At 39.9% G+C, this 144,179-nt stretch overlaps 1 protein-coding gene across 2 annotated transcripts; it reads right to left on the bottom strand.

The window, feature by feature from the left end:
• Window positions 1-40,386: 40,386 nt before the first annotated feature.
• On the bottom strand, window positions 40,387-130,644 carry olfm2a (olfactomedin 2a). 2 transcript variants are annotated; one of them, XM_082183066.1, is made up of 6 exons: window positions 130,180-130,644; window positions 68,511-68,660; window positions 50,807-50,962; window positions 46,945-47,164; window positions 46,259-46,365; window positions 40,387-41,367 (listed from the first exon to the last, which is right to left on the bottom strand). In XM_082183066.1, the coding sequence occupies exons 1-6, from the start codon at window positions 130,234-130,236 to the stop codon at window positions 40,693-40,695; spliced, it is 1,365 nt and encodes a 454-aa protein (XP_082039192.1). In that variant the 5' UTR covers window positions 130,237-130,644; the 3' UTR covers window positions 40,387-40,692. The 2 variants fall into 2 exon arrangements, with proteins under 2 accessions (XP_082039192.1, XP_082039191.1); XM_082183065.1 differs by lacking the exon at window positions 130,180-130,644 and adding an exon at window positions 84,685-85,160.
• Window positions 130,645-144,179: the final 13,535 nt, after the last annotated feature.

Below are 144,179 nucleotides of genomic sequence, written 5' to 3'. Positions count from 1 at the left end.
TTAAACAATATGTACTGTATATTATTTGTGAACTAATGTTCAGCTTTTCTTTGTAATAGTCAACATATTTTCATCAGTCATCAAGTTTTGTACACACTGGTCACAGACACAGACATGAAAATGTACCTTTAATTTCCCCAAGCTGATTGCTTTCCCCCACAGGCCATTTCAAGTTTGATTCTGACGTGACAAAGCGGTGATATCTAAGTAGCTGAGTTGTTTCCTTACTTTTTAATTGGTCTTCCCATTAACGTCATCATTATCTTCAGTCAGGACGATTCGAGAACGCGCACGAAAACAAGAGGCGGGATTTATCGCACAAACCAATCATAACCGTTCATATCCAGTCATAGTGCGAAGGAGCCATTGCCTCCTCTCACGTGACTTTCCCCAATCATTCTCAATTACCCTCACCCCCCCCCCCACCCACACTAAAACCACCGCACGCTTTAGGGGGTCTGTTAAAAGTCAATGGGATCCGGGTAGACAAGCCTCCCACTGTAAATTTACCTAAGGGTGTCATTGTTGGAAAATTACTTTATAAATCGGGTGACTTATATTGATAATTGTAATATTGATTATTTTCTCACCCAGTTTTTTTGTGGAGACACTGCCTCCCTTGCCTCTGAGAAAACACCCCTGGGTGCTAGATGGTAATATGCAACTTTTAGGGGTAGATAGATGTACCTTTGAGAGTACTGCCCCACTAACAAGCCACTGTACCACTAAAGATTTGTGGACATTTTAATTTGAGTGTATTTAGCGGTCCTTGGAATAAAAAAAATCGAAAACCCCTTTGTTAACAAAACACACTAGCTGTTATATTAAAAATCAGAACTGTCAGACAAACAAATTACAGCAGCAAAATTACCTCTACAAACAAATTACAGCAGCAAAATGTTGTATAATGTTTGATATGAATGTAACTGGTTTAGTTGCTTACAGAAAACCACTCCTGCATCGGTCTGTTCCCGTTACACTTGCTTTACAAACCTGTTGTTCTACCTCCTGTTGTTGTTGTTGTCGTTGCTACACTCCAAATCCCATCATAGCCCATCTGCTCTATTACCCTTCATTTGGACGTCCATCTTGATCCTCCATAAAGAAACTCCATTTTCTGGCAAATTGGGTTTGTTGCCTATGCCGTTGCTGGACTGAGTAATTATACTTTGAGTGCACGGCTCACTGGCCGCATATCACATACGATTGGGGACCTCTTAGCTGCGGAGGCTGTGATGGAAAGGTTTTGTAAGTAACGCAAGGGCACGAACAGAAAGCAAACATTGCGGGGCGCCTGAGCTGCTGCCAACATGAGCAAGAACTTAATTTGGGCTGTAAAAGCTACTTGTCGGTAAGCTTCTTTCTCGCCTCTCGGCTCAGGCTGCGCGGCTTGCTTTGTACGCTTTTTAAGATGGACCAAGAATCTTTGAAAAGCTAAAATAGCAGTTCAATTAGAAGTGTAGTGGCAGGTACTCCTGCTGTGTAATTGGGCACCATCTCTTCACGCGAGTCAGCAATTTATGGTGGTCTCACAGCTAACGATTTACTGCTATCCCTCACAGCGTGAGCAGGTGCGCACAGAGTGAGAGAGAGAGAGCGAGGGAGTCTGTGACCGGCGGATAAGCACTACCTTAAATTTGGCTGCTGATACAGTGGAAGTGAGAAGCCTTAATTCAATCTTATTTTGCTTGTGTATTGCTGTTTAATGGTGTGGTGTAAAAATAAATGAATCAATACTCCTGCCTGCATGTCTCTGTTCCCACCAGAGTAAAGAGTTAGGGAATAATTGAATGAGTGCCTCTCAGACTGAGACAAATGACTCTCATCTGTGACTGATTGTACTCACCAGCCCCTGCTCCCCCGTCCCTCTCTTTCTCGCTCACTGCCCCGTTCTCTCTCTGCCCGTGTCCTCTGACTAATGTTAAAATTCAAATCAGCGTTATTGGCAGCAGAACAAACAATTTGGTGCCAAATGTTTTGGATTCGCTCTCTTCCGAGACGAGCAACCGAACTGAAGCATTGTTCGTTCAGTTGCAGAGAACATCATTATTGCCACTCGTTTTTATTAATTTGGCCCTTGAGAAGTTTTTGAATGTATTTAATGTCTTACTAAATTAGTTTGACCTCTCCCCTAGTGTTTGTGTTAATCAACATTAATCCATGTATAGCCCGGGTCAATCCCTGTGCAGCTGGCTTTAAGAATGCTGTGAAAACTGGACAAAATGAGGAAGCTCCTGTTGTTGTTGTTTTTCTGTTCCTGTGGGATCAGGCTCTGGCATACGGCAAACCTCCTTTAGGCTTCGTAGTTTAACGGCACCGACCGAAAACAAATTACCAGTGGGGTGAGAGAAACAGACCTAAAAATAGACTGAAAACATGTTTGCTTTGCCATTAAATCCATCTTTATCTTCTCGTGCCCAACAGGCAGACAACAATATGCATGCTGATTGACAACAGCAACGTTTATAGCCAGTCAGATTCATTTTTTAAACATCCAGAAAGCTAAAGAGATAATGAGATAATTTTTGGGGGGATTATTTCATTGTTAAAAAAAATCATGTGGTGCAACCCCTCAAAAACTTTAGGTAACACTTTGGGCCCTATCTTGCACCCAGCGCAAGTGACTTTGTACACCGACGCATGTATCATTCCTATTTTGCACCCGCGGAAAGCGGACTTTTCCCTCCACAGAAGCACGTCGGTAAGTTAGGAAATACACTTGCGCTCCCGGGGGCGGTTCAGCGCAAAGAGGAGGCGTGTTCCGGCGCAAACGTTCCTTCTTGCTATTTTGCAGGTTTAGAAAACAATTGCGCCACTAACCAGGAAAAAATAGTTTAAAATCAGTGGCGCGTTGCGCATGTTATCCATATGCTATTTTAAGGGCGCATGCTTGGCCATAATCAATGTAGCATGTGCACAACGCGCATACACTTTGATTCTCTCATCTACACAGAAGCGGCAGTTTTCATTTTTGCAAATCATACATTATAGATAGATAGATAGATAGATAGATAGATAGATAGATAGATAGATAGATAGATAGATAGATAGATAGATAGATAGATAGATAGATAGATAGATAGATAGACAATTTATTATAAAAGCATACATCTAGCTTACACATTTACCCAAATTATCATACGCCTGTTTAACCGAAGTTAATTTGGGTGGGTTTCTCCATTTCAATGTAACTTCTCTCTTTTACGGCCGTGACGAGAGCGTTGCTCTCCTTGGCTGTGAAGCGCTCCTGGCGCGCGTCTGGCAAATCCGCCGTTACAATAGCAATCCGCTATGGAAAAAGCGCATCTGCTCTTAAAGGGAATGTGAGCTGACGCTCTGATTGGTTTATTTCACGTTACGCCCAAACCACACCTATGAATAATGAAGCTACTTCAGACCAACCCATTTTAGATTTGCGCCTGGCGCAAGAGTCATTTATCCCGCCGGGAAAATAGCAACAGCGCCGAGACCCGCCCACAAAGTTACTTGCGCTTTGCGCTTGACACTTGCGTTTCAGAGCGTTAAAATAGGGCCCTTTATTTCAGTGGTCCACCATAGACATTCCACTAAGTAGCTTTGCAACTACACCTGTTTACTGGTGTGAGGGCGGGGCAACCGATCACTCACATGACATCACTGCAATAGCAAACCACAACCATCCAATCAATTCCCCAATGACAAAAACGATCTACAAGAATTCTTGTTCAAGACACCATTTTACTCAGATATACATCACATTAACGAAGAAAAGAATATCGCAAATTCTCTTTCATGCCAATTTTAAGATGTGTCCACCAGCTTTAAGATGATTCCATCTGTGTCATTGTTATTCAGCAATAAACTGTAATTCATGATGTCACTGCTTTTGAGTGGGACCTGCTTCATTTTTTGTTATGGGGACCCAATGGTTTGCGATATGCCACTGGCTTTTGGGGCTGCAACAATACTGATAAAAGTGTGCGATTGCATCTCAGTTCAGACTCAGTAGTTCTTTCCCCACCGTTTCAGGCTTATTTGTGAACCAATTTATTTAAAAAGAACCCATTCCCATTCCTTGCTACATTTCAGACACAATGATATTTGATCTCATATTTGGCCCATGATAACTAGTTTCACCCCACCTACTAAGAAGTGTCCTAAATGTCAGTCGGAGGGAAGTGTGGCAGATATTAATGTAAATGACGCTGCAGGCATTCATGAAAACTCAGCGTTGTCTGCCGGCGTTAACTGCTTTGAGTGCATGATGGTTCAGGAAGAAGCTTTAAAAGGCTAATTCCAGCTTTACATGGCCTCTACTCCTGCTGATTTCCACTCGTAAAAGCCCCCTGTTTTCTTATTGATGATTTTTCCCTCTTCTCATTCACTTTAATCGCATTACCATATGAAACAGAAGGAGCATAACTATAAGGCGAACATCCATATTTTATAACGGCATTTAATTAGGCTAACCTGTGTGCAGGCGAAGCAAGCCTACTGCAGAAGACCTAGTTTCTCACAAATAGAAATGGGGATCATCAATAACATCTTGTGAGGATGAAAAAGGTCTGGGATACAGATGGAAAATATAAAAACGTTAGGGCTTCCAGCGTTCTATGTTCAATTTATCTTATTAGTATGCAAGTGAGCGTCGTGCCATTTACATAGCAAACTTTATATTAGAACGGGAGGCATAATGCGCACACCTTGGTTTCTTACCTTGGAAGCTTGCATGCATATTAATTAATGCATGCATATTGAACTGCGTTGAGTATTTGTCGCTATCTACTCTACAATCTACTGTTTTCTTAGCAGTCACGGAAATGTGCATAGTAATTAAGGAGCATATGTCTGCTCTGTGTGTGTGTGTGTGTGTGTGTGTGTTGGGAGAGGTAGAAGGCCAGCTGGGAGGTTAATTAAATATGCTGGTTCCTTGGAGGCAGAGTGGAACGTAGCACACCTGCCTGCGTGCACTAGCTCTCTCTGCACGTGGCATGTAATGAGAGGCGCGAGTGTGTGTGAGAGTGGAAGGAAATCTCCTCAGTGAGTGGCTGCATTTCTCTGAGGTTAGTCTATGTGTTTCATTTACTGCTGAAAACCAATGTAATTAAAGAAAGTGATTTCATTTCCGTGGGAGTCAAAATATTGACAGTCAGAGTGTGGTATTTGCACGGTATGCGCATGAACGATAATGACCCTAAGCAGGCAGAATGAATGAAATGCTTATCCCGTCGGGAGGCTGCTGGGGAGGTGTTTGTATTGTTCTGAACTGTAGAGCATTCAGTCCTCCCTGCAGTTTTTTATTATTGTAATACATGTGTTCGAGTGCGCAAGAACTATGACACGAGGCTTCCACTTACAGTAAAGGTGAACGGGGCAGGCATTAGAGAATGAGGCATTGTACCGTCTGAAGGCTACAGGCAGAAAAGTGCTTCATGGAATACGCTGATGGAATAAGGTTGCTCTGAGATATTGCGGAGAAGATGTGTAGAAGTTTTTGTGATGGTCTCCAGTTTGGCCAGCTTCCTCTTTCTTAATCCTTTTTTTTTTTTTTTTAAGCCACGCTTAATAAATAAACATACTGGCCAGCATGGACCAATTGTCTTTCACTAAGTTTGTTTTGAATTAGGGATGTCCCAAGCCGATCTCAAGGAACGTAATATGGGGCCGAATATATATTTTTTTAAATGATCGGTATCGGCTATCCTAAGCCCGATCCTTTATTTTACATCAGCTGTCATGCAGATGTTGTGCAGTAGGTCATGGAAAATGGTCCTTCAAGTGTGTTTTTGCCAAGCACCAATAAAAGAAAATAGAAAGAAAGAAAATAAGATGCTCAAACGTGCAAGCATGACGCGCAAGAACCAATGGGGTCTGTTCAAGCTTTTGTGTTTACATATTTAATGCACAATTTTATAACAAATCACTCAAATGTTGTTAACTGTTTATTTTTTTTCTGCTCTTAGACAGTCTGAGGCATTGTTGCCATAACGCGTCACTATGAGTTATCTATCTATAAAAAAAAATATTATATAAAAATGTATATATAGACATATTTATATAATATTTTGCATATACATTGCCCGGCCCCAAAAAAAGTTGCTGTTTGGATTTAAATAGGCAAATGTTTGAGAGTCTATGACTGGATCATAATTGCAGTGATTATTATGTTTCTATCATGTTATATGTTTGCCATCAGTTCTACTAACCCTAATCGATAGAGTGAGTAGCTTTTCATTTCTTAAACAACCATATAGGAAGACACATCATGGCCAAATTCCAGGATGACAATGGTTCATCAGGCTCAAATTGTGAAAGAATGGTTGGGAGGAGCTTGAAGAATCATTTTCACACATGAATCGGCACATCTGAGTTCAGACCTTAAATTCTCTGAAAGTCTTTGGGATGTGCTGGAGGAGACTTGTGCTGGACTCTTGCATTGTCAATACAAGATCTTCACCAAAAATGTATGCACCTCTTGATGGAAATAACAATACAAAATTTATTTTCATCAAGAGGTTCTGCATGCTCCCTCCCAACCATTCTTTCACAAATTGAGCCTGATGCATCTAATTCATGGTTCTTTTTTTATTTTATTTTTCATTATTTTATTTTATTTTATTTTAAGTGCTTCTTACTCATTACTCCATTGTTGTGAACAAGGCTGACATGTTGAACTGAATGAGCAACATGCCAATCCACTTACTCATTCATTATGGGTTAAATCACCAACTCATTCAGTAAAGGTCCTTGTTTTCAAGTGAGCTTGTCCAATATATATATATGCCCCTACACAGCTGGCTATTTCCAAGGCTATTTGCTCAATCTCGGTTTTGCTATAATCAGTCTTTAAGGACAGTGTATTACATTCAAAGGACTTACGAGTCCATGGGAGAACGATTCGTTCATGACCGGAACATCACTAGCACACAGCCTAACAGCCTTCTGATAAATAGCTTAGATGGAACTGACGATAATTCATATCTGCTATTTAACACACCAATATGGTGATAAAATCTGTGAATATGAAATTTTAATTAACCTATAAAGAAGCAGCACAGAGCAGTGTCATTCAATTTCTGTGAAATACATTAGCTGCCATATGCCATAAAAATGGCAAGCCCCACAGAAATCTAAGGGCAAGCCACACCATGTTCATGATGAAGATGTTGATAATGCCGTAACGTGAGATCGGAACTGGCGGCTTTTGAGGAATATTTCATTCGTTTGTCAAAATCACAACAAGCATGAGTGCCTCTACAGAATCCCTCCAGGATGAACTGCCTTGAGGGGTGATATTTCGATGTATAACATGAAACGAAATTGCACGTAAGTCTGCGCTGGAGTTGTCTGTGATTGTTCAGTCACTCGCAGGCTGTCTGTGCTCTAGTCTGACAGGAACACTGGGCTTCTGAGCTGCACAGGTCCCTGTGCTCGGCTCCTCAGGCTGCAGCTGGAGATAGCGATCAGACATTTGACACTGCGCGAAACGGCAGGGTTTGCAGACTCTGATTTGGAGCCTCAATACTTAATGAGGATCTGGAGGAGGACGACCTCAATCTTTCACTCATCTGTGGCTAACAGATGCCTCCAATTTTTATTTCTGCTTCTCTAGCTTCTTTCAAGCCTTTGTAGCTCACAACAATACGCCTCGAAGCAAACAATTGCCAATAAACCATTTGCGCTGGCGTTATTTGTTGCCGTGAAGCCTTTTCATTGTGCCGGAGCTACAAGAAAGCTTTGTATGTTTGGAAGCTTTCAGATGCACACTTCAGGGAGAATGTGCTCTACTGTTAAGATCTCAAGATGCCATCTTTCACATATGTACTGTATACACACACGCCCTCTACTTTTGCTGTTTCTTTTTGTGTTTGGGTCATAGGTAGGGTTGGGTATCGAGAACCTGTTTCTTAATTTCCAGGAACCAGGGATTCGATAAGACGTGCAGCATTTCGATTCCGCTTAACGATTCCGGTGTTCGCATTTTAATTAGACTTTAAACCATTCAAGCACAAAAGAAAACTCAGTTTTCTGTGTTGTGCATACGTCCAAAGCTCGCAAAGAGAGCCTCATATAGTGAGCGAATACTGAATTGAGTTCTCTCTCACGTCTTCTTGCACTTGAATGGACAAATATACACAAAATGATGTAAAAATATCCATATAAACACAGTTGGTTTTGTTTTAAGTGAGTGTGAATAGTTGAGAAAGAAAACCCATGTGTATCAGTTTATTCAATCTGTGCAATAGCTCTTAAAGTGACAGCAGCCATAAATAAATAAAATAAATAAATAAATGAAATAGATTTCACATGCATGAAACAAAATGAAAAAAAAACGTGCATGAAAAAAAAAAAATATTCACAAAAAGAAATTCACATGTGCAAAATAAAATTATGTATTCATAAAATACATTTCACAAATGCAAAGCACAATGTGTAGATATACAACTGTGCACAAAAACCTTGAATGTTTCAAATTTACGAGTTTATCCTTGAATGTGAATGTGATCAAATTGTCATTCACGTGTGAATCACCTTGGATTTGTGTGTGTATTTTTTAGACTTTCCTCTCAGATGTCCCATATTGTTTAAAAAATGAAGAAGAAATGATGCTTGTTTTGTTGTATTTTAGCTGCAGGTACAGACAGAGCCCCTCAGACAGCTCTCTCTCTCTCTCTCACAATCACGCAAATGATTGCAAAACAATCATCTGGATGGCCAATACCCACCCTAGCGCTCTTAGCACTGGCCTCATCAAGATTGTTCTTTAAATTGTGAATAGACCTATTTTAATGAGCACCCATTGTTAATTTGCCATTTGTGCAATTTGTGTATGTTGTTCAATTATTACACTTGTTGTTTCCCTGCATTTTTCAGGATTACTCACCTTTGAAGATTACTCACCAGATTACAGACATCTAGCAGTCACAAACATCTTAATTCATGTTATTTCTTTATTCTCTTTTATACTTTATATGTATGTATTAATGTCTTAATATATTGGTAACACTTTACAATAAGGTTTCATTAACTAATAATGAATTGCATGTGTACAGCATTTATTAATTTTTGTTAATGTTAATTTCAACATTTACTAATACTTTATTAAAATCTTGTTAACATTAGTTAATGCACTGTGAACTAAAAATGAACAGCTGTATTTTTATTAACTATAACGTTAACAAAGATTAAGAAACACAGCAACAAATGTATTGCTCATGATAAGTTCATGTTAGTTAATACATTAACTATGTTAACTAATGAACCTTATTGTAAAATATATAGTGTTACCAATACATTCAATATTAATTTCCTTATGTTTTGTGCTTTATTGACATCTCAAGGTTTTTAGTGTCACAGGACAACGTTGTGAAGCATTAATTTTACTTTGCCAGGTAAAACAGGCCAATCTGATTTATGCTATTCAGACAAAGCTATACTAATCATAGAGAGGAAATTAAGATCATGCAACTAAAATGATTCAGTAAACTCTATTCATATACCATCACTTAATCTCCTGCGTCCTCTGTCTGCACCTCTTGTATAGGTTTTTACTATTTTAAATATCAGACCAAAATCTGATATGTCATAACAGAGAGGTCTAGTGATGACTGGATTGAACACATTTCATTTGTTAACTTTTCACCTGATGTACTGCACTTATATTTATCATTTGGCCATAAACATTTATATACTTTAAAAGATAAGAAGACTCTGACTGAGTATGTAACAGGAACATTAATCATGACCAAGTCATTTATATATATATATGAAGAGTTCAGATGCAAAACCTCTAAGTGCCATCTGAAATTTTCTTCTAGAATGATCATTTTTATCAAGCTTGTATATTTAAGTTAAGTAATTTCACTTAAATGACAATTAATAGGTAATTTGCATTGCCATTTAAGTGAAATTATTTAACTTAAATATACGAGCTTGATAAAAATGATCATTCTAGAAGAAAATTTCAGATGGCACTTAGAGGCTTTTGCATCTGAACTCTTCATATATATATATATATATATATATATATATATATATATATATATATATATATATATATAAATGACTTGGTCATGATTAATGTTCCTGTTACATATGAAGATCATGAACTGACAATCTTAAGTATAAAAGCACAACATTCAGACAGTACAGAGAAATATACGTCTCTTCCATAGTTGTGATATCCAGACAGAGTCTTTTATCTTTTAAAGTAAATTTATTTATTTATTTAATAATTTTTTTCCCCAAAGGATTTCAAATTAATTGTATTAACTATGTATTTGAATCTTTTAATTCTGACATAAAACAAGAACATTTAATAATGCATGCATAGCAGGGCTTTATTCCTAAAGTGTGTACATACAGTATAGTCCGCAGGAGACAAATGAATACAGTAACAATGCGTCACTTTCAACTTCTTGTTGAAACAACTGTCAAAATGGATGGCTTGCAACATGACTGTTTTGAATTACAGTAGGAATGGTAAGATCACAGTACTGGTTGTCTGCAACTTCATACATCATCTGTCTCGGAAATCTGAAACAATAAAACTATGCAGCTTAAAACAAAACATAGATGTCTCCTATGTATGCATGTCATTAATTTATCATCATCATCAATTGAATGTATGGTGGACAGGACATAAAAATCCATCAGTACTAAAAATAAATGTTGATGTTCACACGTGGATTAAACAGCAGTTAATAAACTATTGCTTTAACTGATCTCGAACTTCTTTAACTTCAGTAAACACAGAGAAATGAACCGATCAACTGCACATACCTCTACTTAGCCATGAACTGTAGTCAAAAGCTGATGACATAACATGCAGGTAAGCTTAAATCTGATTGGCTAAAGAGTACTGATCTGTGAAGGAGGAGTGCGCTGCCAGGAAAATCTAAAAAATACACACAAAAATCCAAGGTGATTCACACGTGAATGGCGATTTTCACATTCAAGGATAAACTCGTACATTTTAAACATTTGAAGTTTTTTGTGCACAGTTGTACATCTATGAATTTTTGCATTTGTGAAATGTATTTTATGATTATATAATTAAATTTTGCGCATGTGAATTGCTTTTTTGTGAAAAAAAAAATATATATATATATATAAAAATAAATATATATATATATATATATATATATATATATTTTTTTTTTTCATACACATGAATAGTTTTTTGTGCACGTGAATTTTGTTTCATGCATGTGAAATTGTCTACGCATGTGTGAATCAAGTTTTTTGCATGAATTAATAATGAGAGTGATCTGCTTCCATATCATTAATGTTAATAAAAACATTTAACGAAAATCATTCACTGATCTTGACTGAACAACTTTTCTAACTTTAATAAAGTTTAATCTATATTTTGTTTATAAAAAGAAAACTATGCAGTGTTATTTTACATTTGATTTCAATTTATGTACCTGAACTTTTTTCAGTTGAATTTATTTGTGCTACTGCTAATTTGTTTATTTTTTCTTATTTTATTACTGACTATTTACTTGTCTTTAATAATGTTTGAAATTTATATTAGTTAGTCTAGTTGTTTCTGCTGTGGTATTTTTGTTAAAACCATAGAAAGACATAATAAATATGATTGACAACCTTTGAAAAAAAAAAAAAAAATTATCAGCATTAAAAATAATTTTCATTTACTTTTTATGACAGGGCCAGGCCCAGTTGTGCTTTCAGAAATCCATTCAAATTATTTTAAACTGACACAGACTGGCTCTTTCCAACCTCTCTAAACGAATATTGCGCACTCATATCGATCAAAGAGCTTTCTCTAGAGTGTAGGCGCCCTTATTCAGTTCATGCAGCACATACTGCGTCTCAATCCACGATTGCAACATTCTTGAAGAATTCAGAGGAAAAATGTTCTGACTTTATGTTTGAATTTGGATAAGACATATCTGGTATATACCCACAACGTTCCTATGATAAAAAATAAAATAAAAATAAAAAAAGAGTTCTCTGAGTCATATTTTTTATGAACAGAAACCTTTACTTTTTCATTTTATCTCAGTTTTTTCTTGTATAGAAGACAACATATGTAAAAATTGCCTAATATTACCCCACACTCCCCTAGGCAAGCTTCTCTCCTCATTAAGCCATAATGTTAAATGTACAGATGGACCTGCCCTCTCAATGTTCAAAGGAAACTATTCCGCTGGTTTGGTTGTCTGACTGAACAACAGAGGTTAAGTATTGAAGCTCTGACCCTCGCCAGGATCACTGACAAGAACAGAACCCTAGCAGGAGAAAAAAAAGGAAGGAGAGGTTGGGAGAAATGAAAAAGCCCAGTGTAAAATGTTTCACTATCTCATGGCTTGAGTTGCATTGCTATCTGACTAATGAATCCCTGGTGTCTGATTGACATCATTGAAGCTTGTTTTTTCACTCCATGCCTTCGTCGTCCTCCTCTCTCTCGCTTTCTTTTCTCATTCTCTGTCTGCCATCCATTGCCCCTCCTTTACATCCACAATTTTCAGTCTTTTTCCTTAAAGCAGACAAGCTATACAAGACATCATACATGGTAAACACAATTCATACACAGTCAACAGAACTGTGTATTCTCGCTGATTTTCTATCACACCCTGCCACACATTCACAAAGTCATTGACTTTGGTGAGCGCGCACACAGACCATGCTGATGAGAGATATAATAAATGATGACCTTTGACGGCTCTGTCTGAGCCCGCCATGGTAGCTGAATGATCAAGTTTTAAATCTCCATAGAAACTGCAGGCCGCCTGTTTCCTCACACTCTTCTGATGTGTGTTTTTTTTGCCAGGCTAATGTGGCTCAGAAAGGCTAGGACTGATGTTTTGAAGTGCGAGCGTGTGCGTTTTGTTTTTTCTGCAATAAAAAAACTCTGCACAATAGGTAATCAGGTCCGGATTCTTGCTTCGAGAGTGTTTCTGTACTGTTTGCGCGAGTGTGTTTGGTGATGGAGACAGTATATGTGGTGAATAGCAGGAAATGAGGGGAATGATTATTACAGAGCATGCTTCTGCCACAGACTCATGTTTTTAGCATCCATCTCCTTCTCGTATTTTCTCTATCCTGCAATCATTTCATCAGGCGCTCTTCTCCTCTAGGCCCCTCATCACTTCCTCTTCATCCTCCATGCCATCCCTCGCCCCCCAATTGGCGCCAAAATGGAGGAATGTCTTCCTCTCTCTCTCTCTTTTGCTACTTTGATTGTCACATTTGCCTCCATTTTGCTCTATTTTCATTGGCACAAATGGCTTTTTTCTCCTCTCTGCCAAAAAGCTTGTCAAGTAAGTCTCCTGCAACAGCTTAGTTTTCAATCTTCGTCAACAATAAAATGAGAAATCAGCATTAACACAACAGCACATTTCTTTAGTGCAACTATAAAAATGACCGAGCAGATTACAGAGTAAAGTGGTTTGCGATTCATTAGAGACAAATCCAATGCTAGTGATCTTTGTGATTTCGGCTGACATCACCTAGATCTCGGCCCTCTGGTGGGCTGCAGAGATCAAATGACAATTAAAATTGTCTATGCTCTGATTTTTTTTTTTCATGTAATATCAGTTTGAAATGTATCAAAACTGTTTTTTATTATAGCAAGGTGAGACACCTTGCTTATTTTTAACTGTATTCAGTTAATTATTTCGAACAATTCCACCCATCCATCCATCCATCCATCCATCCATCCAATTAATTGTTATTCCGGCTCATTTGAAGGGTCCGCTTCACACACACATTTGATTTGCCACAAGTTTTACCCTGGATGCCTGACACAATCCAGCACTGAAAGTATTTTGAACAATTAGATGCTTGTAAAAAAAGGAGCAGAGTATGACAGTGCATCAGCCTCATCATGACATTACAACTAATCGAAATACACTTTCTTACACCTCTGAAGTTTGGGGAAGCTCTGATCTACAGGAACACTACCACTGTTTTAGGCAACGTAACTTTCTAAAATCTTACCTAATACTAATTTAATGTTGCTGGTTAATGTTGACATTAGGTATATACATGTAATGATGGGTCCAAAAATGTGCAAATAATGATAAAATTATGCAAAAAAAATTAAACGAACATTTTAATTCTAGCATAATTTTATCACTCCTGCACGACTTTCTTTCTTCTGCGCAACACAGAAGAGGATATTTGGAAGATATTGTTGTCTATACAATGAAAGTGAATGGGTTCACTGTTGTCTTCTTTTGAGTTCCACAGAAATAAAAAAAAAGCCATACAGGTTTGTATATCATGAGCTTCAGTAAACGATGACAGAATTTTCAGGACAGCATTCCTCCAAAATCAAACTGACAGTGAAATCTGGTATGTAGCATGCATTTTTCATGATCCAATCAGTTACCAATGGGGTTAAATGGTTACAAATCTATTTCACTCTGAAATACATCACATTATGGAGGTAAAATGGGTTCATGGTGATTCTACCCACTCAAATCTATCAAAATGTTTCCTTCAGAAATGTGTGGTATGTATCCATGCGAGTGCCAGAGCTTTCACCACATTAAAGCATTTCATCTTTTGGGAGGGTTCCTATTCTCATCCTTCATAAATTTACCAATTATCCATTTGACATAACACCGTTATCCAGGGGGACTTACAGAGCATTCAGTGTAAACATTTGATCAGTGTGTGTATTCCTTGGGAATCAAACCTTTGACCTTGGCTTTACTAGTGCCACCCTCAACTGGCTGAGTTAAAGGAACCAAAAATAACACAATCCATAATTCTGCTGCTGTTGCAATGATATTTTGATTTTCACGACCAGCGGTGAGCTTTAGCAATCATGTCACACTGCATCACACATGCCTTCTTTTGTCCCCAAATCCTTTTTTATCTGAGTTCACTTCCATTGAAGTTTGGAATTTTGTTATCTTTGTGGGGGCGAAGAGGAACTTGAGGGGGAGGGAAAACAGCAGGGTGCGGTTTTAGCATAAGCATATGCCCGCATTAAAAATTGAACTGGGAGCTGTTAAAATAACAAGGGAATGCCAGGATGTTTGATGGTAAGTAGGACAGAACGCTAAATCTTTTATTTTGTACCAAGCTGATGTATGGCCACTAAGGGTCTCTGCCCTCCAGTACAAGTCTTTGTTCCACTAAGTCCCCTTCCTTCCCTCAGTCAACTCACTCTCTCTTTCTCCATCCCTCCATCTACTCACCCAATCAGGAGTCAGACAGGAGCTTCCCCGCTGCAGGTGTCCACAGTAACTCTAGCTGAGTTGCAAATGAAAGCTAATGAATTATGAAAATGGCATCAGCGATGTTGATCGTAATGCTTTTTTTGTTGTTGTTTCTCTCAGTTTATGTGCTCAGCTGGAGCGCTGCTGTATCCATGGAAAAGGCATTTTGCCACTTTATTCCTTTCTTGAGGAGATACAGTGGTATAATCAATTGTTTCAATCGCTGAAACTGGAAATGAAGATTTTCCAGGCTATTGCTAATCCCCACTGTCGCCCCCGCCCATCTTCATTGTTCTCCTTCAGTGCAGTACAGGAAAGGTCAGGATGGAGAGATGGATTTAAAACCTGTGATTGCAGCAGAGAATCTTGTGCCCTTTCAGAGATGAGATTTTGAGGGGTTGTACATCTCCCTCTGTCACCAGTGAGTGTGCTGACCTCCTCCACCTCTGCCTTTTCAAGCCTTAGTGAGAACAACCTTTGGTCCATCCAGGCAGCATCCATGCTGACAAACAGGAGAGAGCATGAAAACAAGGAGCTTATCTGACTGAAATCCATCTGGAATGAAGCATCACACAATATGAAATAAAAGGAACTACAGTGGTACCAGAATTTACTAAGACATTTGCTTGCAGTGAAAGTAAAACGTCTCTGTTACGTATGTAACCCTCGTTCCCTGAGGAGGGAACAGAGACGTTACGTCAGTTACGGCCAGCTGTGTGCCAGTGCATCCGTGCCGAGCGTACCCTCGGTCAGGGAGTAAAACAGGCGGCAATGGGAAGAGTCGTGGGAGGCAAACAGATCTACCTGTGCGTCGCCGAACTGTTCCCAAATCAGCTGAACCGACTGGGGATGGAGTCTCCATTTCCCCGGAAGTGGCTGAAACCGTGAGAGCTCGTCGGCTGCACGGTTCAGGTTTCCCGGGAGGTCAATGGCTTGAAGCGACCTCAGATGCTTCTGACTCCATAGGAGGAGATGGCAGGCGAGTTGCGACATATGGCGGGAACGTAGACCACCTTATCGGTTGGTACGTGTTGGTACTTGAGCAACGCCCGGAGGCGGTGCAGAGCCAAGCGCACTGCCAGCAACTTGAGGCAACTGATATACCAAAGGCGCTGGGGTCCTGTCCAGGAGCCCGCGGCAGCATGTTGCTTGCACATGGCACCCCAGCCTGTGGTGGAGGCATCTGTTGAGACAACAACATGCCTGGAAACTCATTCTAAGGGTACTCAGGCCCGTAGAAAGGAGAGGTTCGACCACGGGGTGAAGGTCTGATGGCAGGCCCAAGTAACTGGTACTTGGAGCGTGCCTTGTTTCCATGCCCATCTCGGGACTTGATCGCGAAGCCAGTGCTGAAGCGGTCTCATATGAAGCAGTCCGAGCGGGGCTGCCGCTGCGGACATCATATGCCCCAGGAGCCTCAGAAAAACTTCAGTGGAACCACACTCTTGCTCTGGAATTGACTCAGGCAAGTCAGCAGTGACTGCGCACGCTCGCTCGTAAGCTGTGTGCACATGGCGACCGAGTCGGCCATACCGAGAAATGTGATCCTCTGCACTGGGGACAGTTTGCTCTTTTCCCAGTTGACCCAAAGGCCCAAATGGGCGAGGTGCCGGAGCACCAGATCTCTGTGTTCGCAAACCTGGTCTCGAGAGAGAGCTAGGAGCAGCCAGTCATCAAGATAGTTCAGGATGCGAACCCTGTGTTGCCGGAGTGGCACAAGGGCTGCCTCGACGACTTTCGCGAAGAAGCGAGGGGACAGGGCTAACTTGAATGGGAGAACCGTGTACTGGTATGCCTGCGCCTCGAAAGCAAACCGAAAAAACGGTCTGTGTCGAGGAAGAATGGAGACATGAAAGTACACATCCTTCAGGTCGATCGCTGCCAACCAATTCAACGGACGAACACATTTGAAAATGCATTAGACTGTCAACATCTTGAATGGAAGCCTGTGAAGGGTTCGGTACAAGATGTGCAGGTCCAGGATTGGCCGTAACCCATCGCTCTTCATGGGTACAATGAAGTAGGGGCTGTAGAGGCCAGACTTCATTTCGGCTGGAGGGGCGGTCTCGATCGTACCCTTCGCCAGTAGGGTGGCGACCTCCGCACGCATGACGGGTATAGCCACCCACCACGGTATAGCGGATTCCCCGGAAGCGGGGAGGAAAACGTGCAAACTGAATCGCATAGCCGAGCCTGATGGTTCTCGCGAGCCAGCGGGACAGATTGGGAAGCTCCAAAAACTGAACCAGTGGGGTCATGTGAACCACAGATGTATCCACAATGGGGCAGCGAAGCGGAATGACCGGCCCGGATGTGGAAGGTGGAGCGTCCCGGTATGCCGTATCCTGACAGAGGAGGCCAGGGAAGGACGAGTGTTCCATGGGGGCCTGCTCTGACAGGGGTCTGACGACAAAGGGGGATGAAAGTGGCGAGGTGGAGCATCGCACACTGCCATCCGCGGCCTCTGAGGGCTCAGAGATGGGAATCTCAGTTCTTTGGAAGAAGAGGTTCTCCCCCGGCCCTCCACCAGGTGAAGGAGTGGCCCTGCAACCACTTCCTGGAAAGAACCTCAACCCATCTCTGAGCTGCCAGTAACGGGAGCACCGCATCGCGCGGCATTTGGAAGGCTGCGGGGCTGGGGCGCCTTCCTGCGATTACTTCCACGGCGCAGCACGGGTGAGGGCTGCTGCTGGGGTCGGGCGGAAGTCTCAGGAGGGCGCCCTCGGCGGCGAGCGGACTGAGGCGTCTGAGTTTTATATTTCACTATAATATTACTTTATTCCACCATTGTTGAGCTGTATAGTCCAAAAAGTGCAGTATCAGCCATATTTATTATTGCTATACAGTACCTGCTTGTATTGTGTTGTTTACTGTGGTCTGATTTTGAAGTGTGACATTGAGAAAAAAAGGATTTTAGAAAAAAAAGGTAGGCTATTGAACTTTACAAGGTTTTCACTAATTTTCCCTGCTTAAAATGCATGAAAATGCTTGAGTTAGGAAAGAGACTGATGGGGGTTTGTATAAAATATTTTAAATAAGTATATTTGATTAACAAAATAAATGCATGTTTTTTTATGTTTTTGAAAGAAGCCTCTTTTGCTCACCAAGGCTGCATTTATAAAAAAAAACAAAAAAAAAACAGTAAAACAGTAATATTGTAAAATAGTATTACTGTTTAAAATAACAGTTGTCTATTTGTGTCCGGATAAGTTTCCTTTGTTTAGTTGTCCGTTCTCTGTCGTTTTTAAGTGGTGGTTGTGTTTCTAATGTTCTGAGTATGTTATGTTCTGTTAATAAAAACTAGACTGCTGTGTTATTATCCCATCTCATCTTTATTTTGTGATGTCAAAGCTGAATTTTCTGCATCATTACTCCTGTCTTCAGTGTCACATGATCCTTCAGAAATCATTCTAATTATGATGATTTGCTGCTCAAGAAACCTTTTTTTGTTCAAATTATTAACCATATGTATCAAACACTTGAGCTGCTTAATTTTTTGTGGAAAATATATATATATTTTTTAGGATTCTTTGAGTAGTTCAAAAGTCATGTTTTGGAAATAGAAATCATTTGCAACATTATAAATTTACTGTAACTTTTGATCAATTTAAAGCATCCTTTCTAAATAAAAGGATTAACCCCAAGGATATGATCAGGAGTGTATCCATGAGCTTAAAAAGCAGCAGTGTCGCCTTCAGTGCCGTCTGCTCTCTCTCTCTTTCTCCCATTGAAATAAACTGAGATCACTGGGCTACCACGTACCGTGTAAACCGGCTTTTAATCCGTTTGCTTAGTGTGACTGAATATTGAGTATTGGATTTCCTTGTTTCCCCTCTAGCATCAGATCCACTCCACTGGATTTTCCCAAAATGTTCTGCCCACAAGCAAAATATTTCCCTTTATTCACTTCATCCAGCCCTCTCTATTCTCTTCCTGTGTCTTATCACCTCTGTTCTTTCAATGCCCTTTTGCTGGATTTCATCTCCTCTCCTCCATTCTTTCTCTAAGTTGGCCTCTAGCATAGGAGAGTAAACACTGAGTGTGTAATTGCTCCCTGTTGCCTTCTGTTTTTGTAGTAATTGCACTAACGATTGCAAACTGTGCTTCAGAAGTCCCAGACCAGCAGCTACTGTCCAAAGTCGAAAGAAGGAAGAAGAGTAACAGGCATGTCACACATACCCAACACAAAAATCTCATAATGCAACTGCGTTGTCAAAATTCATTGGCCACTTGCAATGTCCATACAGTAATTGAAGGCAGGCATGTTAACATTTGAAGAACCAGTGAAGAACAATGCTGAACAGTCCAGTTTAAATCCAAGCTGAATTATGCTGATTAGTGCTGGTCTATAGCCAGGGGTAATTTAGTCAGGGTTGGAAACATAACAAACATTAGTAGCTTAGATTAATAAATATAAAATGTACTATTCTATTAACAAATATATTATTAGAATAGTAATATATTAATATATATTATGGAATATTAACTATATATGAAATCTCTATGTAATATAGATGCAACTGGTTCACAGACACTTCTGCTGGGTCTTTGTTTTAGTGGCCATTTACAGTTGACCTCAAAAACAGTTAAATAATCAAAAGAAGCAATTCACACTTACAATATGGTCTTTCCAAAGAAATGAATCATCATTTTCTTACCCATTTTCTCACCCCTAGAACACCAGAGAATATATTCTGGAAAAGGTCTCTTTTTTTTTGTCCATGCAATGAAAGTCAGTATACTCTCACAAGAAAAGGTGTTATCCTTTAAAAAGATACACCTCTATATCTTATTTACCCCTAAAGGATGCTGCCAGTGACAGCTTTTGTACCTTAGAGGACCCTTAGACCCTATTGATTATTATTTTATGAACAAAAACAGATGAATTTTGATGCCAACTCAGACAAAAAAAAAACTAAAACCTCGATCTCTATTAGTCAACAAAGCTATAATAACACGTTTCCCATTTCACTCAATACTTTTTAATGAACACTGTTACTTGAAAATAAACAATCCACTCATTTATACCTAACTTAAATCTTTCTAAACATCAAGCCTGTGCTTAAGCCTAACCCGGCATAATAAGCTTCTTTTTTTTTTCTCTTTTTTTTTTTAAGCAACTCGCCTAATGAGGTGATGTTGCTGTAATGCTGATGACTTTGCTATCCAGCTCAATACTTTAAACCAGAGAAGTGGCTTAATACATAATAAACACTGAACTCTACAGCTACGGGTCACCTTGAATGCTGTTCCTGTCATGCTTTTGGCTGCTTGAAAGAAGCACGCATCCAAGGCGATTCACACGAATGACAATTTGCACATTCACATTCAAGGATAAACTCGTACATTTGTGCACATGTTGTATATCTACAAATTGTGTTTTGCATTTGTGAAATGTATTTTACGAATATATAATTTTATTTTGCGCATGTGAATTGCTTTTTGTGAATATATATATTTTTTTCATGCACGTGAATAATTTTTTTTGTGTACGTGAATTGGGTTTCATGCGTGTGAAATTGTCTACGCATGTATGAATCATGTTTTTGGCGTAAATTATATTTTAGACTATTTTGCCTCCATATGACAACAGCTGAACATGGTGAGTGATGATGATCGCTGGCAGGTGCAGGTAATGGTGGAGTGAGTGCAGGTGTGATCCGGAGAGGATTATGGGACATGTAGTGAAGACGGTGACTAACAGGTGACCGTGACAGTTCCCTTGACAACCATTACTTTGAGAAAATTTGTTGAAAGTTTGCTTTCTTTCCAGAATAGCCTACTCTAACCAAGGTGTTTGTTACACTTTATTTTACAGTGTCTTTGGATACGTTCACACTGCGAGCCTTAGTGCTCAATTTCGAATTATTGCTCAGATACAATTTTTTTGATATTTCTGATAATATCAGAAATTTCCGATAGCTGTTCACATTATTGTTTTAAATATGGGCAATATCAGATTCCAGTGCGAACAGATCTTGGTCCTGGACTGACACGCATGCACAAAATAACGCTAAAAAGACGTCACGCAGTTTTAAACATTTATGATATGAGCCCTCATGTTTTGCTTGTATATAGAGCTGTCACTGTAATACTTAAGTTCTGACACATCAATGTCCTACCACTGACTACCTTTCACAACTGTCTTGTATGTAAAATCTTTGAAGTGACTCCCATGAGTGCAGAATTGTGACGAATGTTGCTCTAGAATGACGTAAAAGTTGCATCAAATACAATATGACTGTTCAGACTGAGGTCGCATTGCAAAACATCTGACATGTATCGGATTTTGGACCACATATGGAAGTGGAACAAATCGGAATTGAAAAGATCAGATTCTATGTGGTTTGTGCTGTTGTTCTCACTGTCATGAGAAAAACAGATCTGAGTCACATATGAGCAAACAAATCGGATTTGGGCCACATTTACCTGCAATCTAATTGTAGCCTTTGTTACACATGCTACATGTAGGCTACTTACTAAAGTAATTACAGGAAATAATGCATAATGCAACTAACCCTAAACCTAACCCCAATCCTAACCCTTTCCTATAAGTACACATTGTCAATTAATATTAATAATAACAATTCATAAATGTAAATGTTTACTGCCCTGAAGGATTCTGCAAGCTACACTAGGCTTTGATCTTTATGTCCATTCAAATGCATATTTATTTTACAGACATAACTAAAAATATAAATCTACTTTTTAAGGGAGTGTGTTTATCTAGGTTTATCAAAAGATTTGACACCAATAACCTGGCAAACCATGGCATGATTAGTTCTTTCTCAACAGCCTTCCTCACTGTAGCAACCTGTTACATTAGTTTCCAGGTGGAAAGCCTGTGTGCTCCAACTCCTGAAAATGGCATATAAGCCAATCATAATGAAGCCTGCCAGATCAAGAAAGTTCTCGCAAATATTTATTTATTTTTTGTTCAATATGCATCAGGCAGCCAGTGACAGACTGGGCGATCTGTGGGTGTGCCATCTGAGACTTCAGGCTTTCATAACCCAACATATGCTGCTAACCAGCCCTGCAGGAATTTTCAGCAGGGAAATTAATTACAAAGTACGCCAGAGTCCAGCGTCCAGTTCCACTACTAGACTTGTTGCTCTAAATTAGTGGTTCTCAACGGGGGCGTTCAGAGAACAATTTCTTCCTTTTTGTTGGAAGCAAGATTTTTGAAAGGAGGGCGTTCAGGTGTTCACGAGTTTACACCAAAGATCCAGGCAAGACAAGATTAAACATGTAATTACTTGCAAAATAATTGCCTACAACATTCTAAAATCTGCCAGTTTAATGCAACATGTAAGTTATGTATCGTTTCTTTTGCAAGGACTCTATTATTTTTCCAGTCATAGACCAGCGCTCAAGCACTGACTAGAATCCAGCGCTGACAAGAATCAGCATTCACGTGCTCAAAAATGTGACAACAATCCGGTGGTGGCTAGAATCCATCACTTCTTCAAACTATCTGGTCCAGCTTTCTCAAGACAACTTAAAGTTTGTCTCGACAAACTTTTTAATCTACACGCAGCGGAGGAATGGAAAGTTGACAAGCCATTAAAAAAGTATTGACTTAAAAACCACTTATATATTTTCAAATATTTTCAATAAAATCATGTTCCCATTCGCTCCGGCGACGATTTTTTAAATGAATTAAACTAAATTATATTTATAAGGTAAAACTTTTACATTTTTAGGCATTAACTAATGCCAATGAATAATGGCAAAATATTTTCTTTGTTCACCAAGTAATTTACTGGTCAGACATTATTGGCATTATAGGCTCACAAGATTGTAAGAAGAAAATGACAATTTGATGGATAATTTAAATATATTCTGTAATCACATTTTGGTAATGTATTAATTCCGCCGTCACATCTGAGCGGGAAACGCTGCTTAGATAGTTTCAAGACAGTTAAAAATAATGAATAATAAAAAAAAATTGTTCATTCTTGTCACATCCACATGCAATCTAAGTAGGCTACTGCAATCGCTTGGACTTGGCTGAAACTACGTCTCTGCAACCCGCAGTATTATTAGCAGAAAAACATCAAGCACAGGGCTCACACTAATTTTCAAATCAATTTTGAAAGATGCGAATTCGAAAGTTAAAATAAATTATTCTGCTTTTTCCCTGTTAAAGGGGAACATGGCAACTCTAGCCATTTCTTCGCTGATTTTCCCTTTTGTCGTCGCGTGTTTTCTCAACGAGCTACAGATTACGAGTTTTTACGCATTTTTACGAGTTGCCGTAAAGCAGTTTGTGTTTCTCGCTCATTCTCGCTTCTCACGAGACTTCCTATTTCCAACTTACCGGGACGTTATGGAGCCTTCACGTGCTATGGTAATTATGGTAAATACCAAAAGCCGACGTGGAAAATGTACATGAACACCCCCTCATGTGGTATTTTCCACTGGGCAGCTCGTAGAATATTTTGATGCACGAGTGGTCGAGATGAGATAAGCTTTGACCTTTTCAAAATGGCGGAGAGCAACGCAAGAGTCGTGAATGGTAAGCATTGTACACAACTAAACGTTTTTTGCTACTGTTAGTGGATAGTTTTTGTAGCCTATACAATGTTGTGTCATTAACAATTGTAATATCATGCGTTAACACTCCTAGCCTCCTAGTAATGAGCGGTCAGGCAATTTACTCACGTGAATGTATTTTGTCTGTAGTGTACGCCAGCTGTGAGTCCATCTTTTCCCTACATTACGACAACAAAAGCACTTGAACACAACACACTGGTAAATACCAGTTCACAAGTGGAAAATATCATCTTTTCCATAGCACGCGAAGGCTCCATAAAGTCCCCAAGTTGCAAGGTTGGTTTTCCGCCGGGGAACTCTGGGGGGTGCGGGGAAAGTCACCATTCTCACCAGTATTTAACCATCCAAATGATTTCTAAAAGGATTTATTAAGTTGAAATAATTGCCAAGTTCCCTATCGTCCGGTCACTACGACGTACGTCGTGGTGAACGACGAATAGGAATCTCGCTAGAGAGGCCAATCTACTTCGAGTGAAACTAAAACAAGCCAATACACATTGGCGTGCAATCATTTGTATCAGCTGCGCAGCCTCGCAGCGCGGGTATTTAACGAGCAGCTGATGCGATTGCACTTCAGCTTTTTGCTTCGGAGCCAAGCACCTCGATGCGTCTTCTGAGAGTGGAAGGAAACGAGCCTTTTGGATCTCTCTTTCGGTGCGGGTGTCACAACACGGCAGCGGGGACAGTCTTCTTTTTCTTCTTTGTGTGTTTGTCTTTCTGTGGTTTGTCACGGTAAACTGAGCAAACAAAAAAGGCTGTTTTTACAGCTGGTAAGGTGCGCCGCGAGCGCTCAAAGGCTGTTATTACAGCTGGTAAGACAGCGAGAAGAGAGAGAGCGCACAGACGGGTGCACATTCCCGTTTGTGTTCGCAGTGTCTGTTCCCCCTGTGTGTTTCAGCACCAGTGAGAGCAGTCCCTAAAAGAGCTTACACAGATAGAGAGCGTCTTTTTCAAGTGAGAAAAAATGACTTTCTATCTGTGTGTTTCTGGATGCGGTCGTTACCTGGGCTCACAGGATGGTCACAAACGCTGCCTCGTGTGTCTGGGCATTAAACACGCTGAGGCAGCGTTTGTGGATGAGTCATGTACCCATTGTGGGAAGATGACCATCGCGGAGCTGCGGTCGAGACTCACGTTCCTGCAAAGGGGCGGAGTCCCCGTGCCGCTGCCTCGATCCAATCCTCCTCAGAGGGTTGCTTCGGGCAGTGACGTGGGTGACCTGAGGATCACGGTGAGCGCGTCTCCTTCGGGGAACCAACCCCCTAGGAGCCCTCACCCCTCTCATGCTCCGCAGCCAGTTGAGCCCCCATTGGAGAAAGCTGGACCATCCTCGCGGTGTGTACCGGTTGTCTCCTTTGGGGCTCCCTGTGAGGATCAGATGTCGATCGCGGCATCGGAGGGTGGGTCAGATGTCTCTGCGGATGACGACTCAGCGCCGTTACCTCCTTCGGGTGTGTCAACGATGCCTGAGACGGACCCGGAGATGATGGCGATGCTTTCCCGGGTCGCCAACGGGGTCGGGCTCGTGTGGAATCCTCCACCGTGTCCCGAACCCTCGAGGTTGGACGATTGGTATCTCGGGGTGGCGCGCGCTGGTTCTCAGCAACCCACCCCAGTGCCTTTCTTCCCGGAAGTGCATGAGGAGCTTACGGGGGCGTGGATGGCACCTTTCACTGCCAGAAACCGTTACGGTGGCTCCTCCTCCCTCACCACCCTTGATGGCGGGGCAGCTAAGGGATACACGCGCATCCCGCCAGTGGAACGGGCCGTTGCTATGCAACTGTGCCCTAACTCCACTTGGCGCGGAGAACCGTGTCTCCCTTCACGGGCCTGTAAGTACTCGTCGGATCTAACCGGCAAGGCTTACAAGGCCTGTGGGGAAGCTGCCTCTGCCATGCACGCCATGGCGTTGCTGCAGGTTCATCAGGCCAAGGCACTGAAGAACCTGCACGAGGGTGGTCATGATCCCCAAGTTCTTCAGGAACTTCGTATCGCGACGGACCTCGCGCTTCGTGCGACGAAGGTGACCGCGCGGTCGGTGGGTCGTGCGATGTCCACCATGGTGGTCCAGGAACGCCATCTCTGGCTGTGTCTGGCGGACATGCGGGAGACCGACAAGCTCCGGTTCCTTAACGCCCCCGTGTCCCAGACTGGCCTCTTCGGCGACGCGGTCGAGAACTTCGCCCAGCAGTTCTCGGCTGTACAAAAGCAGACTGAGGCCATCCGTCACATCCTGCCGCGGCGGCCAGCTGCTGCTCCCACCCCTCCGTCTGCTGCTCCCACCCCTCCGTCTGCGGCTCCTCAGTCTGCTCGTCGCCGAGGGCGGCCTCCTGCGTCTGCCCCTGCTCCCGCGCCGCCGCAGCAGCCTCCATCTAAACGGCGCCGTGGAGCCAGTCGCAGGCGGGCCGCCCCGCCCGTCCAGGACCCCGCTAAGAAGGGCGGCAAAGCCAGGAGCAAGCGGCCCTAGGACGGGCGACCCAGAGATGGCAGGGACTGCACTCCAGGAGACGATGACCGCATCGCTCCATCCCCCGGAAGAGGGCCGGGTGGAAAATCCTTGTTTTCCTTTTGTTTTTGTTCCGCCGCTGGCCTCAAAACCAGCGGTACCCAAATTTTCAATAAAAGAGCAGTTTCTTACATCTCTGGGTCCGAAGAGGGCCCGGAGAGCAGTGGGGGGAGAGAATCCTCACCACTCTCATCCGCCTCTTCTATCGCCAGCAGGCAGCAGTGTGCAGTTCGAGGACGCAACCAAGCCGCCTCCTGCACCTCCGGCCTCGTGGAATCAGGTAAGTGTTGCACAGCACACTCAGACTCCGCTACGGGCTGCCTCCCAGAGAGAGCCTCCCGAGTCGAGCCCCTGTGTTCCACCTCGCTGCCCCACTCCGGGTACGCCTACGGTCCCTTTGGTCCTGCTTGTACGGTCTCTGCGAGCCTGGTTAGCGCTCCCCAGTCCGTCTCGCTGGCTCATTCGGACCATCAGGCTCGGCTATGCGATTCAGTTCGCCCGGCGTCCCCCCAAGTTTCGGGCCATCCACTCCACTACAGTGAGAGCAGCCGATGCCCATGTCTTGCGCGCGGAGATCGCAGTCCTACTGGCAAAGGATGCGATAGAGCCGGTCCCTCCAGCCGATATGAGGTCAGGGCACTACAGTCCCTACTTCATTGTACCCAAGAAAGGAGGTGGGTTACGACCGATCTTGGACCTGCGAGTTTTGAATCGGAGCCTTCACAAGCTACCGTTCAAAATGCTTACGCAGAAACGCATTTTCGAATGCATCCGTCCCCAAGATTGGTTCGCAGCGATCGACCTGAAGGACGCGTACTTTCATGTCTCGATTCTTCCTTGACACAGGCCGTTTCTGCGCTTTGCATTCGAGGGTCGAGCATATCAGTACAAGGTCCTGCCCTTCGGGCTGGCCCTGTCCCCCCGTGTCTTCACGAAAGTCACGGAGGGGGCCCTTGTTCCCATGAGAGAACAGGGCGTTCGCATTCTCAACTATCTCGACGACTGGCTCATACTGGCACACTCTCGAGATCAGTTATGCGAACACAGGGACCTCGTGCTCAGGCACCTCAGCCAGCTGGGCCTTCAGGTCAACTGGGAGAAGAGCAAACTCGCCCCCGTGCAGAGGATCTCTTATCTCGGTATGGAGTTGGATTCGGTCGCACAGACAGCGCGCCTCACAGAGCAACGCGCTCAGTCGGTGCTGAACTGCTTGAACTCGTTCAAAGGCAGGACGGCGGTCCCACTGAAATGTTTTCAGAGGCTCCTGGGGCATATGGCAGCGGCAGCAGCGGTAACTCCGCTCGGGCTGCTCCATATGAGACCGCTTCAGCACTGGCTTCACGGCCGAGTCCCGAGATGGGCGTGGCATCACGGCACTCACCGGGTGGCAATCACACCGGCGTGCCGCCAGACCTTCAGCCTGTGGTCAGACCCCTCGTTCCTTCGGGCAGGAGTCCCCTTGGAACAGGTGTCCAGGCATGCTGTGGTATTCACAGATGCCTCTGCCACCGGCTGGGGTGCCACGTACAACGGGCATGCAGTGTCAGGGGTGTGGACGGGCCCCCAACTGCACTGGCACATCAACTGCCTCGAGTTGCTAGCAGTTCGTCTCGCTCTGAGCCGCCTAAAAAGGCCACTACAGGGCAGAGACGTGCTGGTCCGTACGGACAACACTGCGACCGTTGCGTACATCAACCGTCAAGGTGGTCTACGCTCCCGTCGCATGTCGCAACTCGCCCGCCATCTCCTCCTTTGGAGTCAGAAGCGTCTGAGGTCGCTTCGAGCCATGTATGTCCCCGGTGTGCTCAACCGTGTGGCCGACGAGCTATCACGAGCTGTGCTCCCGGGAGAATGGCGACTCCACCCCCAGGTGGTTCAGCTGATCTGGAGAGAGTTCGGGGAGGCTCAGGTAGACCTGTTTGCCTCCTCAGAGACCTCCCACTGCCAGCTGTTTTACTCCCTGACCGAGGGAACACTCGGCACGGACGCACTGGCTCACAGCTGGCCCCGGGGCCTCTGCAAATATGCATTTCCCCCAGTGAGCCTACTTGCACAGACCCTGTGCAAAGTCAGGGAGGACGAGGAGCAGGTCCTTCTGGTGGCTCCCTATTGGCCCACCCGGACTTGGTTCCCAGAACTCATGCTCCTCGTGACAGTCCCTCCCTGGCCCATTCCTCTGAGGAAGGATCTTCTGACTCAGAGACGGGGCACCCTATGGCACCCGCGTCCAGACCTCTGGAAACTCCATGTCTGGTCCCTAGACGGGACGCGGAGGTTCTAGGTGACTTACCCCCAGAGGTACTTAACACCATCACTTCTGCGCGAGCGCCGTCTGCGAGACGTGCGTACGCCTTGAAGTGGAACCTGTTCGTCGAGTGGTGTTCCTCCCGTAGAGAGGACCCCCGAAGATGTTCGATAGGGTCAGTGCTTTCCTTCTTGCAGCAAGGGTTGGAGCGAAGGCTGTCTCCCTCCACCCTTAAAGTACATGCTGCTGCTATTTCAGCATATCATGACCACATAGATGGCAAAACAGTTGGGAAGCACGACCTGGTCGTCAGGTTCCTTAGGGGGGCGAGACGATTAAATCCTCCTCGTCCCCCCTCCATACCCTCTTGGGACCTTTCCCTGGTGCTCCGAGCACTTCAGGATGCTCCCTTTGAGCCTTTGCAGTCAGCAGACTTAAAGCTTCTCTCCTTGAAGACTTTGCTGCTGATTGCACTGGCTTCAAGAGGGTAGGGGACCTGCAAGCATTTTCGGTCGACGAATCGTGCCTAGAGTTCGGGCCGGGTGACAACCATGTTGTACTGAGACCCCGGCCTGGCTATGTGCCCAAGGTTCCTACCACTCCCTTTAGAGATCAGGTAGTGAACCTGCAAGCGCTGCCCCTGGAGGAGGCAGACCCAGCCCTGGCTTTGCTCTGTCCCGTTCGCGCTCTGCGTATGTACGTGGACAGAACTCAAAGCATCAGGACCTCAGACCAGCTCTTTGTCTGTTACGGAGGCCAGCAGAAGGGAAAGGCTGTCTCCAAGCAGAGGATGGCCCACTGGATAGTGGATGCCATCGCCTTGGCTTACCAAGCTCAAGGCGTGCCCTGCCCGCTCAGGTTGCATGCAAACTCCACGAGAGGCGTTGCATCCTCCTGGGCGCTGGCACGTGGCTCCTCGCTAACAGATATCTGTAGAGCTGCGGGCTGGGCGACACCTAACACGTTCGCTAGATTCTATAGCCTACGTGTAGAGCCCGTGTCCTCCCGTGTTCTCACCCTAAACGGGTAGAAGCACTGTGAGTACCGGCTCTGTCGGCTTGCTGCATCCTACTGTGCACCTTATTACTCCAGAGTCAAAACCTGTTGAGTCCTCCAAACACCCTCGGCCCGGACATGGCGGAGTGTCCGGTGCCAGGCCTTGTCCGCTGAATCCTTGAGAACCGGGTCTAGGCTGGGTCCCATATGTGTGACCCTACGGGGATCCCATATGTGTATATTCTCCACGGCTGCTCCTAATGGAAGCCCGTGTCTTTCCCTTGGGCTAAGTCACCCATTACTCATATGCAGTACAACCCTCGGGTTAGTCCATATGTCTATTCCCACATAACTCTCTTTAAGAATGTGGCTCCCGCAGCGTTCCCCTCCCTCAGATCGGGCACGCTTTCCCAGTGTTATCCAATAATCTCACTGTATGGGTTATAACGGAACAACAGTGACGGATACTCTCGGTGTAAGCCCTCTCCTATCGTCCTTCCAGGCAAGAAGGTGTGGAGGCTTACACAGGGCGCTGGATGGGGTGCAGCAGCTGTGGCGCTTTACTAGGGATTCCTATTCGTCGTTCACCACGACGTACGTCGTAGTGACCGGACGATAGGGAACGTCTCGGTTACATATGGTAACCCTCGTTCCCTGAGGGAGGGAACGGAGACGTACGTCCCGTCGCCACATCTGCTGCTACCCGCAGGGGCGTCCAGCTTTTTCAGGCTTGGCTCCTCAGCAAAAAACTGAAGTGCAATCGCATCAGCTGCTCGTTAAATACCCGCGCTGCGAGGCTGCGCAGCTGATACAAATGATTGCACGCCAATGTGTATTGGCTTGTTTTAGTTTCACTCGAAGTAGATTGGCCTCTCTAGCGAGATTCCTATTCGTCGTTCACCACGACGTACGTCTCCGTTCCCTCCCTCAGGGAACGAGGGTTACCATATGTAACCGAGACGTTCCCCTTTAATGTTCTCCGTTGAAAATAATTGATAAGAATAATTCTTGTTTGCTGACTGGCTGTTCGTGGTACAGCTGCTGTTAATTAAATGTTGAATGTCAAATTTGTAACCATTGCATTTTTTGGCTGCTCCTCGCTGATTGGCTGCTATTTGCGATAAGCCACATAATTAAATTTTCAATGTCAAATTTGTAACCGTCGCATTTCGTTAACACTGATATATATATATAGGCTAATTTCTACTTCTGATGACTTTTTTGCTCTCTGGGAAACTATGATAATAATATTCCCACTGTTCAGTCAAATAAAATCTGTTATTTGGCTTTTAGTGACATGCTTTATATTAATTATACAGTATATGAAAGCTGCAGTCCGTAACTTTTGGCGCTCTAGCGGTAAATAAACAAAAGTGCAGGCATCTTGACTGTGCAGGTACTGTGCTACTCCGCAGTGGTGCCGAGTGCCGACTCGAACCAGTCAGGGCCCGTTCACATATCGCGTTTTATGGGCGTGCAAATTCGTTATTTCAAATAGGCGTGCGGTAAGCGCGCTCATAATAGAAGCGACGCGGTCGGTTGAAAAAATCGAAACTTTTCAGAATGCCGCTAGCACACAGCAGGTTAATGGGGACCTGGATAATGGATAGGGGGTGCTGGCCCAAAAAAGTTTGAGAACCACTGCTCCAAATGGTATTTGATCTTCATCAGCACGCTTCTGACACCCTTTTATCACCTTATTGGTGGTAAAGAGCTTTGGAAATGGGCTCTCAGAGACAGAACTGCAGCATCCCTCCTCAGTGAAGTCAGGAAAATAACTAACTGCCTGAGAGTGTGTGAGACTGATTATACGTGAGTGGAATCTTTAGCTGACTCGGAGAGATCGGGAACAGGGCCCGCGGGGGTCTTGCGTGGCCCGTCGTCGGCACGCCGCGATGACGAAGGACATGTGAGCGCTGGAGTGATGACTGCAGTGTGTGTGTGTGTGTGTGTTGGGATATGGTGACAGGCTGGAGACGCAGTGCCGTTCTCCCGGTTCTCCCGTTGACACTGGCTATCTGTGATGAATGCAAAATTGATAGGGCTCATTGAAATTCACAGACAAGAGGAATCTCCATTGACTAGTTCAGCAGCGGCGGCAGCTTGTTTGGAAGAAATTAATTTAATAACAAGATCAGTAAGGCGTCGTGATCGTGGCCTTGCCCCAATTTCCATATTAATGAATTTGTGCGCATGAGGCATTTCTGGGCGAGGAGTCGTCACTTATTACCTTTCCTCCCCCTTCAGCTGTGTTTTGTTTGTTCAGCTTGGAAAAATGACACATTGGAGGAATAATGGTGGGAAACACTCTTCACTCTGGGATTCAAGTGTCAGATATTTGCCATGTAAGCATAATCTTGTAGCGTCTTGGTAATATAGACGTTATATACTTACAAATTCCAGCAGAGCTTATAAACTTGCAGGCACTTGTCTTTTAATGTATATTTTGATGTATTATGTATGGGATGTGTGGTGAATTGACGCTTTGAGTCCATATACATAATAAAGATTTATGTGACGGCTTGGGGGACAGCTGTATTCGCTACGCCTGCATTATACAGCAGAAATGCAAAAGGAATACGGTATGAATTCAGTGTTTGTGCTCGTCTGATGAGATGCCCCAGAGATTGGCCTCTATGAATTTGTATTTCTCTGCAAAGGCAAATTAGTTGTTGTGTTGTTTTTAGACATTATCTTATTCTCTGTCTCTTCGAATTCTTCTCTCCTTATCTCTGCCTGTGGCTGCACTATAGTCCAGACTGTCTTTTTTCTCTTTTTCTAATTTGCTCTCCAACAGGTCTCTCATTTATCTCAGGGCTTGTGTGAGAGGAAAGACTCTCTTTCTGCTGAACTGTGACTGCTTCAAATCCTCAGGCAGAGAGAACAACTCAATCACACTGAAACACTGAGAGCTCTCACAAAGGCCGGTCATTTGTTTCAGAGCTCCAGATTTTTCCTGCAGATACTTAAACTGATGGGATACAACTTCATTTTAAGGAATGTTACATGTCTCAAAGTAAGAGAAACTTTATGCTTTCTCATGTCCAACACATCGAGCAGTATATTAACCAGAATTTAACATGAACAGGGTACTGAAACTCTTTAAAAAAGTAACCCCCCCCCCCATGAAAGTACTGAGTAATGTAAGGCAACTACCTGTACATGGGTTAGTACCTAGTTATTACCCAGTTAGTATCATTTTTACAAGAAGGACATCGTATGTTCATGCGAAACAGGAATGTTACACCCATATTAGTTAATCTAGCATACCTATGTAATAGTTATCAAAAAAAAAAGTACCCTCAACTCCCTTAAACAAATTGTACGAACATGAAATGAGTGAGACATCGGTGTGATATCATTTACTCATGTATTGTACACATTTCTGCGTGAAACATGGTGCTTGGTGATGTCATATCAAGCAGGCAAATTTGTGTGTGAGTAAAAGCTTAAATTAAATCTGTTCATCATATAAAGCGATCGTGTGTCTTCAGAAAATTTTGACTAAACTGCTCAATTTATATGGATTAGTTATAAAATCTTTGTATGAATTTTTTGAAGCATCAAAATGGTAGTTACTTCGACTGTCAATTGAGGGACAGAAATCTCTCGGATTTCATTTAAAATATCTTAATTTGTGTTTCGAAGATGAACAAAAATCGTAGGTGTTTGGAACGGCATGAGGGTAAATTGACAATTCCCTTTAACTATGAAATATTACGATGACAAATATAACCAGAAGCAGAGCTGTTCGGACCAATCAAATTGTCAGGGCGGGCTTTATACGATGATGGACAGATGATCAACAGTAACGTAATCCTCCACGTCACCAAAGAGCGATTGGGTTGCGATAAGATTTGTTTGCTGTATTGTCGAGTTCTAATCCTAAACGGAGAACTTGTTTGTATATGCATTCACCTTTACTGTTTCTCTCAAAAATCATGAACTTGTTGGTAAGTACTCTGTGTATCCTTAAATTCTTTTTACAACACCGGCAAAAATCGTTTACACCATAGACATAAAAGAGAGTAGACGTTGCATCGATCGCTATTGCCTACTGGCGTTGACGAGCCGTGGGGCCGCCATCTTGGACCGGTCACCCGCTCCACTCAGTGTAATCTGTTTGGCAGGTGCAATGAGCTGTCAGCGCATTTAATTAATCATACCGAACTGAATACCGAACTGAAGCTAAGTCCAACACTCTAAACAAAAATGGTGCTAAATAGCACTAAAAGTGGTTCATTGGCTTGTAATCATAGGGGAACCACTTTAAGTGCCATATAGCACCTACCTTTGTCAAATGGTGCTATGTAGAACCATAAGAGGTGCCATATAGCACCTTAACCACCGCAAAGAACCCCTGAAGAACCGCTGAAGAACCATTTTTTTTTAGTGTGAAGATGGCGGCCGCATTTCTTGCGCCCAGTGGCCAATAGGGCGTCTACTCTCTATTATGTCTATGGTTTACACTCATCTTCTTCTTCTACTTCTTCCAGTGTGCGTGCAGTTGATTCACTTACTCCGTTGCTCTGATTGGTTGTAGGTCTATCCAATTGAGTGCAGAGGCATTTTCTTTCCTGGTTCGGTTGAAACATGCCCCATAATCACAGACCAATGGAGCAGTATCAGACTCATATCCTGACTAGATCTGAGTATGATGACATCAGGCTATGTTCGGATGTAAATTGGGTTGATTTCATGTTGACAAAAATCAGCTTAAAAACAAGTCTTCAGATTCTGTCTAGTCCTGGCTCAGAGATACTGTTTTCCCTTGCGAAAATGTTGGTTAATGATTTGAAAACGTGCTTTGCCCTGTTGTTGGTGTAGGTTAGCTTGTGCCCGTCTATCCAGCCCCCGCACACCTACGCACACTCCCACAACAACACGAGCACAGATGGCACACTCATGGGGTTCTGGGAGAAAACAGGCAGTCCAGAAAACAGATTTCCCACAGAGAGAGGTGTATTAGAGAGGAGGGTATGGGAAATTCGATAGTTGACAGTATGGAGTCTGCTCACAAATTTAATGCAGCTGTTGGTCTGACCGGAATTTGAGTTTGTAAGGGAACGAAGTAGAGGTAATACTGTCTGAGACGGACAGTGGCGGATTATGAATGTTCTATTTGTGAAGCTCTGGTCCTGCTACTTCTTTAATCATACTTAATGCACGGCTTGGCTGAGCAGCTGGATTCCTATTACGGCTGCTTGGCCTGCTACCCTATTCTTACCCGATAACTATCAGCAGCCGTACCGGCAAGGATTTTTTTTTTTTCTCGCTGCAGGGCTCAGGGCATTTTTATTCCACCTGATCTCTCTATGAACTTCTCTTCATCTTGTCCTCTTTCTATTGAAACCATTCCGAGATCACACAGTCACATAACCACCTCTCTGACCTAGACACCTGCAGCATCTCCTCGATGACGTCAAACCCGATTTCACGGCAACCTTTATATTATTAAACCAGCCGTAATAGTTTTATTGCCTTAGTGGAGTGTGGCATGTTCGAGCAGAAGGGTTATAAAGACAAATGACCTGTGGTTGCGCTGCAAAATATTTCTGCTTTATTGTCTTTCACAAATCAGCATGTAATGAAATTAGAGCTAGGAGTACCAATCAATGTGTGTAAAAAAAAATGCAATTACGAGGGCAATTACGAAGTGGTGTCTCCTGGGAGATAAGGAGGAGAATGAAAACCTATTACAACCTGCTTTCCTCTTGTCTGTCCTCTTTACACCTCTTTCTCAAGGGGGTGAAACAGCTGCCCAAACTTTTGAGAGCACCAGAATTAATTTCAACCTGAAGTGCCTCTTGTGCTGTTGACAGTACACAAAAAGATTGAAGGACAAATTCATTATAAACAGTGGTGCCTCTTGCCAACCTGCATCCCCAAACATTATCCAGTGGTATTGCGATGCTGTGTATCAGTGGTTCTCAACTGATTTTGACATGGGACCCACATTTTCCCATGGTCTTTAAGCCGCCATCCAAATTTTAAGCCGCCATCCACAACACGGATCCTGATGAATAGTATGAACATCATACCTGCATGCAAATCCTTCCCAACTAACACACAACTTACCAGTTGCATAATTCATTGGAACTTTTTGGCAGTTTCATGACTCACTTATTGGTAAATATAACTACGATGTTGAATTCTCTTAATTTAATTTGCTCTTTATATATGATGAAGTGATACACAGAACACTCCGCCACATTTGTTTCATGTTTTTATTTTTACCTTTTATTTTCTTGTACAGCTCTTTGGTTGATTTAAAAAAAAAAAAATTGTAAATACAATTTGATTTGATTTGAATGCGCGATTTAAGAATGTGTGCCGCAAGCACAGTATGACGTCTGACTGACATGTCATTACTTCTCTTTCTTTGAAACCAAATAACTGATTTCTTGTTGCATCGATGCATCAATGGGAAGAGAATTACAATAGTATAAATGAAGTTTCAAGTGCCCAACCAAATGGAACACTAATCGCCATAATAATGACTAAAACATTTTAGGAAAATCAACATCAATTTTATGAAGTCAGCTTATGTGATGTTCTCTCAAATTTTTCAGTTGTATTGGCAATTCAACATTCAAGATGACTTTGGGAAATGAGTGAATGCAAACAGAGAAAAAGAACTGCAGAAGTGAAGGAAATGAGTGAAAAGTCCATTAAGAATTTCCCTGCCTCAAAAACCGCACTCAAACCAATTAATTAATCTTAACTTGGGTTTTCTGAGCAAACAAAGCATAGTATGTGAATAGTACAGATTACTAGAGTTTTACAATTAAGTTAAGACATTAAGTAAAGTTAACTAAAAAGTGTTAATTAGAATCACTGTTGGATTTTACAGTGTATTTGTTTTCTGTGTATTATGTTAGCTTAGCAACATGCTAATGCAAACCTCTAGTGAAATCAGTTGTGACACCAATTATCTGCGTGCTTCAAGTGAGGAGTGCTATTTGTCTGTTTGGAGCTTTCCTAATTGGCCACTTCCTAGACAGCAACATAGTGTCGGCCCAGATCCAGCCCACATCTGGGCCGTGTGGAATCCATGTGTACCAGATGTGGGCCAGAGCTCGGCCGACACTATGCTGCTGTCTGAGTTACCATAGAAGACAGATTTCTATGTAGTCAAGCTCTCAAGGTTTTGGACAAAGCCCTTGTATTATATATTTTTTTTTACTCAAATTGTTAAGTGAGTGTTAATGTTGGACGCTGCATGTTCAGTTGTCCTAGGATGTGCTTCATTTGAAGAAGAAAGGGTGTGCCATTTTACAATAAGAGATAGTGTACACTGCAGTGGAAGGGAAAGGCCTGCGGCTCTTTTAATTGGCTGTGTATGAAACAGCTGTCATGCCCGCCATTTGGGCTGTAAGTCTTAATTAAACAGCAGTGCATGCTGGGCCGGCTGCAGCCTCACTGAGAAACGGAAGGTGTTCTGTGAAACACACTGATGTCTCACTCGCACAAACACACGCGAAGACGCGTGCGATCACAAGGGTGAGTCCGTCTCTCTCCATCACATCACCTCCATCACTTAAACAGACATGAAGCAGGATGCTAACAGACAGCTTTGCTTGTGTCATTGAAAGTTTACTGTAGTCCCAATGCACTAGTCTTAAGAGAAAGGACGCAGTGTAGATGCAGTGGAGGCTGTTAAATGCTCATCTTTTATTCAGGAGGGATCCTTGCTGATTTGAGGCACTCAAATAAGAGATGTGGCTGTGCTAATGTTGTTCCACCCACAATCAAGATTCATGAGGCCTAGGTGCATGTTTGTGCCTGAAAGAGAAAGGAGAAGAAAGGGAGCGTGTACAAGCTTTCTTTGGATTTCTTTCGCTCGGCTTCAAAGCATTGCAGCATTCTCAGCATGATTTCTATTTTTAGCGGCCTCACTGCATCAAAGCTTTAATTCCCTGTACGTATACAAATGAAACAATTATTCAGAAGTCTTCACCAGTCTTAGATGCCGCAGTGTGACACGTATCAGATTATTTTCCTGTTATTTACCTTTTTGTAAATTGTAGAAAGTCTGTTTTACACCGTGCAAAAATCGACTTCATCTGCCATATTAACAGGTTGCAGCATTCGCACTGCAAGATTAAGCAGCACTCTTAGTGGAGTTCATTTGTGCCATGTGTAACACGGTGATCTCAGAAGAAAATATGTTGAAAATGAACTGTGAACCATATTCTTTTCAGCACGATTCTAAGCAATATAGGATTTTATGAAGTGGGATGTTATTATGAATAATAACACAGTGGGTATTGAGGGAACTCTATTCTTATTGGTAGTTGTAAGAAGGTTCAATTTAATCAAAATAACACAGTGAACTCATGGTTTGCAAAAGACCAATTTATGTTAAGAAGAAAGGCCCTCTTAACATGCATTTTTGGTGATAAGATCATGATTGAATGGCACTTAGAATTAAAAGCCCAATATACAGTAAATGCACCAGAAATTACATTTGGAAAGGGTTTGAGGCAGATTTTAATCACACTTAATGAAGATATAAATGCAAATGAGTTTTCGTTATGCATATTCAACTTCATTATTATGTGAAGTAGCACTGCAAATAAAGCATCACATGAGTCACTTTCAAGCACTGAAACTTTAAAGCGATGCGTTGTTGATATTTGGCTCTTTCTTTTTATTCTTTTATTCTGTATTGCAAAAAATATAACAGACAGTTCTTTTGTGAGCTGCTCACCTGATTTAATGATCAATACCACATGAATTATTACACTTGTCTATCCACACTCCACTTTTTTTTTCTCACTTTCTTCAATTTTACTCCCTATTGTGCTTTACTATGGGAATATTCATAAAAATGGGAAACACAATAGACCACATATCAAGTTTTGGTTTAATTCCACGTTGATTAATCACTATTTGGATGCAAATTCGCTTTCACTATAGTCAAGAATGTCATTCTCTGGCTCTTGATACTCTCGATAGCCAATTCATCATTTATTAAAGGGACACAGGTGTTATGTAGCTGAAACGCTCTTAGTGTAAAAGCATCACGCGTGCCTGTTGTTGCAATTGGGCTACTGCATCATTTACGTGCTGGTTAGGCATGCAGTGTGAAACAGATTCATGTGGGATTCATGCATAGCTGCTCTTTGCATAGTGTGCTGAGCTCACAGGAGGACTGAAGAGGAGACAGTGGCATCTGAAAATCTTTCCAGTTTGCTGAATTTGCATAATTTTCTACCTCACTTCTTCTGACTCCCACTCTTATACAATTATTACCTCTACCTTTATTACTGCTAAAGGGGTAAAGTAAAACCGTTAGGTTTATCATTTAGTTTAGTTTAGCCATTTAGTTTGACAGTTTTGTTTTTCTGCCTCTGAATGAATTGCTTCTGTGCCTTTAAGACTTCTATTTAAACAGCTCTCAGCTATGACAGATTCACAGAACAATCTGCTCTGAAATGTGCCACAAAATCTGTTAAGATCAGTAATGTAAAAAAGTAAAAAGCAAATTTCAGCTGCTTGTTTCCAATCTTGGGAACCTTCAGAAGAATACGCAGAGCTGTAGGTGCTACACATAGCAAGGAACGGCACAGCATTTTGCAACTTTTCAAAATTGTACTTGTCAATTCTGTTTTTTTAAGAATAACAGTATCTTTCCTACAAATGTGACTGGGTGGGCCAAGTTTCCAGACATCAAAGTTGATGTGGAATTATGGACGGTTGTCTTTTAATGGGTTTCTGACATCAGAAATGAAAGCTTTAGCGTAAGTTCTGTCGGGAAGACTCAATTGTTACATCACTTATTACCTTCTCATCTATCCAGTCGTGTTCTAATACTTGTATAAAAGATCGGTATTTACACGTCTGAGTTCGCAGATGCTGACGCCTGCATTTTCCTCTATCCTTCCCACCACCCCCAGGATGGTCCCTTCCCATACCTCCCAGGGGGTCGGCTGAGCCCCTGCCTTCATCTTCAGGCAGGAAATGCAGATTCCGTATCCTCGGATTACGAGCTACAGATGGGGCCTACGCCAAAGTATGTAATAAATACATACTTGTTACGTTATTTTGCCTCCTGAGTCTTTCTGGTAGAAATAAATTAATAAATAGAGTTGATTGTTTTTGGAGTATATTGGCCATTACGATGAAGTTTTGAGTTAATAAAATCACAGTATGAATGCTCTCTTTAGTCTTTACCATAAGTGAGATTTGATGGATTCGACACATTCCCAGTGAGTCTTCCTTTTCAAGTGCTTAAATACTTGCACTAGCACATATCCATGTGGACATGAAAATTGAGCGGATATTTTGCACTGACATCGGCGGACTATGCAGATGATAAAAATGACTTCATGCAGACTGTCCGTGAGCCGAAGCGGAATGCGGAAGGTATACTTTGGGCATAACTCAAATTAAATAAAGAAAAATCTAAATAGTAGTTGGACAAGCCCACTGTTTCTAATTTAATATTTTAACACAGCCTGCTGAGGAGGCATGCCTTGTAAGAAAAATGGAAACAGATTGCAACTTGGCAGGCGCAAACAACAACAACAACCGCAGCAGCATCTGTAGCCTGGGGCCTCATCTGTCCAAGTCAATGCTGTTGCTTTTTATTCATCCTTCCGCTGTCTCCCATTTCTTCTCTTCTGCCACCTCACCTTTCAGCCCTTCATGTCACGGAACTCTTCCTGACTGACGTCTCTCCTCAGGACGGCTGACACCAAACAGGAGCTAGATTCTCTTCCTGAGGCAGTCAAGGGGAGCTCGGCTCATCCTGCTGCGGCATATCTCCAATTACATTACAGATGGAGTTTAGAGAAAGAATACTGAGCGAACCGGCGTTTACACAAACTTTTCACTACAGAATGCAGCCATTAGCAACCAATGGAAGCAAATGGAAGAAAAATATGAAACTTGAAAATGGTAAAGTTTGATGTTTATTTACTCTTTTTTTCCACAAATAAAAAGAAAGTACTCATGCTGAATCATCACAGGAAAGAAAATAAAGGCTCAGTCCAAGTCCATTTACCAGTACCAACCTCGCTCTCGTTCAGAACATTAGATGAATAATAGCACTCTATGAAGTTTGGAATGCTGTAAAAAAGTCTAAGCTTTAGTCATGTCCTCCTCCACATTAATGTTTTGTATAAGTGTGAGATTTGTGTGGGCATATCAGTGTGTGTACATTTGTGTATGAGCAAATGTGTTTGTAAGGTCTACATGACCTAGTCCTCAGCTGTTTTAATGACCTGGAACAATGTGACGTTGTAGAGGACTTGATGTCCGTTGTTCCAAGTGTAGAGCACTCTTTCTCGGGGGTTGTAGTCCATCATGGAGATGTGGGAGTATTGGTTATGGAAGGGGATGTCTGTGTACTCATAGGTTGAGGTGTTGGTGTAATATGCGAAGTAGATCTTAGCACCAGCCAGATGGGAGTTGGTGACGTAGAGCGTGCCACAGATCATGAACGACTCGCCGGCACTCCGTTTGGGGAAGCCTGTGTCCCACGTCTGAAGCACTTCCAGGCTTTGAGGCTCCAGACGGCTAATGACGATGTTTCCAGCGTTGGGAATGGTGGTGTAGACGGCCCATAACCCGTTCTCGTCAGCCATGAGGTCGATGTCGGATGATCCGCCCCAGGAGTAGGGGAAGGTGTTGTTATAGCCTGCGCCGCTAAGGCTGCGCTGCACCAGGACGCTTCGAGATCGGAAGTGGTACTTGATGAGGATGTTACTCTGGTATTTATTGTAGTAGAGGGAGCCGTTGTAGACCACGTGGCCCGTACCGGCCCAAGGGTGGGGCAGGAGATGCTGCACGAAATTCTGGCCCTTCATGAAGTCATTCATTGTGCGGTATTCCAGCACACGACGTCCCTTAAAGTAACCGTCCATTGACCACACCTGAGACAGAATAAAATATACAAATGTATAATGCATGATGGTTAAAATTTATATACTCAGTGGTGTTATACGCAGTGTTAAAAAAAAAATCTGATATTTTTTTAACTAAAGTACATTTTCCTGACTCCAAAACAAATAAATGTTTTGATACATGGTATACTATAAGACTTGAAACCTTTACAACCTGCTTGAATTAAACATGAAAGTGCCAGTAAATGACAATAATACGAAACTACTAAAAAAATGTAATGCTGTTAAACATTTTTTTAAACACTACCTTAGCACTGCTTAGCACGTTAACTTTGGCAGCCCTAAAATACTAAAACAGAAATTAAAAACCCAAATAAAATTTTTATAAAATGAAGAAGTTTTATTTTGTTAACAAACATTAATTTCTTCCATGAGCTCAGTTTAAATTAATACATTATTAGCTAACTATGTGATTTGTATATGTACATTTCTGAAATACATAACTGGGACACAGTCACCTCTGATAACAGATCACTCAAATTGTAATGTAGACATGGATTTTCTGCTTTGAAACAATATGTATTGTGAAAAGCGCTATACAAATAAATGTGAATTGAATTGAAAAGTTGGAAAACTAATTTAAAAATGTTATATAATATAAAAATGCAACTACATAAAACTACGAAGAACCTTTTACACAAACTCTTAATTTTAAGGAATTTCCAGTTCAAACCATGTTCCATGACGAAGTGAACTTCTTTGTACAAAAGCACTGATGCTCTTGTTTCCATTAAAGCACAAGAGGCTCTTTGGATTATTTGCAAATTATGCTGGAGGATAATCAGGTATTACACAAACCTGTGGCGTTCATGCAGCTGGTGACATTAAAGCTAAATGGGGATGTATGAGATATTTAGACATATTAATAATCACAAATAAGATTATTTGATTCTATTTTGCATGGAAAAGAAGGCAAAATAGAAGCATTTTCACAAGTGGTCCCAGACTTATGGTATGTATAAGAATAAACCAGGTTAGAAATGAAAGCTGGGGTTTGTGTGCAGAGAATGGAGTAGAGAAAGCATATACCTGGATGAAAGTACAGTACATCAAAAGAGACGCCATCTCCTGACTTACTTTTGAGAGAGTGAAAGCAGAGCCTTTCTTCCTGTGTAACCAGCAGTGACTGTCACTGTGCACTGTCAGTGTGCGTGTGTGTTGTCAAATCTATTGATCTGCTCTCTGTGTGGGAGTGGAGATGCTGTATGTGCTCTGCACTTGGCTGCAGCAGTTGTTCCCTGCCCTTTTCCACTCCACATTCACAGGAAATCAATCCTGTTAGCAGTTCCCCATCTCTCTGCCTCTCTTCTCCTTACTCGCCATCACTGTATGAGGCTGAAGTATCTATCAGGCACACAATAGCCATGCTGTGCCCCCATCTTCACCAAGCCATGCTCTGTGCACTCTTTATTAACACATCGTAATGAAACTTCAGACAGTCAGCTTATTTAGGAGGGTTATTATGTTCTTTCTCCTGCATAATGAAGCCCCTCTGAGGATTTAACGCTCCCCTGCTATCTTTTGCCTCCTCTCCTCCTTCCTCCCTCCCTCCTGCATTCTCCCTCCCTGCCTCTTCCCCCATTTCTAATTCCACAGAGAGATGCTGTGCATTTTTATTTTTAGGCTACTGTGGGGCTGTGTGGTGACTGGAGAGGAGGAGAGCAGGTGACTTATGGACAGGCAGGATAATTGAAACATTAAGTATAGCATTTCCTTTGTGGGCTCAACGAGTCCCTGTGGATCAGCGAGTGGAGCTGTGGTCATACTGTGGTTGGCCCGTCTCCGCCCCCGTGTTCTCTTCGAAATAAAATGCCATATGTTGTGCTTTGGATGCTGGCGTCTGCATCTTTAAGCTTAACTAGCAACGCCGTGTGTGACTTGGTGAATCTAAGGATTGGTGAATGCTCAGAGGATGCCTGCTTGATTGATATGACCATTAGTTCCATTGCTGTGATGTATTTGTCACTTTACATGATTGTTGATTGATATTGGCGAGTGATGCGATCATTAACGTCAAAGACAAAGGACTGTATCATTGGAGATGAACTTTCAGCTTGCAGTATCAATTTAGATGCCCCCATGGAAGAGAATAATTGATGATCATTGCCTGCTGTCCTCTCTACATGTCAGTCGTTTTATAGTGGAAATTTAAAAAGACTGAAGATTTCATGGACAGAGAAAACAATAGCTAGAATGATAGAACGATAGATAAAATGATTGATAGAAATAAATTAGGTAAGAACACTTAATTTCCCAGAATTTACTATTGAGTGTTTTGAATTCCTGTCATTCAAATTCAAATTCAATTTAAAAAGAGCCAATTTGTTGAATTCTTCAACCCTATTCTCCACCAACATTGTCAGAGTCGTCACCAAAACTAACATAGCCAGTGGACAATATAGGTTTATATGAGTTGGCCCCCTCACATCTGGACCCAATGAGTAGATCACGCCTTAGAGCTCTTCAGCCCTGCTGTTCAACACTGTCCTGGGCCCAGTTGTTCAAAAAAGTTGAATCTGGATCAGAATGATCTGGATTTGGAAATACCATGTTTTGCTATCCAGGATCAGGTAATCCTTCTTACTTTTGTGCCAGATTTTAGTATTTCAATGCTTTTGCATTCTCTCTAAAAAGTTTTGCGTAGCGTTCACCCGAGAAAATAACTTTTGACTGGTTCATATCTTATTATTATGCCAATGTAGTTTACAAACAGTGATTAAAAAAAACATTTGAAATTAAATATAATATTTTTGTATGATATTTACAGCTGTTTGGGGATTATTTTATGGCACCAAACTGTAGGCTACTGAAAGGCTTGGTAGCCTAATGTCTACTTCTGATTTATTAAATTAAAAGGTAACACTTTACAATAAGGATCATTAGTTAACATCAATGTATTAACTAACATGAACTAACAATGAGCAAGACATTTGTTACAGTATTTATTAATCTTTGTTTATGTTTGTTAATAAAAATACAGCTGTTCATTGTTTGTTCACGTTAGTTCACAGTCCATTAACTAATGTTAACAAATACAACCTTTGATTTTAATAACATATTAGTAAATGTTATAATATTTTAATTAATATTAACTAAGATTAATAAATGTTGAAGAAGTATTGTTCATTCTTAGTTCATGTTAACTAAGGTAGTTCACTAATGTTAACTAATGAACCTTATTGTAAAGTGTTATCAATAACAGTTAAACTAATAAAGAGCAAAATAAAAACATATATTTGTGTGTTTATTACATGATACAAATGTATTTTTTTTTTCAAGTTTTAGAGTTTTATAAAATTTTAGTGGGATCAGTATAATCCTGATTTATTTATTTTTTTATCAAAGGTATCCCAATCTTACTAGAACGTTTTGGATTTTGTGATCTAATCTGATTTCAGAATACTTTTTTTTCTTTTGAACAACCCATTTGCAAGATTTGATCCAATCTGATAGCTGAAATCTGAAAAATTACTTTTGAAAAATTGGGCCCTGGAGATTTCAGCTCCAACCCTAATCAAAAACACCTGAACAAGCTAATCAAGCTCTTTAGGATCACTTGAAAATCACATTAGTGTGAAATTCAGGTTGGATATTAACTTTGCTGGACAGTGGGTCTCCAGGAGGAGGGTTGAAGACCTCTGCCTTAAAGGCTTGATCTCCAACCCCGTTCCTGCCGGCACACCAACAGTTGACATTTTTTGATTTCTCCTTTATCTGACCCATCCATTTTTGTTATTGAATCATCAACTAACGAGCTGATCAGTTGAATCATGTGTGGTTGATTAGGGAGAATTTGAAAATCTGTAGTGTTGGTGTGCCTCCAGGAACAGGGTTGGGAAACACTGCCTAAGGGCGCTTTCACACTGGCAGTTTAGTGCGGACCGGGGCACTGTTCGCATGAAAAATCGCTAATGTGAACGCTGTCATCGGACCCGGGTGCGCACTAGAGTACCGAACCCGAGACTACCTGGAGGAGGTGGTCTGAGCTCGGTTGCTCCCGAACCGTGGCGCGGTTCGCGTTAATGTGCAAGCAACACGGACTCGGGTGCGCGCTTGTTCAGGAAGTATAGTATCCCGCGCATGCGTATCACTGTCGATATCATTGTTTCCTCACACACGACAACCATGAGTGGCAGGGGAACGTTGTGGGACACTGAAGAGGTGATGTCTCTCACTATGTTGTGCATAATAGCACCAAAAAAAACAGACAAATTACAGCTATGCTCAGTCGAGTTGTATTATCCATGCATTTTCTGTGTGTGTTTGCGATGACGTAAGATCACTGTAAAAGCACCTGGGTTCGATACAACTAATTGAGTGTGAAACCAGACCAACGCTGCGGGGGGCGCCGGGAACTAGCGCACTCGGGTTCAGACCGCAGCAAACGAACCCAGTGGAAAAACGCCCTTAGAGGACCTTGTTGGGCACGCTCGTTACTGGGCCCAGGACAACTCTGGCTGCTAGTAATTCCTGGCAGTGATTGGCATTTGCCTAAACAAGTTGTTAATATCCAACCCCCTGATGGAGTAATTAATATGGGGACTGTGGCTCTGACAGGAGATGTGAGGATTGAGGGAAGAATGGAGTGAGAGTATGAGCATAAAAGAGAAGGAAAGAGAGGGAGGGAGAAAATGGTGGAGGAACCATCCATCAGTGACTCAGTTCTCACTGCTGAGGAGCAGCTTCACTGTACCAAAACACTGACTCAGTCACAGTGTGTGTGTGTGTGTGTGTGTGTGTGTGTGTGTGTGTGTGTGTGTGTGTGTGTGTGTGTGTGTGTGTGAGATTGTGTGTCAATGGGGATGGCTCATAGCAGTGGCAGTGATGGAGTGATAGAGTGTTGCGGTACGGTCGTTCTTACCCTATTATCGGAGCTGGGGATCATTGTGTCAGTCATCCAGGAGCCGAACCTTGACCCTGAGGCGCGAACTGTGATGGGGTTACTAACGCCAGTTAGCTTCCCGCAACCTGGCGATAGAACACAGGGGACACCATAAATGACGGCTTCAACGAAACTCGGATGCACCAGTCAGCATTAAACTGCCAAAAGCGACTTTTATGGAGCAGAACGAATATCCGTTAGATCATCGTTTTAGATTTTCTTGTGAAGTCATCAGTTTCACCCTGAATAGAACATGAGCTTGTCTCATCATGCATCTGAAAGCTAATTACTCTTTCAGCCAAATGAACTTTGGACGTTTCGGAGCAAGGCTTGCTAGCTGGCTGTTTTTAACGTTCTAACGTTAAATTGCTTCTCTAATTGGACAGCAAGCACATTTTGACTTAATTGGGTCTAATGCGGTCTCCCCGACCATCAGACATGTCTAGTTTACTTTTGCTTTTTCAATTTAAAAGCAAATTACTGCAGCTGCTCTAAAATAACCCTGCAAATAATCATGCCAATGAGTCCTGCACTGAGAATCCAATAAGTCAAAATTCATTCTATTTTCTTCTTGTCGCAGGTCACATACTGCCAGTCCACAGTCAATAGCTGCCTATTCCTGATTATTAAAATCAGCTCAAACCCACTTCTACTAGACGTCTTACCAAGTTTCTGCATGCAGGAGTGGAGGCGAGTCTCCAGCAGTAGCACTCGCTGCCTGAGCTCCTCGTAGTCGTAGGCTCCCATCTCCTCTTGAATGGCCATGAGTACCAGGGACAGATTCCTCACCTCCTCCCTCAGCCGCAGGATCATTCTTGCATCGGCCTTGTATTGCTCCAGCACTGGCAGCAGGGGAAGCAGCTGAGTAACCTTGTCCTTTAACTCCTGAGGGAGAAGGAAGGAGTGCAATGGTGGTTAGGAGTGAAAACGAAAGATGAGAAACGGTTAATCTCCCTCTCACAGAGGTCTGGGAATTTGAAGTCGGCTCTCATTAACTATTCAGCATGTTCATCTCCAACCTTTCATCTCGCATGACCGGTCTCCAGCCCCTGGATCCGAATGCATCCTCACATGAGAACCAAGTATTGATTGTGTGCATCTGCAATCTCTGACAATCTACCACTTGTCTGACGCAGCAACACAGGCCCACTCATCAGAGAACCGTCAGCTCTCTACCTCGGTGGGACCAAGCGGTGGGACTAAAACTTGTGGGCTGATCTCAGCTCAGTGAGGGCCATCAGTTACGGCACCCAGGCAAACTGGCCAGCCTGGCTTATAGGCTGAGGTGTATCAATAAAGGGGGTCTGAACAGCAGGTGTATCAATAAAGCATGCTAACCACAGGAGGGGCTGTTTCCTTCTTGTTAAAGTTTATCGTAAATCTGGTGATGGAGCTGCTCTCAGCCCTGCAGCGCCACATCATAAATCTAATTTTCCTGTTCCGAGACACAAAAATTTAGTCTCGTTAATCTCCCTCCCTGCCATAGGCGACTTTGAGCTCTCAACATTCATCAGCAGCCTCGCCGAAATAAAGCCGGGCTTTGAGACACCCACTCTTTGAAATAGTGCTTTTAACACTGGCACATATCGCAAATTTTTCACAGCTCCAGCAGAGAAGAAGGGAGGAAAAAAGGATTATGGCGCTTTGAACATATATTGATAGATGAGGAATGATTGAGATGACTCAGACCGCAGCAGAGCGGGGTGGATGGGTAAGTGGTGGTAGTGCATTCTGAATGATAGTGATACCCCTGGGAAAAGTGTCTGTGGCTTCCATCCCACTCTTTTTAGCAGACGGCTACATGTTACTCATCTTAAAGCTCTTCCATTTAGTCCTCTGCAGGGATGTCGCTAGTGAGGTGAAAGGTGGTGATAATTATAGGGGCCCCAGCTGCCCAGGGGGCCCCACAAAATCCAGCAGTTATACTATATAGGCCCCTGTTGGATGAATAATTCTAATATTTATATTAGTTGTTTGCCTGAGATTTAAATGAAAACCACAAAAACATGCAATTTGGTTAAATATTTTTTCAAATATCTGCTTCTCTTACCTCCCTAAAAATGGTTTAGTCCGATCTAAAGAATGTATTAATTATTCAGTCAGCAACAAACATCTGATCGACCCAATAAAATCATAAGTCCCACCCCAGCTCGTGAACAGAACCAATCAGAGTTGAGGCGGCAACTGCCTGAAGTTAACGATGAACTTGGTGGAAGAGCAGGAGACTGACTGACTGACTGACAAAATGTCTGGGTAAAGAAAACATAAATCAGGGTACCAGAAACGCCATGAAAAGAAGGAGAGAGAGGCCAGGAGAGTTGTTGTATCCCAGTCGATCAAGGCGTTCTTAAAGACAGGTTGCATTGTTATTTCGCTGGGAATAAGAAAACTACCGTCTACAGCCTGCCGGGTACTGTCACTTTTCATTATCGGGGTGGACCACAATCGACCGAATGATTACGCGGTCAAAATCCCTGTCTTTTTACACTATTGTAAACAGAGTTAAAAAATGTACACGAGTCACAACGCATTGCATTATGCACCTGACCTGCCGGCTGATGATGTATTTATTACATCAATAAAACACGAATACACACTGCACTTGAATGAATAAATTATAGATTTATTTAATAATATTATCTTTATTAAAAAATAAGACAATAAATGACTTTATTTTTTAAATTTGACTGCATTCTTGTTCATTTCTAAATGTTTACTTTTTGATTTATGAATTATAACAGACTGATGGGAAAAAAATAATAATATTTTGCTGTTTTTTAAAATTGGTTTTATTATTATTTAACAATTTATTTGTATTAGTTGTAATTTTTATATAAACATTTAACTTTTAAAATAAAGGTTTTATAACAACATCATCACCTTCTGTTATATGTGGGCCTCCATGCTCATCTATTGTACAGTATATGATATTGGTGGAGGGTGGTGGGGGCCCACATCAATATTTTTTCAGGGGAGCACGAATCCTCTAGCTATGGCCCTGGTCCTCTGTATATTGTAAGCGAGTCCTTCAACTATTCTGAGATCATACAGAGATACAAGCACACTATCATATTTAAAAGATGCAAGAATAAAGCGGTCTGACTCTTAGCCTTTAGGAGAGCAGCCGCTAGCTAAAAAGAACAGAAAAACATAACCTTTTGTATGCACATACACAGACTTATTACTGAAGCTCCATGTTCATTTGAGGTGAATTTGAATTCTCTCAGAGGACCTTTGTTATGTCTCAGTTAAACACAACAATCAAGTTGTATTGAAGGTTAGTGCCAGTGTCTATGACACGAAGGGGCAGAGGCGCCAGAATGAGTTTTAGAGAATGGTGGCTAGTAGGTGGGTTGTGATGTGACGTCAATATAAAAATATTGAGGCTGTGAATACTAATTAGTGTGCACTAATGTTGCTCAATCTCCAGTCATGTTACCAAATGAATATTAATGCTAAACTTAGCCTTGGTTGATCCCAACACACACAGGACATCCCCCTAATAATCCTATGGTTTCCATAGCTCCATAATATTTTTTTGGGAACCAAATAAGAACATTCTGGGAATGTTCTTTGTAGGTTATTTTTGTGTAACCAAAATTAAACCTTCCCAGGATGGTGCAGGTTTTTTTTTCTTTCTTTTTTTCTTTGTAATAACCTAAAGTTAATATATACAGAACATTCTCTAATGGTTATTTATTTGTAGGTTTCACTTTTATAACCATAAATAACCTTAGAACGTTGCATGGTTGCATTTTTTCTTTTTTGCAATAACCTAAGATTAAGATTATTTTTTAAATATTTAATTATTAATATACTCAGAATGTGTATCAAGTATCAAATTTCAATAGAATTATTTCAAATGTCATCTACACAATTAATGTCTCGACCTTTTCTTATTGACCTTTTCTAGTGAAAAATAAATATACCATATATTATTTTATTCTAAGAATACTACAAATACATTTACATATTTATGTAATTACCATAATATATATACCTTGCAATTGTACTTTTAGAATAATAAATATATATAATTTGTCTGCTATATTGGAACGACTACTTTTGTACTTAATGCACTTTAGTTGTTCAGAAAAAGTGCTGAGGTTCACCTAAACAGATTGTGATAAAATGGAACTACTATTGCAAGAATACTTTATGTAAATATCATGCATTTAAAGACTGATATTATACAGTGATCATACTATAGTGATATTAAAATACAGTTTAGGCTTAATATTAAGAAATGTGCATTGTGCAATAAAGTACTCCAAATAAAGTTGAATTATATATATATATATATATATATATAATTCAACTTTATTTGGAGTACTGATATATATATCAGTAGGTCAGTATGTCAGTAAATGTGTTATGTATTCTACATAAATCTAAGTTTACTCTCCAGAAATCACTGTAGTTTTTTCTTTTTTTGACTCAATCTGCATCATATTTTAATATCACTGACGTGGATCTGAACTATACATGGAGGGGGTGTGAGTGTAGGCACTGTGAGAAGAAACACACCTGAAAACTCTTGGGGTTGAGGCTGCGTGGATTTTCAGAGGCAGTCTTCAGTTTTCCATCCACTGTTTTCATGAGGTTCTCTGTGTCTCTCACGTACTGCAGATCTCTATACGTCCTCAGATCTAGCACCTCCATGGATTGAGTGATATTCTGAACCTGTTAAAAACAACAAAACACAAAGTCAAAACAGTGTGATGCATCAGGGAATGTTTTTTGAGGGCACAACAGCGTGACGCCTTCAATTTGTTGTAGTTCAAATCAGCCTTCCTACATATTCAGACCTCCTGCCGAGCATCTTGCCCACATCAACAGACTGGGCGACGGGAGCGTGACTGTTGATCAGCAGCACACACACCCAACTAGCTCCTATAAACTCCTACATACTCCCAGAGGCCACATACACACACAAACAGAAAGTCCTGGCTGCACTTAAGAGAATCAAACAGGATATGGATTGTATGCTGGTATTCTCCTCATGTCTTCACTGATGTGCATGAGGGGCCTTGTCTAATGAGCTGATCTGCATAGCTGTCAGACCCAATGGTCACACTTAGAGCTGAGGATTGTGGATGTTTGGACTTGAGCAAGGGTTAGGTGGGATCACATATTCACAGTGCATTCACTTATTGTTTGTCATGCATGTCGCTGAATGCTTAGGAGGGCTGAGCATATTCACGCTCTCTCTCACACACACAAGAGGCTGGGTGGTGATAGTTTAATTCTGAACACATCTCTTTCAGAGAGGGACTGACCCAGGTGTCCTCATTAGTCTGCGTTTTATTAAGCAGGAGCATTAGTGCCTCACAGCTGCTGGCATAGCCACACACACATTTTATTGTCTGAGTGGCTGAGTTATGTTGGAGTACGGCTGTAGATAAGGTGTTTAGACCCTGACAGTGGGACAAGGCAGGATTTAAGGTAGAGTTTGTGGCAAGATTTAAAGGGATAGTTCACCCAAAAATGAAAAATCTGTCATCATTTACTGCCTCTCATGTCGTTCCAACGTTTTATGACTTCCTTTCTTCTGCAGAACACAAAAGAAGATATTTTGAAGATATTTCTGTCCATATAGTATTATGAAGGTCAATGAAGAGATCATGATTACTTTGATGAACAGATCGATCCTTAAAACAAAACTAAATCAAAACATTCATTAACTTGCATGTACACAGACTACATCAAATATCATGATGATTAAGAACCAATGAGGCTTGATGTTAGATGACTTTGAGGTTTATATTTAGTTTTTGTACGTTTGTGTTATCAATGTTGTGATTTGATAGTGAATATAGGCTTAAATGTTGATCTGTTCATCATGCAAAGAGATTGTATCACATTAGAAGACAACATAGGGTACAACGAGGCTAAAGGCGCACCAGGGTAAAAGGCGCCTTTGACTTTCTTTCTTTTAAACCACTGGATGGCACAAAAAATCAGCTCAGCACTTTTCTTAACAACCGATTTTGATGATACACGTGGAAATTTGGCTGATCCTACATGGGATCACGAACAGCAACGCAAAGTTGATATGAGCTAATTTGATCTACTATTAATGTTTTTTTTAAATGATGTAGATTTATGTAGCAAATGAGAATCAATAAAAAATGTGACTATATTTTGAGACAAAGTTAATGTAAGGTAAGGTAATTAAAGCAAATTTTTTTTCAATAACGGAAGAATATGTTAAAGTATTGTATTTGGGGTAAAAGGCGCATCTGCTGTTGGGGCAAAAGGCACAATAATTAAAATGATGATAAATAACTGGCTGACTTTTCCATTTGTTGACATGACATACACTGAACAAAATTATAAACGCAACATTTGTTTTTGCCCCCATTTTTCATGAGTTGAACTCAAAGATCTAAGACTTTTTCTATGTACACAAAAGGCCTATTTCACTCAAATATTGCTCACAAATCTGACTAAATCTGTGTTAGTGAGCACTTCTCCTTTGCTGAGATAATCCATCCACCTCACAGGTGTGGCATATCAAAATGCTGATTAGACAGCATGATTATTGCACAGGTGTGCCTTAGGCTGGCCACTAAAAGGCCACTCTAAAATGTGCAGTTTTACTGTATTGGGGGGGTCCGGGCCCTATACGCCGAGCCCTGTTGTACACTACACTAGGCGTATAAATTCATTTCAAGCTACCTTTATTTCCTTTTTGAAACTTAAAAATGTTGGACCCCAATGACTTTCATAATATAGAAACATTCCCTGAAACATTTGTTAAAACATTGTTTTTTCAAGCACAGTCTTAAAGGGATACTCCACCGATTTTTCATATTAAACTATGTTATTCCCTTAACTAAGATGAGTTGATACATACCTCTCTCGTCTCAGTGCGTGCGCTCAACCGCTCTGTCTTGCGGCGAAACTTTGTTAGCACTTAGCTTAGCCCAGTTCATTCAATATGGGCCAAGCAGAGAAGCTACCAAACACCTCCACGTTTTCCCTATTTAAATACAGTTACTCGCGTAGTGTAACTCGACCTAGGAAGGTGACACAAAACAAAGTTTCGCCGCAAGACAGAGCGGTTGAGCGCACGCACTGAGACGAGAGAGCTATGTATCAACTCATCTTAGTTAAGGTAATAACATAGTTTAATATGAAAAAACGGTGGAGTATCCCTTTAAGAAAGAGTTTGGAATGACATGACGGTGAATAAATAATGACAGAATTTTCATTTTTAGGTGAACCATTACTTTAAGGTAGAGTTATATTGAGGTAGATTGGCATGGGTGTGAGTCATGTGCCTCATTGACTCACTTTGTCTGGAGTCCCAAATTTGCCTTCTCAGGAATCCCTCTCTAAACGGTTTCATTTTCATCCTCTATTAATCTCTATCTGCCTCTCTCTTCATCTCTGCCTCCATCAGCTGTGCTCATTAACTAGTCAAACAGCTGCTACCTATTGTAGTGTGATTCCAAAGCTCTCTCTGATTCAGTGAGTGTAATGCTGATGGGGACGTGTGGTTCTTCTTCTGTTCACAGATGAGGCTGGAAACCACTGAGGGGTTGGTGAGTAAGGAAGAAATGAGGGCCGGTCAACTGGCTGAGAGTCCAACCAGGCACGGATTTAGAAAGCAGAGGCCCCTGGGCACAAGATCTTGGAGGCCCCCCTCCCCCTCGTAGGCTTGTGGCCCAAACTAACACAGCATCTTAATTTTGAGAAACAGTAAAAGGAAGCTGTGGGTTCTTCTTTACTTTAAAACAAAACCACTTTCTCCAACTCCATTTCTTGTAATGTTAACTGTGACAGCAAAGGAGCTCTATAAATGCACTGTTAGACATTTTATCGTATTTTTGCAGTAACTTACTGGCAGCACTATTGCCAGTAAGTTACTGTAAGTTCCCCTTTACAGTAGCTAACCTGTAAAATGTGTTTTACGGTATGATGCCCTTACCGCAAGTTCATTTTACAGTAAGATGCCCTTACCGCAATTTAATTTTACAGTAAGATGCCCTTACCGCAATTTAATTGCGACTTATTTTTTCAGTATAAAACAGTACTATTTTATTATTTATATTTTACATGAATGCTACTGAATTTAATAAATTCCAAAAAAGTGACTTGAGTCCATGTACATCAGCATATTCCTTATTCACTGTCACAATCAATTACATCCATTTTATTTTTTTATTGTGATGCAACATTAGGCAAGGCAGTTGTATTCATATAGCACATGTCATACACAGTAGGGAATTAAAATAATCACAAAATAAAAGCAAGGAAAATTAAAGTGCCCCTATTATGGATTTTTGAAAATGACCTTTCGCATTAACAGCTCTAAGGCCTCGTTTACACTGTAAGTGAAATGTAACCCAATTCCGATTTTTTGCTCATATGTGACACAGATCGGATGTGTTCTATGACAGTGTAAACACGGAAAAAAAAGGCATGCATTCGTATATTTCGAGATCGGTTTCAGGCCTCATTCATATGTGGAAATAAATCAGATATAAATCGGATATGTGCCAATGCGACTGTCATATAAACAGGCAGATCGGATTTTCTTAGGCAGTAGGCAACGTCTCCGCGGTTTAATGATGAGAGCAACCCCGACGCGCGTCTGCAAAGGGGCGGATGGGCCTCGTTTACACTGCAGGTCTTGATGCCCAATTCTGATTTGTTGCCTATATCCGATTTTTTTGACCGTCCGTTTACACGTTCTTTCAATTGTGACCCATTTCCGATTCATGTATTTACACTTGACATACTATCTGAAATTCTGCACGATTAAAGGGAGTTCTTGTACGGATGGACAAACGCGAAATATGCAAAAGACCTGCAGTATAGACAGTACGAGGCCTAAGTGAATGAAAACATCCTGCAAAGTTTTAAATCTGAAAGTGCACCGTATATAAAGTTATTTTCTTTCAAAAATAAGAGTCGACAATGAAATGAATCGTTTTTCAAACGAGTCATAAGCCATTTCGTTGTGACGTCAAGACGAAACATTAGCATATTGCCGACACCAGGAAAAACTTGAAACCCTTCAAACACTACAGCTGATCCCTGTGGATGCTGGATAGCATCATGTTGAGAAGACGCTGTGCTCTACAATGTGAAGGTAAAGCCAGTTTTATTTTCACTGCCCAAGAATGAGTATCAGCGGTGAAGAATCAGCGGTTAAAGTTCATCTTTACCACGATACCACAGCAGTATAATCCTAAACTTTTGCTGTGTTCCCTTTATTTTACTGACGACTGCTTCTCAAATCTCAGAGTTCAATGCAGGATTCGCAAACCGCTTGCTCTTGGAAGATGGAGTTCAACATTTTTATTTTGTGTCGGTCTCCTGCTAACTGGCTAACTCACGTTATCATGTACCTATGCTAATCAGTTTGTGGGCCACTATTACCTAAAACTGTGTCTATTAATGCAGATTGTCTGTCGTTCTCACTACTTTGAGGAAAGATTAAGCATGGAGCAAGATTTGTTTTACCAACGTTTATGTTACATCAGTCATTCACGCTAGAGCTCGGCTAATATATGCACTGTAATTGATACAGTTTCCACGTGTTCATCGCAATAAATTAGAAAAATACTCTGTAAATAAATAAGTACAAGTAAAATAATCGGTTTGTTGATGAACATGCACTTGTTAATGCTGATGGTGAGGAATTACAGTTGCAACATCTCATAATGTACCTCAAACTGAGTAATGTATCACTGAGAAACGTCCTGCTCAAGTCGTCCTTGTGATGGAGGTTCGGGTTGAATAACTAGTTCTTCCAGTGTTTCATTATTGGACTCACATTCGGATTGATATGGTAAAATCGACGTCATCGTTCGTTACTGTGTTTAGTTTACGGTGTAGGAAGTCACAGCCAAAAAACTGATCTGATCATGATACTTCTTTGTGTGCAAATAAATTATTGTTAACAAACATACACACAAACACACACACACACACACACACACACACACACACACACACACACACACACACACACACACACACACACACACTCATTAAAGAATTTTATTTTAATTTAATTTTAAAAAAGAAGAAAAAAAAGGATGCCATACAGTTAGTGGGGTCTTGGAGGCCCCCTAGAGGTCGGAGGCCCCCGGGCACCGGCCCAATCGGCCCGGTGGTAAATCCGGCCTTGAGTCCAACGCTCTATTTATGCCGACACTTTGCATTTAACTGCCAATCAATTGAACCACGCATATCAACAGACTCAATATCCAATCGTTTCTCTGTAGCAAAACATCTCTCTCTCTCTCTTTCTCACTTCTGGTGCAAGTGTTGGGCGTGAGTGTGTACGGAGTGGTGCTGAGTGCTGTGAGAGAATTTTTTTCTGTCAATTTCTCTACGCTGAAATTTTTCTTGTTTGTTTTGGTCTTGTTTGTTTTCTTATTGTTGTACTACATCTAGGGCCGTGTGCTATCCGTTTGTAGGAAGCATGTCGGCCCAGCGGGTGCAGGGTTTGTGCTCACTCACGAGACGCAACGCAGCAAAGGTGGCTTCCACGGTGAGCATAGAGGACTGTTGCTTGGCTGTTGGGGAGGTGGTTGGACACTCAGGTATTATATCCGCTTCCAGGATGAATAATGCGTTAGTGTTTTTTTTTGGATAACGTAGAAAAAGCGAATGAGTTGGTCGAGCGGGGAATTGTAATTAGTGGAGAATTTGTTTCAGTTCTTCCTCTTTCCTTGCCTGCCAAAAGAGTAACTCTATCTAACATGCCACCTTTTGTGAGTGACGAGATTCTAACGCAAGTGTTGTCATGCAAGTGTTTGGTGTCTCCAATTAAAAAGATACTGAATAGTAGTGAATCACCTTTATTGAAGCATATAGTTTCTTTAAGGCGATTCGTCTACATGATCTAGATCTAACGCTCAATTTTCGGATTGAGGATTTTAGTTATACTATTTTTGTCACTACTGGAAAGACAAAGTGTTTCGGATGTGGAAAAACGGACACTTAATTCGAAATTTCCCGAACAAAAATATTCCAGGGGTGAAAGGAAACGAAAATAGAAATGTTGAGCAGGGTGATGAAGGTAACGGTGAAGTGGAGACTGGTGTGACTGTGCCAGGTGGAGGCTCGGTTGTGACAGAGAGGTTAGAAAACCCTCCCGGGGAGTTTGAGGCTGAGTTAACCCCATCTCGGCTACGGTTTCTAGAGAGTCAACGGTTTGGTTTCTTTCTCCGATAGCAAAAAATAAAGTATAACCAATGAACAGAATCAAACATCTGTAAGCGAAACTTGTGAGGTACAGTTAACATCGGAGCAAGAGCAGCTCCTTTTTAAGATACCTCAAAAAAGAAAAATGCTAAACAAGTTTCTAGATGCAATAATAAGTAAAATCGATGACTTAAAGATATGCAAGACACAGAGAGTGATAGTGATTCCTCAGAATGTAGCATGAGTTTTTCGCAAAGTGAATCCGTAGATCGTAGTTATGAACTTGAGGACATAAAATTGTTTCTCAGATACAATGATAAAGCAGATTTGTCTCAGATTTGCTGATAAAGCAAAAAGTTTGATGGATGGAGATTGCTTTACCAACAAAGAAGTTTATAGACTAAAAAAAAATTGTGAGGAACACCAACAATGCCCTAAATAATGATGCTGTTTGATATAAAGAATAAAGATAGCTCTTCTTTTTGGCCTTGTAGTTTCTATCTTTTATTCTTTTCTTTTTTTTCCTTTTTTTAAGTCCATCTCGCTTCTTTGAATGTTAATGGTGCAAGGAATTGTAAGAAAAGAGCAAATATTTTTGAAAGAAATTCAACAGAAAAATATATATATAGCTCTTTTACAAGAGACACATAGTAGCTCAGATAATGTTATGGATTGGATGAAAGAATTCAATGGAATACCTGTTTTAAGCCACAGCTCTACTTTAAGTGGCGGAGTTGCTATTTATTGTTATTTAAACCAATTTCATATGATGTAGATGAAATTGTTAAAGGCAGAATGTTAAAGGTTAGAGCTACTTAAGAAAGTTTTGTTTTTGTTTTGATTTGTATCTATGTCCCTACTGCACCTGTGGAAAGACTATTGTTCTTAGACAGCCTTTGTTCAACCTTACAAAATTGCTGTACGGAAGAGTTACTGTTCGTAGGTGGTGATTTTAATTGCACTGAACTTGATAGAGACAGAAATCATGTTGAACCTCACATGGCCTCACGTAAACATCTAATTCACTTAATTGAAAAATATGATTTGTGTGATGTTTGGAGAGCTCTGAATGGAAATGAAAGACAGTATACATGTGCTCATACACATGATAATTATTTAGCTTTAGCTAGACTAGACAGATTGTATGTTTTTAAGCATCACTTGAATATGTTTAACAAATGCTATATCACACCATTATCGTTTTCTGATCATCATCTGGTGAGTTGTACATTTATTTTAAATACAGTGAAATTTAAAAGTTCATACTGGCACTTTAATACGAACCTTCTAAATTATACGTTTTTCATATAATCTTTTGAGTTCTTTTGGAAAGAGTTTAAAAAGACAAAGTCTTCTTTTAATTTATTAGTTGCGCTTTACTACGAACCGTTGGAGGTTTTGCCCTGGATAAATCCCTTTTTTGGTGGACCCCAAAAGTCTGCACCTCTCACAGTTGTCACCTTTTTATCAGAACCTTTTTAAAGTTTGGGATTTTTTTTCACATCCAAAAGATCTATTCGCTTGATCACTCGTTTTGTAAATTAGCTAGTGGAAACCTTTTCAATTGAAGAAAAATGTATTTTGGAGGATTTTTTATTGAAGGACCAGTATCCCTGATAGTGAAGACCCATTTCCCTGTGTGTTAATTCAGCCGAATTTTGAAGAGTGTTTTATTAAAAGAAGAAAAATTCCTTTCAGTTGATTTTTTTTTCCTGTATAAAATGTGTGTTCTTATCCTTAACAAAAAAATGTTTGACAAAAGAATTGATACCCTATGGCATTCAGTTTTTAAATTATGCAACGATGTAAAACCTGAATGGAGAGTGTTATATAAACCACCATTATTAAAAAAGACGGGAGATTTGCAATGGAGAATTCTTCATGGAGCCATTGCAGTCAATTATTTTATTTCTGTTTTGGATTCTAATAACAACTCTGGTTCTCCTTTTTGTCTTTAAAAAGAGATTGTCTTTCATGCTTTTATGTACTGTTTTAGGCTTAAACCTTTATTTTGTGTTGGTTCAAGAAATGTGTGACAAGTTCAATGAGAATTTTTATCCTGAAACTATTAGTTTTGGTTTCAAGTATGTGCAGAAAAAACGTATCGAGTTTCAATTACTGAATTTAATTTTTGGACAAGCTAAATTGGCGATTTTTATGAGTAGAAAAAGTGAGTAGAAAGGTCTCTAGAATGAACAGTGCCACCGTCATCTTTCTTAGCTCTGTTGAAAAGGCAAACGAGTTGAGACTGGAATAGTTATTGTGAATCTTTTTACTCACGTTCTCCCACTTTCCATGCCATCCAAAAAAGTGCTGTTGTCTAATATTCCGCCTTTCATAAGTGATGAAACTTTAGTGAGAATTTTGTCCTGATATGGTAACCCTTACGAAAAAGAAGTATACTTCAAGTTCATTTTATGAAGTATGATCAAGTATATTTTTAAGTATACTTTATGTAGTTAGTACTAATATCAATGTGTACTTGCAGTAAACTTGTAAGTGTACTATTTCAATACTGCTTGGGACTAAATTGGCCCACTTTAAGTATATAAAAGTATAAGTGTTTGTGTACTATAGTGTAAGAGTAGTAGACTACTTAGTTTACTATTTTAATACAAGTAGTACATTTTGAAACTCTGAAGTGTACTCTCAGTAAACTACTAGTTTAGTAGTTTATTCTGCAAGTATACTTGTAAGTTTTCTTTAAGTGAACATAACATTATACTTATAGTTTACTATTTATATATTATTTTTGCACTTGAAGTATACTACTGTGTTCAAATGTAGATATTTTTTATACTTGAAAAATACCTTTAACTGTACTTTAATTTTAAAAACATTTTGAATAAACTTATTTTTCGTAAGGGAAATTGGTGTCATCTATTAAAATGATACCATTTGGAAGTGGATCTCCTCTTTTAAAACATGTGGTTTCGTTTAGGCGATTCGTTTACATGACCCTAAAAGATGATGAGGATCTAGATCTTTCACTGCATCTCAAAGTTGACGAGTTCGACTATGTTATTTATGCTACTACGGACAAGATGAAATGTTTCAAATGTGGTGAAGTGGGCCACTTAATCCGTGCGTGTCCTGGTAAGAATAAGGAAAATGGCTCAGCGGCTGATGACATTGTTAATAATGTTAGTGAAACGCAGCTCGGCCTGTGACAGAGACAGGTGCAGTGGAGGATAGAGCTGGGGAGAATCCGCCCGCGGCCGAGAGTGCGGCGATCCAGGTAATTTATCCCCAAAATGTGGTTGAGGAAAATAGACCGGGTGAAGCTGAAACATCGAATATTCATTCTCGCAGATCGAATATGCAAAAAAGTGATAGTGCACCTAAGTTTTTGCTGCCCGATTTGTTTTGTGATGTCATTGAAATGGAGACAGAGCGGAGTGAATTCAAAGTTCCATCAAAAAGGAAAATATCTGATGAAGGGCAGGAATTTTTGAGGTGGTTAAACAAAAAATAATAGATGCTATGTTGCAAGAAACACATAGTGACTTAAGGGATGCTGCTGATTGGGCTGAGGAGTGGGATGGGGTCTCTGTGTTGAGCCACAACACCTCACTTAGAGGAGGGGTTGCTATAATTTTTTCTAAGAGTTTCAGTCTGACTTCTTATCAGGTTGATGAAGTAGCGGAAAAAGCGAGCTGGTATAGCCGGCGATACAGCCGACCTCAGGGGGTTAAAGGTAGGCTCTTAAAAGTAAGATACGTTTGCCAATGTTATTTTTGTGTACATTCCAACTGCACCAATAGAAAGAATGTTGTTTTTAAATACTTTGTGTTCTGTTTTACAAAAATGCTGTGTAGAAGAATATTTATTCTTGGGTGGTGACTTTAACTGTACATTATCGAATTTGGATAGAAGTCATATTGAACCTCACTTGCCCTCTCGTAATCGGTTAATCCAGCTTGTTAAACGCATGCTATGTGATGTTTGGAGACAGTTTTATGAGACACAAAAGCAATATGTGATGCGATCTGGGAAAACCCGTCGGATGTCACGCTGGGCCGTTTTCAGTAAATTCCAAAATAGTTTGAATGTCAAAAAAAAAATTCCATTAAATTATTATTCTATAACATCTTTTCTCTTATCTCTGAAAATATCTTGGCAAAATTCCCTTGTTTAGTGCAGAAAAACAGCGATAGTGTCAAGCTGAAAATACTCTCTTTCTCTAATGCATTCTATGCGACCATTTTCTCTAATGCCCAGCAGAGGTGAAAAAAAAACAATCGCCGTATATCCCATACACCTGTCCGTCTCTTAACACTACAAAGATAGTTTACCTATAAAATAAACCACATAACATGTACAGTGAATGTGTATTAGTGCGCATTTCGCGCCTATCCTGTTTAAAAAAAAAGAGTGCCAAGCGGATGGTGATGGTTAATTAAACCTGTTTTTCTCAAAATTCCGTTCCAGAAAATCATAGCGATCGGCCGACTTCAGATAAACATAACTTTTGCTACCACCAAGCTATGATAAAAATAAAAACAGATTTGGAAAGGGCTTGATACCAGCTTCCATATGATATCAAAACCTGTAATAGGTAAAATTTCACCATGTGGTGGGTTTTCCCTGATCGCATCACATATACTTGGACTCATGTTCGTGACCGTGTGATTTCGCTGGCAAGATTGGATCGGTTCTATGTTGTTAAGCATCACTGTAACATTGTAAGAAAATGTTTAATTAGAGTTTTTCTGATCACAGTATGGTGCAGTGTTCTGTGTTTTTAAACTCCAGTAAGCCAAGGAGTGCATATAGGCTTGCAAACACTACTTTGTTACGTGACAGGTATTTAAAAAAATATGTTTAAACTTTTTGGGGATGAGTTCAGGACCATAAAGGGATCTTTAAAGTCTCTACGACAATGGTGGGATTTTGGGAAAGTCAAAATAAAGCAATTCTGTTTGCAGTATATTCAAAACGTCACTAGAGAGACAACTAAGTATGAACACCTTGGAGACCGATATTTTAAAACTTCAAGAATTAGCTGAGTTGACTGGTGGCCAGGGTTATTTAGATTCTTTGTCAAATAAAAGGACACAGTTGGCTGATTTACTGGGTATTAAAACACAGGGGGCTCTGGTCAGGTCGAGGTTTCAGAGTGTGGACCAGATGGATGCTCCATCCAGGTTCTTTTTCAACTTGGAGAAAAAGAATGGTCAGAACAGAGTCATCCATGCTCTGGTTTCTGAGTCTGGGGGATTATTGACAGACCCTGCAGACATTCGAAAGAGAGCAGTTGTGTTTTATGAAAACCTGTATAAAAATGAACTTGCGGCGGAATACAGGAGTGACAGTGAATTTTTCAATGACTTACCCCAGGCGTCTGAGGAAGTCAATGCTGAGATCTCTAGTGCTTTGAGCATGGGCGAACTGTACAAGGCTCTCCAAGGAATGGAGTCTGGAATGGCGCCGGGCATTGACGGCCTTCCAGTAGATTTTTATAAATCTTTCTGGTCAGAACTGAGAGAGGACCTTCTGGAGGTATTGAATGAAAGCTTGCTGAAGGCCAGCTGCCTCTGAGCTGCCATAGAGCAGTGTTAACCCTCCTGCCCAAGAAAGGCAACCTTATAGACAAAGTGCTGGCGGCCTGTATCACTACTCTGTAGCGACTATACAAACTGCTCTCGAAAACCCTGGCTAACAGGCTAGCAGGAGTGATGGATGGTGTCATCCATCCTGACCAGACCTACTGTGTTCCTGGTAGGTCAATATTTGACAATGTTTCATTGGTTTGTGATGTTGTAGAGGTCTCCAAGATATTGAGTTTAGATTGTGGGTTGATCTCATTGTATCAGGAGAAAGCATTTGACTGTGTTGAGTATTGCTATTTGTGGAGAGTTTTAGAGGCCTTTGGGTTTTGCCCAAAATGTATAAATTGTATTAAAGTTCTTTATTGTGGCGTTGAGAGTTTTCTGAAGGTGAACGGTGGTTTATGTGCTCCTTTTAAAGCTCATAGAGGTGTTAGGCAAGGGGTGCTCATTGTCTGGTATTCTCTATTCTTTGGCAATAAGAGCCACTTTTACAACAAACACGGGTCAAACTTCATGGTATATGTGTGCCAAACTGTACAAATAATCTTATGCCGACGATGTCATAGTCATGATTAGTAGACAAAATGACATACAGGTTTTGTTAGGTTTACTTAAAACTTTTAAAGGTTTATCTTCTGCGAGTGTAAACTGGAGTAAAAGTGAAACTTTTATAATTAGGTAAAAGGACAGGTGGGAAACCAGATCTTCCTGAAGGTTTAGGTTGGGGAAAATCAGGTTTTTAATACTTAGGAGTGTATCTTGGTGATGATTTTACAGTCATTGAAAAAGTCATTGAAACAGTTAAAGGTCGTCTGGATAAATGGAGATGGTTAATTCCAAAGATGTCATATAAAGGGCGTATATTAATTATAAATAACTTAGTTGCTTATTAACTATGGCATAGGGTTGCATGTATTGATCCTCCCTCACATCTGTTAGTGAAAATCCAGGCTATTTTAGTAGATTTCTTCTGGGATAAATTGCATTGGGTCCCACAGAGTGTGTTATTTTTGCCTAAGGAGGAGGGTGGACATGGCCTAATACATCTTCAATTCATACAAATTGCAATTCACTGCAATTCATACAAAGACTATTAATTGGTGCAGTTGAATTTAAATGGTGTTCTGTTGCATATGTGATTTTACATAATCTTGAGAATCTGGGACTGGACAAAACTCTTTTTTTACTGGACCCTACGAAATTGAACACTTCTGGTCTACCGGTGTTTTATAGGAACCTCTTTAAGGTGTGGAGTCTTTTTGATTTAAAAAAAGCAGAGGGTTCACAGTCACTTCATTGGCTATTGGAAGAGCCTTTAGTTCGTGGAGCACGTCTGGATGTGTGTGCCAGTGGATTTTTCCCAGGACTTAACAAGACACTCATTGACAGTAAAATCACCACTTTGGGACAATTACTGGCAATATCAGGACTTGATTTTAAGAATAAAGAAGCAACGGCTCAACACATCTGAGAATTCGATCAATCCGTCTAGTTGCGCAGCTATTGGTGAAATGGCAGACGGTTCTTAATGCAACGGAAAGAACTTTGTTGACTGAGTATTGTGATGGTCTCTGTAAACCAAATCCTGAAGACTCTTTTCCTTGTCTAGAATCTAGAAGTTTCTGGAGTGTTTTTAAAAATTGTTGAATCCTAGTGTGTAGACTTTTTTTCTTATACTGGGAAAACTTTGTATAAGTATTGTGTCGTTATTTTTAACAAAAAAAAATGTTAAATAAGAAAACTGATACTCCATGGTGTGATTTTTTTTAAATTGAATGTGGATAGAAAACCTGAGTGGAGAGCACTTTATAAACCACCGGTGACGAAAAAGACAGGTGATTTACAGTGGAGAATCCTTCATGGCGCTGTCGCCGTCAATGCTTTTATTTCAATTTTAAATCCTCAAGTTGATGCTGAATGTCCTTTTTGCACTGAGGGTGCTTTCACACCTGCCTCATTTAGTTCGGTTGAATCGCACTAGAGTTCGTTTTCCCCGTTGGTGCGGTTCGTTTGGGCAGGTGTGAATGCGGCAATCGCACTCGGGTGCACACCAAAAGCGGGCCAAACAAGCGGACCGAGACCTCCTGGAAGAGGTGGTCTCGGTACGCTTTGAAACGAACTCTGGAGCGGTTCGTTTGTGGTGAGAACGTGATTCGACCTCGAACAGAAGCAACTGCCAAAGAACTGCGCATTTTTGGACTATGCCAGTTGCCGTAGTCAGCTGCGCTGTGCATTATAGGATGAGGAGAAATGTTTGTTGACAGTTTGCAGCTCGCGGACAAACTTGGAGTTGTGAGGAGGTGCGGAGCCTGATAGAAATTAATATTAACATTATTTTCGAGCCGCATCCTCGCTTCATTCTCAAATATTATTGTTTGTCTAAAGTGGTGTAGACAAACTATATGATAAAATATGACCAAAGATACGCAAGGACAAGCCCACGCAGTCGTCTCTCCATAGTAAACAGCGGCGTGTTGTCTGCCGGATTTTCCGCCTCTTTGTTTACTTCTGGGAGTTCTGTTGGAATTTTCCCGCACGTTAATTCTGACCAAACGAAGTGCAGTTATGGAAATGCGTTCCGAGTGATGTGGATGTTGTGACGTGACTGCATTTTGGTTCGTTTTATCAACTCATAAACTGATTCGGACCAGAGCGATCAGTGTGGTGTGAAAAGGAACCAAAACGCCTAAAAAATGCTACAAAGTATAATTTTTTCGCCCTTGGTCCGGACCAAATGAACCGAACTACAGATGTGAAAGCACCCTGAGAGAGTAACCATTTTTCATGTATTTGTAAATTGTGCAAGATTAGAGCCTTTATTTCTGTCATTAGGAAGTATTTTTCACAGGTGTAATGAAACTTTTTCTACGGTGTTATTTATTTTGGGTTTTAAATATGTGTTGAAACAAAAAAGTGTATGTCAGTTGTTGAATTTTGTTTTAGGCCAGGCAAAATAGGCTATTTAGGAAAAAGAAGATTGAACAAAATGTGGAGCAGAATGTAGTTGCTATGGTTTCAAACATGTTGCAATGTTTGCAACACACCGCAACTGAAGAAAAAACATGCAAATAGAAAAAGCAACCGCAATTTAAGAAAACATCTTCATCAGTTTTACAACACGTGTGCTCCAAATACTCACAACACAACCAAATACAGAAACGCGCTGCAAAAGTTGACAACAGCACAGATACACAGATCACAGATCACAAATAGCACAGACCACAATGGAAATGTTTCCAGGGGACCCCAATAAGTGACGAACCTGGCTATGTACAGCCGATGTATGATCAACGGCTGTCCGAATTCACTCACTCGTTTTCATTCACTCCTTCAAGTGAACTGTATTAGTGGAGTAACATAGGGATTAATGAATGAGGGTTTAGGGGGCGATTTTGGATTCAGCCAACATCATTTCATTGTTATTTTCACCTGGGATGTTTCCATGACAACGCAGCACGGTGTCCATCAGCTGAATAGCTGTTCTTACAACAGAAATGTCTTATTATCGCTGTTAACATAACTGTTGTAAATAAATACATTTTATACAAAAAAGTTTTTATAATATTCTTTATTTATCTGTTTGTGAGTTTTACAACTTTAAAAATTGCTGTCTCATCTTTGGACCCATTTCTTACCTATGAAACTTATTTAAACATAACATTACAAAAATGTTTACAATGTTACTGATGTAGGCTATAGATTTTTTTATTTTTTTTATCATATCTTACCCTCATGTACTTTTTCTCTATCTTTTTTCAATTTTATTTTTATTTTTCAGCTCTTTGTTAACTCTAATACATGTTGTATATTGTATTCAAAGTTGTGTGTCATAAACATGTCATCTCTGTAAGTTTTGCAAGAAAAAAAAGTAAAAAATAAAATAAGAAGTATACATTGAGCAATAAGCATGTCCCATCCGGGTTCGTCACTTATTGGGGTCCCCTGGAAACATTTCCTTTGTGGTCTGTGCTATTTGCAGCATGTTTCTGTATTTGGTTGTGTTGTAAACGTTTGCAGCGCATTTCTGTATTTGGTTGTGTTGTAAGTATTTGGACTGAGCACACATGTGTTTTAAAACTGATGAAGATGTTTTCTATTTGCGTGTGTTTTCTTCATTTGCAGCACGTTGAGCTCTCTTGGACACCGTACGGATGATCTACTACTTCCGGTGAGATTCTGAAGTGTGCATACGATGGACACTTTAATATCCCATGTTGTGGCAAAATTTCTCATTAAACATCATCACTGAACACAGAAGTGACACAAGGTTACGCTGTGGAGCAAGTGAGACACAGACAGGAAGAGATGGACAGCCTTTATACCCTGTTTCAAGGTTCCTTCCCAGCGGCTGTTTCTTTGACCCATATAGATAAGGGACCCATTGCTGTTCAAGTTTCTATCCCTAAAGACACAAACTGTCAGATACTAGGGTCAAAGATCCTGTCCCATTATGTTCCTGAAGCGTCACACCCAGCCCCTCCCCAGGCACGTACATACATATATCTTGTTTCACACATTGACAATATAGACACGTGACACATTACTTTGCAATATATGTTGAAGATCAATGGAAATCAAGCAACGTAATTGACACTGGTAGGTCACGTGATAATGACAATGACATCATGTTGAATGTAGTACGTCCGTATTACATTCATACTACACACATTCATACTATATAAAACATCCTTTTTTAGAAGTCGTTAAGTAATTACTTATTCAAAATAAGTACCTACTTAAGAGAGTATGCGATTTTGGATTTCACGTGTGTACCTTACTTCTTTTCACCACTGAATCCTGATGGTTTAGAGGACAATTACTCTGAGTCGCCCCCTGTCGTTTCAAAGAATAGTACAATGGCGAGCGCGTCAAGTATAAATGCCTCGTCCGTTTGTGGAGGAGCGCACGCAGTCAGCGGAGGCTCGCGGCGTGGAGCCAGGCGAAAGTAAAAAAGGCTTAAGCCCATTTGATATCTAGAACACACGTAAAACTTAGATTGGGCTTAATATGGTGTTTTGTGTTCAACAGATAAAAGAAATATATGATACCGACTTCGAAATACATTCTGTCTTTATTTACTCCCCAACGATGACTACATTTTCATTTTTGTTCTCCTTTACACAGGGTCTCTGTGTGTGAATCTCAGGCTTTTAACAAAGCCTGTGCATTGAGTGCTCCATTTCCTGATTTAAGAGGTACTTTATTTTTTTCAGCTGTTCTTTGCCTGGTCCCCGTCTAATGAGTATGATTAGGAAAAAAATAAAAACCTCCTAACGGCTCAGCAGAATGAATCCAATTTCACAGCAGTATTTAGGACGTGTCCTCTTTTAGGCGGTTGTTTTGCATCATGTACTTTCAGAAACTTTCTCTAATGGGCAACAGTATTATATAATGTTTGGGATCCATGTTTAATGACTGTGTAAATATGTACAAAACATTACTCTGCAAGGATTCGCTCTTGACAAGTGCGTGTCATTTAGGTTATTGTGCATGTAACAGGCAAATGTCACCTTCTCCATTAGTTGACGGAGCTGTCTGCTACGTGGGTCTCGATTACACATGTTCTGTGCTGGAGCCACAACGGTGCAGATACATTTCCCATCTGCGTCCTGTGCCGAGCTGTAGATCTGCCAGCCCTCCTCTGGGCTCGGATACAGGGCCTGCATAGAGAAAGAGATGAAGAGATGAAAAAAAGAGATAGAGAAGGATGCATGGAGAGACAGAGTAAATTGCATGAGCAAAATAGAATGTGGCATCTGTGAGAGGAGGAGGTTTTGATCAGCTTAGACACTTGGAGGAAATAGAGCCGCTTTGGATCGATAAAGCTGCTTTTTCATTGGAGGTGGAGTCAGGAGATGGATGTCTTGAAACAGTGTACATGCTCAAACGTACACACACACACACACACACCCCTAACCCTAAAACATTGCTTAATATAAGCTGTTTTCCTCATTGGGACCAAAAAAATTTCCCCACAAGGATTTCGGATATTGCCTTTAGGGATGCACCAATCATGTTTTCTCATGGCCGATTCCAAATTTTTACTGGCAAAGTGGCCCATTCCGTTACCGGTTGCCGATTTTTTATTTATTTTTTATAAATTTACTTGTTGTTTATTTGTTCTATTACAAGCCAAAATGGCCTTTTAACAAAACATTTCTGTAGTCATTTCAAATTAGAGGCAACCACTTCCAATGGAAAATTGCAATCCAAACAAGGATGCAACACACATGTAGCATGAGCAATTGTTTTTTTAAACAGGATTGTGTAAGAATGGTCTGACTTTAGCGTTGACAGATTATGCTACATAAGACACACTTGCACAAAACAAAAACAGAATGAAAATTCACACTCTGCCAGTAGGTGGCGCTTATGTAACAGCAGCAATTTCGTTTTCTTGGTTTGCACTGTGCATAAAGCAACGCTGAGCTTATAAACTACTTTATATGGAGGTAAGAAAGTAAATGCCATCAAACCTTTTCTGAAGACAGTTAGTTCCCTTCAGAGATACATTCATATAAACCCCAACACCAATTCAATGTTTATATTTTTCTTCCTATATTTCATGCATCGCAAACAGTGAGCTTGTTGTGCCTGGTACTGTATTTTCTCTGTTCTCCTCTTTGTGTCTGTCATTCGGCATGTCCCGTCTTTGGTCGTGTTAACGTCCTGTTTACAGACTTCATAATATTTCCACACAAGTGACATTTGGGGAAATGATTGTGAGCAAGTCCAGAATAGAGATCAGCCAAATAAAAATAAAACCGGTCGACCTGTGCATCTATAATTGCCATCTTTGTGGAGACATTTCCCCCCCCGATAATGTCGGTAATACACACACACACTTTATGTAGACTTTCCATAGGCGTAATGGGTTTTATACTGTAGAAACTGCATATTCTCTCCTCCTACACTAACCCTACCCCTAAACCTTTCAAAAACATCCCTTAGTATGATTTATAAGCTGTTTTCCTCACTGGGCCCGACCAAATGGCCCCAAAATGGCAAACATTTTACTATCTTTACCTTTATGAGGACATTTGGTCCTCTTAATATACGTTAAACAAGAACACACACAAATGACACACACATTTGTATTGGGGTTTTTTCATAGTGGGGACTTTCCTTTTACTCCTTTTGTTTTTATACAGAGTTATTTTAATTATTAATATTTTCTAAATCAAAACTCACACAAACCTTTCTGCTTTTTCATTAATTAAATAGTAAATGCTCAATCCACAACATTTGTGGCATAATTTTGATGACCAAAAGGACCTCGTCCAAAGTTTCCTTTATAAAACAATAATTTAAAAAAAAACCCGCAAACAGACATCAAGGTTATACTGAGGTATTTACAATGGAACTAAATGGGCCAATTTTGGGCGGATTTTAAAAGCAGAAGTGTGAAGCTTATAATTTAAAAAATGCACTTACATTAATTCAAGTAGAAATTAATTGTTGTAGTAATCAACATTTTGGCACAAATGCTTTTAATTGAGCTTAACTTGACTAAACCAGGAATATTCTTATAAGACACTATTTGGTATGTTAATGAAGGTGGTTTTCAGGTTTTACTATCCCTAAAGAGTAAAAGAAGAATAAAACTAGATTGGAAAAGAACAATTGATTGTCAATAAAAAGGGATAGCATTCACAAGAAAAAGGAGTGGCAATAAAATGTCTCCTCCTGCTCTAACCTTCCCATTTTCATTCTTTCTTACCCTCTACGGTGTTTTTCAATCTCTCTCTCTCTCTCCCCACACTTCCCCGATCAGATTAAATGACCGAGAGGACAGAGAGACTATGTGATTGGAGAGTAAAGCAGCAGCCGCCCCAATGAGCTCACTGTCACTTCCCGTCACATCCTGCCAATCCCTGCCACTCTTGTCTCTTTCTGTCTCCTTCACATTTTCACTCCCTCCACATCCTTTTCTTCCACACTCTGTCCTCTCCTCACCTTCCCATCTGTCCCTTCTTCCTGTGTCTCCGGCTCTGTTTGTCCCTGAGCAATCTCTCTCGCTCGCTTACTCAATTTAATTCAAATTAGAGCAATTCAACTCAATAAAGCTTTATTAGACTGCCAGGCAAATGTAATTTCACAAAATCAAAAGGAATTGATTTGTAAATGTAGGTGTGAAGGCAATAAAAAATACAGGTTCCACACACGCAAATAATCACAATGAGTGTAATTCATTCAAGTCAAATGTATGTGTATCTCCTTCCCCAATACATATTGTTTCAAAACAGCTTTACAGATGGTCATATGTCTCAATAATGCCTTAGTGCTTTAACATAGAGCAAGTTTTAAGGCTAGGCGATATGAGGATTTATATTGCGATAATATGAGTGATCCTTCAGGTTTAGATCTTGTTACATTTTTATTCATAGAGTTGTCTAATATATCAGTGCCTAAGTTACCTGGGCAAACGTATGAGCGCTCAAAGGCAATTAAGAGATTTAAATGCTGGTTGGCTTTGTTCTAAGTGAGAGTAAGCAATTCTCAAAAAGCTTTAATGAAAATACGATTAGTTGTCTCAGGTGAAAAGTCTGAAAAAGTCTGAAATGTTCTCTTAAAGTAAAAACGTATGCTCTCCTTGTGCTCAGCTCCTTTGACAAACACCTCTGATTATATCAAGCCATCTCAATTTGTGTGTTTTGACAGTCTTTTTTCATTCGACAATTTCTTTGACTTCTCTACTAGTCAAGTAACATGCACATTTTTGATCCCTTTGAAGATCTGTGTTGATTCGTTGTGGAGTTGCAAATCATTTGAACCGTCTAATGATGCTTGTCTTTTCAATTTTATCAGTTTGTTGAGTCTGGAGATACGGGCGAAAAATTGATTGTTGTTTTGATTAATTCTGGCTTGAGAAAATTTCTCTCTGTGCATCTGTTTCCCCAATTTATCCTCCATCTCTGTCTCTCCCCTTGAGCACATTTTCGTTTAGGTAGCATGGGCTCCCTATTTTCAGTTACAACCTCTCTTTTTGTCTCTCTCTCAAAAGAGAAACAAAATACAAAAGAAACAAACGAAACACACCATCACGATGAAATGACATTAAAGATTATGGGCCCTATCTTGCACCCAGCGCAAGTGACTTTGTACACCGATGCATGTATCATTCCTATTTTGCACCCGCGCAAAGCGGACTTTTCCCTCCACAGAAGCACGTCGGTTAACTAAGAAATACACTTGCGCTCCCGGGGGCGGTTCAGCGCAAAGAGGAGGCGTGTTCCGGCGCAAACGGTCCTTCTTGCTATTTTGCAGGTTTAGAAAACAATTGCGCCACTAACCAGGAAAAAATAGTTTAAAGTCAGTGGCGCGTTGCGCATGTTATTCATATGCTATTTTAAGGGCGCATGCTTGGCCATAATCAATGTAGCGTGTGCACAACGCGCACTTTGATTCTCTCATCTACACAGAAGCAGCAGTTTTCATTTTTGCAAATCATACATTATTACGATAGATAGATAGATAGATAGATAGATAGATAGATAGATAGATAGATAGATAGATAGATAGATAGATAGATAAACAATTTATTATAAAAGCATACATCTAGCTTACACATTTACCCAAATTAACCGAAGTTAATTTGGGTGGGTTTCTCCATTTCAATGTAACTTCTCTCTTTTACGGCCGTGACGAGAGCGTTGCTCTCCTTGGCTGTGAACCGCTGCTGGCGCGCGCCTGGCAAATCCGCCGTTACAATAGCAATCCGCTATGGAAAAAGCGCATCTGCTCTTAAAGGGATTGTGAGATGACGCTCTGATTGGTTTATTTCACGTTACGCCCAAACCACACCTATGAATAATGAAGCTACTTCAGACCAACCCATTTTAGATTTGCGCCTGGCGCAAGAGTCATTTATCCCGCCGGGAAAATAGCAACAGCGCCGAGACCCGCCCACAAAGTTACTTGCGCTTTGCGCTTTGACACTTGCGTTTCAGATCGTTAAAATAGGGCCCAGTAAGTCTAAAAATACACCAAACTGCTTTTTTTTTTACCCAGTAGATTAGGACACATATAAAATCTCCCATCTCATTCCAGAGAAGGTGCCTGCAAAGCCTGAAGGCATGAGAGACAGACAGACACACACACACACACGCACAGTCAGTTCCTGGTGGTTCAGATTTGATACGGTTGGTTTTAGCTCAGTCATTTGCCTCATTCCTTCTGTTCATCTAACCCCTTGCTTGTTGATTTGCATAAGAATGCCACATTTATTATAAATTATTATAAACTGTTATAAATGTCTCTCTGGGCATTGTGCTATTTTCCAGTCCAGTCTGGCTTTCAGCAGCTGTCAAATCTAGCAGGGTCCTCGCTTCCATTAGCAGTGATTTTCTGTGCGTCGTGTCACTGTCATCAAACACTTGCTGAAACTGCTCTGCCATCCAGGCTGGAATTTTCCCAGGTGAGCTGATGCAGAAATCCAACCGTCTCTGCGAGATCAGCACGGACAGGTCTTGCTCCGAGACGGCGTGCGCTGACACTACGCTCTGCTGACCACTCATAGCCGACATGAGACCAGCCCAAGCGTATCTCGCCCTGGCCTGAAAGAATGAGCTATTGGTTGGGTCTTCGATTCCCAGCCCAGTGTATTACCACCCTAACATTTCATCATCATTCTCATTCCCATCCCGACCGACCTGCGGCTTAGTGTCTGAGCACGTCAGATACGGTTAGCGTCGAGCTCCGACTCAATCTATACACCAATCTGCCACCCGCAGTCCCTCAAGAGGATAAAGCATCCATCATCAGTGCGGTACATGCACCTCACATGTTAAACATCAGCGTGGCACGTGTGCCCATCCGACGGGTGGAAGACACAAGCCGCATAAATATGCTTTCTGTTCATTAATGTTGCATAAATGTTGAGTTTTAATTTAAGAATTGATTAGAATCACCCCTGGACTCATTACCACCCACCAATTCATTCTGCTGTAATTTCCTCTCATCTACTGCTAATGGCAGAGTAGAGTACGGGGGGCACACTCTCTCTCTCTCACACACACACACACACACACCATATCACTTACAGATGTGTGAAGCATCTCGCCCTTATTTTGATGATCCCATCCCATCCAGCATCTGTATGTGGGTGCATGTTACGGAATAGGCCAGTTATTTATGAACAAAGAGGTCAGATGTAATGAGCAACGGTTTAATTAGTAACGGTTGAGCTGCCATCCGTAAACGTCAGGATGAGTGTATCTGCATGCATCTGTTTTTTTACCTCTCATTTGCATTTAACACTCGGCAAACGATCAAATTACTCAGTGATCTGTCAGTAGTGCGCAGTCTATTTGCCGGCATTTAAGACGACAAAGCCAGTGAATTAATGATCAGTGAAGTTGCTGATCATTCGTTTCTAATACTGTATCTTAACCAGGTGCGACACGATGAAGCAGAGAGCAATGAATGGAACGTCTTCTATGTTCATTTTAGTTGTTGTTCTAACCTGCTGTGATTATGGTAGGTGATGAGCAGGACATTTTGTCAGCTGCTTAGTTTCAATTTCTGTCGCACTGAGCAGGGTAACCCTGTCTGCAGTGAAATCACAGTGGTCCAAAATCGATATACACATAACTGTAGATTAACTCTTTCCACGCAAAACACAGAATTTTCTGTTATTTACAAGAAAATGCTTCCCCGCCAAACACAGAATTTTCCGGGAATCCGTGTTTTTGGTGGTATACGGTAGGGGGCGCTATGGCACATCTTCTGAAAGAGTACTTAATCTCCTGATCAAAACACATATGAAGAAGATGTAGAAACAAGCGATCACCAACATTGAACAGTATATAAATCAAAACAGCCTAATGTTAACAAATGAGATGTCGGCCCAGGACGAGCTATAGGACTGTGAAGCTTTGGGGACGTTTGATGGACTCGATTTACTCCATCTATATTTTGGTCAACGTTCTGAAAACGTGATTTTCTCAGTGTTTTGCTCAAAATGTTGCTATTTTAAATATTATAAATGTTTTATTAAAATGATCATTTTTTTGTCTATTCTTTCTTTTAATATATTGCATGTTCAGATATTCATACAACAAAATCGCTGGGGGGTGGCTGGCAACTTAAATTTTATTTTTTTAAATATGCACTCAGTCATCTATTTATTTTTATTTTTACACAAAGATATTAATAATAGTTTTGTAAAGAATGTTTTAAATCATGTACTCTTATAAGAGATGAAGATGCTAGTCATATCTGAAGCCTAATAAAAGCCATTTTATTCTACGTTGAGTGGGTCGCCTCAAGGGGGCGACCATTTTGAATCGCATGACTCCCTGGGTGCATTCTCAATCAGCTCCCTAGCTTCCAAGGTAGTGAATAAGTATATTGTGTACATGAATTCAGGCACTGGTAAGGACCCTGGCTCACTACACATGGGGACACTAGCTATGTTTCTATCCAAAGTTGCGAATTTAACTTGTGCGCTAAATGGGAATTTCGTATTAAACATTTGCCAATAAAGCACCGTTTCCATCCAACCGAAGAGAACAAACGTCACTTCCTGATAAATTGGCGCTAAATATCACTAAGAAAAATGGAAGTTGTTGCAGTAGGAGAAGCCACTGTATATTATACTTTTTGTATATAATAAATCACTTGCACCGAAATGCAATAAACACGATCATGTTATCTTATTGGAGGCGGATGCCTGCTGTTCGGGAACACAGTCATGTAAGACAGTTCTGGGAGGTAATTATACCAAACCACTTTGATGACAGACTTTGTTTAGGCTTTTCAGATCGACCACAAACAGCATTTCAGATGCTTTGCAACAAGATTGGTCCGCTGGTTGGTCCAGTTATGCCGTCCCATTGCGTCACATTACTTTTTTTGATGCGCATCGAGGAATTTATTCAGTACGCATGCTTTCTTTTCGGTTTAAAAATGTATCCAAATGAATTGAGCGCATACGTTTTTTATGCGCATTTTTTGAATATATGCGCATCTTTGCATTTCAAGTTTGTTTTATTTATATAGCACATTTAAAAACAGCAAACACAGCTGACCAAAGTGCTGAACAACACAAAAAAGAAACACAGGAAAAACCACACATTAATGACAGAAACCCAGTGAATTAAAAGCCAAGAAAGAAAAAAAAAAAGGTTTTAAGAGACGATTTAAAAACAGTTAAGGACTGTGCCAATCTGATTTACGCTGGAAGGCTGTTCCACAGGCAATGGCAAAGGCTCTATCTCCTCTATGCTTTAATCGCGATCTGGGGACAGAGAGAAGTCTCTTCTCACTGGACCTCAGATTTCGTGTGGGATTGTATATATAGAGCAGCTCAGCATTTCCATCCATGTTTTTCTTTTTTCTTTAATGCAATATCCCAAAAATAGGCACATAAAAATAGGTGGATGAAAACATAGCTACTGATGACTGTTTCTGGTGACATGACAACGTCCTCTTTGTACAACACCACTACTGGTATTTATGAACAACAGCAAAACTGATTGTAACTGACAGTATTTTTTGCAATGTTATTTTAAGTTCATTATACTTTATTGTAACATAACCCTTCAGCAAATTAACTGTAAATAAATTCTAAATGTATGTTCACTACCTGTCTATCAGTGCATGTTTATGCTGAAATATAGTTAAATATCTGTTTTCTTTTTTTTTTTCTAAGTGTCATGATATGTATTGAGTTGGTTTGTGTGATTTATGTTCTATGCTTCAGAATTTCCGTTAAGGGAACATAGTTCACACTGTAAGCCTTAGTGCTCAATTCCGATTCATTGTTCAGATAAAAAAATTAATTTGTATAGCTGTGTTCACTTTGTTGTTTTATATGTTGCCAATATCAGATTCCAGTGCGAATAGATCATGGTCCTGGACTGACCCTCATGCGCAAAATAATGATTAAAAGACGTCACGCAGCACGTTGTCATACATAAGTAAACACGGAGGACATTAAAGTAGCATGAGTGCAGAATTGTGATGAATGTTGCTCTAGAGTGACGTCAAAGTCGCAGGAATTCCAATATGGCTGTTCAAACTGAGGTTGCATTGCAAATATGGAAGTGGCACAAATCGGAATTGAAAAGATCAGATTCCATGTGGTTTGTGCTGTTGTTCACACTGTCAGGAGAAAAACTGATTTGAGCAACAACAAAAAAACAATCGAATTTGGCCACATTTACCTGCTGTCTGAACAGCATAGTGAGCATCGATGCTCCTTGATTTTCACAAAGCATTGTGGGACATTTTAGGGAATGAATGTTTCAGTGCACTGGAAGGATTTTGCGATTGAGAAAGCCCTTAAAATGTCCGACTCCCTGATCAGTGCTCTAAATACTGGACTAAGGAGCTGACGCACCTACTTCTACCCCTATTATTGGATGCTTTCCAATTAATCATGGCTGACAGCAACTGTTTGCTCTTGAAATGGAGTCTGAAATTTCATAAATTGACATTTTTGTGCACATGAATGATTGAGCAAAGTCGTATTTACAAGTGGAGAAACTCAGAATTCGAAATGAGTTGTGAGGTTCAAAGGGACGTATAGGTTTGAAACATTGTGACTGTATCGGTTTGAAACATTGCAGAGACACTGATCTATAATATTCATATATTTATTTATATATAAATATATTACCTTGTATAAATAAGTGAAAGAAATTAGTAATTTTCATAATTTTTAATTCAGGTAGTTGGGTTTATTGTTTTGTTTAGGGTACTTCCATGTTTTTTCCGGACTTGAATGTGTGATGTCGTAATAATGAATCCCTGACTCTGTGGTACGAGTTTCCCAGGTGCCCTTGAAGGCAGCATTAGAGCATTGCTACAATGGCATCAGTAATGAAAACCTTTTCTTTCACATAATAAATCAATATAAATCAACATAAACATAAGCACAACATAAAAAATGATCATCACGTATCTTATGAGTTTTGGTTACTTTCTCACCTGATGGGAGATCAGAAATCAATTTGGCACATTTCAGTCAATAGCGATGACGTCATTGCTGATATAGAGGCACTATAGAGGAAAAATTGGCAAGTTGAGAGCCTTAATTAATTGATGTCCCACAGGTCCAGGTTTGCTTAAACCTGGTTTGCCACACACACACTTACCCTACCCTTAAACCTACCTATCACAGAAAACTTTCTGCATTTTTAAAAAACCTTTAATTACTTTAATTACTTTTTATACCAGATTTACAAATGAGGACGGTTGAGGAGGTTTTTGGAGATTTTATCAGGTTTTGGTCACTTCTGGGTACAAATTTGTCCCCAAAATATAATTAAGTAGGCAGTAGGCACACACACACTTTGAGTTTTAATTTTTATTGGGACATTCAATAGACATAATGTTTTTTATACTGTAGAAACTTTCTGCTATTTTAGATTCGGTATGATTTATAAGCTTGTTTCCTCATGGGGACAACATTTTTTTTGTCATTTTGTCCCCATAATGTAGGGAATACCAGGACCACACATACACACACACACACCTCCTTTGTCCTCCAACACTCAAAAATGTCAAGGCATAGAAAAGAGCACAGTGATCGCTTCACCAAGAGATCCTGAGCAACAGACCAAAGGAGGATAGAACCTGATGTGAGGGCAATAGATAACGAACTACCGCAGCTACTGTTTGTGTGAGCGGAAGGGAAAGAAACACAGAGAATGAGATAAAAAGAGTGACAGCAGCGAGAGAAAGCAGAGAGCTGCTGAGGGGGAAGATGCCGAGGTTTAATTTCAGACTCAGAGTGGCAGTTTCTTACTCAGCCGAACCGCTGCCAAAGCCTGACACCAGCTCCATTACATGCCCAGCCCTCACCGTGAGCCCCACAAGCTTTCCCGCACCGCTCGACCTTTACAAGCCTCGATCCCGCAGTCTGATCTTAAGCCCTGGCTTGGTTGGAAACCGTCACACACATCCCACACACTGCCAGCTACCCAGGTATCGACGTCCTATTGAGAAAACGGAAGGTGATCAATAGGCACTGAGAGCAGGAAGTTAGGGTCAACTCCCCTCTCTGGGTTTCCTCTCACTCGCTGTCGCCACTTCTGCTTTGTGCTCACCAGCTAGCCTTTACTTTGAGGCCGCCATTAACACACTATGGAAAGGATTAACTAATTACAGCGGCACGCTTGGTGTCTGTGGGATTGAACTTAGGGCGGTTTTCATTAGACTGACCTCTGAGTTCGGCACTGTAAAGTCTGGACATAAATGAGATTGTAAATCTGTAAGGTCTATTTCATGAAAGTGACAGGAAGTCCATTACAGCTTTCATAAGAAGCGTGTGGTATGACCAGTTGTTTTCAACAGAAAGACCTTTATTGGTGCTATGTGAACCTGAGTTTCCACAGTAACAAGGAGAGAGAAAATTGCCTTATTTTTCTCCTTAGATGTCCTTTGGTGTGTTTTCGTTCTCCCGACCCTTATTTTTTCCCATTCTCGCTCTCTCTTTTTCATCAACAAAAGGCTTTGCACTCAGCTTTGTGATTATATCACCCTGAAGCCCAAAATTGACAAAATTTGACCCAAAGTCTCTACTCTAAACATGGATGTGAGCTGTGCCATGGCTCTGAGTGCTGCTTCTATCAAAACATACGTCCATGACACTCATGAACAGCTTTAAAGATCAAGCATCCTTGTAAAGCACAGATTCTGATGCAAATGAACATGAATGTCCTACATGCACACAGTAACCAATGTTCCCTCACTAAGCTCTAAGACACACAACTAGAGCAGTTTAAAACTGGTGAATGAGATATTACTCTGTTTGTCCTCTGAGAGCATTTAGATGCTCAATTTCCTACAGGCATTCTTACAGAGTGCCCTGCTTTTGACTCGGAAAATAAAGGATTCAGGATTCAATTTTGAGCATGGTATTGATAATCTGACAGAGAAGTTTGAAGTGCTTCCTCTCCTACTTCTTCAGATCTGCAAAGGTGCCAGTCAAGGGACTGACGAGATCTTGCTTCACCAGTTTCTTAATATTAATATTCATGTGAGGGTTTCTCACAGTCTTTCAGCTTGTCGTCAAAGACATCAAGAGTGTTGAACAGCACGTTTCTGGGGTGGAACTATGAGGTTTATTTTACATGGAGAGAGCTAGCATTCCCATTCATCTGTATGGTAGTTGCTGAGCTGCCATCTTAACTTATGGGATCACAGATCTTTTTAAGCCAATCAACTGAACTGTAAAAACCACATAAATAATCACTCTGGGGCTCCAGCAAAATTATGTCATGACTGCACTGATTGGCTAATGCACCACCACAACACACATAGCCCCAAAACATTCACTAGCAGCTATCCTGAGCTGTGACTCAAAGGCAGCAGCCTGGAAAAATATAAATTAGGGGGAAAAAAACAGTTTAAGCTCCATTTTATGCTTTAAAGAGCGTTCAAAATCCAAACTGTCGACTGGCAGTTTAAAAAATTATTTTAAAAATAATGTAGTAAAAATACATGGTTAATTTTTAATGACCGCAGATGGAGAAACATGCTTCTCACAGTCAGATGGCGTAGTAACAGACTCTACCAGCAGGGGCTAAAGAGGGGAATCAGCAACATGTGAACGCTTTGTAATAGCCCAGACAGAGTAAACACAGCTGAAGACTAAGGTGAATCTGATTGGATGTCTTTTCTAAGGCTGTAAATCTCAACATTGTAATCTGTGGGTGTGTGTAGCCAATGTGGCTCAACCTCACTTTCTCATTTAGAGATCCCTGGTGGGCAGCAGCAGCTGAGCTGAGCTGTGTTTTGGTGCTTTCATAACAGACAGCCGCTCCAAAAAAATGATTCCAATGCTCCATGTTTCCAATTCCCACAGAGTCAGTAGAGTTTAGTAGAACGTTGTATCTGATGCTCATTTATGCATGTCGGTCTCCATGACGTTCTTTTATTATTTTGGTCCCATGAAAACAAGAAACGGCGGCTGAGATCAGTCACATGTGCATGTGGCTTTGTTAAGTGTTTGTGTTAATTACACGTTTGTTGCAGATTGTCCTACGGCTTCTCACTCGCATCTCATTTATTTTTCATAATCAAGGAGACAGTGTTAGACTCACCCTTGAACCAGCAGTATTCACCACACACGCACATGCAACAAAATTGTTACCCATCATTCATTGCGGTACTGAGACATTGCTGTATAATTGCTCTTGTGAAGCTTTGCACTTTACTGTGTAGGTAAAGGTTGTTTCCTTACCTAGAGTACAAAACAATAAACTTCCTGACATCTATTGTCACTATCAGAAATACTTTTTCTCCTTAACTTTCACATTTAAAATGTTTATTTATTTATATACAGTAGCACATTTAAAAAGGTGAAGTGTAATATTTTGAATATTACTTTCTCAGATTTTCTTTCATTAACTTGAAGAAAATTATTAGACAGCCAGACTTTGACCTCATTCAAACAGACCAACATGTACTTCCAAAGACAGATCATTTCCAGCTTTAAGAGGGAAATATAACTGTGTGCCATCTGCATACATATGATAAGACATAGCGACGGCAGATGGATCTCAGAGGGCACATATACAATAAAAACAGCATAGGACCAAGAATAGATCCTTGAGGAATACCATATTTTAAGGGAATGAAGTGTTTGCAAAATCAACAGAGAATGTTCTATCCTAGATATGAACAAAACCATTTTAGAGCTGTCCCACAAATGCCTACCTCATACTCCAGACATTCTCAGAGAATCGAATGATCAACAGTGTCGAATGTGGCACTGGGATCCAACTTAATTAAGACAACCGCCAGCCCAGGATCATATCATATCAGCTGCATATGGAGTTTGATGTGAGTCTACCTGTTTGAATAATGGGATATAATCAGGTAAAAGAAGCAGTTCGGATGTTTGGAAAAAACGTTTAAAAAAATATGTTTGGTATTACTAGTAGCGCAGAAATTACACACTCCACCTTTAAGTGTAGTGTTGATCTTTACATGTGACGAGTTCACATGAATAAGCAGTTGAGCTGAGAAGGGCAAAAGAGCAAGTGAAGCGGAGTGTGATTGTTGCTCAGAGCTGATGGAGTACGGCATACTTAACATGTAACTGTGACATAATGGTGGACTGGACAGACATGCAGGTCCAGATGATCATGGCAGAAGGGAAGACAGGTTGCTTTGAAGAGAAGCAATGATATCCCTGCGGCCTGCTACGAGTCCATCAGTCACTCTGCTTCACAGACCACACCTCCATTCTGCAGCTCATTTTGCATGATCATCACCTCATCTCAGGAACAGAGGGATGCATCTCTCTTCCTGACTGAGAGCAAGCTGATTTTGAGATTAGATTTTGAGTCTTTGCAAAGCCAGATTGCTTTGGATGGGTTCACACTTATCACAGAGAATAAATTAGTCTCCGGCATGAGAGTAACATCTGTCTAATGCCTCAAATCTAAAAACGAAGGCCTTTGCTTTGGGGAAGATTGTTTTTACGTATGCTAATTTCCCCTTGTTTTTTTTTCCTTGAGGTGAAGTGAGGCAATGTTTTAAAGTGATTGCTTGAAATGAGATACATAGGAGTTAACGAATGCTAATGTGTTTTGGGTAATGATGACTACCGATAGCGGAGCATCAATGGGTGCCACTTTAGCTAAATAAATAAATGTTTTGAATAATTTTGGCTCATTTTCCAATAGTTTTCAGTGTTACTTGATATAGGCGTTATCAAATTTCTGAAGCTTGCGCCCAACCTGAGCTTCAGGATTGAATAGTCAATCTGAGTTGGAAAGTTTTGAAAAAAGTCAAACAAAAAAATAAGTTTGAAGGTAGAACAATAGATTAATTTACCAGAATTGCAGTTCAGTAAATTCCTCTTCCTGTCATTCTAATTCAATTAAAGGGATTTTTACATGACAGTTTTCAACTAAATATGGGAAATTTTCTATGCATTTTAGCCTTTTAATTTCACATGACAGTTTTCAACTAAATATGGGAAATTTTCTATGCATTTTAGCCTTTTAATTTCACAAGACAACCGCGTTTTGGGTTTTTTAAAAAGGGTTTCAAAGTGCAAGTTTTTGAAAACTATACCGTTATCTTCTTTGTGTAAACTACAAAAATAAAAATTTGTGAAAATGGTGACGTCATGTGCATGCGTATTACGTGTTCAGTCAATAGGCTTGTAATGGACATGGCCAACTCCGGCTTTGGCATTTGTTTTCGCGGATCCGTGTGAATGGGGATCGTTTTGACAATGTTGTCATCTGTATGTGGAAAAACTCAAAGGATTTTTTTTTTTTTTTGCACATCGTTGTCATGTAAATGTATCCTTAAATTTATACTCATGAATTGAAAGGGAGCCAGTTCTTCAATTCTGAACTTCACCTAATCCTGATAGGCTCTCATTTACCCACATACCAAGCTTAACCCCTGGTGACTATATCTATGGCCTGTCTTATAGCAAGACCATTGGGCAGACATGAGCACATGACTGGATGAGTAATCAGACTTGATATAAAGCAGAGTTGGTGTTGACTGTAGAGCTCTGTACATGGTAAACATCTCTGTAGGAAAGCAGCTTTTAGCTTGTGATTAGTAGTAACAGTCTTCCAAAGCTAGTGTGAATGTGTTAGACAAAGCTGTGATAGACAGTTTCTGCAGACTCCATGGAAATCAGCGTAGGCATTTTGACCGACCCAAACGACCCCTACAGCGTCTCCTCTCTCATCCAGATGGAGTGTCATCCCTGGCCATAAGCTGTGCCGAGTAGAGCTTTTATTGAGGGGCAGATGCTCAGATACTACACAGATACCCCAGGCAGTCTCTCAACTTTAATGATCCAGAAAACGTTACAGGGATCGCATCTCACTCTCAATCCACCTACTCACACCTGGTCCCATTTTTCAATACCCAACATTTGGAAAACACATAAGCATACACAACTCACAGATGCAAGATAATTACTCACACACTGACAGAATTGTGAAGGTTTAAATTCAGCCAGAGCTTACTTAACAACCTTAGGATATAACAGCTCTCGAGTCTTACTTAGATTTTAATCTTCTCTTTCTGTGTTTTTACTTTAAATGTGGCAGCCTTGATGCTGCCAAAGGCCTGTCCTTTCTCACACAAGGCACTTAATTCAGTTATGGACAGAGACAAAGTGCACAGTTCTCACAAAGATGTACAGTGGATTTGATTAAAAAACAGGGAGCGAGGGGGTGGGAAAAAGAGAATTGTGCCTCTTCAGAAGAAAAGAGTTGGCTCAGAAGCTACAAAAGTCTAGCCTCATGTCTCAGAACCATCAGCTCCAGCAGACGAGCCGCTGCCTCACAGAAACAATCCTGCCTCCCTTTCCTAATTTGACCTGAACATCAGTCATGAGGCACTAAACTCTTCTCTCCCTGCCAAGTGAGGATATCCTCGCAGGAGTCATGAATCTCGCCAGGTATAACTTCCTCGTCTATCATCTCCCACTGAGAATCACTCATCCACAGCAGTCATCAATTCCTCTGTAACCAACCCCCAAAGCCAGACACGCATTCAATTTACCTGCCTCTCACCCTGAAAATCCCTCTAAAAGCCTGTCTGGCAAATCTCTTGAGGATCGTAACCACAGAGGAGTGTAACTGCTCTTTAACACGAAGGTCCTGACTCTTTGGCTTATTCGGATGAGCAAACAGACACATAGAGAGATAAACAGACAGGACAAGAGTAGAAAAGCGGAAGGTTACGCACACTGACGATCCTTTCCGAGGTGCCTGCACGGGAGATGGTGGTTCCGTTAAGCCCCACCAGCGAGGGCAGTGTCTGGGACATCCAATTGGTGACCATGGCCATGGTGCTGAGCACCGCGCCAATCTTCAGGAGCGGAACGCTCATGTCGTCCCCCCGGCCGGCCGCCTGGCCCTAGTGCCCCCCACGCTCCCTGGAGCCGGGGTCCAGATGCAGCGCGAGAACAGACACGAACCTGATGCGTCCTCCTCCCTCTTCCTCCAGCCAAGCGACGTGTACACGAGTCTCAAAACCAGCTCACACGCACCAGCTGCTCAGATCCGACAGCATCACAGCGATGCACGACGCACGTTATTCTTCAGCTGGAGAGCGACTGCCAGTGCCTGATTCACACTCCTCCACTCCCTCTCCCTCCCTGCCTTCTTCTCTCTCTCTCTCTCTCTCTCTCTCTCTCTCTCTCTCTCTCTCCTTGCGCTCATTCAAGATGCCGTGCTGCGCATTGGCTGCATCTATCTCTCTCTTTCTCTTCCCTCCCCTCCCCTGCCTCTCTCCAGCCTTGTTCCACATCCATCCCTCTGTCTTCCTCCTCTCTGGCTCCTCTGTCCCTCTTGATCCCTCTCTTTTGTGAGCGCAAAAAAATCAGAGGCAGGGGAGTTGTGCACCCCCAGATCTTTGCAACAATCAGCTGTTTGAAGCAGTCACCGTTTGAAGGGTTCGTCTTCCCTCACAACTGCACAGAGGCGGCTCACAGCTCGAGCTAAATTAGGATCTCTTGCCATGAGTGAATTGTTTATATGTGTGTGAAGAAGAGGAGTTTTACTCCCGGAGTGTTTAATGAGGAAGAGGATGAGGCGTTCCAGTTGGCGGCTTTCCCCTGACAGCTCATCAATCTCGTGTGCAGCTGACACTCCCTTAATCAAAGAGTAATGGGAAATCTGAATGCAGACGAGTATGGCACTGGTGCTCGGCACTAACCAGAGCTGACTGCAGTCCATCAGCAGCCCAGCCATGCAGGCCACTCTCACTCTCTCTCGCTTCCATCATCCCCAGTCTGGAGCCTAAAGCCACATAAGTCACATAATTAAACAGATGAGCCGCGTGGCGGCTGTTTAACCTTGAGCGATGGCCTGTTGGAGAACTGTGTCATTCAAGCCTTAAGTAGTATGCCTACTAAGTATGCACAGAACCTCGCTTGTTACTTTCAAAAAACAAACAAATGGCTTGTTTTATCTTCACTAGTCTACCTCAGGTGTTTTCTCTCAGACGTGTTGAGAGTGACTTCTGAATTGCAGAAGTATAACAACAATCAATGAAAAGTGACAGCTGCCTGAGACTGTGTGTGGTCTTAACTCACCTGATGCATCTGTATATTTTCCTGAGTTGAACTAGCTCAACACTGCCATCATGTGTTTGTATCCGAGTATTGCATCTACAGTGAAATAGCCCATTAAAGATAGGCTACTGTGTGTGTGTTTTCAGTGTTAAAATACTTTTTTGAGCACCTCTGTGCCATGAGTTTGGAGTGGGACTACCTTGCAGATTTAAGTATTTGGCGAACCTGACTGAAAACAGTCACAAGTTTTGCAATTCTGTTTAGCACAGTAATTACACACAGCCACTTTAAGGTTTGCCTGAGCAGGTGTAATGCAGCATAACTTAGACACAAATGTACGTATCTTACGCCCTCTGTGGAATATACAATTATAACTAGTCACAGTCTGTTGGATGCTAGGCTTCCAGAGCAATCTGTTTTGTTTGCTTTTGTGTCACATCAATAGAAATCCAAAGGTTACACTGAACAGCATGACCTGATTTCTCAGTGAAATAAACCACACTAAAATGGATTTTCAATGGCAAACCACCATTTAGAGAGACTGAGATGATTCAGTTTTAAGTTACAGTTATGTTTTGCCTTAGCAACAAGCCACTTTATACATAATAAAAATAAAATAAAAATAAAAAGTGAAAATTATGTCATCATTTACTTGCAGTGTTTTTCCATTATCTATATGACTTTCTATCTTCTGAGGTGGGGCATGGGTGAGTTCAGGGACAGGTTTGGTTAGGTTTAAGAGTGGGTTAATGGGGAGACAAAGGTACAAACATTAAAGAAACTTAACATAAAGTAGGACCTAGTATATAAAGTGGGAGCTGGAAGAGCATGTTAGCAATGCCAAGGTCAATGGGTTATGGGTATGATTGTCACAGGAAAACCAGACTGATAAAATATACAGCCAGAAAGAACAGCATGTTTCTTTGCGTAAAAGCATCTGCCAAATGCATCAATGTAAAAATCGGTAAAATTGATCTGCAACTGTTATGACATAAATCTAACACCTCACCCACAGCTTTCAAAAGCTTTTCAGTCACGCAAAGAGAGAGAAAGCAACACTGTTTCATTTAAATGACCCCAAAAACAATGTTTCTCTGTGTAGGTTTTTTAAGTAGGACGGATCATTTTCACCCACTTGAATACGCTAACCTCACAAACTGAAGGTTTTCACCACAGCTACATTAGCCTTCTGTACGAGTGAAAACCCTGAGATGCTGACAGTTCATTCAAGGCTATTTAGATATGGAAATAAATGGAGTAGCTATCCAAATACTGTCAGATGTACTTAGCACTTGCTGTATTCTCCATTGCCACAGTATATTACTCTGGGCCTCATAAAAATGTATCAGAGTGAGAATTGATTTTTGGAAAGAGGACAAACGACCTTCTGATTCTTCTAATCATTAAAGTAAACACAAAATGGTCCTTCTCAGTAACAAATACATCTTATGAGACCATTTGTGATAATGAGGTTTTACATTATAAAGTAGTTTGTTTCTGTGCTGATGTCCACTAGAGGATGCTGTTGTTCAACAGATTGCCACTTCAACAGGTAAGGCCCCATCTCTGGTAGAGATGCCTCATGGCAAGGAGACAAAATGCTTTTGTTCAGAGCAATCAGGATCATGATTTTGCCTAAATGAGATCAAAGGGAGACTCAACAAGGGCTACGGTCACGAAATGGTTTTCAGTTCTTTTTGGAGTGCTAAACATGATTCTAAATGGAAAGTGAGACAACTACATTCTTAAACTGTGTTTCAGTTACAACCCAAATGTGAAAGAGAGTTAGGTATGTGCTGATGACAACTAGTCATAACTGGTAAATGTTTATGTGGTGGAAGAGGGAATAAAACAAACATCAACAATGATAAAAAAATAAAAAAAAGCCCTGAACTGTCCAAAAATTAAACCAGAATGTTTTTGACAGATTTGTGAGGACAAAAGCATTGAGTGTCCTGAAATGGCCTGTAATTTAAAATAAGTAATAAAACCTTAAAGACAATACAAAGTCTTAATAATTCTTCTAAAACAGAATCAGTCAATACATCTACTATATTGTAATGAAATTCTAGCTATACATACATTAGAGTAGCTTTTATAAATGTGCCTTACTGAAAACTGAAAAAACATTACTGGTGTTCATCTTGAGACAAAACAAAAAAATTACACGGACAAATTTTAAGATATGTCATTGCAAGTTGCTTTCAGTTAAATCACCTCAAACATGCATTTTAGGCTATGTCTACATAAATCCGGATACATTGGAAAATGGCGTTTTCGTTTAAAAACGCTCTCCGTCCACACTAGCGTTTTCATGCGTTTTCCAAAAGTTTCTCATTCACACTAAAACGTCGGAAAACGCTTAATTTTCTGTCATCTTTTCAGGATTGTGATATGAAGAGTGTGCAAAGTAACATATTTGATCAACTGTGTAAAAGTGAATAGTACATAACAGGCACAATACCGGTATAAACATGAATATCTATTGGTACAAAACGCGTCACATGACTAAACATGCGTCATCGTTTTCAACTACCAATATCTGTTTTCACAGTCCACACTACAACGCGAAAACAGGGTTTTCAAATTTATCCACTTTGGAGAGCGTTTTCGGAAAACTTTGCTTTCATTCATAAAAACGCTGTCTCAGTGTGGACGGAAGGGCAAAACGGAGAGAAAAAGATGCATTTTCAAACGAAAAACGTATTAGTGTGGACAAGGCCTAGTCTGCGACTAGCTTAAGCCTTGCCTGTGAAGCTGAGGTTATGTGTTTTAGTTAGGACATGTACTAGCAGGGCTATACTAACCAGTCAAACACCGACCAATTGATTTATATACAAATATTCTTCAATCCGCTCCTGTTTGCTGTTGTATGCACAGAACAATTTGAGGGTTAATTTAACAATACAGTTGTCAATCCCAAGATTTGACTGTGATCCGCACGGTTGTGTATTTTGTGCTGCAGTCATGAGCTGCTGTTGAGTTTCTTCCCTTCTTGCCCCGCAGGCCTCTCAGTCTGCTATTTCTGTCCACGGCGCTCACATCCTCATTAATGATCTTACTCATATTCACACACACACACACACACACACACACACACACACACACACACACACACACACACACACACACACACACACACGTCTTCAGAATGCATTTGCATAACAACACAAGCAGTCACACACAGCACACATATACACACAAATCCGTTCAAACGCAGGAAGGCGTGTTTATCGAGCACTCAATGCTAAACATCCATTTAAAATCTGACCGTGGTGCTTGCCTTCAGGGCTTCTGGTTTAAAGGGCATTTTTAATCAGTTCACACCATTTAAATGAACTTCAGCTGCAGAGTGCAGCGCTTCTGGCGGCCTGCAGGTGGCAGTAAAGATCTAGAGTTTCCCAAACGGCCTCAGAAGCTCTCCAAGGACACGGATTTACTATTCAAGAACCTGTGCTATAATAAATGTGTCTGCTCGGCGTGTCCAAGACCATAGTCGTTGTCTTGTAAGCGTTTTCCTACACCTGCACATGCACACAGAATTCAACCCACAACACATCAAATATTCACTACTCTCAGTTTGTAGGCAACAAACTACACAAGGCATTGTTTTCTACATCAACAAGCCAGCCCTGAACTTGTTTTAAAGGGATAGTTCACCCAAAAATTCATATTCTGTCATCATTTACTCGCACTCATATCATTAAAACCTGTATAACATTCTTTCTTCTAGGTTATTTGATGTTTTCAGAAGAAGTTGTTTTTTATGGTGCTTGCTTGACATAGTCCACATTCACTTCCATTATATAGAAAATTATTCTTTAAAAATGGATCCTATCTGTTTCGTAGAAGAAAGGACGTCATACAGGTTTGGAACTACATTAGGGTGACCGAATTTAAATTTTTTGGTGAATTGAACCCTAATCACTGTGGATTTCACTTCACACAATTGTAATGCATCTATATGCAACTCAGGTTTGTACCGCAGCTGTTCCATACAGATCAGTACGAATAGTAAATGCTTCGTTCATGTGGGATTTTACAGCAGATCCCCCTATACTGTGGACGCTCGACATGCAACGTCCATCTCACTTTCCCTTCTGCCAGCACTTAACTCCTGCCCAAATCCCGCTAAATAATGCAGCCCGCCAACCGCCAGCACTGGATCCTGCAGCGTCACAGCACCCTGAACACATCAACTCCCATTATGTGTTCTGAGAAATATTAGTGCTGTGATGTAGGCCTGTTACACATTTATCCATGTGCTACAAACAGACAGTGACAGTGCTGAATGAGGGATGACTGAGGCCACTGGCTGGTTAAACTTGTCTCCCTATGTTATGCCAACGTTACCTTTCCCATGATAAATGTCTAAAATGGCAGTATTATTGAGCTGGTGCTCAGCAGGGAACAGGATGTTCTGTGAGATGAAGCACTTTGGTTACAGAAGAGGTTTTGAGAGCTCATGCTGTAGGGATGCAAGTGTGTAATTTCCTTTCATGAGTGATGGGTGAGAGTATAAGCTTAAAGTTGAAGTGTGTAATTTTTTTTGAAGTTAATATAATATCTCCTATTGCAGGTTAATGTACAGAGTCAATTACAAGTATTTCAGTTTCAGTTTCAGTTTTTTTATATATTTTTTTTATACTTCTTATACATCATCCGGCCCAAAAAAAAGTTACTGTTTGGATTTAAATAGGCAAATGCTTGAGAGTCTATGATTGGATCATTATTGCAGTGATTATTATGTTTCTATCATGTTATATGTTTGCCATCAGTTCTACTAACCCTAATTGATAGAGTGAGTAGCTTTTCATTTCTTAAACAACCATGTAGGAAGACACATCATGGCCAAATTCCAGGATGACAATGATTCATCAGGATCAAATTGTGAAAGAATGGTTGGGAGGAGCTTGAAGAATCATTTTCACACATGAATCGGCACCTCTGAGTTCAGACCTTAAATTCATTGAAAGTCTTTGGGATGTTCTGGAGGAGACTTTACAGAGTGCTGGACTCTTGCATTGACAATACATGATCTTGACCAAAGATTTATGCACCTCTTGATGGAAATAAATGTTGTGATGATATTTCCATCAATTCCAATTCCAAAGAGATGCATACATTTTTGTATCTTGTATTACAAATGTAATACACTTGTATTACACTTTAGACGCAAGTAGACTGCGTATGGCCATTTGGCCGGAAGGTAGAATTTTACTTGAATTTACTTCGAATTGAACGAGGCAAAAACATTGTGTTTTTTTTTAGATTTTGGGATATTTGTCTTCAATAACATGTCTTCTTTCAGACTTGTGGTGAAAAAAAGTCAGAAAAACACATTTAGGTCTTTATTTTATTACACTTTGTCTGTTTGCGTCTGTAGATTTCTCATAAATTCAACAAAAGTTGGCGTTCTTAATCAACATGCTGCTCCGCGATCGCTGCCGGCAGCCTGTCATCACAAGCACCGTTAGGAAGCTCTCTCTCTCCTGTACAATCCTGTCTGATCCACATATGATCATTTCCTTTTTATCAGCAACCAATCGTGAAAGTAAAAGGACTGAATGCGCAATCTCATTGGCCGATGATAAAAAGCCCGTTTTCTCAAAATGACACAATGAAAAATTATTTTTTAACCTGGCTTTATCCAATACTTAGATTTCGTTTTTTTTTTATATATATGCAAATTAGCGCATATTTAATTAGATATTGCCTAATTTGCATATTTAAACATTAAATAACAGAAAACTTGTAATACATTTTTTTTCTCATCTTAATGTAGGTAATCAACTGGGAAAGTTTCATGGTGATATCTGCTAGTTAAAAATTTTACCCTATTCACCTGTAGTGTCTCGCCTTAAATATTAATATTTTTCTTACACAAACTCATCGCTTTGCTTCAGAAGGCCTTTAATAACCCCCCGGAGCCATGTAGAGCACTTTTATGATGGATGGATGGATGGATGCACTTTTTTGAGCTTCAGACTGATGCTTGCAATCCAATCCATTGCCATTATAAAGCTCGGAAGCGTGAGGGTGTTTATTAATATTAGAGGTCGAGCGATAGTGGATTTTACAGATACCGATATTTAGGTTTGACCGTACATACCGATAACTGATTATTCAACCGATATTTTTTACAATGGATACTGGATTAAAAACAAACATAACACTCCAAGTAAAACAGTGTTGAACTGAAATGTGCTAAATGAAATAAATATATAAATATGAATATATTAAAATGAGAAGTTCTCTACAGAAAATAATTTAAACATTAAAATATTACAGGTCAAAATTATGTTAGCTATAACCTAGAAACATGTGTAAATTTCATATAGCCTAGACACTAGCAGCAGCAAAATTAATTTTGCAGCCAGTGTGGTCTAGCAACTCTCCGTTGACTTTCGAGCTGGAAAAACCAAACTCAGGTCAGGCCAATCACATCGTGTATAGAGTAGGCGGGGCGGGCTTAACATAATGATGACAGAGTCGCGACAGTTCCCTGCTACTTGAAAACAAAGAATGGCTGCTGCTGCTGGCGAACAGTGGTCTTTTCGAATCAGCTTTGGCCGCAACTCTGGAGGACTTGGAGTTAAGCTTTTCTTTGAGAAAAGAGCAAAGAACGGCACTTAAGTCATTTAAAAAAAAGGAAGATGTGTTTGGAGTTTTGCCGACCGGATAGTTTAATAGTTTAATATACCAACTAGCCTTCTTCGTTGCTCTCAATTGGTTGTAGCGCTATCCTATTGCGTGCAAAGGGATTTTGAGAGACAACCGTTTATCCCACCCCTCGGATTGAGCCGTGCCAATGGTGAGTTGCCAGACCTAACATCTTGAAGTACTTTAGTGTTCTGCATTCACACTGTTTCGCTGTCAGTGTTTTAAATGCGCATCTGAAGTGTCAGCGCTCTCCGTGCTGCGTGCAGCCTCACGTGTTAACGTAAACAACTCAACCAGTTAGGTATACATCGCCGATGAATCGGTTGACCTCTAATTAATATAACTCCGATTGTATTCGTCTGAAAGAAGAAAGTCCTATACACCTAGGATGGCTTGAGGGTGAGTAAATCATGGGGTAATTTTCATTTTAAAGTGAACTACTCATTTGTCTACTGGAAGCGCATGGTCAAGTTGAGTGCACAGCATTGTGGGATACAACATTCCCCGCAGTGTGCTCTGTGGGAGACTGCAAATGCAGTAGGTCATCTAAGTATATTATGCATACAAAAAATTTGCATAATTTGCACATTATACATACTGTATATACGGCAAAATAATATGGTAGCATGCTGTTCCGAATATAGCCAGTTGTTATTTTTTCAATTTCCCTTGGTGCCACGAGAGGCAGAGAAATGATTTAACCTTTAAGGAGTATAAAAACAGCACTATTATTCATCTAAGATGTTTTTTTCCAACGTCACATACAGTACATGCAAGCACCAGCTCGCACATGCACACAGCGGTTTGGGCAGAACACGACTGTAAATAGAGTCTAGCAGTCTCTCCTCACATCCTTTGCCAATACGGCTCAACACTGCAGTTGTAAAGGGACACAAAGCCATAGCAATAGTATCCTAGCCTGTTCTATTTATGACCGTTCCCTCTTTATGCAACGATGAGACAATGGACACAGAGAGAAAGAGTTCTGTACATCGGAGCAGTGGCATGGTAGCCGAATGCTTAACTTTCTCTCTAGATGAGAATAAGACTGCTTTGCCTCCCTATTGAGTTAATGATGCCATACACATTCATCTCACAACCGATTACAATGATCACCGTTCGCATTTTCTGCGCCTCGATGACCCAATTACACCCACAGCCACGGAGATTAATTCTGTGAATAACATTCCCCGTGAATACTGACTCGACACGCTGACCCTTCCCGCTGCTCTGAACTAATCAAACATTCGTTCTGTGGTGGGAAATGAAAAAAATCCCCTCCGCTCTTGTAATTTGACTTATTACTGACAGAAAATTGGGTGTCTTAAGGCCTGTTAATTGAGGTTACCCCACACGGTTATGTGTGTCGTCTAAATGCCTGTCTGCCACGCTTCTGGCTTTGGCCTTGACGCTGTCTTTGAGAATAATTGGCTTTTCAATTTGAAGCTGAATGAAAGCTACTCCCCGTTTGAGCTGGTCTTATTCTCTTTAAATAAATTGAGCTATGTTTTAAAATGGAGGTAAACCCTAAACCTGTAAATGGTTGAGAGCTGATTTCACTGTATGTTGAGGCTTGCTAGGTATAGCTCACTGAAACATGGTGGGATTGTATTGTACTGTCAGCATATTGGTACTCTTGGTAGTCCAACTCAAAACCAAACTGTTCTTTGGGGTTCATTTGTGCACTTTATTACACTTTGTCTGTTTGCGTCTGTAGATTTCTCATAAATTCAACAAAAGTTCACCACTCCTATGTCATAAGCCAGATCTGCCACATTACATATTAAGTGGATCCCCTTATATAGATCTAATGCACCAGAGAAACAAGCGCTATTTCTATGGCATCGCTGTCGAAGAGTAATTAGCTGGTGAAGTGAATTTACTTTATCACAAGCATTGTAAAGTTGGAAGCGGATGTCATAACAAATGTCTGTAGACCTGGAAGATTTTATATTTATAGATTCATACATTTATAGGATTTATATATTTAGGGACGACAGAATGTTCCAAGCTAACAAACTTGTACACATTCATGTCACCTAAATTATAATTTTTGCACTCTACGCCTTTGTGATAAGGGAACTGAGATCTTACTGAATGCCTGTCACAAACCATATGTCATAATTCCTCTGTATTCAAACTGTGTTACTATGAACCATTGGACCAAGGAAAAAGCACTGGCGAGCTATTACCAATATGCAACCTGTGACACCTGTACTTTCTTTCAGTTAATCGGTCAAACTAAGCACTTGTGCAGCATTAGCCAGGGATTTTTTGCTAATTGGGCTTAAAAGGTTATTTTCAGGAGCTGCGTTTACATGGACCCTTATAATCAGATTATTAGCCCAGTCCGAATAAAAAAATAAAAAAAAAACTCTCATGTAACCACGTCAATCAGAAATAAATTGGACAAATTTGTGAATGCTGTCTTTCAGAATGATAAGTTGCTTGAGGGGATTGCTTCGAGCAATACAGAGGAAAATGTTTCAAGTAAGTTGTCATGCGAGTTATCATCCTTAAAGCCAACATCCACATCATGACGTGCAAAGTTTGCCAGTGGTCGTCCTCCCATTGTTTCATCCATAATGTTGAATCACAGTTAAGGCGACAGCTTGCACATCCATGTCGAGAGAATGCATGTATTTGACATAGCACACATAAATAAGCTAACGATAATGTTCATTTAAATAGGATATAATTCGTAATCATCAATCGATGTGATACATTAGTTAACATGGAGGGTTTCTTATACCTTGGTGCAAGACTGCTTACCGCAAACACAGAGCCTAACTATTTAAAAGTAAAGCAGCAAGCTCATTGGCTGCAGAATCAGAAGAGTCCAATCAGCTCGAGCCATGATAGATGATGTCATTGTTTGCATATTTCATTAGGAAACCCATCAGTCAGCCCCATCCAGAGTTTCATGACTGAACTATTTATTTAATGCTCTGTGAACTAACATGAACAAAAATTAACAGTACTTGTATTAACTAATATTAGCAAAGGTTAATAAATGCTGTAAAAAGATATATCGCTCATAGTAAGTTCATGTAAACTAATGCATTTACTAATTGTATTTGTATATAGTAATACTTATTGTAAAGCATTACTAGGTGCCAATGTAAAAGCAGCTAGATATCACAGAACTGTCACCAATATGTGATTATATTCTGTAAAAATTTGCACATTTATTAAAACATAGCTCCATCATGCAGTGGATCTACTGAAATAAGCATAATTTTTGACAAGACATAACTGAAAACATGGGGTTAAACTTATGTAACAAAAGCATGTTGTGAATTCAGCAGACCATAATTTACACACCAAGGAGAGTAATGGTTTTTTTGTTTTTTGATTTTTTACCTGAAACACATCTTTGTGATATTTCTGTGAGTGATATTTGATTATGTTGCCCAAAAAATAAAGCCTGTGTTATTGTTCACACAAGACCAAAAATGAGATAAAAACAGAGACTCAAATATTAAATGGCGATTAAAATGGCTGTTGTGATTTTCGCATTGAAGAAAAGATGGCGTGTAACACTCAAGAGACTGAAGACATCGTTCTAAACGGTAAACTCAATTCTTTACCTGCTATGTTGGCCATGACCCATGTTCTGAAACGGACACATTCAGACTAATGAATAATGAGTATTCAAGCTCCGAACTGCAGTTCTAAGCCTAACCATGAAATGATTGGTTTTTAATAGGAATGTTGATCCTAAAAAGCAAACATTTTGACACATCCTACCTGGTTAAATCACATTAAACTGGCAACCACCCCCCGATTTACGTTTGCATTTATGTTTTAGCAGATGCTTTCCTACCGAAGCGGCATTCAGTTAAACGAACCAGTACAGTTAATAGCAATTAGCGTGACAGGTAACTGAAATTACACAAAGCGTGTAAGCTCTGTTCAAAACTTCAGATGTGTTATCCACAAAGCAGCTGGAATCCACAAAGCCCCAGGATCAGATGGTGTACGCAGCAGAAATCCTTGTGCTGAACTGTTCAACTTACTTACACTTGCTGTGCCAGTCCTCACTGGACCAAAGGGCCCGACTGCTGTAGAAAACCTCCTGTATCACTCTCAAACAAGAACAGGCCTCACAATCCTACTGACTACCTATCTCTATACCTTTCTAAATAGGTTCTAGAAGAGGTGAAGGCTTATATTCTGTCAATCACTCATTAAATAAACAAAGATCGTCCTCACAACTTGCCATAGTTTGTTTACCCTTTGAATTTCGTTCCTATCCATTTCTGCCAAGATCTGCATCCAAACAATACCATTGCCTGGAAATACACCAGAATCCCTGATGGGCAACTTCACATATAAGCGAGAGGCAGGCACAAATACCTACAGCATTATTGGTTACAGTGCTGTGAAGAGTTAGTCCCCAGTACAGTGCTGTCTGCATCAAAAAATAATAATAACAATAATACCCTGTAAGTCCCTGTCAAGGAAAGTCGTTCCACTCGCCAGCTATACATGTATTTGCAAAGCCTGCAGGCAACTATTTCCAACTCCTATCCATCTGAATGGGGAAGCACTGAAATCTCAAAAACTATACTGGCCATACTCACATATTTCAAATCAGAAATAAATCTGACATGAAATGTCTGAATGCATATATTTCAGGTTGGTCCCGCCAATGCTCATGTACAGTCTTAAGAGCGAATCTCTGGGTTCTATGGGAACTGGAGCTTATAACTGGCGCGATGACTTTTCCAATTAACGATTGTCTCTTTATTTAGAAGGTGGGACTTGCATTACTATAGAGCTGCCCTGGAGCCACCATATTGCACGTTTCAGTTTATCCCATTCATACCAATACGAGTGCATCATCTTGGTATATATAGCCTTTGCTAATACACTCTCAGAAAAATGGTACAAAAGCTGTCATACCATACCATACCCATAAAGATTCTAAATATATATAGATTCTAATATGTACAATTTAGGTACTAAAATGTACACTTTTGGTTTAATTTCACACATCTTTCATCTACAACTTTGGTTAATATACTATAATGTAACAGTGCTCATTTTCAGGCCATTAATAGAGTAACCATTAAACCATTTTTTTTTTGAGCCAATGGAATTATTTTGGGGTCCTAGGTGGACTCAACCTGTCCTGCACTGCATTTGTTGCTCTACCAATGACTACAATTCCACATTTATCAACAGGCATTGTTATAAATACGTAATCACAGCATACTATAACATCAGTTGCCTTGCAGTCAATAAATTTGTATTTTGATTTGATTTGATTTATTAGACAAGATAATAGTGAAAAATGCACTCATTTGTCAAGGATATCACAATAAAGTAAAAAAAAAAAAACTTGTTTCCATTGTGGTCCTTGAAATAAAGCACAACTTCACTTCTAGAGACAGGTTATCCTGGCACTGCATACTGTTATACTTACAACACTACAATAAGAACTCACATTACCAAAATATGTATACATCACACTTAAACATCCACCCAAAAACATGAATACAAATGAATCACTAAAACAACTTATATAATAGCCAACTTTTAACTTTTGTACTAAAACCAACCATATTTGACAGCCTACTCTTTACATGGCAACTTATTCCATTCATGGGCCCCTGAGTATTCAAAAGACCTTCGACCGTACATTGTTTTGAAACGACATAATGTAATATCCATTAGACTCTGCCTAGTATTATAACAGTGTTTCTCACTTACCCTAGAAAAATACATATTAAAATATGAAGGAGCTCTTTTATTAATTATCTTGTGTACCATCTTTAATTTAAAATGCACAACTCTGCTTTCTATAGCTAACCACTTAAGATGTCTAAAATGGGAAGCATCAACATGTGTAAAGCTATTAAAACCTAAAAACCAACCTTATCAATTTATTTTGAGATCTCTGTAACTTAAAGGTATAGCGGAGGATCTTTCCAAATTTTAGATAAGACCCGCCCTCTCCACTTTTTGAAAAGTTTGATTGATTCACCAGAATGATTGACAATTAGGAGGACCAATAGTTTAGACTACCCACCAGGAAGTAAAACATCCTCCGCTATACCTTTAACCAGCCATAAACGAGACAAATCGGACATCCAAGAAATGCATGCGTACTCCAGATGACATAGCACTAAACATGATGCAAGTATTTCTTTTAATTTTGCTTATCCAAAAAACGAACATCTGGCAAGAAATGTTGTCCTAGCATTAACCAAAATAACCATTAACCATTAGCATTAACCATTATCCAAAACACATCCAAGATAATTAACAGTGGTTCTATTTGATATTACACAATCCCCTACCTTGATAGACAAGTTAGGAGCTTTGTTCAGTTTACTTCACAAACAGCTTGCATGTCATTTATGTATAAGAGAAATAAAAGGGGGCCTAGGACACTTCCCTGAGTGTCTCCTCAGAGAGTATCCCATCAATTTCTACCCTTTGAATTCTCCCAGTTAAATAAGAGTTCAACCCATGACACTTAATTTGTCGAGAAATACTGAATGATTCACTGTGTCGAAAGCTTTTTGAAGATCCATGAGTACCATTCCACACATTTTACCTCCATCAATCTGCTTTCTAATAAAGTAAAGAAGTATCAGTCAAATAAGATCTTATAAAATCTGATTGAAATTCATAAATTAAACCATTCTAGCATACATATTATTACATCTGTTTGTGCACTATCTTTTCTAAAATGTTTGAAGCCACACTAAGAATGGAGACCGGACGGTAATTTCCAGGATCATATCTATTACCTTTCTTGTACAATGGAATGATTTGGGCTATTTTCATATCTGATGGAACTATACCCTTTTCTAAAGAAAGATTCACAATAACTATAATAATTGGAGCTATAATATCTACAGCATCTCTTAAAAGTCTCTCTGAAATACCATCTAGCCCAGTGGACTTAAACACTATGAAGTATAATATCATGAAGTATTCTCATAATACCACTGTTTTGAAGCACAGTAAATTGTACCTAGAATATGTAATTAAATGCAAAACAGACAGACACATTTTAATAATAAACACCCAAATATACCTAAATGATAATATATCTGCTAGGACTGACATATTGTGTTTACAGGTAAACAGTTTTTAAGCCTTTATAGCAGTGGGGGGGGAAACATGCATCTATTTATTCTGGTTTTGTAAACCATGTCTGGATAAGTGTGTGCGATTTAGAAAAATGGGTCAGTGGCCTCTAGCATTCTATAGATGGAAAAAATATTCACTCCAGGACATCAAACATGAGGACATCAATGGGCCATAAAGATTGTGTGCCAATCCCTATCTCCCGGGGACAGTTTTTCCCTCAGTCCGTGCAGGGGCTACAGTACATGTATTCACTCTCAAGTGCCCCAAGTGTGAAAGACTAGTGACATTTCAGGAATTAGCCATAAACTGCCACCGTTTTCTGTGGTAAAAGATAATAAAAGTGCTCGTATTACACTAATTACTAATTAGATGAGCACTGTTTTAGAGCTAAAAGGAGGCGAGCAGCTGGCACAGAAATACAGTACTGAACCTTAGCAGACAAAAGCAAATTCTTTGAGTGCTCATTAAAGCAAGGCAAAATAAATAGATGAATCCCACTAATTAAACCGTCGTTGTTTATATTATGCTACTGTGAGAGTGCAAATGGGCATTAAGAGACCGAAAGGTGTTTGGAAGTGAGGGTCAATGCAGATTTAGAGATGCCTCTGGTGTGCAACACATGAGCGAACTTTCTTCCAGAGATTGTTTCTCTGCAGGTTATGAATGTGAATGTAGTATAATTTAATGAGGCTGCTGCTGTAATTACTCGAACAGCAATGGACGTATAAATCACAACACATCCCAAGACCAGCGCCTTAATGGGAAATGTTCTTGAAGGGGGAAAAAAAAGGATAGCACATTTAATGCAGTGTAGAGTAAACTTCTATCCTTTCAAAATGAATAATGTGTCAAGAGGCTTCAGTTTCTACACATATTTGTGTGTTTAGTTTGGCATTTACAGACGTGTTTACTGCTACACAAGGCTTCCTTTCTGAGAAATAATTCCGGTTACCTTTAGACTAGCATGTTCTGCCGGACAGAAAATGATGGTGACTAATGAGAACATGAGTGAAATACATTAGCATGCCAGTTTTTCAGTTGTGGGCGTAAAAAAAGGTAATAAAGTGATAATTTTGATAAGATGAATTTCTACAGGCATTTAGGGAGGTTACTAAACTGTCTCCATTCACTTTATTTGTCCTACTAATCTCATGGCTACTGTAGGACTCTTTTGGTCCGTGTCCCACCGGTGGCATTCAGTAATTGTGTGTACAGCCCATTGACCCGTTTCGTGATTGCGCAAACAAAAGAAAGTTGGGGAAAGTACAGGGGAAAAAAAGCAGGCAAACAAGAGGGCTGATTTTTTATGTAATGAAGAGGATAGTTCGCACAATCATCAAAACGTGACATGCAGGAACTTTGTTTGTCGTTTCTTGCTCTGTGACTTTGTGCATGATCATGTTCAGTATTTGCTTGTGGGCCAATGATATGGGCCAAAGTTAAAATTTAAATTCTTTTAAAATACATGTAGTTAGACGTACTCTTTGTGTTTGTGTTGAATGACTGAAAAACATTTATACCATTTTTAAGAAAAAAATCTAAAACAGTAATGTTGTGTCCACATATTCAGCCTTTTTGGGTAAGGGTGGGGCAATTACTGTCCAGAATATTAGGCTTTGACATACAGTAGATGTGTCATTTCCCACTATGTTCCTCGGGTTTACTTCGGAGGGTTTGGGTAAAAGTGATATTTACCTCTTGAAGATTTTTCTGGTCGCCTGCAAAAAAGCTGTCACTAAATGTTGGCTCAAGAGAAACCCTCCTGATGTGGATATTTTTGCATGCATTGTCAGTTAAATATGTTCTATGGAACAAATGACTCTCTCCCTTTGGTTACAGAAGGACAAAGGGCAAATAATACTGCACAATTTCTACTTCACATTGTTGCTGACTCCTTGTAAAAATGCATGTAACGGTTGTAGTTAGTGGTTGTGTTTTTTATTTATTTACTTTTTATTCTTTTATTTACTTTTTTCCTCCTTGATGTGTACTAAAAAGGAAAAACGGTTTCAATTCAATGTGATGCAGTTCCATGTGTGCACATTATAATCATTATTAAAAGTAACAAAGTTTTTTAGATACATTTAAGGTAAAAAATATATTTAAAATAAAATGATGATTTGTCTGTTAAGTGATTGAGGAATCACACCATGACATCACCTGAACAAACCTGAATTAACCTTGTTATAAAAAGTAAAATAAAATAAAAAATCGAAATGAATTTTTATTCAGAATTTATGTTTATTCTAAAGCTATGGCTGAAAAGACTACTAGCATAGTTGGTCACCAGCTTATATTGTGTATTGAATGTTAGATCGGGATGTTGGGATCCCCACCAAGTTTCTTAACTAACTTAGCCTGCAAAAATTCCCCCAGAAAAAAACATTCAACAGTAAAGTTTTATAACTGTGTGCTGTAGCATAAACCAGTCTGATCCGGCATCGGAACTCATGCTAGTTTAACAGGACTTTTCCGCACTGGACTTTTGTAAGCAGCAATTTCAGATTTCTCAAATGCCAGGCAAATACTCCTGTAGCTTTTCATTCTATTCAGTGTATTAGCAGTGCACTTAGGTGAAGAGCCATTGCCCATAACAATGAGATCCTGGCTTTGCTTCCATAGCATGCTATCACATTGCTAATCCATTCAGAATAACGCTGGGAATGTGAAATGAGTCCTCTCCAAAGACAAATTTCTCATTATTAATATGTTACACTTCATTCCATTTTTCCTCATTAAAAAATGCCTATTTGCAAACCCTCTCAGAGTCATATGGTAATTTGAAGCGTCAAGTAAACTGGAAGCACTGGCATGGTACATTCGTTAACTATGTTAGTCTAATGACCAACCTCAGTCAAACCTGCATGGGGTTCGCTTCTGTGAATCGGTGAGAGGATTACGAAATGCCATATCTGTTCTGTTTATTCTGCTTTATGTGAAATAAAGCTGAAAATTATGTGGATTTACTGAATATATTTCTCAAAAAGCCTTTAGGAATTACCGGAAAACAAACTATTTCTGTAATGCACAATTAAAGAGAACTACAATAATTTTTTTTACTAGTTATTATTTACTCCCCTCATGTGTTTAAATTTGTTATTCTTTTCATTAATTTGAAATGATTATCTGTTAATGAAAGTCCTGGCCATTATTTTCCATACAATAAAAGCAAAGTGGCCTTTGACCAGGGTTATCGTTAACTAGACTAAAAAAGTGGTACCACTTTATTTTGATGGTCCACTTTAGACATTCTACTAACTATAAGTAACTACATGTCAAATTTATAGTGCTGTAAACTCTCATTAACACTTTATTTTGGTGGTCCCCCAACATACATTTTACTGTCTATAAGTAACTTAAAGGGGTCATGAATTGAGAAATCAAACTTTTTGATTTTGACATATAAGAGGTCATTGTACTATAAAATAATCATGAAAGTTTCAGAACTCAGAACTTCCTCGTTAGTCCAAAAACAGGATTTTGTCACATTATTATGTCATTGTGCGACAAAAGACTGCCTCTGCAGAAGAAGATCAACTCCTACTTCTACATCATTGCCTCTTTCGCCCCACCCACATCATGTCATGTGATAGTAAATACAAGACAGATGCAAACACGGGACACTCCAATAGAGATGCCTGAGGATTACAAGACGTTTTGAAGTTGTGAGAAAACAGTCCTTGTGATCCTAACATTAAGAAAGCGTGGATTCATTATTTTTAACGAGATTCCAGTCAGATCGCGTCAGTAAGACACTGTTCGTTTGTTCGCTTCGTTTTACTCCAGATTCATTTTTCACAGTTCGACACAGGCTTTTCAGAGAGACTGAAAATAAAAGATGCAGTGCCGACTATATTGGATCCGACAGTAATGTCACTTGACGCCTACATTGTGTCGCCAACGTTTTCTGTCGCTCGTGTCGCCGGAAGTCGTGAGCCCTGCACTGAAAATGAATTGGATCATGTTTCTTTGTCACTGCGTGTCGCTGGCGGTGTGAACGGGGCTTGAAGAGGGGAAGATTTTCAGTTAATACCAACATATTCTCCGTAGATTTTTTGTAAAGGTTTAAGGGTGCGACCAAAAAAGTTTGAGAACCACTGCTTTAGCTTTAACTAAAAACCAGACATTTATAGTCCCTACAAGTGAACTTAGCATTTCAAGAGGACAACGACAATTTAAAGTTGTATGTCCTCCTACGCCGTGGACGTAAGACAACCTAAAGAAATGAAGACAGGCAGAGGATCCGTTCTGCCACTCATTTTTATTAACGCTTTCTAAAGAGCTCGAGCACCAGCAAAGGTATCAGCCCAGCTGCAACCATCGATTCCCCGGCGATCCTAACAAGAAAATATGTATGTCAGGCTTCGAGGACCTCTCTGTCTCTTTTCCTGTCAAACTCTGCTTCTCCTTTCTCCTCTCCCACGGCTGCACGAGGCAGATTGCAGGAGCGAGGTGTGTGGAGAGCGAGAGGAGAATTCTGAGGGCGTCTGAGTGGCCGGGGGGGCTCCTCCTGCGGCAGACATATTCGCCTCCACCCCCCACCCCCCCCAGTCTGGCAGAGTGCTGACATATCTGTCCTTGCTTGCTACAAGCTCAGAATTAAGATGGCAGCATGTGAGGCAGAGAGCAGTATCCCAGATCAGGCATGCTGCTAGCGGTTTACGGTATCTTATGCAATTTTTGCAAGAATTCATCTGTGTTTTTCTCGTCCATCACACAGTGTAATGGCTCGGATGCTGTCATTCTTTAAATCCAATCTCTCTGTGTCAGTATTGTCTCTCCTCCACTGCTCCTCTTGCACCTCTGGATGGTCGTGAAGCCATATCGCTCAAAGAACGTGGCAATCAGCTGGAGACAAAGCTCCGAAGCTCGATCTCAGAGAAATGTCACGTGCATCATAGTCGCCTCATTCATCAAATCATAGGATCCTTATCATACTCGATTTCGTTCTCTATCCCTCCCCCATGGGAGTTTTCTTTGGGAGGTGAGGGATGTCTCCTCCAAAAAATTGGGAAAAACAACAGACCGAATTCATCAAAAAATATTGCTTATCTAGATTATTGAAAAGCAATACAGTCCAACATTGACACCAATATGGGTGAAAGGGAACCTCCACATCACAATGATTGGCTGTTCACCTCGTAAATATAGGATAACCCCACTTATAATGTTAACAGCTGGCCCAGAAATTAAAGCAACACTAAGTAAAATTTTTTACCTTAAAATAATGTTTCCAAAATCGTATCAGTGGTTCATCAAGTCGTAACAGGGTGAAAGGCACTTCTGGATTCGCTTTGCAGCCCTATATCTGCTATAACCGCACTATGCAAGTTTGCCAAACCGGGTCGCGTTTCTGTAGTTCTAATGAGACATAAGAAAACTACAAATTTGACTTGCTTTACGTCAAGCGTTACAATAGTCATTATTTCGTTTTTCTTCGTTTCTGATGTCGCAATACATCATACTTTCATGAAATCATGCAACATACTCTACCTTGTCTGTGGACATCGTTCATTCCAAAGCCGGTGCTGGATAAACAGCGAGCGTGTGTGTGACAGTAGGCGACGGTAGGCTAAATTATTTACGACAGAGGTAATGGACAATTCCGCTTCCAACCTGTAGGGCGACCGAAGAGGAAAAGTTCCTTAGTGTTGCTTTAACTTGAATAGATACAACTGGTGGAAATGTATGGACTAGTTACAAAGTAAACAACTCACCCTATTTCACTTTTCTTTAAACAGGAATGAACTTGAAATGTCTTGATCTGTGAGGTGGGCGTTTGTGGCACTCAGCTTGCTTTAATTAAAGCTGCGTGCGACCTTTATGAAACCTGCATGTTTATAGAGGATTTGTTGACTAATTAACTGAAATTAAGGTTAATTAAAAGTAGCTAATCAACGGTAAGTTAAAAAAGATACCTGAAATATTGTTGTTATTGTACCATAATTTAGAATTTGAAGTGACTTGGTTTAAATAGGTTGTTTATTAATATACCAAGACAAAATATTATATAATAAAAGATAAAAAAATAAAAAAATCCTATATTTTAGAATTGGTTAGTTGCTAGTTTAAGATAGAGATGTGCCTGAATATCTAATTTGGAAAAGCATTAATAGTGACTTAAAAAACAAATAATGGAATCTACTGAATAGGAAAAATATTCGTTAGACTGATTTGTTTAGATAAGCACAAAGAAAAAAACAATATTTGAATCTAAATGACATAGTAATGGTCTGTGTAACAAATTTGACTAAACTTAACGAATTAAAATTTGCACGTGATCTGAAATTCAAATCTGATTCTCCTTTAATTGTGCGCCAGGGTTGCCAGATGTTCGTAGCAAAACCCAATTGCCCAAAACAAGTCTAATGACCCAATTAAAATATCAAAACTTAACACATACCTAAAATACATATTTTTCAGACACTGTTATGCATTCTGTGTTCATAAAGGAGCTAGAAGGCCCCTTCCTTACAAAACTCATCATCAAGCACAGTTTTATCACTGGTAATGTACAATATTTCAATACAGGCATTTCCGTCAAAGACAGTTTATGCAATATGCCAAATCTTTTGTTACCTGCGGCAACCGTTTAAAAATAGCCCAATTCCGAGGGAAAACAGGAAACTTGGCAACCATGCTGTGCATGTCTCAGAAATCTGTCAAGAATCACATTAAACTTAGATGCTATATCATACTTTTTTCTTAACTTTTTGATATGTCTATGTTTATATTTTAAACCTTCCGAGTGAGATATACAATAAAGTTTCTTCGGTTTCCTCTTAATACAGTGTTTCCTACAGTAAGTAGGCACATTATCTTGCTATTGTTCAGCCAATGTGGTGCATATATTGATTTAATGATATAATTCTAATTAAACTCAATCTGTAAGGAGTACCAGTCGTGTTCAGCAGGAGAAAATCAAAGTGACAGAGTGATAGGGGTCTAATTATAGCTCTGTTCTTTATAAGGATGTTTAAGATAATAACCCCAGAGGCACTTTCTTTACAAGTTCCTCCATTACTTTTCTATTCTTTTCACTCACATTTTTTTTACATTTATTATTCCTTCAGTAGGATTATGGATTCAGCACGTCGACACACTCTTCCACTGCTCAGCACTGAAATTAACTGATTTGTCTTGCATTCCAACATTGGGTGTAAAACAGAACAAAATAATATTGTATGTGCCGAGAAGAAAGCAGCAGCAGAATGAGAGCTTGTGTTGTAATTTAAGGAGGAAGTATTGCTATAAATTGGTTTAACACACTTCTAAAATGGGGCAGTCATGGCCTAGTGGTTAGGGAGTTGAACTGGTAACCCAAAGGTTGCTGGTTCGATTCCAGAACCGGTGGGAAATGACTGAGGTGCCCTTGAGCAAGGCACCTAACCCCTAATCGCTCCCCGGGCGCCACACAAAGGCTGCCCGCTGCTCTGGGTGTGTGTGTATCCACGTTTGCAGTGTGTGTGTGTTAACTACTCACTACTCTGCTCCTAATGTGTGTGCATTAACTTGGATGGGTTAAATGCAGAAGTCAAATTCCAAGTATGGGTTACCATACTTGGCCGTCACGTGTCACTTTCACTTTCACTTTCACTTTCAAATATGTCAAGTTCAGGCATTTGAACTTTATTCTTTTTAATTGGATTATTTACACTATGGCAGGAAAGTCTATGGGATATCAAGAGATAAAGTTAGACATTGCTCAGTGTGTGATTGAGACTTGGTTAGTAAAGGTGTCAAATTAAAATTTGTTAATTCAATTTTGATATTATCATGCTGATTTCTATCATTTCATCATGGAAGTGGGACAAACTCAATACCACAGAATTCATCAAATCCATTGTTAATACTTACTGAGGGAACACTTACAATAAGGTTTCATTAGTTAACATTAGTTATACATAAGTTAACATAAACTAATAATGAACTGCACTTCTACAGCATTTATAAATCTTTGTTAATTTGAACATTTACTAATACATTATTAAAATCAAAAGTTGTAATTGTTAACATAGTTAATGCACTGTGTAATAACATGAACAAACAATGAAAAGCTGCATTTCTATTAACTAATGTTAACAAAGATTAACAAATACAGTAACAAATGTATTGCTCATGATAAGTTTATGTTAGTTAATACATTAACAAATGTTTAAACCTTATTGTAAAGTGTTACCCTTACTAAGATTCATGCTGTTGTTTTCCCACCAAAGTGATTTCACTTCCTAGAGAATGATGTCTTAAAGGACCTGTCTTGATATTTAAAGGGATATTCAATAGACGAACAGCATTAAAAGTGATATTGGAAAAACCTATTACAAAATTTTCTGTTATACAAATTTAGAAGTTTAGATGTTAACTGCAGCAACTCAAAATAGCATCAGTTCAAACCAAAGTGGTTAATTATGATATTTTAAAGGTATTTTGTTTTGGAGGTTTCCTACAATAGGTTTACATGCATCCAAGGTAAAAAAATATATATTTTAATTGTCTCATAATATACATTGCACATCACCTAATTTCTCAAAGAGTCTGAAAACAGTTATAGAGTTAGAGTTAGTCTCACTAAACCCTCCTTTCCGAGAGCTTCCTCTGCTCTGATTGGTCAGATGGCCCAGCCTGTTGTTAATGGTCTACCGCTTGCAGCGCGCGTAGGAAACGAAACGCACATTACCATATCTGAATTTCAGCTCCGGAAGCTCCCTCAGGACTTGATACACATTAATATGAACAGTAATGACGGCAATGGTTTTTCCGTATCAATTCTAGCGCGAGTCCTCATCCTTTGGAATTTCATGCAAAGTGGATTAGCGGCACTGAAAACAGCGTCTTCCCGACATGAACCAAACTCTTCCAGGCCTCAGTTACAACTACAGTGTTGAGGGTGGGTCAAAGTAGACGCTGTTCACAGGCAGCCAATGAGGACCACAGGCAGCATTATGCAAACTTGTTACATAGGTTTGTAACTGGAGGTGAGACTGTAATTGCTGACGACTCGTTTCTTGTTTCATAACTTTATTTATAATGAACTTTGATCTTTAAAACTTTGCAGACCTTTTACATTCTCAAACAGCTATATTACACACTGCATGAAAGGAAACATCCGAAAAGCAATATAAGGGCACATTAAAATTCACCCAAATATTCACTCACTGTGATACTATAATAAAAGTAACTAATATGATTTCTGTTACAGATTTCTATATCGATAAATTATATTGCCATTAGACACGGCTGGTCAGAAGTCTGACTGTTTGCAGGAAGACACTGTTCTTAAATCTGGATGTTCTGGTCTAAATACTTTGGGCCGTTATCTATTAGCTGCTATCTCTAAGTTTAGCATTGACTTGATCTGGATTGTATGCATTTTAAATTATTATTGAGAGTTTAATGTGCTATTTTTGTGTGTTTTCCTTGGGTTGTTTACTCTCATCTAAATGTTTAGAGGAACATATGGATACCGCATGTGCAGATTTTGTGAAAGTGCTTTGTAAAGTGCTTTTGCATGAAAGTGTCTGCTAAGGACATAACTAAAGTAACACATATTTCCCAGAGTGACTTATAAAACTGACTTCACCCATTTAATACAGTGATGACCCTGTGGCAACAGTTCACTAAAAGCTCACCAAGTAATCACAGGTACTACAGATGGAACTGTTAAAGGTTTTCAGTCCAAGAACTGGTGCGCAGGTTTCTTTCCTGTGTTGATGTATTTCCTCTCTATATGTCATTGTGTTTATTATGTAGGACAACATAAGTTTTGTATGGCTGACAAAAATGGTGAACCACCAAATACCTCCATATCAATCTTTATTCGAGAAGATCCAAACAGATGAAAAATATATGTATTTTCCAGTAGATCTAGGGATCATGCTTTTTCATTAATGTGTTATTGTCCAAACTTATATTACCACCCTACATTCAAGGTGTCCACTATAATGGACAAATGTAATAATATTCAAATAAATAAACATAAATAATAAAAAGTTTTAAAAGTTTTGGTGAAAAAAATAAATATATGTTTCCGTTGTGCTTTAATAATTAATGTATCGGATGGTTCAATAAACAGCACATTAGCATTTAGATGGCCTCTCCAATTTTTATTTCATATGATTTCATTTTGATTTAAAGTTACTTATGATAGTGTAATTCTATTAAAAATTTATATCTGACAGCAATGCAGGAAGATGTTTAGGGTCGGAGGTGCTGAAATATTCGGAGGTGGATGGGTGGGTGGGTGTTTTTCCTTCATTTATTCTCGTAAAGAGATAGCATAAACAAAAGGATGTGCAACTGAAAAGAAATTATGCAACCTCTACTTTCTATAAATTTTAGTGAACGTTCAGTTAATTTAAGGAAAGAAAAATCTCTTAGATAAATATCCCTTTCAGACTTAAGGACAAACATTTCTTGAGAGTATTAGAAAGACAGAACAGAACGTGGGGCTATCAAGAATATTTTAATTTTTAACCAAATCACGGTTGCACTTTATTTTACAGTACATGCACATACAGTGTGCTTACCTGAGAAAGTGATGGTTAATATAAGGTAACTACATGGGTTAAGGTTAGATTTAGGGGAAGATTCAGGATTGGCACATAGTTATTACCCAGTTATTGTAAGTAATAACTATAATAAGTAGATATGGGGGAAAGGACTGTAAAATAAAGTGCTACCCAAATCACAATATCTTAAAGACAATAAACAAATCAATAAAAATATCATAATAAATCAAAAGACAGAGCAGAAAAAAGACTAAAAGCTCAGTTCCTCTCATGCCACCATCAGATATTTTAACTTTATTAAATCAAAAGAAAAATTAATCAAAATGTATCTATTTTGACTCATCACTATTTTGAATCATTTCAAAAATTCCACTTTTGAAATAAAACGAATAGAGTTCTACTAGTCATGTGATCTCAACTTGTCCACCTTTTGAGGCAACCATGTAATCGCTTTTATTAGGCTATACTGATATGACTGGAGTCTTCACCTCATACGGATTACCATGACTTTTTGAACTATGGAATATTTATTATGTGCAGAAATGATACACTGTAAAAAAATAAAATAAAAATAAAAATAATAATAATAATAATAATATATATATATATATATATATATATATATATATATAAATTAGTTGAAATGACTTGTAAAGCCGGTTTGATCATACTTAAAAAATTAAGGCAGCAACTTAAGTTTTTAAGCTGAATTAGGTGGAATTTTATTTACAGTGTATCTCAAGCTTTTTTCCTGCTTCTGCTCACTTGTGCTGGCATCAGCAGACTTGATTCTCAAACATACAGTATAACGTCTGTGCATGTCATGTGCTCTACGTCAGTCCTGAGGGAAAGTATCAGAGCGAGCAGGTTGTGCTGCTGTGTGGGAACAGGAGAGGCTTGTTATCTTTGAGAATATAAAATGAGGACTGACAGTGCTTCTCTTTCTTGGTTCTAGAAAAACCATTCCCCCAGTGCAGGTCCTGGCTCAGGTAGTCACTGTTGTGTAACTTATTCCACTTCTGTGTCCGCTTTCAAGCACCGCCACAGAGAGACGTGGAAAGGGAGGAACATTTCCTCATCAATGCCCCGTCGAAGAGTTTGCCAGAGCTCCGGCACCCGGAGTGGCCAGCGTATCTCTTTGGCTGTCTGTCTTACAGAAGAACAAGCATGTAGATAAAAAAAGAGTCTCCTCTCTCTACCTCTGCCTCTATGGCATTTGCATTTATTGCTTTCAAATCTCTCTCTTTCTCTCTTTGACAGGTTATCTTTCTGCAGGAGATGCTGCATTGTCACACCTGAGGGTGACGAGAGGGAAAATATGCTCTGAAAAAAATAACAAACAGGGACAGGGGGAGACTAAAAAGAGAGGAATCAAGAAAGAAAAGACATGGAATGGGTTGCTAGTATAAAGAAAAGAAAATCTCTTTAATATCTCAATTGTTTCTCTCACAGACCAAAGGCCCTTTTTCATGAAGCACAAGCGGAATGAATTTCTGTGTAAATCGTTTATAAATCCTTTCTCACGTAAATGTTCCCACTGAACTGACACTTTTACGTATGAATGGTTTCGCGTATGATTTACATAAAAATTATTCTGCTTGTGTTTCATGAATAATCCCATTGAGATTAAATGGAGATCTTTTTTTTTTCTCTCCCTACAATAAAGGCACTGTCTCATCTAAAGTTTCAGAAGATCTCAACAATGTCTTCGAACTGTGCTCAGGTTTGGAGCTGACATTTCTTATGAAATTCTTCCCACATCAAATTATCTAAACTATGACATCCACTATAAAGCAATTCTTCCACAAAAGAAGACATTTTGAGTAATGTACTGTTTTTTTCCCCTTGCAATTATGATGAATGGCGAAGGGTCACAAAATTACCATAAAAGTGGTCCATACAACTTGTAGACTGTCTTCAGAATCCTTATTATCTGCATTCATTTTATAGCTTTACACTCTTAATGTACGTCAATGACTGCCTCTGTTTCTACTTTCATTTCTCCAATGGAATAGAAGAAACATCCAATACATGGTTGATATTGCATGAAATATAACGTAGAACTCCAGACTGCGAACTTGTGAGCGATAACATTTTCTTCTGAGGACAAATTTAGGCTGCATTTTCACTGCAAGAACTAATGCACAGTTCTTGATATATTGATACAGCAGTATTTTGTCCTGTCTGTTTACATTCACTTAACATATAATAGTAACTCAAAGAGTAGAGAATAGCGTTTACAATGCAAAAGTCATGGGTTTGATTCTCAGGGAATAAATAAACTGATCAAGTGTATACCCTTAATGCAATGTATGCTGGATAAAAGCGTATGCCAAATGCATAAATTGAAATATTACCAACTGTGTTTACATTAATACCCTTTCTCCAGCAATGCAAAACACTGCCTAAAATGAATTGATGGGTCAGAAAAGTTTGGGGTCAGTATAATTTTCTGTTTACGTTTTGAGAAAATAATACTATACGGGCAGTCGTGGCCTGTTGGTTAGAGAGTCAAACTGGTAACCCGGAGGTTTCAGGTTAAATTCTCAATACCGGCAGGAAATGACTGAAGTGCCCTTGAGCTAGGCTCCTAGTGCCCTTGAGCTAACCCCCAATCGCTCCCCGGGCGCCGTAGCGAATGGCTGCCCACTGCTCCGGGTGTGTGTGTTCACAGTTTGCAGTGTGTGTGTGTGTGTGTGTTCACGACTCACTGCTCCTAATGTGTGTGCACCAACTTGGCTGAGTTAAATGCAGAGGACAAATTCCGAGTATGGGTTACCATATACTTGGCCTTCACATGTCACTTTCACTTCACTATATTAATAATAATATCAAGGATACATTAAATTGATCAAAAGTGGCAGGATTTATAATGTTACAAAAGGTTTATTTTTCAATCTTTCTATTTATCAAAGAATCCTGCAGGAAATGTTTCTTGAGCATCAAATCAGCACATTAGAAGGATTTCTGAAGGATTGTGTGACATTGAAGAGTAATTGTGGCTGAAAATTCAGCTCTGCATCACAAGAATAAATTACATTTTAAAGTCGTAACACTTTACTTAAAGCTTTTATGTATAATGCATTATAAAGATATTCATAATGTATGTTATAATGTGTTATATCTTTTCATAAATAATTGTAACCAAAGTTAAAATGCATTATAATATTTGGAGATTCCTTGTTACATCTGGAATTTGTGATTTAATGCATTATACTTTCTAAAGGGGAGTCACGCTCTGTGTGTTTAGTTTCGTTTTCATGGACTTTTAGTTTGCATTCATCAGTCACCTGTTTCCTGTGTTTCCATTGTTCCTAGTTTCCGGCCAATGGTTAGTTGTCATGGACACTCATTAATCATCACAGCTGTTTGTCATTGTCTCATCACCACCATGTATTTAAGTTCCTCCTTTTTATTCAGTTGTTGTCTGGTATTGTTTTTCTCGCCTTTGGATTACCTGAGTTTGTTTTATTAAAGAACCTTTTGTTTGTAGAAACCTGTTTAAACCTTTTTCTTCATCTTCATCTGAACTAACCGTGACAAGCTGTGTAACAGTGAATAGATCAGTATTATAATGTATAACAGGGCACAATTATTCATGAGACTATACAATCCATTATAAGGTGCATTACCAGGCATGTTAAAAATACTTTTATAATGCATTTTATATATATATATATATATATATATATATATATATATATATATATTTATATATATATATATTTATATATATATATATATATATAAGCTTTAAGTAAAGTGTTACCGTTTATTTAAAAGAGTAAATTTTGTGATCTCTTATGCTCAACAAGGCCACGTTTATTTGATCAATAATACAGTAAAAACTGTAATATTGATCAAATAAACGTGGCCTTGTTGAGCATAAGAGACTTCATTCAAAAACAATTCAAAATCTTACCGACCCAAAACATTTTGTTTTACACACAGGAATTACAGTACCATCCATTCTCTAACCATAACTGAAAAAAAGTCTTTTTTAGACGAGATCACATCTGTCACATAAAAACTGTGAAAACTTCTGAATCAGAAGACCAGATGTCATATAAGTAACCCAAAGTAGCCCAAATCCGATGTGAAAATAATCAGATCTCGTATGTGTTTTTGCTCTTTACACAAATAAAACGAAACTGGTTGACAGTGTAAATGTTTAACTTCTGCATTCAGAGTTCACTCTTCAATAGTGTCACTTTTGCAGTTGATGTGTTCTAAATATAACATTTTAATTTATTGTGAACAGATGGCCACATTTATTTGTAGAAAGGAACATAATGCAGACTGACACCAAAGAGACTGCAGATTTAAAACACTGTGTCAATCTATTTAGTACTGTCATGCCTTGTTGCTAAGAGTTTTGAGAGCAAATTATAGTGTGCATTGTTCTGTTACCAAATTGATAAGATGACTGCTTTATTTTAAGACGAAACTGTTGCATAGATACCACTGCGATTGATCGTGAGATCGTGAATTCTTTCGGCCACAACAAAGCTGCCTTTTACATAAAAAAAAAATGATTATGCATATGCATCGCACCACACATAAATGTGAAGCATGTAGTCAGGTGACGCACACTGAGCCCATTCCCAGCATAAAGAGTTTAATATCACACGCAGAGGCTTGAGGGTCTGTGTGCAACAGCCATATTTATATTCCAATCTTCTACACTGAAAACCCACATCGCAGAGCTCATAAAAGATTCATTTGGTGGTGGAAAGCAAGGTCGCACAGGAACCGGTCAGAAGGTAGTTACGACAACACGCCAACATCAGACAAAGGCAAAGCGACCGTGCGATCACACCGGCAAGCAGCCCTACCGTCCCATTATTACGATAACCTCTTGCCCGGATACTTTTTGATTGGCCGTAGCTGACCCGACCTCCAGCCGATATGTGTTGTCTCGTTGGGGTGTGTTTGTGTGCACGTTTTATTAGGTCACGAGGTAGTGTGTGCGGCTGCGTACAGTATTAGTAGGGCAGAGCAGGACGGGCCCTCTTACGGGCTGCTCTCGCGGCTGTCAGAAAAATGTCACATTTGCTTAGAGTCAAGGCCGCAGAGCCGAGGGAGCCGGCAGACCTGATACCGCATGCCTGATATTCACGCCACCAAGCAGAAAGAGCCGTAGCCCGACACAAAGAGAGGCAGAAAAGCATGACACGCTGCTTGAACAGGATGCTCTGTTAATCTGCCGCTTGGGTGACGGAACAGATTCAGCAGAACTAAAAGAAGAATTTCATGTACCAGCTGTACTAAACGTAATTTAATAATGTCAACCTGAGCACGCCGGGGTGAAATTTCGCACGGTCCCGTGGCTTTTTTTATTTTGCCCGTTAAAGGGAAGTGACAGATATTTGGGAGCGGATTGAGTTGTGACGCTTCGATGTTACAGCCTTCTGCTGCAAAGATGAGCCTCGGGGTCTCGCCTGGGGAACGACATGCAAACAGACCCTTCTCTAAACTGTCATCTAAGGACGTGGGGTCTGGTGATCCATTAGGCCGCAAGACAGTCCAATACGTACATCTGCACTTTTTGAAAATCACAACTTCACGCACCTAGAGGCCTATAAAAGCTCAGCCAAGACACCTGGTGTGGTCAGCTTAGGCCACTGTTCCCCCGAGCCACGCTGAAGTGTGGTGTCACACCAGGACAAACATGCTTTCAGGTAGAAACATTAGGAACATTTTTACTGTTTATTTCTTTTGGTCTGGTCTGATCCAGCACCCAAAGGGTGACTTTTCGCAAATTTAGCCAAACACACTGCTGCAATGCCGCTACACCTGTAAAGGATACATCAAGCAGATGTTTGAATGTTCATAAACATCACTAACAGCTTCTGAGTGCCTCTTACTTTTTAGGTTTGCCGCTTCTTACCCCACAAATGGAAACATAAACATCACTCTACAGAGGAGAAACTCTGTAATTAACAATAATTAGTAAAGGAAAAATACTGAATCCATTAGTTAAATGGTCGCATCCGACAATATTGTATGAGAAGTTTCAATCTGATTAGCTGGCTTTGTCTTTTTGTTGTCATGTTTTTATTTGTCCACCAGCAAGCAAAACTGTGTAGTCAGTTCCAATGAAAAACTAAACACTAAATTTGAAAGGTTCATTGCATTAAATCTACACGTTACAGCAATATATATATATTAGGGGTGGAACGGTACATGTATTCGTATTGAACCGAAACGGTACGGGCCTCACGGTTCGGTGCATAAATTTACACGGAGAATACACGGTATAAAAAATAAATAAACTCGCGTGCAAATTTATTAATGTAATGCGGAACTACTGTTAGATACGCAGGTTCTTTAGGGGCACCAGAGAATGTCTAATAGGAAGAGAATTAGCACTCTCTGGTTACTTCCGGTTTCTGGACTGGCTGCAGTAACACGTCTCTGTCCATGCGGGGGCGCTCGCAGGCGAGTGCAGAATGAATGGAGGTCTATGGCGCTATACTCCTCAAAATCCACTTTTCTCAGGATATCATTTTTTGTCTAGTAATTTGCATGTTGTATTCGAAAGGAGATGCAAAGAAATTACACATTGCTAGGTGTTAGATTTTTTAGAGACACTTATTTGCTTTAAAAAGTCTTTTAAAATGTCAATGACGTCATACACATCGTACGAACAGAGACGGCAATCCTTCAGTCACTTTGGTGCTTTCGCGCTCTGCACATTCTTTTCTCTCGAGGCATCGACAACACAGCTGACACAGGTAAATACACGTGCTAGAAGAGTTTTTGTTTTGTTTGTTTCTGGTCCCGCTTCGGATGCCACGATGCCATCAAGCGGTATCTCTGGTCGTAATCAGTCCTTCACTGACCAATCAGCGTTCATTAGCAGAATGCTAGCGTGTTATGGGCAACAACAACTCAACCTGTAAGAAATCGAAAGGACATAAGTACTCGTTCATTCAACTTTCGACCTATAACCATGTTGAACTTGCAAAACCTACAATCAAATCTGAGATTTCTCAACGGCAATCGGGTGAAAGAGACAAATTTAGCCGTCTAGCCCCATTGACTCCCATTCATTTTGCACTCATGGGCGATCGCCCCCAGTGAAACTCTGGTGGAACTACAACCAAAATTCGGTACAATAGGACTTAATAGGGAGTGACCAGGCTCTCCGTAGACGGGCTCTGGGGGCACCTAATCTGTAGCCCCGCCTTAGCTCTGAAGCAGGCTGCGATGTAAAGATTGCAATGCTGGAATGTGTGTGTGTGTGTGTGTGTGTGTGTGTGTGTGTGTGTGTGTGTGTGTGTGTGTGTGTGTGTGTGTGTGTGTGTGTGTGTGTGTGTGTGTGTGTGTGTGTGTGTGTGTGTGTGAGTGAGAGAGAGAGAGAGAGAGAGAGAGAGAGAGAGAGAGAGAGAGAGAGAGAGAGAGAGAGAGAGAGAGCCGTGTGTGAGTATTTGCGTGTGTGTGAGGCGCGGACGCGATCGAACAGTGGAAACATAAAAACATACGCCGTCATTTTGTTTATACAGGACATCATTAAAACTGCAAAGTGTTTCAGTTACTGTTAATTAACATTTTAAGGAAAACAAATATATTAATCTGAAATGTAGCAAATTAATTTTCAATTCATTCAGGTACAATTACCAAACATATCTCAAGGTCTTTTTGTCTTTTTATTAATTTAATTAATAAACTAATTATATAAAACTATTGTCAGTCCACTACAAATAAACTGGTTCTATGCCTTTACTTTATTAATAAAACTTATTTAAAAAATAAAAGGCTTAAGTAATTTATTTTCCTTTGGTGGTACAGCCTGAGACATGCACAAGCCTTCTGCATTTTTGTTTTGCTTTTCCCTCCATTGTACCGAAACGTGATGTCTGAACGAGGTATGAACCGAACCGTGACTTCTGTGTACCGTTCCACCCCTAATATATATATATATATATATATATATATATATATATATTATATATATTGTTAAGTGAGCATAAAACAATATATATATATTTTGGGAGGTACTTTGTAGCAAGTAGGGATGCAACAATAATAGATAGAATATATACAATTGAAAATACAAACAAATTGATTAATTGTTTATATAGAGCACGCTATAGGTTGAATTCAGGTTTTTTTCCCCCAGTCATCTCAATCGCCCAAAGTCACACTATAATGTTTGAAAAAACGGTTCAGTCTCGTGTTACGCAGCACATTTGATCTTCTGCAAGAACTATTGAGGTTTGATCTCATGCACCAAGCAGGTTCAGTTGAGCTTCTGTTTATTTTTCGCTGATCAATTTTTAAATGTGAATAAAAGCCTAAATTCAATCTGTTCATCATATAAAGTGATCGAGTCTCTTCAGAAGATTTTGACTAAATTGCTTTATGAAGCATCAAAGTGGTAGTTTGCGTAACTGTCAATGGAGGGACAGAAATCTCTGAGATTTCATTAAAAAGATCTTCATTTTTGATCTGAAGATGAACGAAGGTCTTACGGGTTTGGAACGACATGAGGGTGAGTAATTAGTGACAGAATTTTCATTTTTGGGTTAACTTAACCTTTATTAGTATTTTCGTCCCATGACTGTGGGGACAGAAACGTGTGACACAGCCATGCGCACTTCCTACAAATAAACTGGAAGAACAAAGCCTCACGAGGATACAGCCTTCAGTTTGAGAAGCATCCATACTTGGAACAAGCTGCAAAGTGAATTTGTAGGCCAACATAAACGCCTAATTTCCAATGGTCTGCCATTTTTTTAATGGTCTTTTAAAATAGTGTTTTTTATTTATGAATAAATCAATAAAAATGCATGTGGTCTGTGTTTAAGTTTAAGCAACTTACATATAACTTACATTTTTAAAGCGTGCAATGGTTTCAAAATTCACATTTGAAGTATGACTGTTGTAATTTATGTCGAAGAACAATACTTTAAAGTAGATACTATGAATAAAATACCTTTTTTTTTTTCATAAATCCCAAAACACTATGCTAAAAAAATGCTAACATAATGTCGTTTTACAGCTACAAACTAAACAGCTCTGTGTCAAGTCAGTGTGTTTGTGTCGTGAGGACCCACAGTAGTGTCAACACATATTGTGAGCCTTCTCTTATGTGGATAAATAAATAAATATTGATAGCAGCAGGTATTCGCACGACTGTCATGTGAGGGGCAAAAGCAAGAATCTAATCTCACACTTCTCTTGTTCTTCTTTCCAGCAGACAACACACAAACACTACAACGGTCACACAGCAGTAGCATCTCTGCTCACACCGGACATGTAAAAATATATGGACTAGTGCGCGTGCCACGCATGCATGCATTCTGGCCACATTTCGACCCCTCCGCTGTGCCACACACAATACAGTCTCATCAGTGGGTCCTAATCAGCAACCTCTCACAGTGTAGGCTGGGCTATTCAATCGCCTCATCTAGTCCTGCATCCGCACGCGCTCCCTGATTGTAATGCACTACAATTGAATGTTAATGGGAACACTTGAAGGTGGGCGAAGGGAGGAGGCTTATTCATTTCTCATTGCTTGTTAGTGCCGCTCATTCGCTGCCTGTGACATTATTATGATGTCAACTATAGTATCATTACAACCAGACGCCCCCGCATGTTTCGCATATGAAAATATTAACATTAATTTCTCGGTCCACCTGCCATTGTGATTGTTGCGTGGCTCAGGTGTGAACGACATACATTATGCAAAAACGCACACACTCATGGGACAAAGGAAAGGTCATGTTGCATTAGTTAGTAGTTTTTTATATTTATATAGTTACGTTGCATAAGGTGACCATTTTCAGAAATGAAAACCCTTGTCATTACTAACATCTGATTATGAATTACAAGGGGGCCATTTTAGTTGTGTGTATTTTGACCATGGTAAATTAATTAGCTATGGTATATCATACTCTGCTATACTTCTCTAAATGAAATTCATCAACACACGTAGATGTATATAAGAGTTAGAGTATCTTGTAGCACTAAAACTTGCCGAGTCACAATGGCCAACTATCCTATAGGCCTACGTTCTAAATAATTAGAATAACAAATGAATTAATTAATCTTCAAATGATTTATTACACAGTTAACTACAGAGAAGCTAACATTGGTAAGTAATAATTATGAGGTATTTTTAACACTTGATATATTATTATGACCGCCGCTAGCGTAGCTAGCGAAAGCGGTCATATAGGGATTGTCAAAGTTTTTTTTTTTTTTTTTTTTTGTCATCTACTGAATTTTTCGTCAACGATACCAGGGACACGGAAACACCGGGGAACATGAAATTTGGTGGGCATGTTGTGGAAAGCCAGTGCAGGCCTGAGCGGCGGTCACTATTTTATCTAGTTTTATGTCCTCGCTGTGCCCCTGTTAGTATAGCATCTTGACAGGCCTTATTAATAGTTTTTAAATGTCTTCTGTTTTTCAATCTTTTTTTCTAAAACTGAAACATTTCACACTGTATGTGTTTAAAAAACAAGCTTGTGCAATATCTAGCATATTCTGTGTTGTTTCAGTCTGTGGGCCGTTTTGCACTCACAGTAAAAAAAACAGGGACATTTCCAGGGACCGCTTACCAAAAAAAAAAAAAAAAGGGAACTGTACCAAGAAAAAGGGGACATCTGGTCAACCTATGATAGAAAATAATGGGAAAATTTTGCCAGGATTACATCCCTAACCTTTCTGAGAAACAATGACCACAGAGAGTCATGACAGGTTAACATCTCATAAAGAACAGTGCCTTTTATAATATAATGTCCCCATCATTATTTTGGGGCATTAAGGCTCAGGTACAGTATACTTCATTTTCCGCGTTCTGCTTCATCTCGCACAATTGAGCGTGCAAGCCTTTCAAAGTATTCTCCTTTGACCGTGAGCCAGGATAGGCACGTTCGCCGTGCGCATGCTATCTCGTTGGCCCTTTCTTTTCAAGTGCTCAAATCACTCGCAAATGCGATATTGTCTGCGCGTGTCTGGCTGCATGTGAATAGTGTGCGCAGACATTAGGAATTACGTCACGCAGACAGTCCGCAAGCTGGAGTGGAACATAGATAAGGAAAGTATACTATAGGACTAACACAGACCACCAAGTGAACAGCCTTTGCTGGCCTCAATAGAGGGTATCCATTGACGTCACTTTCCCACCAGAACACACCCCCCTCAGCCAGACTGAGTGGCAAAAGAGCTGCTGTGTGACTGGATTTAATAGGGGAATCTCTATAGTGTTCCTTACAACTTACCAAAGATCCAGTGATCCATAGATTGGCATTGACATGCAGCCAGGAATCGTGTTTCCTGACATTTATATGTGCCTGATTTCGATGCCAGGGAAATACATAAAGCAAATTTGCCTGTAAGTGTGAAAGCTTTAAATAAATACAATATAAGGTAAGTCTAAATCCGGGTGATCCCTTATATCAATGTTATATATCATCTAGTCTCAGCCTCAGACGTCACGCCCACAAACCGTTGGCTGAACGTCTGATGCATATGGCACACTTTTCTGGAAACACTTCAGGAGTTTCGAAGTCGCGATCTGATTGATTGAATTCTACAGGATGTCCGGGAGACGTGTGTGTCGCATTCTTTATCGGCCCGCCTGGAAACAAATGCCGTGATGCCAAAACCCCTCGTGGAAGAAGAAAGCCATTGTGTTTACAACTGCGACAATAGCGCTTGCCAGGATCAATTAAACGCTGGATTTTCAAAAAGTATGTGAAGTTCGCGGCTCAATTGTTGCAGTAAACTTGCACAACGTTCATGAATGAATAATTTATTAGATGCACACCGTTCTGTTATTGTAGGGACATCGACATTATATTGCCACGCCCCTAAACATGACGCAGAACAAAACGAACTGTGATTGGTTGGGTTACATGTCAGTCAAACGTCCTCTTGGGCGGTCCTTGGCCAAGAAAAGCTCAGATAGAGTCCAGACCTTCTGCCGTCAGTCTGAAGGTCTGGCTACGCGAGACTATATATCATCCAGCCCTAAAACTTGTATGGTTTTTCATCAGTGTTTATTTAAAAATCCAATTATGCAGAATATAAGTTGGAAAATATTTAATTGATGAGGTAATACAAAATATAACAATACAATATATAGGGTATGATTTGAAGCCAGTTGTTTCTATGAAGTACAGCGATACATTTGCTTCTCTGTTCTGTAGCTTTCAGCAGTCTGTAAAAAAAATATACCTCCGATTTCTTGTCAAATCTAGTTGAACAGTCAATCGCAAATCTCTTACCCATTTTAGATGTGTTTTGTGTGTTTTTCGTGGCATTCACGCTGAAAACCAATGATGCCGCTCAGTCTTTTTGCCACTCAGTGGGCGTAACCTCAGTCACTCATTCCTTCAATAGCACCTCTTCCACCAGCAATCTTAGCTTTCCCCAAGAGCTCTCCCATCCAAGTAGACCCCAGACTCAACCGTTCTTAGCTTCAGTGGGAAACCATGCAGGAGCTGGAGGGTGACAGCCTGTGGTGTTAGTGAAATGGAGAGCAGCTGTTGGTCTGCTGGCAGCTCTTGTTCGTGCTATGAGTTCTGGTGGAGAGATTTATGCCGCTGGTCCTGGGCCTTTTCATTTATCTAATTCCCCAATTGGAAGTCGGACCGATGGCTGGCAGAGCACATCCTGTCCGACCTTCCTGCATGTCCTTGATCTCAAAGGCGACTGAAGCTTTGTAACACGTCACTGCCCCCTTTTGACCGCCGTCCAAGAGCACCGTCACCGCTCCTGATATTTATTAGGCTCTCAACAGCCAAAATCCACTATGAGGCCATTTTCATTGCCAAGCTAACTTTAGAAAGGAGGCCTAATAGGTTCACGCACATTATCTCACATCTGATCAAATGGGTGTATAATAGGCCTTTTAGCTGGTGGGCAAGACGAACTGACTTGGACTGCACCATCCATTCATAATTCAAAGAATGGGCTTTCACTGCAAAGCTTTCTTTAGCCTGGATGTGCACCGAAAGTAGTGATAGTCTCCAGGCAGCTGCCCGTATCCTGGTCGCATTGGTCCAGTGCCACGCAAGCACTCCATCCTGACCAAATCTGGCTGGATCATGATGCCACCAGTTGCTTATTAGAATAGATCCTACTTGGACACTATTTCACAAGCCCACAATATAGGCAAAGATAAAAAATTATGTTTTGACCAGCTGTGAATTAAAAGACACCTATTCTTACGGTTCATGGGAAGCTTCGCTTGACCCCCGAGTGACTAATAACTCTTACAAGAAGTGCAGAAATTCCATCTGGCAGCAGCTTAACTGACATTATTCATTTTATCTCATATTTCCCTCTTAATAAAATCTCAGGACTGCGGCAGTCAGTTTCTACTGAGCTTATTATAAAATGACTGCATTCAAACGAGTTTCTAGCGAACAGCAGGTCCAAAGGAGATCATTTCACTTCACTCCAGCTGGGCGGCTTTCCACAGTGGGTGCTTCTCTATTTCTCAAAGGCCTGCGCATTTAAACATTCTTATTAAACAATTGCAGCCATTTGCTTCTGATGCACATCTCTGGTGTATTTACGAAACGAAGGGTGAAAAAAAAATGGGCTGCAAAAAGATTTTAATCAACTTATGAGGGTTTTGTCTCACAGTCGCAACCAATTAGCACCTCTCCCCAGCAGAGGGTTTGATATAATAGGGCTAAATAGTGAGTAAACAGACAACATCCTCATTTTACTTGCTAAAAGTGACGGCTCCGCATCGTAGCGTCTCTGGGGGCTAGAAAAGTCTGGCCACCAAGCGTCCCATTAGGGGTGTTGAAAATAATCGCTGCATCGCGATGCGGACGATTCTGTAGCGATGCAGTAATAGACCATAATCGATTATAGCCTACTGACATTTCTCTGACGTCATTTGTCACATTCACACTTCTCGTGCAAGCGTACAATGGCGGAGGGAGGCGAAACACAAAAGCGAGTAATAAAAAATGCACCCACTATTTAAAAATGTACAGTGTGTGAGCTTGAGTGTGCGTGAGTATGTGCGTGCAAGTGTGTGTGGCGTTGCGAGTGGGAGGGCTTTGGGGGCTTAAGCCCTTGATGTATTGTCAAAAGCCCCTGATCTTTTGGAATATAGCCTAGTATGTTTCACTTCAGAAATAAAATAGGTTGTATAACATTTATTTTGTCATCCAAGTACTTTAAATCCGTCTGTCCGTGATAAAAAGCTGTCTGCGCTGCTGGCTGTGGTGAATTACCGTTTATTGGTGAATTACACGCACATATTCCACTTAATGCAACTTTTGTGTCGGGTATTTATAAGTATAATGTATAAGCTTAAAAAAAAACGCCACTGAACTGTCGTCATTCATTATTAGAAGAGCTGTTGGGGTAATAATAATACAACTGTTCTGCGAAACTGAGAAGTTCTAGCTACTAACCAAACGTAATAATTATTTACACAGTATACAATGTGTGTAGTTTCAGTTCATTGCATTGTGCATGTAATCATAACAGGTCAACAGAGGATTCAACAAAAATAAATCACTGAAGTAGTACTTAAATATTTAACAATTTAACAAATTAAATCATTTTATTTGCAAATTGTTATTTGTGTTGTAGGCAAAAGTTGTGTTTGGAAATTCTGCCCTTGCAGCACCTGTTAGCAGAAACAAACTAGATGTTTCAGTTCAGTTTCTTTGGTTTGCACAAAAATAATGTCTCATCTAAAAAAATTATGACACATGGCATCATCTAAAAATAATTTCATCCTTCTCAGAATTGAAATACATAGGGAGACTTGTGTATTTAGCTGTAATGAGTTTCTAGACTCTAAAGATTTCTTTCTGACAAATGTGCCAAATCTGCAACACAGATTCCCAAATGTGCACTCTAGCGAGTTCGGTTGTTTAGCAAAAATACAGCAAACCCGATTGTTGTTGAGTGTGATGGCATTGGCTTTGTGGCGTGTTCATAAAATAAATCAAGCATAGCGGTTGTAAGCTCGCGCTCGATCGGCCCAAAGTCCGGCATCCGATCAGCGCGGAAGGTCTACGTGTTACTGTCTTTTCTCGAGGCAAAGTATTTTTTGATTAAATGCAATACATTTGAATATGTATTCTCTCGTTATTTCATCTGACTCCATAAATTAAAAGGTTTTAATGATAGCTGTGCATCACTAAATGTGAGCGAAAGTTTGACTATTCTTTTTAACTCTTTAATGAAAATAATGTCAAAGTCAGTTAGAATAATCAAATGTAACAATTTATTATGTCAGGTAAATGTATCATGACAATTTCATAACCAATTCAAAGATAATCGATACAAAACACCAAATGCTCTGGAATAAAGTGAAAAGATGTAAACCTAACATTAAAATACATGATGCTAAGGTCACTCTTAGCATCATGGGCCATTTAGCCCTTTGCTGCATTTCATTATATAGACAGAACCTCTTTCACATGGAAACATCTGCTAACAATGGAAATTTGCATTCAGAGGTTACACCTTTTGGGGGTATGAGACCATTTGCCATGAGACCACCTTCCTTTGTGTGCCAGTTATCTCTAAACTCTTAAAAACCGTATTACCTTTTGTTTTACTTATTTGGAAATGAGACATTTGTACCAGTCGCACTAAGACATTTCAAATGATACCAAACATGCATAATACTCGATGATAATCATTCACATTAAACCATTTAGATTCTTGGGTGAGTTTTTGGTGATCTTCGCATGGGGGAGAAGGAGTGGGGGATGAGGGAATGAAATGTAGATTAGGATGACTCGGAGGTGAGACTTTCGTCTCGATAGTGCACAAGGGGGAGTTCAAATGTTAATTTCCAGAGAGGTCCTTTGTCCTCTCAGGGCCTCAAGTAGACTGCCTGGCATTTATCTCATTTCTCAAGTCTTACAGTGTTCAGTTCACGATGATATCACGATGCATTGCATCCTCACTTTTTAATATTACTGCACATGCCTATTTGTCAAATGTTTTATTAACAAGGTTCGGGAGGAACACGTTCTAATGATCAAGCAATCAAGTCATTTCAAGCAAGCTGTCATCAATCAGTAATCAACAGGTCCACTCAATCAGCATGAGTTAAACCTATAAATATACGCAGTCGACTCACCCATATTCCTCGACAGTTTTCAGCATCCCTCCACCACCCCATCTCCTCACACTTGCATGGTTATCTTCCTAACCAGAGATGGGGGGAGTACTCTGGGTTCGGGCCCAATTTCGGAGCTCGGAGCCCTCCCCCCAAACAGCACGCCAAATACGCATAACCGGATCATTCGTAAGTGTGAACTCGTGAATGAATACAAAAAGTGATCAGTTGACTTAACTTAAAACATTTTAGGAAACCCGTTGCCTTAAAATTATTAAGTAAATAAACGTAATGCTTAATTGAAAAATGTTATGTGAGTTCACTTTTTGTATTCATTGACGAATAGGCATGTGCAGTAATATTAAAAAGTGAGGATGCAATGCATCGTGATATCCAATCCAATCCAATCGTTGACATGATAATCATAATCGAATTGAATTGTGAGACCAGTGACGATTCACACCCCTACCTCCCATATAGTTTTTTGAAAAATGATCATTTCATTCATGGACGGCTTCAAATGGAAGCACTGCCTTCCAGCTGAAAGGAGATATCCGATGCTCTCCTGACAGCTCTGTGATGCCATTAAAGCAAGGAATGATCAGACACATCCATTGGGCCCCTTGAGCTGTATATCTGAGCTAGCGTGTTTGCCTCTAAAGCACTGGCTAATTACATTTGATGAAGATGTTGATTGCAAGCAGATTTGTGGCTAATCATTTGTCTGTCATTGCGTGGCTGCGGTATCGTATAAAGTATGTGCTTTACACTTAAACGCATAGATTTAATAACATTTTAAAATAAACTAATTAAAGTTTCTTTAAGATGCACGATTTCTTCTGTGTGTTAGCGCCGCCGCCTAGCTTTGAACTGCGCTAATGATAGCAGTCAATAGATCCAATTCCAACTGTGAGCAGTCACTCCAAACTAATTAAGAAGATGAGACCCCAATAAACGTACATCAGTTGATACAGACTGAAATGGTTTAACACACAGAGACCATAAATTATACAATGCGTTACGTGCTTGGGGGAAAAAAAGCAAAAATGTCATTTACATGTGCATCCAGTGTAACAAAGGTGTGTGCACAGATTTGAGAAAATGATTATTGAGTGAATAATCGCAGAGAGCTGAGCACAAAACGAGCTTTTAATTCGTTAAACTGTTATTGTTGCTAATTTGCATTCTGCTTTAAACTACATTTTCCCTGAGCCTAATTAAACCCGGTTTCATCCAGTTTTATGGCCTTAATAGAATTTCATCCTCTGTGCTTATTTAAGGACTCAATGCACAGACACATAAACACTCACACAGATGCATAGACGTACACACAGTGTGAAAGCGTGTGAAGTGTGCTAAGTGAATGCAAGCGATGCAGCCCCATCATAAAAAGGGAATTGCCAAGGTCAAGTAGGCGTCCATCTGTATCACTGGTTGTCATGACCCCAGGGCATGATGGGTACTACTCAACAAACACACGTCGTGAGCGAACAAGTGCATCTGTCTCATTAAAACATGTTGCATATTTCATGAGAGTGTTCATATGTGTGTATGGTTACAATTTTTTGTGTTTCCATGTATGTGGATGTTTCTTTGCATCCCATGTGAAGTATTCCTAGCAGGACAGAGACACACCAAAAGAATTCATCAATTTTTTATGTCTACATTGCTACATCAGGGAGATGGGTGTTGCCATTTTTTCTCTTCTCCATTTAATATTTAATGCAAACACTTACAACAAATTGTCCCCTAGGGCCAATTATGAGGAGTTTATGGTGAAGAAACGGAAATATACATTCCTACGCATGCCTACAGGACTCTCATATCTTTTGCTGATGCGTTCTCATTTACATATCCTAATGTATGTCTGGAACAGAACTACTGGCAAATTTGCAAACTGTGCACACATCTTGTACCGTATCATTTCCTTTCCTCTAATATTAAAATCATTCGCAGACTGCTTAACATACTGTTTTATAGAGCGCACAGGTTACATCTAATCTAATGCATCATCTCCAGTCTCTAATTATGACACATAGCAGGATGTCACATGCTCTCGGGTTTTATTCAAATTATTTTTTACTTACAAAAACATTAACACGTTAAAATAAAATAGCGTGCAATAATGAAAATAGTTCTTAAATTATTTTTATATTTTTTTTTTATAAAATAAAATAAAAATAAAATAAAATAATGACAGAGGCATTTTTTTTTGCCTTATTTTGGAATTATTTTCATATTCCTTCTTCTACAGCTTATCTTCTAAAATTGAATCCATAATAATATGTGTAAATTGGTGTCAAGTATCAAGAGTGCCGATATTACATCCTAGCTCAGTAACTGGGCGGGTTGTGTCAACAGAAAACATGGACATTTTAAATTTGGTGCATGAACGTATTGTGGTAATCAAGATTTACTTGTTCTGAATAATTATTACCTAACCAATCCATCTCACCACCTTCATTTCATTTGAAACAACTTAATTCGCAATGGTAAACATACAGGAAACATATAAGGCCATATATAAAGTAGCAAATAAAATAAAATAAAAAGATAGGGTAGCAACATAACAGACTTTGTGCGTGTGTGTGTGTGCGTGCGTGCGTGCGTGCGTGTGTGCGTGTGTGTGTGTGTGTGTGTGTGTGTTTTAGCCACTCTTACAATTGTATCAAATGCAGCAGAAGTAAACTGGAAATGTTTACTGTACAACTGCCCTTTCTGTTCAGTTCTGACACCAGTTCTGTCATTTGCATGATTTCAAAGCAAATTATAACACAAAGTCGTACTTTCTCACATCAAAACTAAAACTGTAGCCTACAGCATCTCCGGTCACCATACACTAAAGAGTGGTGGTCATGTATTTTATTGATGTCACCCCTGTCATTATCTCATTTCCAGATAAATGAATGGTGTTAACTAATCATGTTTCCAGAACTCCCCAGTCTCCCCAACTATTGCGCTTTATGGCAGAATTAAACCTCAAATTAAATATTGACTAATTCCACTGCTAGCTTTTATAAAGTTGCCTCATGTTGTGGCACGGCACGAGTAATAATTCACCCAAAAACTTGCAGTAGAAAGGCTACTTCAGCCAATCACAAACGCAATCGGGTGATTGGCTGATCGCTGTCCATGGTCCTGACCAATCGGGCCATAGTTTCCAATCGCGTGAAATCGCGTCTTTTACACAATAATAAGTATTCAAAAAAATATAGATCTATAATATATATATAGAATATATAAAATATATTCAAAAAAGATAGTTGATAGCTGACATGTAAATGACAACGACTAAAAGAGTAACGACTAAGAGTAGTTTTGGCGAGTCTATAAACATTTTTCACATGTCTGATTTGGTAAGAATATTTCCGGGTCATTTAATGTGCATGTCCTTCACTTCAGTTCACATCTGTCACATCAGTTCTCGTCATCCAGCGCGAGGAAATCTTACACTCGAGGAGAACAAACGACAAACAGCTCTTACAAGTGCTCCTGTAACAATACGAACTGCGCTTCAACAAACACAAGTCTGCTTGTGATTCATTGCGCAACTTTTCAGTCCTCGAGCTGTCCTCCTCTTAATCGAGTTCCCAGATTCTTAGAAAATGTTCCCTGCGTGCCGAGACGCTCACTTGAGATTAATCCAAACAATTCAACAGTGATTCAACCATTAACCTCCAATGAGCTAATTAGAGCTTGTCTAAAATCTGATAATCAAAAGAAGCCACTGTGCATCTCGCAACAATGCGTATTTACACACAACACAGGCTGTGATGACGAATACGAGCAGTGTTTCGCATGCTACGAAGGCATCTTACCTCGCAGGGTATAGTGGATAACATTAGCAGCAGGAACATGGCACTGAAGAGATGCATTCCTCTCGAAATGACAGCGTTCCGACCACCACCAGCACTTGGACACTTTCGTTTTTCAGAGCTCGCCTGCTTTCCTCGCGGTCCGCGCAGGATTCTGTCAGCGTTCTGTCGAGCGCGCGCGACGATCCATCCACATCACAGGAGGCACGCGCTGGGGTTTATTCCGCTCACGGAGGCAGATTACCCCCACTGTGCACGGCACAACGAGCCGCCTTGTGTTTTATGATTAGTACCCTGTCTTTCGCTTGTGACCGCCACCAAGAGGTCAGAGTTGTAAACGGGCTCGGGAAATTAAGTATAATAGCTGTTCCCCTCTCAGCAGGCTTTTTTGAAGTGGGATCGACTGACCGAGCTCCAGTTGCAGAGGTTGGAAGGTGACTAATGTGCTTGCGATGCTCCGACACTAGGAGCAGCACACTTTGATGCTCTGGGAACAGATTCAAAAGAAATGCCCTGCTCAAGATGAAGCTCAGTGTGTGTGTGTGTGTGTGTGTGAGAGAGAGAGAGAGAGAGAGAGAGAGAGAGAGGGAGGGAGGGAGAGGAGGGTGAAAGAGGAGGCTTTGCCTTGACAGCTCAGTCTGTTGCACAAACAATGGATTTTTGAGATGGGGATAAATGACATGCATGTCCCCAGGAGAGCTATGACATTATGATACGGGCGTTTTGATGATTGGATTAGACTTTGAGCGGCGTATTAGTGGCTCTCTACATGTGAAAGAGAGTTCTAAGTAAGGGATAATGCACGCAGTCAGACGGAGTCTCGCATCACCCTAAAGGAGTTCATTTTGTGATAATGACCAGCTTACTGCACATTATCCCAGTTATTACAAGGCTACTTAACAACTAAATAAATAAATGGACATCAAATTTTAATTTGAGGTGAATATTGTTTTGTTTTGTTGTAGAGGCCATGGAGACACTGATAAAATATTTAGGAAATGTAGCTTAGGTTTTCTGGATGAGCATTCAGTTATAAAGTACAGTGTTGCCACGGGCAGTGGCATATTTCAGAAATAGATGGCTTTTATTTTTTATCAATTTTATATAGTGCCTCATTATTCTAATTGTATTCACTGATTAAATATAAGACATTTCTCAGGCAGTAAATGAGAATCTTTTAGAATAATTTAAGGAGTGTTGGTCTGGTCTTGGTCTTGGTCTTGGTCTTGGTCTTGGTCTTGGTCTTGGTCTTGGTCTCAACACACACTGGACTTGGTCTTGACAACAACACTAGTTTCCACAAAAATATGAAGCAGCACAACTGTTGTCAACCTTGATAACACCAATGTTTCTTGAGCATCAGCACATTCATTTTTGAAGGATCATGTGACACTGAAGACTATAGAATACAAGTATTGGTGAGCAAAAGAAAGTTCTTTCAAAAACATTTAAAATTCGTACCAAATATAGTGATTTGTGTTAAAATTATACTAAAATTATACTAAGGTCATAGCACATTTATGGAAGGCCACTTCTGCCACTTGAGAAGACAAAAATCATACTTTTGTAAATCATAATTAGGAAATAAAGTCATAATTATGAGATAAAAAGTCAGAATTGTGATGTTTTTCCCCGGTAATACCTTATAATATGGGTCCACTAATATGCATTAATTCATGCCAAACTAATGTACAGGTAATAATGAGTTCATGTATGACACATGAAGAAGCAAACCATTCATTCATTATTACCACATTAGCAATGAAGAGTCTATCGGATTAATAGATTAAGTAATGTATCATACAACTCATGCATTAGTTAAGCATGAATTCATGCATATTAGTGCACCCGTACTGTAAACTGTTACCATTTTTTAATCTTACCTATGTGCCTGAAATATGCCAAATATAGCGATTTTTTTGTAAAAGTTATGTTTGGTGGTGCAGAATTTGTTGCAGCAGCTTATTGTATACCTTCACTTCAGTTGCACCAATGTTACAAACTGCAGTGTTGTTACAGTTTCTCCACAGTAAGACTATGCATCCCTTTTGTGGAAAATAAATAAATGACAATAAAAAATGTTGAGAGACAGACGGTAAGCAGGAGGGGAAGCAGAACCTCTGGTTGTTGGTGGAGTTTGTGGTAGGGCTCTGATTGTCCTGGGTTTTGACGGGGTGGATTATGTTTTATTGCCTAAAAGCAATACGAACATGCATTAATAAACAAAGATGCCTGAGCTCACACTCCTGAATCAAACTCAAGTGCAAATGCCTGCCACTCCTAGTGCATTATTTAGGAATTATGAAGAAATATGATAAACTTATAATGGCCATGGGACTACTTGTTGATTGCTCATGTGAAGGTCGCAGGCATTTGCGCTGGATGTATATTTATTTACTGTTGTAATAGGAAATACCAGTATGGCAAAACTGCACTGTAAAAGATTGGAGTCTCTTTTTTGTTGTTGAGTAGTAATACTAGCGCATATTATTTAAGAAGCTGCAGAAAATGTTGCTCTTTTTTTCTTGTTTTTCAGTGCCACTTTTCATTGATGCATATAAGATAACACAAATGAGTTTGCTATATTCATCTGCATTCTTAAATATGCACGACAAAAGCTATTTTATTTTACACACACACACACACAAAGAAGTGGGCAGAAAAAGTCAGAAAAAGTTCTGTTTTCTGAGGCATAGAGCCAAATCAAGAGTTCATTTTTTCCCTCTCTCTCTCTCTCTCTCTCTCTCTCTGTTTTTGCACACTTGGCTGCACACTATGAAGAGGACATGAAGTTAAAGTGTCTATATTTTCCCCACTATCTATCTCTGTCTCCTTCACGGTGGCAGATAGTCTCTTTGTATACTAAAGGCTTTAGGGCACAGTGTCTAGAGTTTAGTGTGTGTGTGTGTGTGTGTGTGTGCGTGTGTGTGTGTGTGTCTTTGCACATATTCAGTACTAGGAAGCTTTAAGTCTGTATAAGTTAACAGCAAAATAACCATTGAAAGGCAAAAGCTTAATTCTTTTCTAAATGTGACCCTGGACCACAAAACCAGTCACATGGGTACATTTTTTTTTTAATTAAGATGTATGCATCACCTGAATGCTGAATAAATAATCTTTCCATTGATGTAAAGGTTTGTTAGGATAGGACAATAATTGGTTGAGATACAACCATTTGAAAATCTGGAATCTGATGGTGCAAAAAGATCAAAACATTGAGAAAATCGCCTTTAAAGTTGTTCATTTATGTCCGTGATTGTGCTGCATTCACTCACAAAAATAAATGTTTTATATATTTACGGTAGGAAATTTACAAAATATCTTCATGGAACATGATCTTTACTTAATATCCTAATGTTTTTTGGCATAAAAGAAAAATCGATAATTTTGACCCATACAATGTTGGCTATTGCCACCAGTGCGACATGTGACTGTGAATCCAGGGTCACAAATGGTGTACATGAAGTGGAAAATGGTGAGAACTAGTTATCCAACATCAGGCTGCCTTCAGAGGGATATGTAGTGGTTTTAAGGAGGACTGAACAGTGGAAACAGAAACAGATCGATACCTGTTCATTTCAAAGACTGTGCATTGATTTTGGGCCCATCCTGATCTGGTGGGAAAGATGCATTGGAGTCTGAAAGATGTCTGAGCTGCTGTGTACCCCTCGTGTGCGAGTCTCAGAACCATCAGCATTCTTCCGGTCACTTCCACTTTCTCAAGCAAATGTCAAGCACTGTCACTGAAGCCCAGCAATATTTCAGCATACTACGGACATAGCACATTTATAGAAGGCCACTTCTGCCACATGAGAAAGAAAGAATCATGCTTTTGTAAATCATAATTATTAAATCAATAATAAGTTATGAGATGCTAAGTCATAATTATGAGATAAAAGTCCATCTGTTACATAGAAATTCTAAATTATGACATTAAAAGTCATAATTATGTTATTAAAGTCCAAATGATTACATAAAAAGTCCCACGGTAATACGCATTAATCCATGCCTAACTAATGTACAGTTAATAATGAGTTAATGTATGACACATGAAGAAACAAACCATTCATTAATGATTTCCACATCAGCAACTAATGAAGAGTCTATCTGATTAATAGATTAAGTAAAATATCATAATTATCTGTGCATTAGTTAAGCATTAATTAATACATATTAGTGCACCTGTAAACTGTTACCATTTTTTTTCTCTCTCTCTCTTACATATGTGCCTGAAATGGGCTTCCATAGAGTATTAGAATAGAACCAGAGCCATTTTCTTTTGTACAATTAAAAGACTTTTCAGAACATTTGTGAATAATTTGTGATGTTGAGCCAGGGTTATTTTAGTATTATTTTTTATATTTTATAATTATATCTTTATTTTAAATTTCATTTTTAGTAATTTTGTTGTGGTTTTGTGATTTTTTTGTATTTTTATTCCATTTCAAGTTTTAATTTTAGTCCAGTTTTAGTTTAATTTATTTCCAGTTAGTAATTTTAATTGCTTCAACTTAAACCTTTTAAGTTGCAAATGCAACATTAAAAAAATTATAATAAGTTTAAGCTTTTCATAATTTTTCCCCCAAAATATTTTATTTTATTTAACAAATGTGTTTTTAATAGTTTGGGATTTAATTTTAGTCTTATTTAATGAATATATTTATTTAGTTGTATGTCACGGAAACTTGAGAATTTTATAGAAAAGAAAAGAAAAGAAAAGAAAAGAAAAGAAAAGAAAAGAAAAGAAAAGAAAAGAAAAGAAAAGAAAAGAAAAGAAAAGAAAAGAAAAAAGAAAAGAAAAGACATTAACTATTATATATTAATATGAACAAAAAATTAAAATAATATTAATTTATAACTTTATAAAATATAGTAAAAAGTAATTACTTTATTTGAATAATAAAAAGTGTTAATAAAAAAATCATTAATGATTAAATATTCCTACAAAATATTATAATAAAACTTTTAAGGCAAACATTTGCTTAAAAAAGTTTTGTAAAACATGGCGTCTCTGTTGAGAGCGGTACACTACAACAGAAATCATACCATTTCTTTTATTATTCATCATCTTCCCAGCATCAGAAAACAGAACGCTGTGAGGTCAGAAGCCGGAGATATCCACCAGCAGGATTATCAAACATCCGACTCTAAGTGGAACACCGCATCAGTCCAGAACAGCTCACAGTTATTTCCCTCTCAGCATCACTGAAATTGAGACGACTGGTCATTGCTAGGACCCATCTGCAAGCCACAGCAATACTTTTTTGGGGCCATAAAAAGCAGGTCACATGTTCAGCCACTGCCCTCCTATGGGGCAAGAAGTGTATAAGGAGTGGTTTGTTGCCATAGCAATGTCCATTACAGTCCCAGTAGTAGGAGAAGGTGTGAGAGGCAGATTGCTCGTCGGCCAGACAGACAAAATCAAACCAGTTTCACACCCTCCCATGGGCGGTTGCACATTTAGTACGGGCTCGTAACCAAGGCAACTGGGGCAAGGGCGAACAAAGTTCAGAAGTATTGAGATGCAGCGCACCGATGTGTTGTTTGTATATGTCCATGAACTATGAGAAAACAACACGTATCTGCACTTAGATAAGGCTTGTTATGGGTTCACTGCTGCTCGCTGATTGATTGTTCGAAGAAAGGACTCCGCAAGATTGTTTTAATCACATCCATCAGTAAAATCACAGAGCTTCCATCTAGACACCACAGGCTTATATTTAGTCTTGTTGGGGTTTGTTCGATAGCCTGTATTTGTGTCTAATTGGATGCAGAAAGAATAATGGGATATGAGGAAATGCATATAACTCCCTGTTTTCGCTGCCAACCGAAACTTGCAGTTATTTGCTGTCGGCAATTCTCTCTGTTTGGTTTTTTTCTGCTCCATTGAAACAGAAAACATTTCATGTTTTTCTTCTTCCATGAATTTTAATTTCAAAATGGGCTTCCTGTGTTTTCAACAACCCGGAGAATGTCGTTTTAATGCACGCTGATGCCAAAATCAGACTGGAGGTCTTATGACAGTCGGCCCCCCCATGTCAAAGTTACAATGGCGGTGATTGCGCCCCTCGTTTCTCAAACGCAGGGTAACAGTAATAGCCATCTGAAGACGTATGGTCATAAAGGCCATTCTGCTGTGAAATTACATGCTTTTCTTTCTTCTTTAAGGGAATTGTTCATGCAAATATGACAACTGATTCCATAAAGGGTTATTAGGGTTGGCATGGCAACGGCATTTGTAAGCCAAGGGGTCGCAAGAGCTGATTCAGGCAGACGGGGTAAACAAAGAGAAACTAAATGTCCTTGTTTTTTCATTCAGCTTTGCCCGGAAGTGAAGCCGAGTCCTCAGAGGTTACTCGGAATCGGGTATGCTTTCCAATGGCTGTTCCCACCGAGTCGTGTGTATGAGCAGACAGAAAGAAAGGGGCTGGGGGATAAAAGAATAGTTTTACATAATTAAGCAGATAGTAGCGATTACAGGAGCTTAGCCGCAGAGCACTGAACTCCACGCACTTGGGCTCATTATGAAGTTAAATACTCCAAACTGTCACTGATGGTTTAATTACAGCCTTTCTACGGAACAATCTCTTCAAACCCATCGGCACAATCCGCAAACCTGCCCCCGAAACACACAGCGTCGGCCCGGAAAGAAGCCGAATTTCCCTCTTTTACACCCCAGAGATGAAGGGAGAGTAATTAAACAGTCATTATGATGCACTTCCCCTGCTGCTCTCTGATGGAGGGATTCCTCTGCTCTCACTTTCAGCTGCAGACTCGGGGAGTAATGCCACACTTAAGGGCAGAGCCCTATCTATACCTTAAGTAGCCACGCCACTTTTCAACGCTGCGCTTGTTGTCTTTTGTCTTCTGGTTTGTATTTCCACAGCGATCTTACGCATATGAATGAACTGCCCTTTTTAAAATCTTCATTTGTTAAGACATCTGCTTTAAACATTACTATGCTTGTGATAACTTACGTTATCTCTACAATAAGTAAATCCATTTCACCAGCTAATTACTCTTCGACAACGATGCCATAGAAATATACAGAGCGACCGCTAAACCGGAAGTTCAAAGACAATATTCTAAAGATGGCTGCGTGCTGGTTTCTCTGGCGCATAATGTCTATATGCTCACTACGCTAGTTGCGTAGGGCCCAGCAAATTACTCAAGGCCCCGCCTGAGCCTCCCACTCCTGTCAAAGCACGTCAACCAATGTTTACAACATCGATGAGAAAATTAAGCGGAACTATCCTTCTGTCACGAAAAGAGAGAAAAAAACTCTATGAGAGTGAATTGCGGGAACAGCTATCAGGTAGACTTGACTAGTCTGTCTGTCTTGCAGCTAATGCCAACCACTTCCAGGTCTGTGTTTGACTTTGTGCCTGACAAAAAAGTGAGAGTGATATACAACAATTTATTACGTTTGATAAATGACAAAGGGCAACAGTGTTTGTTTATAAACTGTAGCTCGGAGAAAAGATAACCGCGTCGCGCGTTAACATGCGTTCCTATGCGCGTGCATGAAATGAAACAAGCACTTTCCAGCAGAAACATCTGTGGGGACCAGTAGGCTACTATATATGGGCGCGATAGCACTCCTCATTATAGGCGCACATACTTTTAAAACAAGACAATGATTATCTAGTCTCAAAGTCAAGGTTAAGTTACAACTCTGCAATAACGCAAGATGGAAAACAATGTATTGACAATGACTATTGCTTTATAGGCCATATTGAATTTAAGATGTTGATTGGCTGGACGTACTGGTCAATATGGATGCACATCCCTCAGTAAATAGGCTAATAGCCATCAAGTATTGCTGTTATCATTTAAAACACAGTGACGTGTTATGGCAAGCCATTTTAGCTTTTATTCTTTCACAGGTTATGCATTTTTGATTTCAAGAATTCAATTTGTTCTATTTAAAATGTGAATACTTGATATTACGAATACACTTTTTACTAGTAACACTGTCTATTTCTGATATCAGGAATTACATTTTTACTATAAAGGAGGGAGGATTGTAGTGGGAGCACTGATTTGTCAGGTGTGACTGTGTGGCAATAGCAAACGGTTTACATGGCTCATGGGTCAGTTATGAGGGCCCCTTAACAGAATTTTGCTTAGGGCCCCAGTGAGGTCAGGATCAGCTCTGCTTAAGGGCGTTACATAATCAGGATGCAAAAAAAAAAAAAAAGCAAGGTAGAGTGGGGTAAACTCTGACACTTTTCACTCTAGGCAAGAAACGAGATGGTAGGTAAAATAATTGGTCACGCTTTGTTTTAATGTGCTGTCGTTACAGTGCAATTAAAATATACGTGGGGACGCATTACTACGGAGCCCGGGAAGTCACCTGTGGGGAAAAAAACACAATCCGTAGTGACGGTTTTACAATCCGTCCCCTCAGTTTATAAACCGTACTCACAAATTCATAAACCGTGCCCACGTGTATTGCATTGTGTTTAAACTTTATTTTTCAAAATGGATAATTTCCTGAATTTTCTAAAAAACTAAACTATTTTGGCTACATATTTAGAAGAAGCTTTTATCCAAAACGACTTACAAAAAAGGAACAAAGCAATTAGTCAAATGTCAGTCATGATACCATGATGATGTCATAATACAGGTAAGACAACAATAATAAAGGGCTAGGATCATCACAAATAAACACAAGATTTTGAAGCACATCATTCATATTAAATCGTCTATTCCACCACTATTGTGGAGCGCACTTACTGCATGACATGGAGGCGCAGGCGCGATCACTTGCAATTTCCTATCAACAGTGGAAACAACTTAAAATACTCCATAATTTCTGGTCTTACAGAAAAGAATGATACATCATTCGCAACTACTTTTATTTGTGTAAACTCACAATAACAAGAAAACGTAGTGCTTTTGTATAATAAAATCATAACTGAACTGAAAAACAGCGTAGGCCTATACTAGCTTCACAGACATGAGAAATATACCTCTATAAAGCTTGAAATGTCCACTTTTAAACTAAAATTTGAATCGAAAGCAAATGTCATACCATCTGATTATGTAATCCGTATAAGGTGCATTTCTTTCTAAATGAACATCCGCTTTACAGCGGATATGGAGATATGTTTGCAGCCGACACTGATTTAGAAAACGTTAGTTTATTAATAAACAATTAAAAAGCCTCGTTATTTGTTCAGACACATTTATTATCATTAGCCTACTTTTGGGTCAAGATTTATGCATGTGTTTGAGCGCGGAATAAGCAGAAATTAATATAAACGTGCGATTAGTCGACTAATTGCTTAAATGAATGACTACTATATGGTGGCCAAGAGCGCTCAACATGCTGCAACTGAAGAAAACACATGCAAATAGAAAAACAACGGCAAATTAAGAAAACATCTTCATTAGTTTCACAACACATTTGTGCTCCAAACACAACCAAATACAGAAACGCGCTGCAAATAGAACAGAACACAACGGAAATATTTCCAGGGGACCCCAATAAGTGACGAACCTGGCTAGGACATGCTTATAGCTCGTGAGCATCCCTATGCCCTACTCCCTTCGAAGGGCAGAGCCCTTGAAGTGGAGACTTAAGAGTGAGCAGGGCACTTGTGTGCCATTATGTAGCCGTTTGGAACGAAGATGTTTTCTTAATTTGTGGGGGGTTTACTATTTGCATGTGTTTTCTTCAGTGCCAGCGCATTGAGCTCTGTCGGACACCATACTATGAGTCAACTAGAAAAATCTTTAGTCTATGGCAACTCTAATCAATACATTTAGTTAACATTATTTTCTTAGTAATTAGTATCCAGGATAGGGTTGCACCAGCCGTTCATAAGTTCATCCTTAAATTGGAACGTAAAGTCCAGAGGCTTAGTAACTACTAGTTTGTAACTAACTCTGTACTTTATTCCGTTGCACCATTTGTTCGTAAGGCAGAACGTAGCTAGTAGGTCGTAAGTTCTCTGTAAAGTAATGCGTAGTCACATAACGTTTACCCTCAATGATCCAATAGCAGCCTTCAAATACGTGAGCAGATGTTGTGTTGAAATGCTGTGAATTTCAGTTTATCCTTCATTTCTTCTTTTGCCTCACATTACTAACAGTAAAAAAAGTTTCCATTAAATATGATGGTGTTATGAACTGCTCAGAGACATGAAGGTTGAGATCCAAATGCAGCTTTAGGCCTAATTAAGGGGCAGTCCAGACACGTAATCCAATATACAGGCAATAGGTCAAAACACAGGTAGGCCGTCCAAACAAACAAATAAACAAACAAACAAACAAACAAAACAGGCAGGGGTCAGAGGCAAAAGAGTAATCCAAGGAACAGGCAAGAAATCCAAAAACCAAGAGACATGAAACCAGGGAAACCGCTCAGAAATGCAGTGCAACAACATACAAAACTTCACAGTGAGTGAATGAGTGAACAAGGTATAAATAGGCTGAGACTAACAGGGTGATGAGACACAGGTGAATGCAATCAGTGATGATGAGTCCGGACAGTGAGTTATGGGAAATGTAGTTTGTGAGGGAGTGATAATAGTCTGGTGTGGAGTGCCCTCTGGTGGCTCTCAAGGGCACACCAGCTGGTGACCGTTACATGAATGACTTTAGATTTACATCACATTTGGGCTTCATTTTCTGTTTTTATTGTTGAAGTAAAAGTTTTAAACTTTCTTCTCCTGCGTCCTATTCTTCTGTGATCCAGAATGGCAGCACATGCTGAATGGTTTGAGCTGCGCCCTCTACTGTACAGGCATGAATTTGCATCTCCTTCAGCCTGAGGCTTATTCACTTTACTTTTAGTGTCAAAGGGCCTTTAAATTTGCCAAAAATATAACTTTTATTTTGTTTCATTTTGGTTATTAAAAAACAATATAAGCAAGCCCAATCTAGGTGAGAAAAAGTTACGCAAAACTAATGTAACTCATTACTTTCCATTAAAAGTAACACAATTAGTAACTTTTTTGTTAGTTACAATATTGCAACGCATAACTTAAATAAGGAACTTTCCCCAACACTGCAAATATATAGTGATTAATATCAAAGTTGCAATAAGCGATTTAAGAGAAACACTGTTGAAATTTGAAACCGACACCCAAACAAACACACCCCTCCCTCCATTGCTCCACCTCCAAAATAACAAACAAGCTATGCAAGACAGGCAACGACTAACAGCTGCCGAATAGACAGCTTTTATGGATGAATCAGCTGTGATTCAACAATAACAACATATACTGTATAACAGCATATTTATAGCAAAACCAATGTTACTCACGTATCGAGCAGAAACAAAGCAAACTTCATGATTTCGGGCCTTCCCACTCTTTAACGTCTCTCCAGCACTAGAACGATTTTTTAACACGGGTCCTAGCTCTTGCTTGATCGTAACCCTTCCCTTTTCTAGTATTCCTTTTCCTTTTTTGTAATACCTCAGCCATCTCTCTTTCTACAGTCTTTCAACAAATGTGCAGCTTGCTCACTCTTTCTCCTCCCCCATCATGAGTCTATGGCCCTATTGCTGATTGGCTACAAGAGAGTTGTGGTGTTCAGTCCAATCCACTTAGTTTTTTCCCCTCCTATTTACACAGATAGGACTATGTACAAACACTATTTTTTCAGCACACACAGAACAGACATCTAGCAAATATTCACAAATTGTTTGTTTGGGTGTTGATTTAAAATTTCAACAGCGTTTCTCAGAAATCACTTACTACACCTTTAACAACATATTGGGGAGCATCAAAATAAAGAGTTAGCAGATATTAAGCAGACAATCTACTAATAATGAGAATTAACTGACATATAGTTGCAAAGTTACTTATAGTTAATAGAATGTCTGAAGTGGAAATAAAGTGTTGCCGAATATTTAAATATGATTTTAATATTTGGAAAATGTGTAATCATAATGTCAAGCTCTAAGCAGTTGCAACTTCAAAACCATAAAATGAACAGATGTGCCCTGTAGAACACTGCCATACATTAAAATAATTAACAAACCCAGTCTTTTATCTACTCATACACAACAACTTCTGGTTCGGTGAGTTTTTCTTTAGAGTTAATCACTTTATTCCTGTAGTTCACTAATTGAATAAGTTTGAATGTAAATGTACATTTATAAATGTAATCCCAACATATCCATATCCCGCCTTATGCAATCCGCCCTGCACACAATCATTCTCTATACTTACTCTAAGAGTGAATCCTCAACAGTCACCTCTGACCAAGAAGCCACAATGGTCTGATTGAACCCTTGGCTCTGGCATCATCTCTCTTTCTCTCTCACTTTCTCTTTCTCGCTCATCCAATCTTTCTCTCAGCGGCCCTGCAGGTATCAGTGTGTAGAATGAAGCGTCAGCAAATCTCAGTGCTTGTTGTTTGAAGACCAGTGCTGTCTGTTATTCCCTCTGGCATTACTGAACACTGGACACAGACCAGGCTGTATGTGGATCTGAGCGATCAACATATGATGTACCACTAAAATCATTACATCTCTCACTCCCAAATAGACACCAAAAGGTTTTAATACACAACCCACCTCCCCTCCCCTTAAGGGCTTCATTAGATAAAAGAAAAACAGCTCTTTTTCAGCGCTGCAGTGCAATTATTCAGTGTAGTCAAGCATGTCTGGGTGTGACAAAGCAATTTGCCTTTTCAGTTTGCTGTTCCTGATACAGATACGAGTTTGAGAAATCAGCGAGAGGGAGAGAAAGAGGGAAAGAGCGAGCGCATCGGTTCAGTGCCCTCAGTGCAGCGGGCTATCAGCTGTTATTTACCTTGCGAATAGAGCGCTGTGTGGTTCTGCGACTGCTGATCAACCTTCTGCTCACTGTATGGTTAAAGGAAAGGCTCATCCAGTGGAGGACATCCAGGATGCTTCTCCTTGAATCAAGGTTAGTTTTAAAGCACAGAGCAGCAGGAGGCTGAAAGTGCAGGAAAATTACTCTTTCGCTCCCCGTGTGTTCGTCGTGAGTGAGGGGAGCGTTCATGACCACTGACTTCATATTTATCTTCTCTTACCTGCACTCTTCCAGGAAAATCGATAGTGAGGGATTTAGGCCTATGGTGGAGAAGGGGAGGGCTGAGATGGAGGACCACAGGACTTATTTCCACTCACACTGTCCCTCTGTCATCAAAATGCCTGAATTGAGATCAGCAGAAGGCAACAACCGACACTCAAAAATAGAGGCTGCAAAAGAGGATTTGCAGCATTATGCCACAAGAGTTCGAACTGGTAGAAAACTACTAGTGCTTCAAAGAACCCAAGTGGGCTTCAAACGGTTCCTCTGTGGATGAAACCTGATTATTAATTTTGGTTTATTGTAATCTTCAGATGTAACCCTGGACCACATAACCAGTCACATGTGTCAATTTTTTGAACTTGAGATTTATACATCATCTTGAAAGCTGAATAAATAAGCTTTCCATTGATGTATGGTTTGTTAGGATATGACCATATTTGGCTGAGATACAACTATTTGAAGATCTGGAAACTGAGGGTGCCAAAAAATCGAAACATTGATAAAATTGCCTTTAAAGTTTTCCATTTATGTTCCCGATTGTGCTGCATTCACTTACAAAAATAAATGTTTTTCATATAATTACGATAGGAAATGTACAAAATATCTTCATGGACCATGATCTTTACTTAATATGATTTTTGGCATAAAAGAAAAATCGATAATTTTGACCCATACAATGTATTATTGGCTATTGCCACAAATATACCCATGCTTCTTGTGACTGGTTTTGTGATCCAGGGTCACATTTACTAATACGTTTTTAACATTTCAAAGAAATGAGCAAAAGCATACTTAACCCTCTACTGCATGAATTTTGATGACACATGATAAAAATTATTTCACATCATTTCCTGGCTCATTTGGGAACATTTTATTGATTTATTGAAAAATTTCCCTCCCCCAACCCCCCCACCCCAAAATATTTTTTTGTTGCCTGAGGGCAACGTTATGCAACAATGGTAAAGAATCATAGAGAAAATGATC

This window comes from Leuciscus leuciscus (genome assembly GCF_965113295.1).
Source record: "Leuciscus leuciscus genome assembly, chromosome: 1".
NCBI lineage: Eukaryota > Metazoa > Chordata > Actinopteri > Cypriniformes > Leuciscidae > Leuciscus > Leuciscus leuciscus.
The sequence above is the reverse complement of the archived record's forward strand: the minus strand, read 5'-3'. Positions and strand labels throughout refer to the sequence as shown.

Bases quoted from the DNA above. Each gene is read 5' to 3' on its own strand.
- olfm2a (XM_082183065.1), bottom strand. From the start codon at position 84,828: ATGAGCGTTCCGCTCCTGAAGATTGGCGCGGTGCTCAGCACCATGGCC. The intron at 46,366-46,944 runs GTAAGACGTCTA...TTCTATCGCCAG, and splicing joins CTCCTGCATGCAGAAACTTG to GTTGCGGGAAGCTAACTGGC. The intron at 41,368-46,258 runs GTAAGAACGACC...ATTCTGTCTCAG, and splicing joins TCCCCAGCTCCGATAATAGG to GTGTGGTCAATGGACGGTTA.